This window comes from Embiotoca jacksoni, unplaced genomic scaffold (assembly GCF_022577435.1).
Source record: "Embiotoca jacksoni isolate LCO1_2020_lvr unplaced genomic scaffold, fEmbJac1.0.p SCAF_22, whole genome shotgun sequence".
NCBI lineage: Eukaryota > Metazoa > Chordata > Actinopteri > Embiotocidae > Embiotoca > Embiotoca jacksoni.
In genome coordinates this window covers 9,826,397-9,948,430 of record NW_027185363.1, presented here as the reverse complement: position 1 = coordinate 9,948,430, position 122,034 = coordinate 9,826,397, and the positions used below count along the sequence as shown (strand labels likewise).

Genomic DNA, 122,034 nt, shown 5'->3' with positions numbered 1-122,034 from the left:
TAAGTCGCAGCTGCTCACCCGGCGCCCGGCGGGCAGGCAATCATTGTGTTGTAAGAAGCGCGTGCATATGCTCATGCTGGTGTGGTGGGTGAGGCTTAGGAAAGAGAAGGCAGGATAGAAAACGTCAGGAAGAGGGCTGTATTTTCAAATTCTGGAAGTTTTTTGTTTTTTTTCTTTTCCACAAAACTGCATACCTCGGCTTTAAGATAAGATAGCACTTTGTTAATACCAAGGGGAAATTAGAGAAGCAAAGGGTCAATTACTCTTTCAAGCTTACTCATGAGACTAAAACTGGCAAACAACTATATGCTCTTACCCTAAATACAGCAGCTAAAAACATCCTTTCTGTACACCCTTGTATCACTTTGTGGGATTTAATAGTTTTCTTCAAGGTTCCTCTCTCTGAACCGGCTCTGCAAATGTGAAGTGGCACACTTGAGACCATTTGTGGTGACAGCTCGAGGAAAAGAAGTTTTAGAGCAGTGTTCAAGATCCATTGTGTGCTTTTTGTGTGTGTGTGTGTGTGTGTGTGTGTGTGTGTGTGTGTGTGTGTGTGTGTGTGTGTGTGTGTGTGTGTGTGAAAGACAATTACCTTTATGACATGTTAGTGCAATAAAGGTAGTGTTTTATGACCCTTGCGGCTGGCTTTGGGCTGGATTTAGCTATTACCACCAAAAAGTTTTAAGGTTAAATCCAAGTCTCTTGCATTTAAATGCAGATTATGGCCCAAAAGGTTGATGAACACCTGAATGGAGGCCGTTGCTTTGCCTCGAGAGCAGGTGCAACATTGACATTCCAGGGAAAATGAGTGCCATAATTCTTCCACATGGCCTGCTTACTGTTGGAGTAGTAATTCAAATATTTAATAAAATGTTCTCTTTTCTGACTCTTGGTTTAGGTGAAGGAAATAATGGGCAACTACATGCTCATATTTATTTAACATATTTAAAATGTTTTTAATACTGGCATGAATAATATTGACATTTTAAACCTATATGAGAGGCAGCAGTGGAACATTTTGCGGTGTGATTTTGTGAGTGCAGCATGAGTTTTTTTTTTTTTTTTTTTTCCCAGGTCAGAATTCAGAGCATAAAGGAAAGACCTGAGGATTTTGCTCGCTAGTTATGTTCCCCACTGTTCCGTGTCACAGCAACGTCTTGTCCTTCCTTCTTTCACATCTGAGACCCAGGAGGGGGTATTGGGAGGACATTTTTAGACACGAGCAGTCCTTGTGTTCTGCCGCTGTCAGCACTGGTGGCACCAACAGAAAGTTACATAACATAAGACAAGGGGTATTCAGTGTCAAGGAAAGAGGAGGCTCAGCAACATGACTGGAGCACTCAGCTTATTAAGCGAACCAGTATCCATCTTTAGCACCTGTGAAATGCTCAGCAGTAGAACTCAAAACACAAATTGGTGCTGTTCAGAGACAGAAAGCTGAACTTTTCAGCCAATTAACATTATAAATAGTACTAGCACACTGCATATATAATGAGTGTTACAATGTAGAATCATCAACTTTACTTTTTTTTACCCAAATATTTAAATATTAATTGTAGTAAAGCTAAACAAATGGGGACACAAATCCTGGTTTATGTTTCTTCCACTTGCTATTTTCAATCAAAGATTAAGAAGATAGTACAAACTGTATTTAAATCATACATTTCAGAGATGTTTATGTACATTTACAGATGTAAATCTGAGTTAGAGGTTGCAGATCTAAATATTTCCCGAAACTCTATCTCTGTGTTTGCAACAAGAAACTGTCCTTGATCCTGTCACTCAGCGAGCTTCAGCTGCTGGTTCAATTGTCACTGTAACAAAAGAGATGATTCTATATGCTGGCTCCATATGGAGCGCTGCAGTTTCTATAAAGACCTGCTCTTTCTCTGAGCCGCAGCACCCTTCAAAGTGAAAGCTACCTGCTGCCAGGTAATGACAGTCATTCTACCCATGTATTTGTTGATCAATTTGTTCAGAAAGTTTCTTTGCAAATGCTAGACACCATTTGAAGAAAACGTTTGTCCTGCAAAATGTTTGCGTGTACAAAATTATGACGATTTATTGTGAAGTACATATCAAAGAGAGCTGGGAAATGACAGCTCTTCTGAATAGATTTTGAGATGTTGGATTGAATTGAACTTGTATTGAATGTCAGGTGATATTAGTTAGCTTGTTAATTTAGTTGTTAAAATATGAGACTATAAGTAACTCCCATCTTATACCTGCCAAATCAATCCTTTTTTTTTTTACCGCAGCTTCTCCAACAGTGGAGAGTTAAATAAAAGTGGACGGAGCAACACAACACATTAACTTTAATAGCTTCAATTTAATCTCCTCAGCTCTGTTACACACTGCTGGAAAAGCTGTGGTCCTGGTCCCTGTGAGTGAATCCACTGATCACTGCTATTCTGTTGAAATGATCGTCATAAGTGCTGATTTGACAGCGTGTTACAGTGAATTACACTGAATTACCTGCATATGAGCAAATCAGCTCTGATTTCTTCCCTTATGAGATACAGCAGGCGTACATTAAAAAACATACAGAATTGCCAATAAGCTCCACAGAGAGAAATTCCCTCACTCTTATAATGTACTGTATCCACCTTTTAAATATCATAAAAGTGCATGTCCTATGCACAGTATTTTCAAATAAAAAAATCAAATTAATTCAAGATATAATGGCAACAATGCTGCTTTTGGTGCAAAAATTGAGTCTCATGATTTACCTTTGTTAAATGCATAATCTTTGGGCCAGTAAAAAGAGGCTGAACATTGTATGCAACATCCCGAAGCACACGTGCAAAAATGGGTCTCGTGCATGTGTGCAGCTGTATATGTAGCCAGGCACACTGACTCACCAGCATCTATAGGACTTTCCACCCTCTCCTTCCTAATCAATTTTTCAGTTCCAGCTGCATAAACTGTATCGACTCCTTTTATGTGACAACACATTTGCAATGGCACTTATGGAGAGGTCGGAGCAGCATGCCATATGTGGCTTTATCAAACTCCTATTCACATCCCTGACACTGCAAGGACAGCTGGTGGGTGGCACGCTGCCTTGGACACAGAACCAGAGCACACTAGAATTAATAGACAGAACAAAGAGGAAGTTAAGCTGCCTCTGCTGGAACATAATTGAAATACCTTTCTCTCCCTACTACTCTGTTCCTGCAAGTGACTGAGGAGGAAGCAGCGTTTCGACTCTCCTCCCATCCATTAGCCCAATTAAAGATGCGAAGACGATTTCAATTACCTATTTTAAATTCTACTAAAAACTTTGACTTGATTAATTGATGTAGGCTTCGGATAATCTACTCTACAATTTTGGGGGTGTAAAAATAGAATTAAAAATATCTATTTGAAAAGCAGAGAAAGCTTCGAAAAAAAATGTTGCTCGTCCGTCACAACTACAAACCGATCCGACGTCCCCTCATTTCCATACAATTCATGGCGGCAATCAACTCTTTGGCAACAGATGGTAATCCTATTCAGTGTCACACATGATCACAGCTCTTGCCTATTTTTTTTTTTTTTTTTTTTCAATGCCACATCCAGCCCTTCTGGCCTTCAATGCCACACCTAAATTGCAAATCAGCCCCGGCAGGGATTGGCACCGCGAGCCCCCGACACCCTGTTGAAGAAATTATTTATGTATCACACCGACACTGACCATAAATAAAAGATACCATTCACAGTCTGTTGCAGAGTTCACAGAGCTGGGAAGAAAATGGTTTATCCTCATATTTTTCACGTGCTGGGAGGGATGACATTTGTTTGTGTTGGCTCCTGGGTTTCATCACCTCTGACTGGTAAAAGAAAAATAACATACCTGGAGAATGTGTCAAAGATTACCACCTGTTCGAAAGTGCATTGCAGATTCAGACTATGAAGGTTAAACTGAGCTGTTGCTGCATTGATCAAATGAATACAGAGGTTGTTAAACTGTAAGTATGGCTGCAGATAGCATGCACCTTTTGCAAATGGCAGTGTCAATGATGAATTACATTTGGCATCAGGTGCAGTAATTGACTCCAGTGGGATTACCATCAAACATTTTCTCACTCATCCAGTGATATGTAAATATGAAGAAAGTTCTGGTTTGATTTGTCCTTATGAGCTCCAAGAGATTTCTACCTCATAACATTTGACACCTGTAACACAGAGCGAACGTGTCATACAAACAGAAGAAATTTGATTGCAACCGAGTGCTGATCGGAGGAGGAAATGTGATACAACTGCTGCTTTTCTCAATTGTTTAGACGCATCAAAGCTCGGATACAGGACGATGTATGCTGACATCACATTCCTTGCTGGGATGCCGTAAGTGTGCAGGCTTACATGTGCAGATAACAATAGGTGCAGGGGTTTTGATGTGCAACACATGACACTGGTGTGTATTGGCCTTTTACACTATAAAGAGTTCAAAAGGAAACTCTCTTACCAGCAACAATGACCTTTCATCTGGATGAAATGAAACTTCAATGTCAAAAGTTTTCAAAGGGACTATTTCTTTAGTAAAAACTAGTCACCTGTTTATATAAGAGGGCAGCAGGAATATCAGCACCTTTGGCAAGTTAAACCACAACTCTCTGTTGGGCTTGATACCTCTCAGTTTCTGTAGCAGAACATATTTAATATGCTTTTGTTGTTTTACTTTTTTTTTTTTGTAATTTGGGCAGTTAAACCTTTAGTTCATGTTGTATGTATGTTGTTGCTTCTGCGAAGTGCAGGACCTTTACATATCAATGAACATCTGTTACATTATGCTAAATGAGATCACAGAACGCTGATTAAACCTTTCACTGCCAGCTAAATCGCTCTGTATTTCACAGTATACAGGGTTTTTACATCTGGTGTCTGGTGAGACATTCCCTCACTGGGCTGATTTGTATTTACTCTTACTGGCAGAAGGGGACGACAAAAGTCCCACGCTGTAGTTTTCAACAATTTTAACTGTGTACAATTTTAAATCGTAATTGGAATTGCTGCCAATCTGCATGTTTTAGCAACCTCTGACATCATTTTTTTTTTTTTTTTTTTTTTTTTTTTTACAAGTGTGTTATTCGAACAAAATCTTTTCGTTTTATATTTGCTACACAGCAGCATTGACCGTGGCACTAGTTCAAAAGAACTAGTTATCTCATGTATTGGAGAAAAGAAAGACACAGGTGGTGGCGGAAAATCCCAAAACAAACAACTGGTACAAAGAAACAGTTAGAGAAGAAACAGACACAGACCTATAGTCGGAGAGATGGACTGATAGGGACTAGAGGAGAGACAAGGTAGAGGAAGACAAGGAGCCCAAAAAGAAACAAAGGAAATCATGTTACAGTGGGGGGAGAGAGAAAGGAGGGAAAACAGAAGCCTTTGTCACAAAAGGCTACCATGAAACAATGGTTCCCTGATGGAAAGAGGCAGCTGTAAACATGAACACCCCTGTCTGGCAGACCTGGAAGGAAGGGATTGGAGAAAAAGAAGGAGAAAGAGAGAGATGGAGCGGGAGGGGTGAGAGACAGACAGGCCCTGCCAAAGCGGCCCCCATGACAAGCAGCACCACCTCGTTAAACCTGTCCCCGGGAGTCACAGGCAGATGCTCTGCTTTTTTCTATGATAATGACCGACCCGCTAAGCAGCTAGAAGCGTCACGCTCCTTTGAACAACTATTGACCCCTGAGCTGTCACTCGCTTTCACGCCAGCGCTGCCGCGCACTCAGAAGGGGCTTGTTGCACCATAACTTTTAATGCGGGGCCTGGACATATTAATATTGCTTGTTATCAAACGTTGTATCCAATGCCTCTCCGCCGTTACGGTCTTCATAAGTTTGTGTCGGGCTTCTTGCACTCAGCCGCACCGCATGTGGGCATCAGATAAAGTGGCTACAGATTCGTGATCACCAATTATGTATTAAGACCTTTTGAAAACACGCACCCCAGCCGGTGCAAATTGGCATTCAGGATATGAAAGTGTTACCCATTAATGCACATTTATTCACCATTTTACATTAAGAAGACCCACTGCTGTCAAGCATCAAAGCGGCAGTCAGCACATGGAGCTGTGAGTCAAGAGGAAGTAACTAGGGTGAGTGAGAGACAGAGCGGGAAAGAGAGAGATAGACAGAGGCGGAGAGAGCAGCGGTTCTCTGAGGATTAGCTCATTTAGACTGCTTTGATCTGTGAGATCTTAATTGCTGGGTAGCGCTGATAGAGTCCTCATGGAGATTTAGCAACACCATCCAGGCGAGGAGGGTGGTTGTGTTTTTTTTTTTGTTTTTTTTTACCTTATCCTCTTCAATTGTTTTTCTGCATAAACTCAATCCCATGTATCAACCAGTAATTTGTGACCATTTACTTTAAGAAAAAAAAAAAAAAGCAGGTCATTGTGATCCATATGGCTACTCCAAACTCAACTGTTTTTGTAATATACCACCTATATTGACAAGATTTGGTTACATTTAAACACCTTACAAGGTTTGAGCAAGTGGTTAATAATTCAAAATGTTTCTTGTATGTTGTATTGTTCTGTTGGGTGAATTTCAACTATTTCTTCTTGCTTAAAGATTTTCAATTTGCTATTCCCAGTATCACACCAAAGCGTGTAATACCCCTGTCAGTGCACCAGAACTTAAGTTGGCGAAATCGTCATGTTTTGCCTGAGTGTGAAAAGTACACACACATATGACCAGGGTTGAACAAGGATGTCATGTGACAGAGGTCATCTGACAAAGTACAAAAGTGCTCAAATCCAAGTAGGGAGATACGTATAGGACAGTACTGTACATATGTACTATATATATAGGACACCAGGGTTCGAGTCCATGAGAAAGTGACAGATTTCTGTAAAGAAATTGTCTATTAAATTGGTTTTCGGAAGTTTCTGAGCCCATTCAGTGATTTCCACAACACATTTTTTTTTTCTGTTTTTAATGCAGAAGGCCCGAAGATCACAGCCATCCAAAATAGTTTTTGGCCTTGTTCATTGTATACAGAGATTTTGACAGAGATTCTCTGAATGTTTTTATGATATTAAGTACAGCAGATTATGAAATTCCCAAATTCTTTGCAATTTGAGGAACATTCATCTTAAATTGTTGCACTATTTGTCCACACAGTCTTTCACAAAGTGGTGAACCTCTCCCCACCTCCACTGCTAAGAGACTCGGCCTCTCTGGGATGCGTAACCACGTGGTACACCCCCCCTCCCCCCCTCTCCCAAATGAGGTAAAACGTGATACTGACACAGTCGGCTGTTATGTTATGGACAGCCACGTGTATTAAACATTTTGCCATGAAAAAGGGTTGGCTGTTCAATAATGACAGAGCTCTTCTCTAAGAAGTTTTTGCATCCTTATATCCAGCCAATCATCCTTCTCATCTGTGTAATCCTCTCAAACTCTCTTTTAGATCCAGCATTGATACCACTTTCCTCATCCGCAACATGATTTTCAGACAGTTCCAAGTGACGCACAAGAAAGGTTACATCTTCCATCTGGCTTTACTCGAGCAGTCAGCATTTAGACACCTCGGGATGTTCTCTCTCACACATCTATGAGCCCAATCATCTTAATGGATTGTAATCAAAACTTTGAAACTTTGAAACTTGTGTTTTATATTTCAAACTATTGAAAATCACCGTGATTGGTTAGGTAAAGACTGTGGTCGTGGTTAAGTTATAGTTAAGATTTCCATAGTAAAAATGAATAACTCTCCTTACAACAAAATTGCGCCGCTTTTGCGAATGTATTTGAACTTATCCTGTTCAATCAATTTATTGTGATTTTTCAGGAGAGGGTAGACATAAACATGGGTCCTTTCAAGCTGTTTGAACAATCAATGCTTGTTTTTCAGTGTGAAGCCACTCTCACCTTTTTAAATGAGCATACAAATCCCTGACAGCACTAATGAGGAGACGCGAGGTGAGAGGAATCACAGATGATCTTCAGATTTTAATTAATTGGTTTTTCAAGTATTGGTTGTTTGGTGGAGTCACCCTCACTTAAGTGAAATCATGATTGTAACCATCATATATTACCTCTGCAGATTTGACATGCTCTTTTGTCTTGCAAAGCGGTTTTTTTATGTACCTTCCCTGTATACAGAAAAACTCTGTATCTGTACTTATATGATTTTAGATGGTCACAAGTCAGCAGTTGAATATAAATCTTACAGATAAAGTCTTCCAGAGAGTCGAGCCCTTTCGAGAAGAACTGAGAGCTCACCGCATTTGAGGGCAGCTTCAGCTTTTGCTAAATCCCTGTTTAACCCCCATATAGAGATCCGGAGGGGCTGACTGGCAAAGACTGGGGTTAAGAAGATCATTCAGACAGATGAAGATGATGCAGGGCCGCCTCCTCCCTGTCTGTCTGCCTTTTGTCTCTTCCTCATATGCACCACCCCCCGCCCCCCTCACACACACACACACACACACACACACACACACACACACACGCACACGCACACGCACACCATCATCATCCAACCTGTGGTTTATCTACCCCATGCGACCTTGTACACCTATTTCTCTCCGTTTCTGGCTGCTGTCCAACTCCTCTGTCGCCGCCTTTCATCTCTTTGGCTAAAACAAGAACAGGCAGATTAAGGAGAGGAAGAGAATCAGGGGAGCCATTCTTTCTGTCTCTTTGTGACGGGAGGGTTCCTGTTAGCGCAGCCGAGCCCTCCCTCTGCTGAGTTTGGTCATTAGAGAGGCTGCCGAGCAGTGAGGGAAAAGTAAGCCTGAGGGAGTGTTTACATTACAAGAGTAGTGACACTGTGAGGCTCCAGTGTATAGATGCATTCTTACATTTGGCAGTGAATTTCAGCGGAATATGATAATACGGTAATAAACTGAGTGTGTAAAATAGGAGAAAAAGCACCTAGAGTGAGAAACACTGTAATGAAGAGGCTCTGAGCAACAGATTACTGCATGAAAATATGCATATAAAAAAACGGTATAAACAGGGACCTAAGAATAGTAACTTGCTGCATACAATTCATCTTCATCGCAACGAATTAACTGGAGCATTTTTTTTTTTTAATCTGTTTGCTCAAAAGATATAATCTAGAAACAAATTTGGATTACAGATTTGTATCTATGGAGACCTTATGTTGTTACTGCCAAAAAAAAAAATTCTCTTCAACAGCAATTTACATCAAGTTGTAACAATCACTTACTGACATGACACAGAAGTTTGGAGTATAGCGTGTACACAGCAGCTAAGCGTGTTTGCTGTAATGTCTCCTTCAGAGATCACAGACACACATCTTGTCTTGTACATTGGTTTGCAGAACACAATGATATTATTACAGTAGATAGCTCCATTTGGACGACAATAAGTCCCGCCCACCGATAGTGGAAACCTGACTGCACCACAGGCATGTCAATCAAATAGACACGCCCCCAAAAACGCAGCTTTTTGAGGCCTATTTTCTGATTAACGATGGGAATATTTTTCGATGGACCACCAGAACACTAATAAGAAGGAGTGACTTTAGTGAATGACACCATAAGAACTTTTAAGGACTTTGTATTTAATTATAGAAGTTGAATGGGAGTCAGTAGAGGCAGAGCGTTTTCGGAGCAAACACCTATTGGCCCTTGGTGGTATTGCACTTTATGGCACTTGAGCATTGTCCTCATTTTTCATACATGAAAGCTACGTCCACTTTTATGGACAGACAATTTTTCTAACCAAACAAATGCATTGGCTTGTTAGTGGGTATTAATTAAACCTCCATACGTTCAGACGTCTTGAGTTTTAACGGCACCACCAATGGCCTGATATAGATTGTCCAGTGAAGAAAATTGAATATCCCGGCACAAAGCTAGCTCCGCCGTCATCTGAATCAAACAAGACATAACATATCTGACACTGTTATAGCTAATATCGCGGTTTGAATCAAAGAATGAGCTGAGCTGATTTTCAAACAGTGCTTACATGCAGTAGTGTCACGGTCTCCTGAAAAATACAGATAGAATTTGGCGTCCTCATAAATTCGCGCGTGGGTCCCAAATAGGTTGGGAGAGAGGAATTTATATCTTGTTTCAAATCACAGCTTGTACAGTGCTAATTTTCGGAAAGGGGGCCAACATTGTTTCCTATTTTAGGAAGGCGAATTTAGAATGAAAACAAAGGCTTGGCAGTGCTCGCAGGTTCTCGCACCAAAACTGCTTTCAGTTGTCTTGTCTTTTCTGTTCTGTTTGTTTAGCCATTATTTGAGCACTGCCAGTTCTCCGCTGCACCTCCACCACTGTCTCAGACACGGCTGTGATTTGTGATGCAACAGCAAAAGTCTTTGTTCCTGCAATGTAACATTTGTCTGAAGAGGGGGGGGGGGAGCCTATCAAATTTCAAAAGTACAATTCAAAGAGTACGCTTTTATTAAATATTGATGTCACACACATGGTTAGCGGGGTGTTAACGTTTGAAGGAAAACAGCATCACTTAACGCCCTTGTGCTACCTTGCCTTACAGTGAACAGCTGTTACATCACCCTTGAATCATTCATTCTGAAACCAAAAAGAGTTGAGGTAAACACAAAATCTGTGAAATGTAAAAAGCGCTCTCTCGTTTCCACAATGAATGATCAAAAGATCAAGGGGCTTACAGCGAAATGCAGACCTATACCTCCGATTACACAATCCAAATCACGCATGCACTTTCAAAATGTATTTGGCTTTGTAATTCCTTTTGTGCATATATTGTCTCTTTGATGACTCCACATGTCTAAAAGCAAACATGAGAATCAGGCATTATATTTTCTCTACTGCTGTTAAACAGGAGCTTCGTGAAACATTATCAAAAAGCGATCCTGAGCTCCTCCTTTTGATATTCATTTAAGTCTTGTTAGGCCAGCTATAACTGTGGATGGTTGTGGTTTAAATGAATAGGTTTTTGTTTTTTTTGTGGCAGGAGATTAGTTTATTTGCTTTCTTGGTGAGAGTTAGATGAGGTTGATATCACTCATGTCTTCCCACTAAATATGAAGCTACAGCCAGGAAATGGTTAGCTTAGCTTAGCGTAAAGACAGAAAACAAGGAGTTGTACTGGCCCCACTTTCTGTTAAGGTATAAGAAAGAAACACCTTCCAGCCCCTCTAAAGTTCACCATTTTTTTGTCATTGCTATGAGATTGAAGATGAACCAGCAGACTCCAAGAAGTCACTAGTTGCATAAAATAGTTCAGAACCCCTGTAAAAGTACAAATTCTTTCTTTTACACTTCAGCTTTTGTACAAGTTAAACAATTAAATTATAACTTGTTAATTTGTGGGCTTTCAAGTTGCTTAAAGGTGATTGTTTGAGCAGAGTGACACAACTGCAGCTGTTCCCCCTGCTTCCAGTCGTTATGCTAAGCTAAGCTACTGAGCTCCTGACTGATGGTGCGTTCATGAGTAACTGGGAAGTGGAAAAGTTCCTACAAGTAGGATTGGCTTCACTTGACACGGCAGTGCTTGTGGTGAAAGGAAGAAATTGACCGAGCTAAATGGCAGTACATCAAAATGTGTAGAAATATAGTGTAAAAAATATTGACCTCTTGAGCTCATTTCATCCCTGTGTTGGTTTATATGGATGATGACGAGGTTGTTGGTCACTTTTCTGTATTCTGACGGTAGAAAATTTAGCACATTTTCTGGGGGTTGCCATGTTGCCTGTTTGTGAAAGCTCTCAAGAAAGAAAGAGGGACTTTCTCAAATGGGAAATTGACCAATTCCCAGCTGCCTGAACGCACGACGATATCAGAGTGGTGTCAACCTTCCTTAACTTTGGCAAGTGAGCAAAAAGTGTACTTACTAAAATGTCAAACTACTGCTTCACCAGGTGAACCAAATTTCTTGGTTTGATTGATGAAGGCCATACTTCAAGTTGAGATGATTATTCAAATAAACAATGGTTTCAATGAAATGATAAAACAGCAGGAATCAAAGTTTGGACACACAAGTTTTATCAGTTGTGGATTACAACTCCTTCCACGACTACAACTTATCTCGTGTATTCATTCCACAACTTTAAGGAACTACTTCCCGGCCCAGAAGTCCAACTTTCAGATAGACTGCATACACGTCACGTGCAAATGACACTTCACTTCCTGATACTGAAAACATTCCAACCTTTTTTTGCGTCAAATCAAGTTTCAGCAAACATCAGAAATTTTATATGTCTGAAAATAAAATGAAGGAAATGTCTGAACAGCCAAGAGGTGCTGTAGTGTTTCAGTTACAGTCAAAGCACCTCAGCACCTGCATTTCAATGTGGTGGCGTACCTGTGTGCCGCACTGTCAGCAGGATCTGTGTTCCAGTTGGGTGACTGAGTCTTCCTGGTATCGAAACATGATGACATTGAAGGCAAGTCTCACGCAAGCCAATGGAGTCATCAATAATAAGAGAAGGTGAGTGGGAGGAGAGGGGGAAGGGTTATCTGGGAAAGCACGTGTACTTCCCGGTGGGCCGCGGGGGCAGACGGGGCCGCAGAGAGGCAAGATATGGCGTGACACTCCTGGAATCTGTGATTTGACATCTGTGTGTGAGAGTCTGTCAGAGGGCAGGAGATGCTTTTTGAGGGCACCGCTGCCTCCTCCTATTTCCGAGCCTCTGTGCCCTCAGTCAGATCTCTTTGATAAAAGCCCAGAGAATGGCAGAGCAGCATGGCACTCACTGGAGGTGGTCACCTTTAAATATACGCTGAATAGACATTATTCAGCAAGCAAAGTCAGTCCTCCTCGTCAACGTAGGTAGAGGGAAACCAGCCCACCTGAAAAGCAGCAAAACAGAGTATTAGTAGGTAGCAGCTCTGAGACAGACATGCTGTGTACATACAATGTATATGTATACGATGTACAATACCTCTTTCCTCTTTTTCCTGATTTTCAAAGCTAACTTATCCTTGCACTGCTGCACTTGACACCCATTACACCCATTTTACTTGCTACTTTCAAACAGTAGTTAGGGGCTTCCCCAAGGTGGCATATAGTGAACAAAGAGATCCCACACTGTTTTACCTTTATTTTATTTAACTTTTAGTTAACCAGGTAAAAAAAACCAGTCAAGATAAATATATAATTGTCATTGGTGCACTGTGCAAAGAAGACAGCAATGTTACTCGTCAAGTGCACGTCAGTTACATACATACAATAAAATACAAAACAAGACATTACTGGTGGTGCAGAGATTTAACTTATGTCTGTGCATATCAGAGGAGATTTAATGTACACCGAAAATGTGTGACAAAATTAATTATACGTTGGAGCAAAAACATTTTGTACTAATAAATACCAAATGCTGTTAAAAACTGGTTAGAGAAATGAGTGAGACCATTTGAATATCGAGAGTATTCCGATAAAATAGACTCCTTTTTCCAGTTTCAGTCTGAACAGGTGGTACCTTTAAGCCTAGCCGAGGTAATTTCTACATATTTAAATTTAGAAATATATACATGGGTAATTTGCCATACCAGTGATGCAGCCTTCACATAGCAACTGCAGACCATCTGAGCAAAGTACGATGTGCATGGATGAATCCTGCAGCCTAAGTTTGAAATGTACCTCAAAGCAGAATGATAAAAGTGGGTCAAGTAAGGTCAAAGTAGAGGGACAAATGAAATCTGTAAATGGTATGAACATGGTCTAGTTGAGGCAGGAACATGCCTGCAACCAGACATTTACATTGAGGATGGAGAGGACGACTTTTATAAAAAACCTGGTGTAAAAACCAGAGATCCCAGCCCATTCCTTGGAGGTGTAAAGATGACTCACCAGCTTCCCTCCACCAAACACTCCCTATTATGTTCAACAATAATTTTACATCTGTACCAACAAGGCAGTAAATGATCAACCCTTAATTATTTTGAACCCTAAAAATATTAGTGCAATATTAATTAGTTGTTAGTTCTTATAAACAACTAAAAAAATTTAAAAAAAAAAAAAAAAAAGTCCATTGCAAAGAGCAGCATGGGAATTCTTCAAAGACCTACACTGCCATCGATCTCTCCCTTCCACCACCCATTGGACATCTTGGTGTAGATCTTGATAATGTCTCCCTCCAGCAGGGAGAGCTCCCGCGTGTCTCTGGAACAGAAGTTGTAACGTGCCACTGCGATACCCACCACCCTCGGAGAAAAGACTGAGACAGACAGAAAGATTTGGTCTTATTATTTGGAGCCATTTACAAAATCTCACAAATATTCTTTCATAGATTTGGAATGATGCAGTAAAGTATTCAGAACAATTCTTGGGCAACAAATGGCCTTGAAGTACTGCTCTGAGGTACTATGGTATTTTTGCCAGTACTGGTCCAGCACGAAATATCACAATACAACCATTTAATCTGAATCCAATATAAAAGGTGGTGTACAGATGCATTGTTGTTTCCAAGGTTGAGACATACTTTCATGGTTTCATGTCTTAAGAAATAAATACTAATAAACAAAGACGATTGGGGCGACTTAAACTCAACTAAACTAACTTTAATATACAAAGGTGTAGTATTATTATATTTCTGAGTTTTTGTTGTTTCTGGACGGTTTACAATGGACCCAAATACATTTGTCACAGGCATAAACCACAGTAAAGTGACTATAAGTATAAAAAAGCAAAACCACAGAGACAGAAATGAGAGAATAAATCAGATGGACTGCTGAGGGAAGAGGAATATATCCGAGAGCCCAGTCAAGATGGGAGGTCATGGGTTATCGTGGTCATGTGTTGATCTTATTAAAAGTTAATGTTGAACACAGGTCACTCAAAGCATCCTCACTTATCAGGCTATACAAGGTTAGGCCTACACATGCAAGTCAGGCCTGGTATCACACGAGAACGCAGGTGTGCAAAGTTTGTTTACCTTATCTGTGAAAATACGGACGACGCAACTGTGAAGAAACGCCGGATGAAAGGAATACATCTACTCTCTCATGCACACTGAGGCACACCATACCAAGAGAGATGTGCAGGTCCACATGTACACGCATGTATATATGCAGCATGCACAAAAGTGCACTGAGACAGACATGAATGAAGTAATCTAGATAGCATATTATCTTGCTTTCACGCAATGCCAGCAGAATGAAAAATAGGAAAACCTCTTATACTCACGTGTTAAACCACCCATTGCTGGCCGAACAGTCACAAATTGTAATGGACACTGAGCATTAATAGAATGTTTTTGTATTGTGCAATATATTTGTCACAGTTCATTAAGTGAAACCATACAAACAAAAGTGGATGCCCCCTTTGTAATTATCTGAATTAATAGTGTTGGTGATGGATTTAGTAAAATGTAAATGCCAGCAATTGTTGCTTTGCAGCTCTCTGCTACTGGTTTGTTATTTCCACAGTTATCTAACCAAATGGGAGATAACATAGCTGGCAGAAATTCATAACTTTTTCAGATTTTTAAATTACAGGAGGCTGGTGTGAATGCTTTTTTCTCACATGGCAACTCACGCAGTTTCTGTATTATAACATAAAAGCGGTATCATTAGACTACATTACTTAACAGAGACAAGGGAGGGGGGAAAAAAAGACAGTTTCCTCTTTGGAACCCTGAAAACGTGGGCATAAAGTGAGGGGAAGACAAAGAGAGTAGAGAAAAGCTGTACCTGTACCTGACCAGAAAGGCGAGGAGGAGGGAGGAACAAAGCCGCAGCCGCCAGGAGGAACTACAGAGAAACGAAGCGAGTGATGGGAGGTTCAGGCCGTAGTGGGAGCAAAGACAGAACACAAGCAAAGTAAATACAAGTTTGACAGAAAGAGCGTGTGAGAGGGTAAAGGAGAGAGAAAGAGGAAAAGTTGTCAAAGTCAAAGAACAAGCAAAAAGCAAATACAGGTGGGAGAGCGGAGGGAGAGAGGGCAAAACAGTGAAACCGTCAGACAAATTGTCACTTCGCCTGCACACGTTTTTACACACAGAGGTCGGCTCATTTAGTAGCTAATAACTTACTGGCAGACATGGAAGACTGAAAGTCTGTACTGGTGTTATTTTTGTGTACTTGTGATCTCTTATTTTCTTCATGCTTTGAGCTAAGCAGCTTTGTGTCAGCTGGATCGCATTACTACACCCTGCATCGATATTTTAGGCAATTGTGAACTTCCAACATTACAGAATAAGACAGGTGGCACTACAGTGTGGCTAGAGTGGTCTATAGTCCCACTAAGAACAGCTTTATTCTTAATCGCTGCTTCTCCGATTCCCTCGAGAATCTGGCCTAAACTAAAGGGAAAATCCTTGACCACTAATTACTTGGGTGAGTTAACAATGCTCACAAGCGTAAGGTGTCTTTATTTTAAATGAATCATTATTCAGTTTGCTTTGGTACACTAGCGTATCATGATAGAAATGGCTTTTTGACGTCGAAGGATCTCATCAAGAGTTTCCAGAAAACAAAAAATGAAAAAAGTGGAAGGAGGAGGATGATATGCACACAACCACTGGGTAGAATACTCCATAACTAAAGCTTGTTTAAGCATAGAGATTGAGCAAGTTGTTGTATATGTATATATGAATGCCCTCAGTTTCAGAATAAGATATTTAGTCATCACAAATAAGTGTAAAGTTAAGATGTCCGTATACTTTTTGTTGGCTTCTACAGTTTTCCCTGGGTCATATTGCAAAACAATCAGCCATAACAACCTCGTCAGCCTCAGACCAGGTGAGCCAAAGCAGCAGCATGTGGGTAAGCATATACGTATGAGAACAGCACGGTGCCCTGACACGGAAACGTCTGGGATCCCACACCGAGGAGCCCACGACTTCTGCTCCCATATGAAATCCCATCTGAGCCAGCAGACCCTCACGCTGAGAAAACACCTCGTGTCAACACAACAATATGCTCCCATACCTTCTTCCTCTCCCCTACAGGTAGAGGCCAATGTGTGTCAAGTGTCAGAACACATAAACAGCTATACACACACCTGCAGGACAGATGTACACGCGTGCATACTGACAGGAGTTTCTACTACTCTGACCGTCCTATCTATGTGAGTGTAGTTTAATAGGATCAAGCCGAGTATCCGAGAATGTTTTCAATTAAAAAAAAAATTCTTCAGATCCCATTTAAAGAGATTTATAGAGATCCCACTTATAATAATAATAATAATATAATAATAATGTTGATAAGATAACAGAACTGCGCATCCCAACGACATCAATACTTGATGACAAAATGATTATCCTGACAGACAATGAAGGATCATTGCATCGCGCATTATTTCCCAGCTCTAGCATTTACACACATACACGCTGAAAAGCACTCAGTCACTTCATAAAAAAAAAATGTTTGCTGGGTTTTTTTTCAAGCAAATTACTCCAGAGTTTTGATGGCTTTTCAGTAGTCGCGCACCTTGTGATTGTTTGCTCAGCCTTGCATTGTATTTTCTTTGCAATGAGGTGTCTGTTTGGAGATTCAAAACCTTTTTTGTTGTTGTTTTGGCATGACATCTGTCTTTCCACAGAGGCTGTTAACCAGACAGAGGACGCGGTGCCCACACTAAGTCTGTGTATGGGGGTGGACGACTTAAGGCAATAATAATCTATCCCAGAATGCACTGAGGCAACAGCAGGTCTGTCAAGGCTTTCTCAGAGAAGGCAGCGCTGTGAATGGCAGCGATGCACAAACACACCTCTTGCAGAGCTGCTTTGAAGCCTGATGCGCTGGGAGACCGACGCTGCCAAAGGGACAAGGATGTAGCAGAATTTTACATCCGAACAGACACAAAGGGCTAACTTTAACTTTGTTCCAGCGTTCGGCTGCTTGCTTCGGCTGCTTGCCTCGGCTGCCGCTGCTGCTGCTGCTGCAGCGGCTGCGGCTGTTTACAAGTACACCTCTCTTTAAGTTAAGACAGTTTACCTCCAGCTGCTTCCTGCTCTTTTAGATCAGATCATATTTGCAAACTTTTCCCCCAGTTTTGTGGAAACACTCGCGGTCCCTCGGTTGGACCCAGGGTATCCCCCAGGTGTGTGTCAGCAGGCGGCTGTCACATGTTCTTTTTCCGCAGTCAGCCCAAGTGAAATGTCATGTCCTGTCAGGAAAATTGTGAAGCCATCTCGGAACTGAGCAGAGTGCGGAGTGTGACGTTTGGAGTAGCAGGGCTCCTGGTGCTTGCCTGGGGCACTGGGCCCTAACTGGGACCTCTCTGCCGAGCCCGGTGCGCTGCAGAGGCTCCTTTTATATTTCTCTTACTGTCTTTCTTATTCTCTCTTTTGTCTTTGGCTCTTGTATTTGTATTTGTATTACATCTCAGATTTTGGCCTTATTTCTATAATGACATCCAGACACAATGAGGATAAAATCAAGGTAACAACAACACTTTCTAATATTACAGTACATATTATAATTTTCCATGTAACATATCCATATGCACATTACATGTTAATACAAGGTACCATCTTCCCGCCTCGCCTCCCCCTCCTGCTTCCCACATTTTCCGTCTGCTTCCCTCCCCGATCTTTCCAGTTAATGTCATCCACATTTTTCCCTCTCACACTCTTCATTCCCAACTTCCTCTAATCTCCTCCTTTCTCAAGACCCCCTTGCCCTTTTCTTTCTCACACGCTTGAATGAACATCTGCCTCTGTCTCTAAGGGTCAGTAATGACGCAGTGACTGGACTTGTTGAACTTAAGCCCGACAATGCATTTATTTATGCCTGTCAATGCCATCAGGTAGAGTTCAAAGATGCTGCTTCATACCGGTGGTACTTCAACAGCACAATGTCAATGTGTCATTCTGACCCTATGGTAGATTCTGACATGTGAGTCTAACTGAATTTCAAAATAACATCCAATGTTTGCTTTAATCAGATGAATAAGGTTTGCAGATTTATACACCTTCCTTCCATCAGATGACATAAAATAACCACAAAGGTTCAGTGCTGTGCAGTTAAGTCGTTTTTGTAGAATGTCCATTTAAGTGCACATTTAGCAAAAAATTATCTCATGAACTGGCATAATATATCACTTTTTTTTTAAAGTTTTTTTTATTTTTACTAAACTGCTGCTGTATTTGCTAGTAAGTGAAAACAATAGCAAACGTTTCATATCCACACACAGTCCGAACCAGCTCGAGGTCACATGTCATCATGATGTGAATGTTTAACCGACTTAAATGACAAAAGGACACACCAAAAACAAAAACACTGAAGGAAAAAGGCTGCTGTCTTCCACCTTCTGCTTTTCCGTGGGGAATCATCTAAGCTCATTATGTTGTGCTAAATATTTCTAGCATGTCTCCCACGTCTAAGATATGACTGCCTTAGGTAGAGACCCAGTTTTAACTCGTGTCAAATAACCAAGCAAATGCTCTGTCAACATGAGTTTGTAATGTAGCTGCGACAGTTTTTCAAAGTGAGGGCTCATAACACACCGTAATAAAAAAAAAAAAGTCCTGGACAGTATTTGAGATATTGATCCCAGCAAACTGGTTTTGGCTCCAGTTTGTTTTGTCGTTTCTCTGTGATGACATGGGAAATACAGACCACTGACTATTCCTGTCAAGCTGCTTTAAGTTCCCCAGGGAACTCGTGTTACTTTGCCTGACCTGGTCTGTTGTAGCAAAAGCCCAAATCTCTGCTCCTCCACACAGGTCAAAACAAATGCTCAGAATGCCTTTTAACTATAACCGGATCGAGATCCAATCTGAACTCGTAGCATTTCCACCTGTCAGACAGATTGTGTCAGGGAGGGAACCTGGATGTTTGTGAAGCAGACTCACCACTGCCAACCTTAATGGCCCTGGGCATGTTACCATTGGACAGTTCCTTATAGGGGACCTGCAGAGTGGTGTCAAGACTGCTGAAACCTTCCTTCAGAGAGTACTGCTTGTAGTACTCCACCAAGCCCTGTGTAAAACAAGGGCGAGAAGACAAAACGTACCCTTAACATTGGTGAATCTAGATGGTGTACAAATGTATAGAGATGAATCCAAAGACATATGGGAAAATTAGCTAGGAAGAACAACACAAGAGGAAAAATATATGTTTCTGCCCATTTCAAGTAATATTAGCTGATGCTATACAAAACCAAAGGCAGCTGCTTACAACTTGTGCAAAAATGTCAAAATAAACCAATGTTAGGCATTTTTAATCATTGTAAAAAACGAGAGTAACAGGTTTATGTGTAGGAAATTGGAATATATCTCAAGAGAGTGCTGAAAAAGCAGCGCAATGTCAAAACGATTATACTCATTAATGCTACAGCAGCTTGTGGGGCAGAAAAATCCATCCAAAGTTAAAGTCTTTACCAGCACAGTCTTGAACACGCGAGTCTCAGCGATGTAAAAGCCTCCGTCCTTGGTCAGAATCTTAATGTGCTTGATTTTATCGTTGAACCTGTGGAGGATGAATAAGACATGGGCCTGCTAATCAACTATACATGCTCTCACATCAATTAAGTCTCTACGGTGAAGCATCACGAAGGTCCGTCTGATCAGACAGGCGGTTGCCATGCTGAGCCCAGCAATTTTGGGTGACAAGAGCAACTTTGGGTTTTCCCTGCTGTGGAAATCAGATTCAATTCACTTATTATGGTTAATAATAAAAAAGCACCATAAGCATCCCCATCTTCACCCTGTTTATGAGCACGAGCAATACAAAATAAGTGTTTCCTTGTGACTGTTCAGCAAAGATATTAGATCTGTTTGTACCAATGTAAACTCTGTAAATACAGCGAATTTTTCATGTGGCAAAATCCACTCATTTACGTCATTGTTTTAAAAATTTTTTGTCATAGTTAGACAACATTATAGATGTGGGATGAGGGACACTTCTGTCAGCTCAATTTAATAAAGGAAACAAAATGTTTTTCAACATTGAATTCATTTCTTTTTCTGTTTTCTGAAGTCTCTGGAGTTGTCACCACAATGAACAATAGGTCTTCTTCACAGCAGACATTTGGACTAGCGTTAACAATCCGTAGACCTTGGAAGCACACTGGCATACACCGTGCCAGCAGCTAAATGGAGCACAGGCTTATATTATTATCAATTAATGTGGCTTTCCTGCTGTCACATCAAAATGTGGGTGGTGCGGGACAGTGTCCATCACTCTCACATCATCACACTCAAAAATTAAGTCGACATATTATGTACACTGACAATTCTGATAAAACAGAATTTTGTCTCATTTTAAGTGTCAAAACACTGTGTATTCAAAATGATGTTAGAATTAAATCTGACTCTTTTTAATATCAATCATTACATATAATAGCTGACACAACACCATCACAACCGGGCTCGAGGCTGGATGATAGCTATGGTTTTTTGTTCAGACGTTGTGCTCCACACTGGTTTCTAATTACTAGTTGTGAGCGCGTGTGTCTATATTAATCAAGCTTTCAACACACACAAACACTTCATTAATAAGTGCGGACTCTCCTCCCAACCCCCAAAAAACGTGAATTTCACATGGGCAAAATAGATGTTTCACATGTGATCACAGAAAATTTGGCACGAGATAAATGTGGTTTGGGAACAGTTCCATGTGTGAAGCCCATGTAGATTACCATGTATGTTATCATGTGCTGCAACATGTGGTAAACATGGGAAACTCGTGTTTTTTAGTTGGAATATGTTTTACATACTTATTGCTTACCGTTTCTGTATTTTATTTTTAATCTAATTCAAATGTTTTAGTAAAAGTAGAAGAAAGCACCAAAACTAACTGTGGATCATATCATACAGTACTTGGGGTCACGTTATTGATCAAATAATCATCTGTCATGTGAGAATCTTAGCTCAGGCTAAGTACTGTGAAAAGTAATGGGGACTATTCTTGAAAAAAAATATACACACTGTTCAGTGCATGCATTATGTAGGCACGTGTGTGTGTGTGTGTGTGTGTGTGTGTGTGTGTGTGTGTGTGTGTGTGTGTGTGTGTGTGTGTGTGTGTGTGTGTGTGTGTGTGTGTGTGTGTGTGTGTGTGTGTGTGTGTGGAGGATGTGCTGTAGTCTCCCAGTGCAGTGTATAACGCATGAGTAGCATATAGTCATGTTGCAAATTCACTGATACATTATGAATATATAGTTAGCAATACATTATTAATGAGTGCTGAGTTATAAGATGCCTAACACATGGAGGCAGATGAGCCCTGTTTGGATAAAGCTCAGAGTCTTTCTTCTATTAGGTTCCCATGGCCACGCATACACACACACAAACATCATTCAACACACACACACACACACACACACACACACACACACACACACACACACACACACACACACACACACACACAATATGACCACTTGTTGTGTTTGACATTAGACAGTTCTAGTTGATTAGTAGGAGCTCTCCGTATAAACCTCCATTATCTCAAACGGCCATCCTGATAATGATCTTAAGCACTGAGACAGGCAATTAGGATTGGAGTGTTGAGAAACTGGCCCTGTACATCAAAGCTTTGAATGGGGAACGGTATGAGTACACCAAAACCAAATAGGCTGGAATGGTGTGTCACTGGCTAAAGCGTCTTAACATCCAAACACCATTTCAGAGTGCAACCTCAATCGTTATAATCTCTCGGCTCTGTCATGGCAGGTCAGTAGGACTCAATAGCCCTTTTCATTTTTTTATTTTTTTATTTTTTTTAAAGAGTGAACGAGCTTTGATGTGGCGTAAGACATATTCACTAGTTAAATGGACAGGGTTGTGTTTGAAAAGAAGGATACGGAGGCTCTCAACTTGCAGATAAAGCCGTCATTTCTCTGGGCTTCAGCAGATGCATGTTTTATCTACAATTCAAGTGCGTTGCTAGTCTTCTTTTGAAATACATCTCTAAAACTGATAACCAAAGAGCATCAAATGGTACGATGCAAAGCTATCCAGCACTCCTTGAACATATGTCTGAGGCACAAACTATAGATGGTAAAATAGGCCTTTCAATTCCAACCCGTTCTCATGCTACATTCAGCTGAGATGTGTGGACTGAACCGACCAGCATACTTTTTACAAAGGGCAGATGAGGTCACCTTCACCTGATTTAGACAAACAGTTTTGGTTTTCTTTGCCCAGTTTAAGGCATATTTATCTGTTCTACCTGTATTTCATGTTTGATGCTCAGAGTACTGAAAAAGTAGCCCGACTTTGTCCAACTATTGCTCACTGGATTCCAACTAAAGCGACAACACTGTTTAATAAACCCAATATTATGACTTCATGTTTGTAGATGAGGTGTAAAGGCTGTTCTTTGTTGTTGTTCTTGTGTGAGGGATCTAATTTTGAATTTGTAGGAAGTTTGTGTTCTGAAATAGTGGACATTTTCTTTGATAAGATTTTCAAGGAGTCAGAACTAGTGAAAGCCAGCAGAACTAATAATTACATGTTTTCTGCCCACCAGAATGTCATTTTTTAGAAACTAGAAAAACAAATGAGAATTTCATTTTTGTTTGTTTGTTTTTGTAAATCACGTTTTTGTGAATCAATCCTTTAAACTACATTCTCTCCTTTACCATGTGCATATCAGTATCAGCTGTGACTCATCAGACCAGGCCGACTTTTTTCATCCTTCGGTTACGGTCTGTTTGTTTTTTATATAGCTCCTATAACTTCTTGTTCTTCATTGACATGAGTGCAGCACAGCACGATCTCCTGCTGCAGGCCATCCACTTCAACAATTGATGAGCTGTTTGTTCTCAGAAACCATTATTGCACTGAGCTGTTATTTGCATGTGGGCATTTTGTTTGCTTGAATTATTCTCCACACTCGTCTTTCGCCTCGCACAAGAAGGTGTTTTTTTTGTTTTTTTTGCCCACAAGACTTCTGCTGCCTGCGTGGGTCTTGTTTATTCCACTATTCTTTTGGTAAATGGTTGGGAGTGAAAATAGTAAGAGACATGGTGTGGAAATAAATGACAAGCCGAGCCGTCATTGTCACTTACTTTATACTGATGGCATATTCATTGCACTCTTTACTCCTGTGTCGAACCAGATAGGTGCCGTTTCCTCGGTCCAGGAGCTCCACCTCGGCCTGGTATCGCTCCATAGGCCCTGCAAACCTGAACCATCCATGAACAACTACTACACTTGCACTGCGATCAATCATTCTGAACATGAGGATGAGAACGGTCAATACAATCAATAACATGGAGAAAGGATGACTGGTGGTTATTGTTAGCAATCTCCAGTCGTTTGTTTTCACCACTTACCAGAGGTGTGCGGAGTAATCGACAGGTTTTGGAAGCTGGCATGGAAAAAAAATTTGGGTTATTTTGTGTTTTTAATATAGTCGATACAGAGGGTGGAGGTCATTAGTGGTAATGTGATATTCAAGCCACATCTAATGACTAAAATCTGTCTTCTACAGTGAAAAAAGAGCAATTGAAAGCACTACATTCCTTTGCCAAGACATCAATAGTAGCCATTATCCACTGAAAGCATTGTAATCACACTAAATTTGTCTTATTGATCACGAAAAATATGCACACTTACACACGGGCAAGGCCTCACAGCATCACTTGGAAAGAAGCCAATCTTGCTTGTCGCCAGGATTTTGCCCTGCAATGGCAACCGCTTGTTAATCGCATTATATTTGTCTGGGAGCAACTGCACTTCTCTCTCTCTCTCTCTCTCTCTCTCTCTCTCTCTCTCTCTCTCTCTCTCTCTCTCTCTCTCTCTCTCTCCTTCTCTTCCTTTTTCTCTTCCCCTCCCACACTCGCTTCAATAAATCCTCAGCAATTAGCACACAACAAGCAGTGCATCTAATTTCTAGCCCAAGTTAATTATGGTTCAAACTCTGCCGGCAGTTAGATTTGTACTGCATCAAAACAAGAACCTCGTTTAACACTAAATAATGGATCTTATTCTGGTCTTTGAATATCCAAACAGCGTGAGCTCCCTGGTTTGCACTAAAGACAAACAATTACATTTTAGCTAGCCCGCCTGAAGCAACCACAGGCTTAATATGAGAATCACTAATTCCTTTAACAAACAAATAAAAGACACTTTTTTTTCTTCCTCCGGCTAAATAAACATATTTAAAATAAATTACATAATTTTTATCAAGATTTGCCCCTACATAGCTTAGTTTATTTCATAGACTTAATTCTCTATCATGTATATTATCTTGTAGACAGTAATACGCATATGTATCAGCATTAAGCTCAAGATAATGAGTTTCGAGGTCAATTCAGAGTCCATCGAGTCAATCTGAGAAGACAAGGAGTGGTGAGGGCATGTGGAGCTCTTCATTCAGCTCTCTGTTTATGCTTTCCTCCTCACTCCTCTTTATTAGAGTATGAAATGCTTTTTGGGACCATGCAAGCCCTGGCAGTAACTAGATTGGAAAGCGAATCTTTACCCATCTCTATGATTCATTCTGTGTAATAACATTTCATCAAAGGTTTTTTTGAGAGCCCTTCTCTATTTGTTATGCCTTTGATAAGCGTATGATAAAGATTAAACTTATTACTCTGTCGGCATAAACAGGCAGCAGCCAAAGGATCAAATGAAATTACAGTGATTGATTGTATTGTTCTGCCAGTGGGATGGGGGATAATTGCCTTCTGGGTAACAGGGGATATGAATTCTCAATGTTCTGTAATTCCATCCTCTGGCGCCACTGGGGACGCTGAAGATTAAAGGTACCCTGTGGAGTTTTCATTGTAAACAAACACGGTTTTCTGAAGATTCAGTGTTTCTCACCAAAAACACATTGTGTGCAACCGCAAGACCCACGATAACAAATTTGTTGAAAACCAAACCTTTTACCGCATGCTTTGAAACTTTGTTTGTGTCACATTGGAGTCTTTTTCTTTAACAATAGAATTCTACATTTTACAGTTCATTACTGCTGCCAGATGTTGATAGGCATCACCGACCGTCTGCAGAATTGTTGCTCTACTGTAAGAAGTAACAAACTCCAAGCCATGAATAAACATGAACATTTTGAGGCTATGTGAACAATGCTTGGATGGTGATTGATACGGTGTTCTTTAAATAAATGAGTGTCTTCCAGTAAATGTACAGGTGTTACATTTTCATTAACACTTGTCGAATAGCTCTGCGCCTGCGATGTGACGGGCACTGCCACCTGCTAGAGGTAGCTAAATTAGCTGGCTGCTAAAACTAAAAGTTAACTTTCTTTTCCATTGCAATAACGGGCTGTTATTATGTTAAATATTACAATAGATGAACCAACTTCTTAGTAGTGAGTTTGTTATTCCACGTAAAGTAATAAGAGAAATAGAACAGCTTAACTTGCCCTGCGAAAAAATATCCAGCTTCACTGCCATCTTAGCTTTTGACTCCAGCGGAGTTTACTGTGTGTGATGTGGTGTGCTTTAGCTACATTTTAAAACAAACGTATTTAAGTTTGTCTAAATTATTGTTGGTATTTTTGTTCGTTTTTTTTTTCTTATGTTTTAGATTCAATATGCTGTTATTATTATTATTTTCTCAGCTTTGCTGCTTCTGCAGCTACTGCTTTCATAAGGCACTTCAGAAACCTGCATTTTGTCAACCCATGAGCGCATACACATTGTCATACAGTATGTGCATTGTTAGAACATATAATATAAACAATATGGGAATTTGTGCATCGAAACACTGCTCTGCAGTGTCACAAAATGGTTATAAAATAAACTGTATCATTACGCGTAGGACAGGAACACTGAGTGTTATCACATAATCCCTCTGATTATCCCTTTGCAGCATGCATGGTTGCCATGGTAGCAAACAATGCAGTGCCATCGGGTCTGTGGCATGACATTCTGGTTGCGGTTCTACCAGATTACAAGAAGTCTCCTGGCATTCATGTCCTCACCCTCCACCTTGTGCTATGTCACAACAGAGAGAAACATGGAGCACAGGAAATCGGGCTTACTGCCTACTTCCAGCCGTGCCGCTGGCAAAGACTGCAGTCCGACTGGAGCAGTACCAGAAGGAGGATGAGGCTTTAATGCCGCCGTAAAGCAGAGTGAGAAACAGCGAGGGAGGCTGCCGGAAGACCCCAGATAAATCGCCATCCTTTCAAAAATAGATAAGGTCAAACACGCTCAACCGCTGTCTGACCTCGTGAGATGCTTGCTAAATGTGCCAGCACACGAGGTTGTGCACCACCATTAAAACAGCCTCCAGAGGCCGAAGCGTCTGCTGTTTTATTGTTTCACTGTGGCACTCAATTAATCAACTGAAGCCGCTAATTGGTTAGATCATGCGATGTAGCCTCTGATTCAATCTAAAGAGTGAAAGAACAGACAGATACCCCATCTGTAATGTAATAGGGGTCCAGTGGAGTTCATACAGAGCTTTGACTGATATTTCTTATTGTTGCTGACCTCATCGCGCTGTCATATTTGTGGCTCACCTGACAGGACACAGTATGTGATAAAACAACCATAATACATTAGGAGATTTATAAGAAATGCTGGTCAAAGGTTGATAAATTGTTGACGTCACCACATTAATACTTTTTGAAAGCTTTTTTTCCACATCGTGGGACAGCCAGGATTATAGATGTGAGGTATAACGCTGCAACAAATTCAAACCCATAACACTGAAGGGATATCGCGTGCGCCGCACCAACCCAGTGAGCCGTAACATGTTATTTTTTCATAGAGTCAGAGGTAAAACGAGGATGAGCCGAGTGACACGCACCTGCCACCAGGAGCTGTGCAGGTCGGCAAACATCAGTTCAATGATATCCCCCGCATGAATGCTCAGTGGAGGCCCGCACTGGGGACAGGGGATGCCACTGTAGTCTCTGATCACAATCATCCGGGGTAAACCTGGGAGACCGGGAACACGAACACATTTATACTAAAAAAAATTTATTCATTTAAAAAAAGAAACATTTATGCCTCGTGTAGCCTGATCATCACTTCTGGGAGAAATATAGTGCAACTATTCATGACTGAGACAGTTATTACAGGAGAACACTACTGATAAGATGTATAAATAATGAAGAAAATAAGGTAAAGGTGAATCACAGACTACTGTACAATCGGACTATGACTAAAAGGAAAAAAGCTCAATATTGTGAGTACTTTTCTAAAGTTGTAGAGATGGATGGATGGATGGATGGATGGATGGATGGATGGATGGATGGATGGATGGATGGATGGATGGATGGATGGATGGATGGATGGATGGATGGATAGAAAAAAGCTCAATATTTTGAGTACTTTTCTAAAGTTGTAGAGATGGATGGATGGATGGATGGATGGATGGATGGATGGATGGATGGATGGATAGATGGATAGATAGATAGATAGATAGATAGATAGATAGACAGACAGACAGACAGACAGACAGACAGACAGACAGACAGACAGACAGACAGACAGACAGACAGACAGACAGACAGATAGATAGATAGATAGATAGATAGATAGATAGATAGATAGATAGATAGATAGATAGATAGATAGATAGATAGATAGATAGATAGATAGATAGATAGATAGATAGATAGATAGATAGATAGATAGATAGATAGATAGATAGATACTTTATTAATCCCCAAGGGGGATTTTTTTTTTTTTTAACTTTTCATTAAATCACAGGGTGAAATATGACATGGACACTATGACAAAGTCTTTTTAGTCTGCTTGAATAGTTGGACATGCGTTTCATTGCTGGTGAATAAATGAATGTTGGAGCTGGAAACAGTAATGTCACACTGTGTACGGACACACCCTGGAGTACACTGTTACATCACTGCTGCAAGGTGAGAGGTTAAACCACTGAAGGACAGCAAAAACAGGATGTTTGGCTGTCGTTAAGTTGCTGTTTAAATTTAGTTCTTCACTGCTGAGAGCATGTTACACCCCCCCTCTAGCACCTTTCATACAAGAAATGCAGCTGAAAGTGCTTTACAGCTAGAAAACCCCATGCAGTGTTTCACATTCAGGCAGATATAAAGGAACATAAAAAGATGTTCAAATGTCATTTAAAAATCTGAAAAAGAAATAAATGCATAAGAAAACATACAATGAGACACAAGACAACACGTTGATAAAATAAGAATACAGTTAAAATATAAAATAAAGCAAAACACATTTTAAAGGCGCAGTAGTGCAAAGTGCAGCAAGTGCTAATGAGCTTCAGGTGTAGCTAGTTAAAGACTAAAGGAGGTTTTTTTTGGGAGATGGAGCTCTCTCTGATATGACGATTTGCTTTCATATGTGCTTTTCTTTCATTTGAGCATGGAGGCCTGGAGGCCGTGCTTTCCAGTTTCTTTGTGTGTTAGTTTAGTTTGGTTTTTATCTGTCTTGGTTAAGAAGTCTTACACCACATTGTGTGTCTGGCCCAAACACTCCCCATCTTCTTGTTCTATTTGCCAAACCTCCAAACCCTGATAGTAAAGTTTTAGTTACTTTTTCCCTACAATTCTTTGGGTATGGCATCTTCAAATGTTATTTATGACTGTAACTGAGCACCACAAACAAAATTCTCCAGCACACCTACTTTGTATTGTTCTGACTGTCAACATCTCAGATGCTACTATCGCAAAACCTGTGCAGAAAAAAAAAACACCTCAGCCAGATAGCAGCAGATGTAAGAGGAAATATGCCTTTTGGTGACTCAAGTGAGCCAGCCATTCAGTCATTATTTCTATTTTTCACACTACTCATGCACAAAGCAGAGAGCCTTATTATCCTGAAGGTTTCAGCACATTTGATCTCTAACACAAACTTGGACTTGCTGACAGTCCTTTTGATTGAGGTCTACACAAACTAAAATGGCACTATTCTAAAAAAGCAGCCATTTACCATCTCCGGAAATTCATCTCTTTGATTCCTGAACGGCACAGCACCAATCTTTCCGCAGCATGCCAGACAAATACAGCCACGAGCATGCGGCTAAGGCTAAGACGAAACACCCCTGCCAACTTAAAAGACACAGCCATTTACTCTCGCCCAACTCGCACATCTAGCTCCCCTCAGACACATCTCCCCTCCAGCCATGGCTCCCCTGCAAACCAGCCCAAGGAAACTATTAGCTGACTGTGACCCCAGATGAATGGAATATCTCATATTCATGTTTTTAATAAGAACAATAAGCACGGCTGTCTTTCTCGTAAAGCCCCTTATGGAAATTGATTTATCACAAAGGCACAGCTCAGCAGTTGGGGCCGAGGCATATAGACTGCTGGAAGTGCTTTTCTGCCAGTATTCCTCCTGCCACGGTTCTTATAATGATTCCACGCACTCCGATTCATCTCAATGCTGTCTAGGGTTTAGGCATCACAGCATGCGGCGAGAAAAGGAGCTTTTTTTCTTTGTGCTCTGGTTAAGTATTCCTTCTGCATCCTATTATTCATTGGTTATTCTTACTCAAATATGTTTGTCAAGAATAAAGTGTTGCGGTTCATTTCCTCCTTTGAACCCTGTGTGTCAGCAGGAGAGATTCATGTCTTGCCGGGGTTTTTTGTGGCGAAAAAAAAAGACCGAAAAAAAGTTGAGTAATATGTGATCAAAAAGTATGCGAACATCTGAGGGTTAGCTTTAAACCACCATCCATCTCATCCAAGTCTGGCCTCTAACCAACCATCTCCTTTTCATCCTGTCTATGTTTCTGTTTTGCTACAGAACCAAGATGAAAGAAGCTTAAGAGGTACCATGTAAAGCCCTTAGCAGGTTTACAAAAGGGGACAAGACATACTGACCTGGGTCTGGTGGTGTTGTGTTGTCCTGTGAATGGAGAGAGAAAGTAAGAAGCCAGAGAGGAAAAAGGGAAGGAAGAAAGGAATAGTTGGATAAATATGGAGGTTGAGGTTGGTACTACCGGTGCAGCTTTGGGCTGACCTGAAGAATGAATCATACTCTTAATACAATAATTTTTCAGAAATCAAGAGTAAAACTTAAAAGTTTTGTTTTTGAACACTGTGGGCTATATTTTAATGATCTTAGCACACAGCCAAAAGCACATGAGCCAAGTGCTTTTAAAGCATGTCCAAATCAACTTGATCTGGCTGAACAGTGAATAATTTGAGTGCAAAGTAAGGTGCATGGTTCAAAAGGGTTTTACTTGGTCTGCTAATTAATCATAGGTGTATTTTGGGTGTAACACAAATGAGTGTCACCTCCCATTGAATTCAGACCAGGTTTTTGTTGGACAGTTATGTAATCACCAACATCGTGCCTGACCACACCTTATTTTAAGATGCTCAAATGGGCACAAGTGACTTAAAAAGTGAGGGTGCTGAATGGGAAAATGTGAACTGCATCAGGTCAGAAATTAGCAAAGACACGTGCTGCTATTTTGTGCCAGATGTGAGGAAGAGCTTTTACATTTTGGGGGGAAAAGAGTCAAACGAATGAATACATGATAAACGTAAATACTGGATCCTTGTATTCTTCTCCTGACTACAACAACCGTGCGTTTAAATCGTGTTGTAGAGTCGCAGATTGCAAAGACACAAATGTCTGGGAATTGTTTTGGTCATTCAGAGTAGAGAATTTAAAAGTCCATTTGATTTTCCTGCATAAACGGATTGCAGATAGGAAGCCTGGAGTGTATCACAGAATTAATTATGGACTCTGATTGTGTTTAATTCTAGTTCTGCTTCAACTTGTGACTCATAAGGAGTGTGCCACCAAAATTTTGGATAAAGCCAAAACCACAGAGAAACACCGGGAGCTATGATTGGGCAGCTGTTACGTGTTGACAGGAGCCTGGCCAAACAGGAGCTCCTGCTGCTTCTCCGGCTTGGACTTTATTGAATTTGTAGGCGGAACATTCAGTACGAGTCTTTGAATCAGGAGAGCCATCTTCAAATTAAAGCAATTACAAAAATTACTCTTAATGTTGCAGCGGGGGACAAATTAATTGAGAGAGACTACAATAGGCATGCTCAAAAGGCACATTATGAAAAAGTTCAATTTAAAAAGCCTTTTGAAAATCAGTTTTCAGATTCAATTATTGAGTGTTCCATCCATCCATCATCTATACCAGTGTATCCTTAACAGGGTAATGGGTGTGTGTGTGTGTGTGTGTGTGTGTGTGTGTGTGTGTGTGGGTGTGTGTGGGTGGGTGGGGTGGGGGGTGTGTGTGTGTTGGAGCCTATCCCAGCTCACTTTGGGCAAAGGCCTTGGACAGATTGCCAGTGTATCACAACAAATACCATTCACATCTAAGGGCAATTTTTGCAGAATTAACCTGACACGCATGTCTTTTGGACGCTGGGAGGAAGCCGGAGTGTCCCGGAGAGAACCCACCCAGGTACAGGGAGAACATGCAAACTCCACACAGAAAGGCTCCAGACCAGAATTCGGACCCAGAACCCTCTTACTGTGAGGCGACAGTGCTAACCATTGCACCACTGTATTTTCTTTCATTATATATTGTGTAGTGTATATTACTCAAATTGAATTAATCACATCAAGATTTCTTTTATTCATAAATTCAGTAATAAATTATAATTAAAAAACTGTTTATCCCTGGTACACTCCAGGTTACACAGACTGATAGCTGAAGTTTAAATGTTCCACAAGAGTCCAGTGTTTCTATGATGAGAATATCATTCAAAGGAAAGTTTAAAATGCAATGACATTTGTAAAAACAAAACAATACCAGCATCTTAAATACCAAGTCATTTAAATACCAATACAGTATCTGTTAATGCCCTTGTCCATAGGTGGAGTGCATGTGTGCCCCGTTTGCACATGTATGGAAGTACATCTGCTATGTTATGCCTCACTAATTATGTTATCTTAGGTGTCTAAGTCAGAGAAGAGAAACGGTCCGGGTCTTACCTTGGGCCTCGGCTTGACAGGATCTGCAGTCAGGTGAGATACAGATACAGTGAGACAGTGAGGAGAATACAATATGAGAGTGTGTGGTGGCTTCCTGACATACAACCTCAACTGTCAACCTCTGCTGGCCCTCATCACGCCTCTGAATGCATAAAGACCAAGGCACTTCTGCTAGGAGGGCTTGTCAAAAGCTTGAGTCTGTGCATTTAGGAGACGGTAGTGTACCTGAACTACAGCACCGGAGAGGAGCTAAAGACTAAAGGCTGGCGTACGATTCAACAACTACTACATATGTATATAACAGCTTGCCTATTCAAAATGTACAAAGTCTAAACATATCACGTATAATACCAGTTTTCCAACACTGAATTGTGATTATTTTTCAGGGGGAAATAAAGTAAATTTCAACATGAGGGTGGCAACATATGGGGCAGTCAAAGGGTGACAACATCTACGGATATTAATTTGAGGATCACATGTATTTACAACAAATTTCATAGAATACCAGCTGGTGTAAGGTTGTCTATCTGACACAAGTGTGTGGCACTAGAGGGAAGCTCACAGAGTGACCAAAATGTAAAGAGGTCCTCCTCTAAGGGGCATGAATGTGCTCAGTAAATTTCATGGAAATCTGCCTTTTAGATTTTGATATTTTGTGTGTATAAGTGAAATTCAGACCAAAGGAAAGGTCACCAAAAACATTTGAGGATTTTTGTGAAACAGCTGGTTTGAGAGGTCTCACCTGTCCTGCCACAGACTCCCAGTCGACCCAGACACTCCTTATGAGCCCCCAGGCCACATTTCAGACAGAGATAACCCTGGTTAAAGATGCCCCTGGAGACAGTAAAACACAGGATATATATTTCATGTACAACGACGTCCTTAAGAGAAATACCTTGACATTTGGAATGTTCTGTCTCCTGTCACACTCTCAAGATAAGACAAATTACCAGGAAATGTCCTTCAGCTTTCAAAAACCATAAAATGGCTCAACACTTAGATACGTTTTATATTATAGTATAATGTATATCTATTTCACTTAGTAACCAGTTAGCTATTTTCAATAAGATTAAGAGCTAAATAAAAAGAAAATGAGGAAATGTGACTGAAAACTATAATACAATGTCATTGTGTTCTTTCATGCCTTCAATATGAAAGGACAATTAAAAGTGTGTTTTTCTAAGAAAACTATCAGTGCAATAACACATGATGGTTTTTCATACCAACAATGTGTGCAGTTACAGACTCAGTTACAGAGTCCTAAACAGAACTTTTTTTTTTTTTTTTTACTCTCCTAGGACTTTATCATGATGCCCGAATCTTACCTGAGCAAGAGGTGACAGAAGCTACAGGAAGTGATCCTCTCAAACGTGTGCATCTTGAACTGGTGGGAGTTGTGGTTGGCCTTCTCTGGTCGAATATTTGATCTAAGACAGGAAGAAGGAGTCAAATGAAAACAAGGCTAAGATCAGCCAGCAGCTCTGCAGGGCTGTATTTAGGCTCAGCAGTGCTTTGGGCTAAATGCTAACAACAGCACGCTGATATGCGCAGAATCACAACGCTACCGTGCTGCACGTTTAGCGGGTATCATGGCCACCATCTTGGTTTAACATGTTGGTGTTCTGACATTTGCTAAATGTTTTAGCGCTAAATACAAAGTACAGCAGAGGCCGATGGGAGTGGTATTACACTTTAGTGCGCAAAGATAGTTTGGCCTCACGGTGAAAATATATATTAAAAAAAAAAGTCAGGGGATCACCAAAGTATAGACAATCTAAGGAAACATGAACGCGTCTTCATAAATTAATGGCAAATAAAACTCAGTCTGAAATTGAGCTGACCAATAATTGTTGGTTGAATCTTCACCCAAAAGCATGTCATGGTGCAACAACAAAAAAAAGAAGTCAGGGGATCACCAAAGCCTGTATGGTTCATCCTACAGGGACCACAAATGTCTGAACCAAATTTTGTGGTAATCTGTCTGTCCAATAGTTAGATATTTGGAGAAAAGTTGTGGGCTGATCAATCAATAATTGTCATTCCTGGAGTCGGGCTGCTGGCACGGCTAAAAACGGGATGATTGAATTTGAGTGTCTCAGTAGTGGGAACAATTTTCTTTCAATTGACTGAAAATACAAATCAATTTTCATAATTTCTTTTATCAGCTCAATGAAGGAGTGAAGGCCTTTGTTATTGCAAAAATAATATGCTGTTTCTTCCTTCAAATGACTGAAATAAAAAGCAATTCTACCGCCAGTGCATGTGTACGAGTAAATGAGGAGGACTGGAATCAGCCCAGACAAATCCTTTTTTGATCTGCATGATGTTGGAACATGAGAGGGGGAAACATGCATGGCAGAAATAGGCAGACTTCCTGGAACGTGAACAAACACGACTGACACAAAAACTTCTTTTTTTTTTTTGTATTTAACATTCTCCGGAAGCCACTTAAACTGAGTGCTCCCATAAGTGAGTCTTTCATCAGGAGCGCACATCCTCTTTGGTAGGTACAATTTTCACTTTCAGCAATTGGCCCCTTCTGGTGTCATTAACCAATGCACATGTAGCTGTTTTCAGATAAACTCTATGTGTGGCAGAGCGGTTTCAAGCATGGGATGACAGTGATTATTGTTATTTTTTTAATTTGGGAAAGTACACATTAAGCTTTGCACAGGTGAGAAACTCGTATGTTACTACTGTACCTTAACATTCAGTCCATGTTAGAGAAAGAGAAGCACTAAAATCACACATTGTTTAATGCAACCGTCCCATGCTCTGTGTTGTTGTTGTTGTTGTTGTTGTTGTTGTTACAGTAAAAATATTATTAACAATTCAGAAGAGAAAATGTATTCAGCAAGGCCACAGCAGATAGTCAGAACGCATATCAGGGACATTGTTTCCATACAAACGCATCTCAAACACAAAAGCATTTCTTCAGTCAATCGCATTGTAATGTCAAAACAACACAGTAGTCTCCCAAATCAACATAAAAGGATGCAGACAGGATATCTGCTTGCAAAAACCTCCCACAGTTACAAAATAATACAAAAGATATATCTCAATAAAGCGTTGATTTGAAGAACCATCGAGGCGAGAGTGACTTTTTTGTATGTTTGCAGCTCTTTGGAACAGTTTGTGCGCGTGTGTGTTATCGTACTTTTGTCAGCGGTGTGTGCTTGATTACAGCTAAGACCTGATCAAACAGTACACATGAAAGAGTCAACACCTCTCTCGGCCTTGGAATAACACGCATGCAAACAAAGAGAAAATAAACACCACACACACAAGCGCGCAGTGTGATCGCCGGTCTCCTGCACGGCTCGCACACTGTCACGACTGGCGTTTTGTGCCTCCTTGTACTTACATGGCCATTTCGAACTGATCCAGCCACTTCTTCTTCAGCTCTCTGGTCTTGAAGAAGAGTTCAAAGCCCGTGTGGCCCTGCTGGTGTGTCACGTAGAACCCGTAGCACCACTGTTGATTTGGGTAAAAAAAAACTGTAATCAAACTCCAGGTTTATCTTTTTCTGATGCATGTGCATGAACATTTACATATTTATGTGTGGAGAGACCAGCATGGATACATTTACACTGTAATAATTATCTCTCAGACGTTTCAGTTTGTGTAAATGTTGCCTCACAGGGAGTGTAAGCCGAGTTTAAACGAATGCATGTTTTTCTTCTCATTTGTGTCATAAATCTCGAGTAACAGTTCAGGTTTCTGTCGTGTATTTGTAGGTTAAAGAGTATAAACATGCAGTGTGTGATGATGTCATTGGAAGTTACATGAATAGATGTACAGTTTGAAATGCCTTGTGGTGTTACTGTTAAAACAACCATTTATATATGTATATATATATATATAAAAAGAAAATACAGAAGTAACTGGAGAGAAAATAAATGACACCCAAGATGCTGTGGTTTTACTAGTAAATGTAAATACCCTGAAAGGCTGATATTGCAGTTTATGTGTTATTTCAGTCAAAATATGGAAACCAGAAAGGTAATTTGTCAGATGGAGAATATTACTCTGTTCCCATGACACATAATATTAAATGAATAGTTTGGGATGGCATGTTTATTCACTTTCTTGATGAGAAAATCGTTACCACTCTTACATTTCTTAATATGAAGCTGCAGCCAGGAGACAGTCACCTGATCTCTACATAAACACTGTTCGTTGATTCAGATTAAATAAATATAAAATGTGTTAATTATCTTTAAAAGTTGCCGCTAGGGAGGTTTTGTTACCTCAAGACAAAGCCAGTCTGGCTATCTCTCCACAGTGTGTTTAGCCAACCAGCTGCATCGCTTCATATATACTATACACACACGAATGCAATCAATCTTTCATCTAAGAAAAGGAATGAGCCGATTTTCCAAAATGTCAAATTATTGCCTCATTACTTTAACACACATTGGCCAACCTGCAAGAATGGTGAACGTTGTTTTATTTATTTCCTTTCAATTTTAAATTCCCTCGTGTTTCGGTCCACCTAATTGCAGAGTAATTAGAACGCATCACTAGTTCAACTCGCACCGGACCCTTTCCACGTCATTCTCCTGCAATCTTTCATTTCAATCATTTCCTGTCTGTTTCTACTGCATTTATCCAATAGAAAGGAAACACAGCTAAATACAAAGACAATCAAATTCCCTCATTCTTTTTACTTCCTCTAACCCCCCCCGCCCCCCATTCTGCCCTAATTGTTGCTAGTCTGATTGAAATTTCTTTTGAAAAGATTGAAAAAAGTTACTTGTAAAAGTTTGATTCTGGTTTAATTCTGGTATAAATACACATAATATTAAGCCAACCATGAAGCTTCAACCATTCCTATCACCCTCTGTTTTCAGGTTTAACAATGACAGGACAAAAAGGATGCATCAGACAGCCCTCTCCTGACTTACAGCTGTGCATGTAATACTGTCATCAATCCTCACTGGTTTTAGTCCATGTACCCTGGGGCCAAACTTGGTGCCACCAGCCTCACAGACCAACCAAACAGTGTTGGCTGCTGGATTTTGTCAGCGTCACAGAGAGCAGCAGCAGCTATGGGAGTTTAACCAAAGTTCTGCACAAAGACGACTGAAGACCTTAAGCAGTGACAACACTGAATCAGAGTCTGCTAATCTGCCGCAGAAAAACCAGACAGCTTTAGAAAGTCCTAAATTTAGGAACATTACGTTTAAGCCAAAAACCTGTCAAAGATCTTGACCATGTCTTATAGGAGTTAAATCTATTATTGAAAAATTCAGGACAAAAATATGACTATTGCTAGAAAGTTCTCTCTTCAGCACCACATACAGGTTAGCAGCTATTCAGAAAATGGTTTTCAATCGCTGGCCTCCAAATAGCTCCCCCGCAGCACTTTCAGGTTAAATGCCTTGCCCATGGGTACATTAAGGGTCATTTTTCAATCAATTCCCAAAGCTCTCTGCTTTTTGCCACTCTAAACTGCTCTGGCTTGTTGTGCCATATCTAATAACGGGGAAAGTGGTGGGGTTTACCTGTCAGTGATTGGCCAGCCCTGCAGAGTCCTGAGTGTTTTAGAGCTCCGCTGAGTGTTAAATCATTGATGGCTGTGTGGGTGCTCAGTGGCACCATGCTCAAACTCTGAAGTTTCATTTAGCAGGAAATGATATATAGCTTTAAGTAGCCTTGGAGGACTGCACACATTCATCACCTGATATTAGCATCTCCGTCTGCGGTGTGTGTTTGTGGGTGTAGGTACACTGTATCTCTATGTCTGTGACTATTTGTCTGCCTGTGTAAAAGCCTTACTACAAATGAATTATTGTGTGTTTTTATGTGCATCTTTAAATAAAGGTTATGTATGACTGAGTGAGCATTATGTAGGAAGACGGCTAAAAAATAAAAAAGGATCAAGACATTTCCGAGCATGTTTAGTAAAATTATACTGTCTGACTCATTATTTGCTCAACACAATCCATTCACAACAAACACACAAACGCAGGCATAATCCCACAAAGCACATTGAGACAATGACCATACATGTTAAATACCAATTACTGTCATGCACATATCCCACACAAACACATGCACTCATATCATGAGTGCACAAATGAGGACAATAATCCCTTTGATAAAAAAAAAAAAATAAATAAATTAAAACACAGAACCATCTAATTCTGGCAAGCTGTCAGTTTCACATTAGCAATCAGCACTAGAGTGAGAAGACGCCATCTGCGAGCATACATCAACAAGTCCTCTCCACAGCAATACGTTCCTATCAGGCGAAAGACAGCAATACTGTGGAAACCGTACGGGGTCACAAAATGTCTACATACAGGTTTTTACATCAGGGTTTTCCTTAAAAAGGAGAAAAATCCACTGAGAGATTATGAGAAAAGAGTATTTGGTATTTATATTAGCAATAAAATCACAGCCAAACACATGAAAACGTGTACCGGTATATATGTACAGTATGCATTAAGAGACCCTCCTCAAAATCTGAGGTAAATACAGATCAACTTTGCAATGCAAGAAAACAAAGTGACCAAATACTAATATAGTATATTGTGTTTTCTCAACTGACTGACCTTTTTACCCTCTCTGTCAGACATGGGGTTGTTGGTGATCTTGAAGAAGTTGAGGTCAAGTATGTCTTTCATCTCATAGTTGTCTCCTCGTCTCTTGCAAACAATGACAGCCACATCAAATAAAAAGATGTGTCTGTGAAATGAGAAGACAGAGTGTTATATTACTTTATTATTACACTACTGTAAATTTATTGTGAGTAGAGGTGCCCCCATATTGTATTGTTCAGAATAATTTCAATATAATTCTTAATATGATCAAACAAAATTCATATTGTGATAATGGAACACTGTTACACAGCACAATGGTTAGCGGTGTGTATTGGAAAGAAATCTGGCAATATGATATGTATCATAACACTTTGTTATAAATGTATGTTATTGATATTAATAAGGAAATGTTTTTTTAGTATTTTGTCACATTGTCAAGAGAATAGTTATTGTGGAAATACACTGAAATATCATGATATTTATTGGCCATATCGCCCACCACTAATTCTGACAATCCTAATTTCTCTTTAGGACAATGAAACTGAAGTAGGACAACCTGTCTTGTTTCCGCTTGTCAATGCTGGAGACCATGCGCACCTCTCCGTCTCCTTTTGGCCGACCGTAGGTGTTAAGTTGCTGATTCTGCAAGTAAAATATGAGGAACACTCAGGATGTTTTTTTTTTTAAAGCAAACTTCTTTTACAATGTCAATGTCTCATCCGTCTCAAGCCTTGAAAATTGTTGTCATATCTGATCATGTCAACCTTTTCATGGAGAACTGAGATCTATCAAAACTCCTCCCATTTAAATAGTTGAAAAGAAGATTAAGATAAAAGAAGATGTTTTATTTATCAATAATTTCTGGTACTAGCGTCTGGAAAGCTGTGGTGCATTTGTCACTGCACTTTTGGGAATGCTGGCTATAGTCTCTTTGGAGATCTTTCAGCCTCCTGAAATGCAACCCAAACCAAAAACCGGCAGTTCCGCCGACTGACCCATCAGAAAATATTCCTGGTTCGGTCTCACCTCCAAACTGCCAGTAAAACATCGTCAGCTGATATCAGTTGACTCCTGTAATCACCAATGACATTCATTTAAGTCACCAATTGTGTTCAATCAAGAAAAAGGTGTTTCTAGTCTGAGAAGCTCTCGTGGTCTTTCATTCAGATGTTGTTTTTTTTTCCTTGACCACTTTACCTCATCTTGTTTGCACACTTGTGATGACATCTCCTGCCTTATAAATTACATGTAACATTCTTGTAGTGTTCTGTGTACTATACTCCAGGCTGAAACCTACACTCTCTTGATAATCTCTGACAAAAATATCAACCTATTTTATGTTATTATTGTATTCATATCTTAATAAAAGGCAATAATGACTTGCAGCTACTGTAAACAACATTTTTAACTGGTTTTACTAGTCATTTTCATTTTCATTATCGAAATATTTGCTGATTATTTTCTAAATTATTGATTTAAAAAGATAAAATGTCCCAGAATAATGTATTAATAATCCCAGTTGAAGGTGTTTTGTCAAACCGAAAGTCTAAAACCTAAAGGACAACAGTTTTTCATCAATTATGACTAAGATAAGTAACAATTCTTCACATTTAGCACTTTTGTTTAAAAAAAAAAAAAAAAAAAAAAAAAAAAAAAAAAAAAGGACTGAAACAATTAAGTTATAATAAGAGTAACTCTATCACTGATTAGTTTGTTTTGTTTTAAAAGAGAGAAGTATGTTTACTTATACCTGTATTACAAGTATGCAGTATATTGGTGTCTTGTGAGTTCATGTAGGTGTTTGAGTTGTTTCCTCTGTTTCTGTCTGATTTCCTCAGATTTTACCAAATGAAAATACCTGCAAAAGCTTACCATCAGCGAAAAGGAAACAACACGTCTTCCTGATGTTTTGCACTTTCACAAAGTGCACACTAACAGCAGCTGGTAGTTGCAGGAAAAAGTTTTTGGTTTACCAGGTTTTCGATGGACCTCTGGTACTGGTCAATCTCCCTCAGAGTCTCATTATCTCTCTTCACCTCGTTGACGTACTGAGCCAGGTCCTGGGCAACACGAACCCACACAGACACACAAACACACATATTTGTGTTGGGTTAGTTTGGTTTAAAGGAAGTGAAATGTGTCAAACAAAATAAAAAAATCAGTCTGTAAGGATGATATTTAGTAGTGTACATTTAAAGGAATAGTTTGTACATTTTGGAAAACGCCTTTTCAAAACACGTATTTGGTCTCATGATGAGGTTTAGGATGAGAGGATTTCTATTGTAGTGTAAATATGACTAGAAGTCTAGTTGGTTTTATGCAGGCTAATCGAGCACATCATATCTCCATAAAATTCAGTCTTAGTACCAGTTAAATCGAGATATAATAAAGATTTTCTTACCTTTGGACATAACTGAGAAAGCCGTTTCCCCTCATTATGCTACAGTTATGCTAATTTATGGCGCAATATTGTTTCATTTTTAACAAACAATTATGAGTGGTATATATTTTCTGTTGTCTTCAAAACAAATGAGCCCCACAATGTTACATATACCCCCACACTATTCCTTTAATTTTATACGTGTGCATGTATGCTGTTTTTTGTGCTTTTTTTGTGAGCGCCGCATTATCGGCACATAGATATTAATAAACAAACTGAAATCCTAAAGTATAAATCAAGCCTTCGAGTTGTCTTAAATGATGTACTTCCTGCCTTTTGGATGCGAGGTGCTCAGGCTAGCTGCTCAGGATACCTTCAGGGTTAGTGAGGAGGGCACTCAGCTTTAACTAACGTAGTGTTAAATGCAAAGCTTTATCAATTCACCTTCATTTGAAGCATGAATGATTTATGACTTTGTATGTTTTTTTCTTTTCATCAAATAAAAACATCACGGTTGAGTGGCAGAGACCATTTCAAATTATCTGCTAAATCAGACTGCTTTTGGAAACAATCTAAAATCACAATGATTACACACCATTTACCGTAAAGCACTGCACTTACTTTCATGGCATCGAGAGCGATCTTCAAGTTGCTCTTGTCAGCAGCATCGTGAGTGTGTTTGACCAGCTCCTGTTGGAGAAGGACACAAAATAAATGGCAGACCACATCCTCTAACACAAATCGATACAACTGCACATGGAGGATCAATGGTTGGATTATTGATTTGATAAAATTAGTCTGAAAAGGCAGCTTCTGTCCTTTTCGGACAAAAGCCCTTTAGATTTTCTTTTAGTTTCCGCTGATGTGAGCAGTAAAAGGAATAGCTTCAGATAATACCATACAAATTATATTATAATACACTGAAAATACAGCTAAATGAACAGATACAAAAAGAAATCATTTTCTCTTCTTATTTGTTTCATGTACAATTAGAGCTGCAATGATTAGTCAATGAATAGATTAGTCCATCAACAGAAACCTAATCACTGACTATTTTCAAAACCAAATCAACAGATGAATTGATTGAGAAAATAATCTTTAGTTGCAGACCTATACACAATATAATGAAGCTACATAGCAACGAGCGGTGATGGACTTTAACAAAGTGCTTTAACTTAAATACAATTTTGGAACAATTAATAAAGTTCATTTTCTACATTATGAATACCTAAAATGCATTGCATACTTATACTTGAGTAATGTCTTTGATGCCATACTTTGACTTGTAGTATTGCAACATCTACTCCAGTAAAAGATCTGAATACTTCTTCTACCACTAAATACAACAATGTCATTTTTATTCCATTTGAGGGCAGAAAAAGTTTAAGGCGAGGCTTGTGTTCCAGTTAATAATATAAGCATTCATATTTAATAAACCAAATACCTAAATAACTAGGAATCCAGCCCAATTAACAAAACATGTATGAATAAAAATTTTTAAAAAGCTGTACAGGTGAGATTCTACAAATACTGCAAATATCATTATAGAGACAGAAATAATATTCTGTTCACACCATCTTGCCAACACCCACATGCACGTCTACAACTTTAATCAACACATGAAAGTTTATTGACGGTAATGCAAACTGCACAGAGGAAACGATCTCTGGATGAAACCTGCCCAGAATCTCCTATGGAAGACTTTAATTGAATTACCATCAAAACTCTAGTTTTTAAACAATAAAGAAGACATGAAACAAATGACCTCATACTAGTCCACACTGAAATGTTTCCACAGCAAATATCATTACATATTGTAACATAAAACTTAAATTTTCGATTGCTGTGCTTCATCTTTTGTTCTGGCTGACAGATGCTGCTTGTTAATAACACATTCTGCCAATACTTTATTTGCTGTGTATGTATAGTACAAAAATGACACCATCAAGATGTAATCATAATCATAGCAATATGTATACTATTTGTGTTTAATACTAAAGGAGGGTGGAATCACTTACGGTGTGATTACCTCTCTAATAACATTATAAAATAAAGAGATTAACTACCCTTCGAAGTGTCTGTGTCATGGAGGCTATAATGCTCCTTCCCCACGGAGCCGTATTCCTCTATCACTTCATTTCAGCCGCCCCACTTCCCTTTCTTTCCTTTTGGCCCGGGGCACACAGTTTCTCCCCGGGGGGGAAGTTGAGAACTCCAGGGATCAACGCCATTTACCATGAAGGCCTTTACCCTCAACAACAATCTTCAACAGCTCTCTAGGCGCGGCCCCCATCTGCACTGCCAGCTATAGTCTGACCTCTGATTCATACTAACCAGGGGAGACGGTGTCAGACAGTTCATCAATGGGCGATGAAATTAGCGGGATTTTTAAAAAGGCTGCATGTCTGGTTTCTACAGGAAGTCAGTGTGAGTGATCAGTTTACACAGAACTGATCTGTAGTCGGATGCATGTCTAAATTTACGAACTCCAATCTCCAGTTTAAAATCAGAGGATGATTTTAAATGGCATCCTTTCTAACCAAGTGACAAATATTCAGTGATCTTTCACTTAAAAATCCTTATTTAGGGAAATTCTGGAAATGTTTTGAAATAAAAAGCGACTATTCACTGTATTTCTGGATGTCAGATATCAAAAAAACCTAAATGACCTGTCAAACGTGTCGGCAGTGTTTTTTACAGTCTGGATTTGCTGGGAAACTGTGAAGGGAGGACGAGATTAAGCAAATATCTGGAGGATGTCGCCCTCAAGTGGTGATTTTTAAACCGAAAGAAAAGGGTGAAATAAAGTTGCTGAAATTTCTCAGTTTCAGTCCAAAGTGATTAAAATCTGCACTTAATTAAAACAAAATAAAATAATAATAATGATAGTTATAGAGATGGGTACATTTAACATCTGTATATTATGAATATTTCTTCCTTCCTACTGTACAGGTGAAAACAGAAGCAGAGCTGCAACAAACAATTATTTTCTTAATCTTTAACTTAATCTTTTCATCATTAGATTATCAGCAAATAGTCAGAAATGCCTTCCCAGTTTCCCAGAGTCCACAATGATGACTTCAGATGTCTTTTTTTTCCAACCGTCAGTTCAAAAACTTTAAATTTATCATCATAGAGGAGTAACAAAATAAATCACATTTGAGGCTAAAACTAGTGGGGTTTTGGGATGTTTTTCTTGCCATTTTTGCTTAGAAAATAACTGAAAATTCAAAATTGTTTCTCTGATGATAGATTCATCGACTAATCTTTGCAGCTCTACACATAAACCTCTATGACCCAGCGCAGCTGCTTACTGTAAATGCAGATATAGTACAAAATAAAGGTGTATTACTGAAAACAAGTACTCAGCGATAGTAAATCCACATAATATATCTAAATCAGAGTCAAGAGAGTCAGGTGATTTCAATGATAATACTGACGACTCATTAAACTGAAAAAGCATCTCAGTTTCCTATGAGTTGTAGTTTAACTCTCCTGCTTTAAATCAGAGAGTTAAACCTCTCTACCTGCAGAAGGAGATGATACTTCAGGACTCTCTGCATCGGGACAACCAGCAGGTCCCTCAGTGTAAACTTCCCATTGTTGGCCCTTTTGGAGCACTCCTGGAGCAAAAGTACAATAGACGTATTTAGAACAGCATCAGATACAGTGCATCGTTACACTTATTAGGTGACATTTCCTTTGACACTACTCAGTTTTGTGTTTTCCATAGCTTATACACATTTGTTTTTGACTGTTTTAGGGCTCAACTTTGTCATAAATCAGATTATCATTGTTTGTCAGAGTTGTAAAATTGTGAAACCAAGTGTGTCCTAAACAGTTTTAAAGATCAACCATGGAGCTCAAAGCTTCTAAAAAAGTATATAAGATATACCTTTTTAACCTACATAATTTAACCGACATTTACTTTTATTTTTCCTTACTTTATGTAAAGTTTATCACATAAAAGCAACTATTTTAATTCATTTATTCTTGTTTACTGTCATTTTTGTTAAAGCTGAACACAAGGAAGTACATAACTCAATTCAAGACATCCTGACGTACATCTAGTGCACAAAGTATACACTAGGGGTCACTGGAAAACTTTGTCTATATATGGGGGGCTTTGGTCTTTTTCCGACTTCTCACCTCCAGCTTCAGACGAACATCCTCTTTCTCTTTGCAGATGAGGTCTAATACGGCGATGGCGATCTCCACCTGACTGCAGTATATTCCATAAATGAGCAGTCTAAGAGAGGAAGTTGGACCATGACGACGGGTTATTCACAGTGTGTGTAGAGGGTCAGACACTGACAGAGCTGATGGTGGCAAACTAGTGGTGGTACACGATTTTGTTACTATAAACAGTAAAGATCCACACAATAGAAAGTTAAAATTCAATAAAACAGCACCAAAACTTTGCTTGCAATGTGTCAATCACCCCTCTGATACCTCTCTTTGTAGCTGATGAAGATCTGGTAGAGATTTAAGGCATTTTTGTTGAGGATGGAGTCCTGAACGTCAACCATCAGGCTCTTGTGAACTTTAACCAGGTCCTGCGTCAGAGAAGGAAGCCATCAGCCATCAGAACAGGAGGATGTTATTTTCATGTGAGGTGGCGAGAAGGGAAACTGGTGGGACTTACAGGAATGTTGACAAAAACTTTGTCAATTTCAGTTGCGGAGAAGAATTTCTTCAGTGGATGCAGGAAATACTGGAGAAAGAAACAATTGAAAACCTAAATGAAACTTTTCAGGTCCTTTTAGATTTTTCTTTTTTAATTACTTAATTATTGTTCAGCTGGAAACAATGAGAGGTCCTTTTTAATAACCAATGGCACTCATATTGAAACCGTTCAGACGTCACATTAGATGTCTGATAACGAGTTGATAGCAAGGAAGATTAGAGAATTGATAACTTGGAATTTCCCTCAAATCCCCCTATAATACACCAATGTTGTGCTCAGCGTGCCAAGTGCCGTGCTGTAACATGTTTTTAAATGATAGCAATGGATCACCACCCGCAGATACAGATGAAGTGTTAATGTGTATCTGACGATATCCCATCATTTGTCATGAACAACATGTGATCTCAGTACAAAAGACTCTAGTAAAAGAGATTCAGCACCTTCTCAATGGACTCCAGGGTCTCTGTGTATTTCTCCTCAGTCTGTTTGATCTCTGTAAGGCAGAAGCTCCGGACATCCACCTCCGCCTGCTTCTAGAAAGACACGCACCTTAGAACATGTTCTTTGAATATTAACATCTGATGAAGGAAAATGCAATTTTGTGTGGTTTTTGCTTTTTTTTTTCTTTTTTTTTTCCTAAAACAAAATGTATTCTATTCAATTTTTATTGCATGTGTATTTAAATTTGTTGTACTTGTCTCTTCTACCTGTATCCTTAAACTGCTGTGTGCTGAATATCCCACCGCAGGATTAATAAAGTCTTATCTATTTTATCTGCAGACAATAACGTGTTCAGAATATTTACTCCAACAATTTATGAGCTACTGAAGAATTCCTCCTGCATGTTTCACACAACTATAAGCTGCAGCACGAGGTTGATGAATAGATTGACAGTGAGAACTCAGGTTAAAACAATACTAACAAAGATATTTAAATTAAAAAGTAAGAACATGAAGGACTTTCCCTTTGATTTTTAAAGTATATTAATGTAACTTAAGCTGGGCACATTGATTAAGTATTTCAAATCACACAATAATTATCTGAGTTGATGTTGGGTAATTAGTCATAACGCCGATGGTTTAGACTTCTCAGTGATTTGGTCTTTCATACATGTTGCCCAGTCAATAACTACCTGCTAAAAGAAATGAACAGCATCTATTCAGAATGCAGATGAACTCCATCACTATATAAAAGCGACAGATATTGCCTGTGACTCGTTTCATCTGAAGTCGCTGGGCAGGCCGATAGAATCCAAAGAACACGCACAAATACATCATCAGCACACATTTAAGAAGTAAGAGCAAAGGACAAACTTTAAACAACCGGAAAAATGGCTCCAATACAGACCGCTGTGGTACACTAATTCAGTTGTGTGCGTGTGCGTGTGCGTGGTGCGTGGTGCGCGTGCGCAGGTGTGAGTGGCTGACTCATCCTGGTACCAGTGGCGGATGCTTCTCAGTCCTCATGAGGTCTTCATAGATCTCCCCACCGGCGTAGTCTTCTTCCACCCCATAGACGGCTGCATACAATTCATCCTCATCCTCAGGAGCATTCTCACTATCACACACAAACAGGAGCTAGTTATCAGACAGATGTTTCCTCTTTCTTTGGCAAAAAGTTTTGGTAAATATAAATGACAACAGTTTAGATTCACACCGCTGCCATAAATGCAGTTTTCTTTGTATCAGATGCAACTTGTAGTAGTATGAAATACACACAGATATAAACAAATTGCAAAAAAAACATTTTATATAGTCCATTTGAAATCAGCCTATGAATTCATTGTCATCCAGAAGGCTACTAGACTTGCTTGAAGACTTTTCACCTCCCATTCGAAGGTATGAGAACTGAGCCAAAGAAGTCTTTTGGATGAGAGGTCAGTCCAGTTACTGTTGGGTAAGACTTAGATTAAATATAACCTGAAGGAGCAAGAATCTTCACAGACAGCCTACAAATTGTTTTAAATCCATTATAAAAAAAAAACATGAGTGATGTACAACATGAAAAATCAAGACTGCATTTCTATTAACTCATTCTTTAATTACTGATCAATGCATGTATGTCTTAAAGAGTGAAATACCTCCAGAAGGCATGGCACACAATTCAATGAAATCATGATCTAAAACTCAGATGTGGCATGAAAACATAAATATTGTATCCGTTCTACTTTTTTTTTTTTTTAATAACTCTTATTGTCTTCTGTCGACCTATCAATCAAACTGTCAAGATCACTCATCCAGAACCTTGATGTGGGCGGTATGCAGGCACTCAGCAAAAACATGCAGAATTACTCATTCGTTTCCTCTGACAGTAGCAGAGAAACGGAGCCAAGCCTTTTACCAAAACATGTGGGTGTCCAGACCCCTGGAGAGCATGGATGATGAGCAGAGCGGGTTCAGCTACTGCCACAGTTCTATCAACAGCAGTAATGGGCCCGCAGAGAGAGGAGCCTCATACATACTCAATCAAGTCTTCCAGATTGTTGTAAATGTCCTCGTCTTTCAGGCTCTCCTCGGTTGGAAATGGCCTGGAAGTGACAGCAAAGCAGCGTGAGGTTCAGTGTTTAACAGAAAAATTGCAGTGAAGCAACCACTGCTGAATGACTTTGGGCAGGAAACTTTTGATATGTCAAAATGTACTCCGATATCCAGAACAGTCCAATATACTTTGGTGTACAAGAAAAGGATGAAAATGAATAACTAATCTGGATTAATATATATCTATTAGTGGTTTTCAACATGCATGAGAGATCTGTGAAAAAAATAAATCAGTCTGATTAACAATATTGATATTTTATTACTTTTCTGTCCATCAGTGGGTCACATCATATATTAAATAAAATAATATATCTTGTCATATCCAAATAGATATTGTTGTTTTTGGTTGTTTTTGTTACTCTAATAATTACCATTTTGTTACAGTTATTAATACTCAAATAAACAGAAACTCTGCATTTAGAGGGGGGAAAAAACAGTTGTTTCTCATTCCTGGTAATAAAGTATATAGAACATTTGGTAAAAATGTAAATGAGTGAGTGAAATGTGGCTGTAATTGTGGCTGCAGTGTCGGTAAGGGGAGGAGGAGTGGGAAGAGGGACTAAAGTGGAAGCGAAAGGGAGGTGCAGGTACACACTTTGTACAGGCGATAACTTTTCTTTAAAATTAGGTGACTTACTTGAATCCTCCTTGGTGAGCGAATGCTGTGGAAGAGAGCTTGGATAGAGTGTCCATAACCTGGTGAAACAAAGGTGTGTGAAATCATGTTTTTGAATGGGTCAGAGAGAGGACAAACAATATTACAAACCTAGGCCTTTCTCTCACACACACACTCTAAGTCATATTATAATTATTGTAATTATCAGTTTCTGAGTTGTAAATATTCATGTCACCATTCAAACCTTAATTATAGTGGGAAACTCAGATTTAAAGCTCTAATATGTGATTTGCTGCTTAATAACAATAATACCAGAGCGCCTAACAATATCGGTCGAAGTCCATGGTTCAATCTGCTTAAACTCAGATTTAATGGATGTAGTGATATATTTTGAATGCACAGCGATTTTATTTGCAAGCTGTAAACATGCAAATCTGTCTCATCCCGAAAATCCATCCCATGATGTGACCGCAGACCAGAGCACAAAAAAATAACTTGTAAATGTAAATGCACTCGAAATACTGCAATCACCACAGAAAATTTGAAAACCATATTTAGCAACAAGTACAATCTTAACACAATACAGCAAACCAGCTTCAACTAGTAACAACACACAAGCAAGCAAACTTGCACAACATCTTACCAACAGACAACAACTCATCACCAGTGTTTCAGCAGGTAGCAGCACTTTTGCTACGAAAAAGAAAAGTCGAATCACAACCATGAACAACAGTGTTTGCATTCACCTGGACCTCTTTTGTCCAACTATTTCCCACATTTCCTGACATCTCTCTACTATTACCATCTTTAAAAGGCATACAATGTCCAAAATCATTTATAAAAAAAACAATAATAATATGTAAAGTAGCAGTTGTGGTAGTAACAAGAGCTCCCTTTACCAAAAAGTCAAATACCAAGTAACATTTACTTGTCATGGTAGCAGCACAGGTTACAAAGCAGCGGAACAACACATTAAACTTTACTGAGCATCTTTAAAATCACTTTCTTTATGACTTTAACATTCAGTTGTTAAATTGCATCATCTTATCACAGTGTCTTATTCTTTCTTTTACCACAGTTCACTCTGTATTAGTAATTTTGTTATATAGTACATCATGCTGTATGTAGTGCAGTAATGTCCTTATTTCCTCCCTTCAGGACCTCGGTGTCTCAGGCTCTGCTCTCTCCCTGTTCTCATCCTACCTCAACGACCGCACTTACCGGGTAACTTGGAGAGGATCTGTGTCTGAACCTTGTCCTCTCACTACTGGTGTCCCTCAAGGCTCCGTCCTGGGTCCCCTCCCCTTCTCTCTGTACACCAACTCTCTCGGCTCTGTCATTCACTCGCATGGCTTTTCCTACCATAGCTATGCTGATGACATCCAACTAATCCTCTCTTTTCCCCGATCTGAAACACAGGTAGCAGCATGAATCTCTGCCTGCCTGACTGACATCTCTCAGTGGATGTCCGCACCCCACCTGAAAATCAACCTCGACAAGACTGAACTGCTCTTCCTTCCAGGGAAAGACTCTCCCACCCTCGAACTGACTACTACCTTGGACAACTCTGTGTTATCCCCGACCCTGACTGCTAGGAACCTCAGCGCGACACTTGACAGTCAACTCTCTCTTACTGCCAACATCACTGCAACAACACGTTCCTGTAGATGCATGCTGCACAACATCAGGAGAATACATCCTCTTCTCACTCAGAAGGCGGCGCAGGTTCTGGTCCAGGTTCTGGTCCAGGTTCTGGTCCAGGCTCTGGTCCAGGCTCTGGTCCAGGCTCTGGTCCAGGTTCTGGTCCAGGGTCTGGTCATCTCACGTCTAGACTACTGTAACTCCCTCCTGGCAGGTCTACCTGTTAGTGCCATCCGACCTCTGCAGCTCATCCAGAATGCAGCAGCTCGACTGGTTTTTAACCTCCCGAAATTCACTCCCACTACTCCGCTCCCTTCACTGGTTACCAGTAGCCGCCCGCATCCGTTTCAAAACATTGGTACTTGCGTACCGTGCTGCGAACAGATCAGGTCCAGTCTACATCCAGGACATGGTCCAACCACACATCCCAGCCCGCTCTGCTTCTACCAATCGGCTTGTTGCTCCCTCACTGTGAGCTAAACACTACAAAATCACGGCTGTTTGCTGTCCCGGCTCCTAAATGGTAGAATGAGCTCCCCACCGACATCAGGACAGCGGAAACTCTGTACATCTTCCGCCGCAAACTAAAAACACACCTCTTCCGACTTTACCTTGAATAGTAGAACTTTAGTAGCACTTAAAATAGCACTTCCTGACAGCACTTTGTAGTGGCTTTCTTGAAGAAATTGTATTTTCTTGATTCCTGTTGTTCTGGGTCATGTACCCTCATGGTTGAAATGCACTTATTGTAAGTCGCTTTGGATAAAAGCGTCAGCTAAATGAAATGTAATGTAATCTATATTAGTTGTGCATGTGCCTGAAGTCGACCACGCAAGTTAATGGGGAGCAGAGCAGATTTAAATTATGGCAAATGAAAACTATGTTATGATAGCCATTAGTGTTCCTTTATCTTGGCCTGCAGAAATTCATGAACACTGAACATCAATTTTATACACTCAGATACAAGATCGTTACTGTCTTGAACATGTAGTGGCCACTGTTAGGTCATATAATTCACAAAGTGGAGTCAGTCGATACTGTGAGAGAAATAGTGAAAAGAAAACATATAAACACCCAAATTAGTTCATTTTTTTTACTTCATAATTTATCTGGTTGGTACGAAGAATTTTCTCCTAACAACACTTCAAAGTACTGTTCTGTTCGCAGAATTTGGATTTGCAGGCAGGTTTGAAAGGAATAGTCGATGGGGTTAGATACTACGGGCTGTCATGCAGTCTTTCTCTCCTCTTCCTGTGTGAATGAGTGCTGTGGCTTTGGCTGAAACCAAGTGTGCTTGTGACTTGAAAGAGTCTTATTTCTAAAAAAAAAACAAGCGAGAGACCACCTTTAAAACTGCAAAAGGCCTCAACATCATCACAAGTTATTAACAGCAGTGGAAATGTTATTTTCTGAAACAAAGCAAAAAAAACAACAAAAACAAAAAAAAAAATTAAGAGAGATTATTTTACTTGTTTGCAATGTGGTGTTGTGCACGTCAGCTCTAACACAGCTAACACAGAATAACAAAAAAGTTGAATATCACTTCTTAACGAAGGAAGAACCCATATGAATACACAAAGTAAATAATCAAACATGTATTTATCTAGAGTACTAAAGTGTTAAATCCTTCGAGGTTGTCTTCAAAACAACTTGTTCTCACACCTGACTTGGCAGATGAAATTTACCATGTGACCTGAGAAGCAAAACCACAAGCATACAGTAGCTGAAGTTAGTGTGGCCTATTTACAAAGTGTATCTTAAATTCCCAGAGCACTCTAGAAAACAAAGTTGTAAGTGTTGTTGTAACACTATGGAATAAATCAAGTGTTCATGTCTGTCACTCTGCTCATTCAAAACACACACACACTTAGCCATCTAAAAAATAACCTTCAGTTTTACAGCATATGATTCTCACAAACATTGATTTTCAGGTCCCTAGAACAAAATAAATTGCCCTCAAGATGTCTGACAAGGCTCTGATGATGATGTCACCACTCCAGGACAGCAGAACTAGTGGGCTAATTTTGTTGAGTCTGGACAGAGCCGGACGAGCTACTTCCTCTTTCTAGTCTTTATGTGACGCTAAACTAACAGACTACAATCAAATTTACTGTCCAGACATGTGGTATGATATTCTCACCTAACTTCCGGCAAGAATGCGCTTATGTAATGTCCACTAACCTTCTTGCTGCCTGTTTTCCATTGTGGCAGGTGAGCTCGCCCCTAAACCTCGTCTGATCGTTAGTTTATATCAACCTCCGGAACCTGCTCCTTGCCAATTGGCTGCTGTAGGGCTGCAGAGCTTTTTTTTTAATTTTCTGGTTAGAATGAGTTTGGCTTTTTTGTTTATTTTTTTGGCCTTGGAGACCCTGACACATATTTGCTTCCATTTTTACACTTTTTTAGTTTCTGTTTTGCTGTTAAACTCACTCCTTTCTTTTGTCATTGTTAATTTTAATGTGTTTTAGCAGCATTTTCTTAACACTTTAGGTTCCTTTGTTGAAAAAGATTTGGACTGACTTATGTTCCTCCTCGTGTTAAATTGAGGTTGTAACAGCTTATTTCCCAAAATGTCAAACTAAGTAGAAAAAACTATACATTCCCCCTGCATAAATACCCTTCTATGTTCACCTGAGTTGGATAAGCAAACATTTTGTTTTTCAAGAGGCTGATATTAATGTTGCCGCTTCCTTTCATTTGTCTGGCCTCCAGGCTGCTGCACGCACTCAGTTTGGCTGCCCGCGGTGCAGCTGTAGTAACTCAGAGGAGGAATGTAGGTTAGAGAGCTCTCGTTAGATATTGAATCGACTAATGCTCAGTCTACGGGCAGAGTTGGCACAATTCAAGTCGGAGTGGATTAGACTGGCTGAGATTTGAGATGTTCTCTTTTGGATGTTTCTGGAAAATAAGGAAGAGATTTCTTGTTCAGCTGTACAGCCCTACTTGGAGCCGATCCAACCCAATCGCTTTTTGTAATGGAGGAAAAAAGTAACGATGCAGTGCAATCTTCCTCCTCCTGGAAGCTTGTTTGTTTGATGGACAACCCTTGAACATGAGCGAGATTACGCAGCCTGGCTTATATGTACTGTTCATATTTGCAGGCAGCACCTCCCCTGTGGGATTATCAACAGCCAGATTAACTGGAAGCTTCTTTAGAACGCAACACTGAACTGAAAGAAAAGAGAGAGAGAGAGTGTGTGTGTGTGTGTGTGTGTGTGTGTGTGTGTGTGTGTGTGTGTGTGTGTGTGTGTGTGTGTGTGTGTGTGTGTGTGTGTAACTGCGTGCAAAGCTCAATATGCACTCACTCATAGCTCTGAAGCACTTATGACCCCTCTCTATTCTCCACAGGGAAGTAAATTTAACAGTGTAATCCTGCATAATTTGCTTAAATGAAAGACTTCTGAAATCCATTAATTTTCTCTGTGCAGTGCCTATATATCATTTTTTCATTAAGATTTTCTGTCTCACACACACACACACACACACACACACACACACACACACACACACACACACACACACACACACACACACACACACACACTTTACCTGACATTTTTAAATTCGTAACATACTGTCTAAATTATTTATAAACCCCCAAATTAATTTGATGTACTGTATTTCAAATGTAATGCGTTTCAAATCAAATAATTACAGCACAGATGAATGCCTACACTCCAATAAACATATGCTTAAGTAACAAATAATCATGCATTTCCCCGTAGAAGCCTCTAAACGCTGAGACAGGTCATAATGCTCCTAGGCAAAGTTATGCACCAAATGCACTAAACCAAGGAATTGTGGGAATAAGGCTGCTCAGTGAGCGAGCTTTCTCTGGCGGAGTTAAATCAGGCTCCTGTGCTGCGTGCGACAGTCTGCAGAGTAGTTACGGCAGGATGCACTACAAACCCACTGACCTGATAACGCTGTTTACACACACTGAAACCAGCGTCCACAATAATGCAGCAATAAAGAGTCATCAGCCAAGCCCTTCAGAGGTGACCATGAAAATGGAAGACAAGGCACTGAGTGGACAAATACTGAATGACTGGCTCTATATCACAAAGGTCTGCATCATAGAAATCTTAATGCGTGACTGGATTTATAGACTGTTTGTGATTTGGAGAACTGGTCACACAGGCTCAAGCTAAATTTGGTCTACGCTTGTAAATGCAGTGAAGCAGTGACCACAACTCAGTGAGTGATTTCTGATTTTCTTCACACACTTCTCTTTACTTTGCACACTAAGATATCACACAAATAGTGCAAACCGCAAAAACCTTACAATGCTGGGCACATCAAAATTTAGCTTGAGAGTCTTATGTTCAATACGCTTCAGCTTTTTCCCCAAAAAACTGTGAATCATTTTTGTTGTTGTCATGTTTTAAATACATGACGTATGAGGAGTTGCGATGACACAAACTGAAGCACAAATTCTGACCGATTGCTTCTTACTATCTAACATCTGAACAATGGAGAAAACTGTAAAACGCACTACTGATTAGAGAGACAACCAACACCAACGTCTTCATCACTCAACAGTAATATTGAGAAGTGCTCCCTCAAACTGATTTCCTTGTAAAACAGCTTGTAAAAGTGCTTTCAGACTTTTATAACTCACTGAAACTAAAGGAGGCAGCTCAGAGAAGAAAAGAGAACCAAAATAAACGCACAAAATTTAACTGGAGAATATCATCGTACAGGAAATCACAGGACTGTTTTCATGGTGCAGTGGCAGAAAATCCTGATGACAGATGCAGGTGTTACCTTTCCGAAGTCTCGAACATCAAAGAGATCGAAGGCTTCAAATAAGTCACTTTTCTTCATCCCGAACACATCGCAGCAGGAAGTCAGGAATGTCCGAATGTTTTTCAAGCACAGGAACTGCAAAGAGCAAAAATTGACACGCGTCAGTTTTGAATGTCTTTTCTATACCCACGTTAGGGACAATAGAATAATAATTGAACTGTCCTGGAAATTACATTACAAAAGAGGTGGTGTTTAGGCATGCAGATGGATTTAGTTTTTAAAAACTACACATTTTTATAGTCGCGATGGACCTCTGAACTGTTGACAGCATGGATTATCCAGAATAACAGTGACATTGTTTTCAGAAAGAGATGCTGAATGTTGACCATTTTAAATATAGTTTGTTGTGCTGTGAGCGACGTGAATAAACACATTCTAATGTAACAGTCAAATCACCTCAAAAACCAAACAAACAACAACAAAACTATCTTTATGGATAGATTCCAAGGTGACGTGGAAAACATATTTTCTGTCATCTGGAAGAACAAACATCTGAATTATATTTTAGTCTACATAAACTTCACAAAGAATATGAAGCCGCTTTATATAAAAGTGAACGTGAACCACAAACTCTGAAAACAGAAAGTGAAAATTGAAAATTGAACAGTGTGAAATGGAACTACCGATTGTTCTCTGTTGGTGTCACTTCCTATGAGGATCTATGTATGCAGTCCAACAGTTTATGGTTATGGTTTAGGTTCAAGGTCTGAGTTGAGCTTCTGCCTCTTCTGCTAAAGAGCCACTTCTCGTAGCACTGTATTAAAAATATCCTGTGAAGTATTCATATAGTAAATAAACTTTCCAATATAATTAAATGTTTCAAGCACATTATTAAGCAATAACTGAACTCGAAACGGCACATGTGGTTATTTGCAGAAAAAACAGATTCTCGAGAACAGATAAGCTTTTTTTTTTATCACATCAGCTCATCATGGAAACGCCTGTAATCACTCCACCGCCCCCTGGGGCCCCGTTCGTCTGTAGAGGAAGTGCATGAGCATGATGGCTTTGCACCGCCACCAGTCTTAGTCACAGCTCCCGAGTACAGTCTCTGGTTCACATCCAAATTGTGAGGAGAAAAAAACAAAACAGCATCTTTGGCTTCACGAGTGAAAAAAACAGACTGTTAAAATTCTGGCGTTTCTTTAATGTAATAATTGATGGATTAAGGTGCAGCTTCATAGAGCTGTGTTCATTTTCCTGTGACTTTGTTATTGTACTTCCTTTAGATGCTTTTAGTTTTTGGAACTAACATTTGACATTATTGATTATCACATATATCAACACTTAGGAGAATATATCTGTAATATCTTGAGAAATCTTCCTTCTAAATCAATCCCTTATTTCCCTATTAAAACTTAAGAAAATGTAAGAAAAGATATTCAGTGCATATTTGTTCATTATCATACATTGTATTATCTATCCTGCTGTTTTGCATAACATACAATACGATTACAAATAGCAATTCTGGGTGCATTTTCATCACGGCACACTGCACTCTTGTCCTCCAGCACATTACCCTCATGCCATTGTTTCCATTTCTAAGATCGAGGGTCAGCGGGGCCACAATGAAAGTGCCATCTAAAATGTGGGGACCGCTGACATACATGCCTTTTCTCGACCGTACTCGGATGGCCTACAGCTGCAGGCTACGACTAGCCATTGTTCGGCCCGTTATGCCCCAGGTTTGCTTTCACCGTCTCTCAAGAACATAAAAGACAAGTGGATGTGCACTGACAGAGCGCATACAGAACACTGCAGTGTATAAGACAGGGCTCCGTCTAATACTATAAAACTGGATTTTATTTATTTCTGAAGTAAAGATTTTAAAGCAAAATAAGTCATTTTGATGAGACGTCTCCAGTACATGTGGTAGGTCGTGGACTGTAAAATTGGAAAATATTTTTGATTAAATGATTTTTGAAGGAATCTGTGGCAAAATATAATTTCAGTCTGTAAATAAATGTTTACTTTCATCTTCCAACATGTAAAGTTTCGGAAAATATTATTAGGCTGACTTCTGTTGTGTATTTTTTTTATTATTAGGTCCTTTGACCCTGATTGATTGTCAAACTGTTTAGAATGTGCAAATAGATCTAGTCACTCGTAATGTTAGTACACTGCTGCACAGGAAATCTTGCTCTCATATGTTACAAGAAACATATTGGTCAATATTTTGGGAATCACAACATTTCTTTTACAGCCATTTTGGTATCCTAATATTTACATCTGTCTCTGTAATTATCAAGAAAGATCCTTTTCATAACATTAAGTTATAATGTTTTGATTTAACCCTAAATTAACCGATGAGATTTTAAATGAAATATCTTCGATCTCTTCTTCAAGAAAATCCTGGTCAAGATGGCGTTTTGTACTAGAAAATACATGTCTTGAATAAAACTGTGCAGTTTTAAAGAGTGTAGAAATCACACAGCCTCCTGTGATGGCTAACTACTCGTATTATATCTCTCGCAAACCACCAGCTGGGGCACAAATTGTAAGAGTTTCCTAACTAATGGGTGGATCAAAGGCAGGATTTTATCAGGCCTCTCCAGTGGCAGCGAGAAGCATTAATGTGGGTAAAGAGAGGTCAAGTCCTGGATCATTTCTTCACACATTTAAAACTCTCTTACTGAAGGTAAAGCCTCCGGCTGCTGAGATGGAGATAAGAATTCAAAAATGAAGACACAACAATCCAATTTGGACTAATTATCAAACTCAGAAGAAATATCCAAGAGGTCAGGGGTCACTCAGTGGCTTTAATGTTTAGTGACTCAACAGAGAGGATGGCTCTGTGTTCAAAGTCAGGGCTTTAATATCGAACAGATCGAAAATGGTCAACAGCTTGCTTTAAGCTGCAAATTCTTATAATATATGAATCTGTTTTGAAATCATGGAAAACCTAAAGGTTAAAATGAACTAACATAAGTTTGTATGCAACATTTAAGAACACTGGAAACAGGCTTCTGCACCATAATTTAATTTAATTTAATTTTTAATTTTATTCACTTTATTAATCCCCGAGGGGAAATCATAGTTCCTTACAGGCAGAGTGACCAAACAAAACAAAATAACTGTATAATGTGCTAATTTGCCTTCAGCTTTTGTGGCTGTTTAGAGATCATGATGTAGATCTGCTGTGTTTTTATCTTCTACAGTCATTTATTGAAAAGCAGCTGCCAACCTGTGGATACAAGTCATGCATTTTTAATTAGGTCGTCCACTAGCAGAACAGCTCTGACTCTATATCACCTGAGTAAATTTAAACTGACAAACTGGCTTGGCCTGTTGTTAACATCTGACACTACAGCCAACAGCCTACTCTTAAATGTGAACAAAGTCATTTTGATTCTATTTTCCTCTTCACACGTAACAACAAGTTGCTTTGACAGCAGAGCAGGAATCGTCAGCTTACCTGTGACATTTGTGGCCTGAGATTGATCTCCTTCAGGTTGATGGTGTCAGGTCTCAGGTTGTTGACCAGCTGGCACAGCAGCACCCCGTCCCGCAAGGTCTGCGCCAGGTCGAACACCTGCGCCGTGTCCGCTGTCACCCGGTGGTTCGCCGGCAGCACGTTGCAGCTGATCAGCCACACCGCACACTGCCTCCAGTACTCCATGTTGGCGGAGAGCAGAGGGAACAGCAGGTGAGACTTAAAAAAAACAAAAAAAAAACAAAAACGTATGTCCTTATTTCAAGTCTGTGCAGCTCGGCATGGTTGACGCTGCGCTCTGGGCCGTCCGCTCGTCTCTCCAAACTCCAGCATCGCCTCTGGAGGGCACACAGAGCCGCTGCAGTTTATGAGAGCTGCACAGGTGGGGGTGGCCGTTGTGAAACCCCCTCTATCTACGCGAACTTCCCCTTCCTTCTTCTGTGACATTTCCACAGCGGTCCTCGTTACTCTCACAAAAACATTTTTTTTTTTTTTTTTTTTTTTTTTTTTTTTTTAATCAAAACATTTTGCCATTTCCTGTCTTTGGCCAATTTTTGTGATTTAAATTGGCATATCAGGTGTTGAATACAGCTACTCTGGTTAGGTCGGAGGGTGTGAAACCACATGCAGGTTAACATTTAGTTTTTACATATTTTTAAAAACCAGACCGTATCAGCTGTTGCCAGCAAGTAAAATGATCATTTCATATTAACTGGTTGTCAGTTTCTTTTTAACTGTGGGACTGCAACAAATGATTATTTACATTGCCAAATAATTCACTTAATTTTGACTGATTATTTAATCTATAAGCTACAACTAATAAAGAACCTGCCCAACACATTTTTGCTGAATCCAGATTTCATCTTCATATATTACTTGTAGTATCTGACCAACAGTCCAAAACCAAAAGAGAGCTGATTAAATATATAATAACATAAAAACAATCCAAATGTCACGATGAAGGAGCTACAACGAGCAAATCTGACAATTTTGCTTGATAGATTACTTAAGTGATTAAATATCAATCTTGTTGGCAATGTTCTGTCAATCACATGGCAGCAGATTAATCAAATAACATGTTTTATCATTCACACCCAACTTGTCCAGTTTGTCCCTATTTATTCTCTGAGAAACTACAGGGAGAAGTTTCCCTCACTGTTTCTCATTCAAAACTGAAATTCCATGTGGATTATAAGCAGGGGACTGTAATCTTGGGTCTTTGTGGTGGGGAGCTGTGATCTTTGTTTCAACAAGTATAACTAAACGAATCATTGGATCACTGTGGATCACTGTCATTAAACCTGTGACATAAACACAGGAAGGAAGTGAAGGGATCCCACCACGTTTCACCCTCAGAGAGGGAGCCAGATGTTTCCTTTGACATTATATCAGGCTCATGAACTTCAGCTTGTGTAAGAGTTAAGCATGAAAACTTGCTTTCTTGACTCCTTCAATACAAAAAGATTCAGACTTTCTAGTCTCTGATAATTTAGCTGAAAATAATTGGAGGAAAACAGCCCAAATAAAACACAAGAATACATTGTACAAAGCCATTTAGGATCTGCTGATATTAATTGGACATTAGTGATAAAAAAGGTAAAACAAAAACAAAAAAAAACTCCTGAGTAAAGGTCAAAATTGAAGAAAATAAATCCGATTGAGGATACTGAGCCAACTATCTTTTATAATTACTGAATCTCAAAATATCAAAAATAATCATGTAGGAACAGGAGTATTCATCCCATAATTTCCAGTTCACTTACCGCTAAACTGTTGGTTTGTACAACTGAGATGATGGCAGGTAGTGCAAAAAAAAAAAAAAAAAAAAACGAAAACATTGTAACTTTGGCAGAAAAAGTGGGATGAGGTCAGTCAGAGAGACTAAAGCTGTGCTTTTACTTTGATACTTTAAATAGCCTCTAATTTTTCCGCTGAAACTTTTTTACATTCACTTATTTTTTTTTTTTTTTTTATGCGGGGCTTTTACTTGATGTTGAGTATTCTCACATTGCTGTATTGGAATCTATACTTCAGTCAAGAATCTGAATACTTTTTTTTTTTCACCACTGTATATTTATTGTATCAAATACAAATACAAATACAAAGAGGAAATGGTATATTCTTATATATATATATATATATATATATATATATATATATATATATATATATATATATTTGATAGGCTCTATAGGCTACAATTTGGAAGCGAAAGGAACAAATAGACATGAGATTTAAGGAACACAAAAAAAGGGGAAATGGATAATTTAATAAACACAGGATTATTTGTTTATTGTTATCTGTTTTACAAACGGTAGGTGGCGGTATGCACATAAAGGTTGATATTACAACCTGCCCCCTCCAAACCCCCCCAAAAAAAAAAAAAAACGCAACGAAGAAGAAGCAGAAGGAGGAAAACATAAACAGAGCTATCAACCTTGCGTGAACGCGGCTAGCTTCGTATCATAGTCCGATTTTTTTTTTTTTTAGAAGAAGAAGAAGAAAAAAAAGAAGAAGAAAAAAAAAAAAAGCTTTATGTACGCAATCCCCAGATGTCGTTTGTTTTACGTCAGAGATTTCCTCGTCGAGGCGCTTGGCCGAGTTGCTGAGCAGAGCGGCGGAGAAAATAATTGTGCGGTAAAAGATTAGGACCGAACTGAGAAGTACGCCTCGTCGGGCCTTCGGGGGGGGGGGGGGACAGAGACACACGAGAGACACGAGAGACACGAGAGAAGACAAGAAGAGGTAACGTTTAGCGGCGCTCGTTAGCCAGCGGAAAGGCGACGCTTTATCCGCCTGGTTCGCATTTTGTGACAAACCCCGAAAAAAGCCGGTCGGTTGCTTCTGCACCAGCTGTGTTTTTTTTTTTTATTTTTTTTTTTAGTTTCGGTATGTGTTCAACCGACCAACCCCCCCTCCCCCCCCCCCCCCCCGCACACGCTAGGTAGCTAGGTCAGCTCACGGTAATAACTGTCGGGGCAGTCGCAGTTTTTTGCAAGGGGACGATGCACCACTAAAGCATCACAAAGCAACAACAACAACAACTATATATATATATATATATATATATATATATATATATATGATGGCATCGGTCAGGCCTGCGAGTCAAGCCAAGCGAGCAATCGTGGGGTTTGTTTACGTCGTTGGGGGGGGGGGGGAGGGGGAGGGGGAGGGGGGGGGGTGCAGCGACTAGTCTGTACCGGAAAGGCTGGTAGAATTAGCCTGGCTGTTAGTTTATGGAGCTACCAGGCTAACGGGTAACTTGTGCACCCCTTCCCCCCCTTCCCCAAACCTCCCCCCCACCCCACCCCCCCACAGGGCGCACAGCGCGCAGTCGGTCCAAACGGTCCGCGAGCTTTCAAGCTGTGGCGCCTCGCTTATAAAACGCACACAAGCTGGTCTGGTCTTCTTCTGAACACGTGACAGTGTGGCGAATAACCCAACTTGCATGTGCTCTTGTTTTTTGTGTGTGTGTGTGTGTGTGTGTGTGACACTCAAAAGGTTTCTACCCCTCGGGTCGACGCGGGACAAAGGGAGACGGAATGGCTGAGGCTGGTGACAGATCCACTGCGCTGAACGGTACCGGATCAAAACCACAGGGAGGGGGGGGAGGGAGGGGGGAAACGAGCCGACTGTTTATACTGACCATTTAAAAGAGTGCGAGGTGAGAGTTCATCACGGGAACATGTTTTGCTTTTCACCAGGCGGCTCCGAGGAGAAGGAGCCCGGAGAAGATCAACACGAGGAGGGAGATGCCTCTGGAAGCAAAGAGGCGCAAGCACAAGATGGTAACTCTACTCTTGGAGTTTTTTATTTATTTTTTAAAAGCAGCTGCCTGGAAAGCTGATGTTGCCAACAAGCATCTTGGTGTGGTAGAAATCCCTTGAAGCAATTAATCCACCGCTTTGTTGTCATTTGTCTTTATTGTTATAGAGAATCACAATATCTGTTCCATATATATATATATATATATATTTTTGGATCACTTCTCGCATGTTTTGCTAAAGTTATTGAGATGTGAATCTTTCTTCGTAATCGTTTTTTTTTTTTTTGAGGTGGCATTTATAAGACTGCACGAAGTCGTTTCTCCAATATTGTACAGGCTAAAGTACTCACACTTTGAGATGTTCTCAATTTATGGTGACTGGTGTGTACTTTCCGTAGCACCTTTTTTTTTTTTTATTTTATTTTTTTTTTACCTTCGTGGCCTACAAAGTGCTTTGCAACGTTTCCCGTGCAACAACGCGAGCCTGCCAGTTATTGTCTTGCCGAAGGACACTTCCCCGGGGACTGGGGATGAAGCGCCAACCATACCATTAGTGGGCAACCGGCTTTTCTGTCCGAGCCACAGCTGGCTGATTTATTGCAGTATGGAGGCAAGAGCACGACCATATGGGCAGTGTTTGCACCGAGGGGGTGGGGGGGGTTTGGATTAAGCTGATTCCACTGCAGTCGGCCAAACTCATTTGCGTCTATATCATTTTTCTATAATTTTTTGCCTTTTTTTTTTTTTTTTAACACATTTTTGAAATCTCTATTGGCACATAACTCATCCAGTCTTCAACAAGTTTAGTTTTTAACCATATTTAGATGATTCCAAACGAGACCCGTGAGGTCGTTTTGAGTTTGATTTTTGAATAATAAAATATTAGTTGCAGCCTAATATGACTTAACACTGATTTATTTGTATGTTTATTATATTTAAGAAAAAAAAATTTATTTCAATGAAAGCTTACTATAGATTTTGTGCGGCAGTTGTGCACCTTCTGTCGAATCTCCCAATGAGAGAGCGTTCCCTCGACCTTTTCCTGGCCTTCCCTATTTCTGTAGCTCCCAAAGAAACGGCGGCGGCATCTGGAGACAAACCTACGCCCGACGCGGAAGGGGAGACCGGGGCGAACAGAGAGGGAGAGGAGGACGAAGACACGGACAGCATGGACGGCAGCGGCCGCTACTCCCTGACCGAGGACGGCGAAAGGGAGAGTGAGGGCGGGAGACGAGAGAGGGCCAAAGAGAGGGATGCCGGGAGAAGGGCGGCTCGAAAGAGGCTCGTGCCCGGCGACGACATCAACAACTCCCCCAGCTCGGACGACGACGACGACGACGACGACGACGACGAAGAAGAGGAGCAGAAAGATGACGAAGAGGCTATGGAGGCATGGCTGGGAGCCGAGCTCTGCGACATGCGTGGCCCCGTGTGGCGGGCGGTCACCTCGCTGCGCTCCAGGGAGATCGGCAGGGACTCGCACCAGTTTGTGAGGCGCGTGTGCGGGGCCCGGGGCCTCGTGCAGAGGCTGGAGCTCCAGGGCCGCCTGGAGAGGCACACGGGCTGCGTCAACACGTTGCACTTCAACCCTTCCGGTACGCGCCTGGCGTCGGGCAGCGACGACCTGCGAGTGGTCATCTGGGACTGGGCCGTCCGCCGTGCCGAGCTGGAGTTTGACAGCGGACACAAGAGCAACGTCTTTCAGGTAAGGGAAAACAAGTAGAGCCGCAGCTGATGATTATTTTCATTATTAGCTTTTTTTTTTTTTTTTTTTTCAGTTAAATATTAGCGCTCATGATGGCAGAACGAGTGGGAAATGGCCAGTTACGGCATCGTTTAGAGCGCTGAAAACGAAAGCGGGAGAGAAAAAGCAGCAAATCTTATTGTAAAATCGGGGATCGCTTCGTGTTTGGCATTTTTTTGCTTGGTGAAGTAATTGAGTTATGCTGAATATTCTGATAATTAATCATTTATCATTTATAAATGAGGAATTGTCATTTACTTTTCTGTATTTTGAGCAATTTGACTAATTGTCAGCTCTAGAGGGCAAATAAGCGAGATTACATTTCAGTGATTTGATCCCAACAACAGGAACTACATTTTTTTCCTCCCGTGTTTTATAAAATCCATACCAATTTGTTTGTACAATTTCTTGTGTTTTTTTTTGTTGTTGTTTTTTTTAAGGCTCAACCAAAGAAATATATGAATGAAGGCCGAAAGTTGTTTCATGGGAAGAAAGCAAAAGAAAACTGTAAATTGAGATTTAGTGATGGGGGTCGGTAGTTGTTTTCTTACCAAATGCTAAAAGCTGCGAGACAACGGAGGTTTTTGACCGAGGTGAATTCTCGTCATTGAATCTTAAACTGAATCGTCTGCCTCCCTTCGATCTTCGCAGGCAAAGTTCCTGCCTCACAGCGGAGACTCCACTTTGGCCATGTGTGCCCGCGATGGTCAGATCCGAGTGGCCGAGCTCTCCGCCACGCAGCGCTGCAAGAACACAAAGCGGGTAGCGCAGCATAAAGCGGCGGCGCACAAAGTGAGTGTGACGGGGGGGGGGGGGGGAATAGTTGCGCTCCGAATTGGAGCAGTGCTTTAAGGCCCTGAAAGCCCCGACGGCGAAGTCCTGTCTCTCATCAAGCGCGTATGTGTTGCTTCGGCGTATTTCTGTTTCAGCTGGCCCTTGAGCCGGATTCCCCCTGCTACTTTCTGTCAGCCGGAGAGGACGCCGTGGTGTACGGCATCGACCTGCGTCTGGAGCGCCCGGCTAAGTAAGTGAAATCATGTTTAAGCGTTCGCCGAGTTTTTACATGCAGCGTAAAGAAGTAGACGTGCCTCAGATTTGAGAAAAAAAAAAAAATGTCTCGCGAACTGCGTGAAAATACGCGTAAACCTTGTCGTGTCTGATTTTCGTTGGCAGTCAGAGGTCTCGCTCTCGTCGCGTCGGCCTGAGTTAGCAGCGCGCAAACATCCCGTCAGTCAGCCAGCGTTGCTGAACATCCGTTCGTAAACAAAGTCCCTCTCTGCCAACGCATTTCCCCTCCATTTGCTGCGCGCCACCGTCGTTTTTCAGACCGTCGGCTGCAGCTCAACTTGTGTTTCCTTTGTGTCTCGTTGCAGCAAACTGGTGGTTGTGAAGGAGGGCGATAAAAAAGTGGGGCTGTACACCATCTTCGTCAACCCAGCGAAGACACACCACTTCGCTGTTGGCGGGAGAGATCAGTATGTAAGGTACGGGCCGGCTTGCATACGCGTTTCGCCAACAGTGCAAATGGGATACTGTTGAAAGGGTTTGATCGTATTTGACCACTCAAGACGCGTGGCGTACGATTCTAAGTGACTCCTCTCGCGGTTTCTTCTTCTCTCTCTGTTCAGGATCTACGACCAGAGGAAAATTAACGAAAATGACAACAACGGTGTGCTGAAAAAGTTTTGTCCCTCACATCTGGTATCCAGCGAGTCGAAGACCAACATAACCTGCCTTGTGTACAGTCACGATGGCACAGGTAAAAGAACTTCCGTCGTGAAAACACTCCCATTGAAAAACGGTATACTGTAGTTTACATTTCCCTCTCAGAAGCACGGCAATAAGAAAAGCTTATAACGGCTTTGCACAGAACTAATTCAATATTCTTATGACGTGATTTAATTTCCCTGCAATCGGCATAATCCGGTTAAATTCGCATGGATTATCCCTGCATGATTTCTCCGTCAGTTATGAACTCGTTTTAAAAACGCGTATTGAACATAACGAGGGCAATACTCGATGCCGGCTCGATCCGTTGTCTTAAAATTCCAAAACTCCTTCCCTTCTTCGCCCCCCGTGATGCAACCGCCGTGCAACGTCGGTGACATTCGAACTCGGTCTGTTCTCACGAAATCAAACTCTTCACTGCGCTTTCATCTCTGCAGAAAAACAGCAAGGGTCAAATTTAGCACCGGTTACATAAATCTATCCTCCCATCAGGTTGAACTAGTTTAAAAGATCGGCATACAGCGGGAAAGAGTCCAGAAAAGCTTCCGTCTTCATGGCATTAAAGACAATTTCATCCCTCCTGTCTATCCAGAGCTCCTGGCTAGTTACAATGACGAAGACATCTACCTGTTTGACTCCAACCACAGTGACGGAGCCGACTACATCAGGAGATACAAGGGACACCGCAATAACGCCACAGGTATTCAACTCAGTCCTTACGTACAGCAATAAAGCAGCGACCTTTGCGCGGTTTAAAAAAAAAAAAAAAAAAAATGAAGACTGCGACCCTAACTTACACACCTTTTTAAATGGCAGCTGGTCTTCGTTCTCGCTGTTAGGGAGTGATCATTTTTCCAGCAAGCGTTCAGAGTGACACCGTACCGTCGTCGTCGTCGTCTCTTTCACAGTGAAGGGGGTGAACTTCTACGGGCCGTGCAGTGAGTTTGTGGTCAGCGGCAGTGACTGTGGACACATCTACCTGTGGGACAAGTACTCTGCTCGCATCGTCCAATTCATGGAGGGGGACAGAGGAGGAGTGGTGAGTCGGAGTGGGAAAGTGCAACATATATGGGAACATATATGGGAAAGTATATATATATATATATGTTTGAATATATATGTGTGTATATATATATACAGGTATATATGTGTATATATACACAATATATGTGTATATATATATATATATAAATATGTATACATGTATATATACATATGTCTATATATATACATGTATATATATATAGATATATGTATCTATATATATGTGTATATGTATATATATGCATATATATATATGTGTATATGTATGTATATATATATATATAAATGTGTATATATACACATATATACACACATATATATATATACATGTATATATATATATATATATACACACATATATATTCGAACATATATATGTATATATATATACTTTCCCATATATGTTGCACTTATATATATGTGTATATGTATATATATATATATGCATATACATATATGTGTGTGTGTATGTATGTATGTGTGTGTGTGTATATATATATATAATATATATGTATATATATATATATATATATATATTTATTCTATAAATCATTCTTCTCTCTCCCCTCAACAACTACAGGTGAACTGTTTGGAGCCGCATCCCCACCTGCCAGGAATAGCTACCAGCGGGCTGGACCATGATATCAAACTGTGGGCCCCCACAGCTGAAACCCCCACAGGACTCAAGGGTCTGAAAGAGGTACCGTCTCCTCGTCAGTTGTAGCCATGCAACAGACAATGTTATGGTACCTCTGTACCGTATTGTAACGTTTACTATTTTCAGTTTATTTTTAACCCGCGCAATTGCTACGGTGTGACGAGCTGAATGGTCTCAAGTTGCGTGTCGTGCAACTGCGGTTCAGTTTCTGCAAAAAGCACCGCGGAATGAAGTTTTCTCGAAACTTTGAATAATGGCAGAACCTTAAAGGTTCAGATTCAGGGTAAAAGATCCTCTTTTAAAAAAAAAAAAAATAGCTTTTGTAATGTCCGAGCATATTATATTACGGGGACTACGTTGAGAAATGAGGCAGCTCGAGTGGCTCTCTCCGATTGTAAAATCTTCTGGAAAAGAAACGAATCTTCGGACAGCGTTTCCTGAGACGAAACGCTGTCCGTCGTGTCCACCTGTAACGGAATGATTGTCGTGTCCCTGAAGGTGATGAAGAAGAACAAGCGGGAGCGCGACGAGGACAGCGTGCGCCACGGCGACCAGTACGACACCCAGCTGCTGTGGTTCCTGATGAGACACATGAGGAACCGACGACCCCCAAGGGTGAGCTCTCAAGACAGTTCGACAGAATTGAATAAAAACTACAAAATGACATTTGGGAAGGTCCAACAGAGAAAAATTATTATTAAAACCAGAGTAAAGACGGTATACGAGGGCCATTGTAGGAAAAATACATTATGGAGCCAGGGCACAAGGGGGGGGGGGGGGTTATTCAGAGAATAAACTCGTCATTTCCCAGATTAAAATTGTAAATTTACGAGAAAATAAGTCAAATATTCTTGAATTTAAAAAAAAAAAAAAAAAAGTCATAAATGTGCGGGGGGGGGGGGGGGGGGGGGTGTCCTTTTTTTTTCTTTCTTTTTTTCTGAATAGACCGAATTCACAGCGACGTCTCTCCCAAAGTGTGAATGCTTTTGACAGTACGTTGATTCTGGGCACAAAAAAAAAATCAAGAGGATTTTCGTTTTGAATAAGTCGCAAAGTCTAATTTTATCAGGCTCAAAATCAGCGCAGGCTTAAAATGTGGCAAAGGGGTCTCTTTTTTTTTTTTTTTTTGGTGGAAAATGTGAAGAAAAGAAGCATTATAGCATGTTTCCCTGTGATTTGTACGTTGCGAAGTTACGGTTTCAGAAACTTTCTTCTTACTCGTTCTTTCCAGGCTCGCCGGGAGGGTGCGGACGCGGACACAGACGAGTCCTGGAGCTCCCCAGATTCATCCGATGAAGAGGAAGGAGGTCCGGACCACGTACAGTGCATGTCATCTTGAGCCGCTCGCACGTACCCGCACATGCATACATTAGATGCACGCACACGCGAACACACACACACACACACACACACACAAACACACACACACACTTTATTTCCCTTGAATTGATGCACATAAGCAATCACTATTGACACACTAGCACACTCAAATACTGATGAGCCACAGACTTGTTTTTTCTTTCTTTTACAGACACACACACACACACACACTTAAACATACTGTTGAAGCAGATTGACAGAGATGCTTATCGCCTGGTTTCCCAGCAGTTACGAGTGTGCACGCGGTGACTGCAGACTGCATACGCACCTCTAGAATTCAGATTTCTTCTTTTGTTTTTTTTGTTTTGTTTTGTTTTGTTGTGAGAACTGTACAAAGAGGTTTAGTGAGTGCTTACATCCCTGTAAACCACACGGAGCCCCCCCCCACCCCCCCCCCCCCCCCCCACCTCCCTCCCCCCGCTTGCCCATACGGTATCTATAGGCTCTGCCGAGACCCAGAACAATGTACTGAGCCTGTATGGCAACAAGCACCTCCAACCTTAGGCAACCTGTAGTAAGCTATACATCACCAGCACACAATCGCCCCCGCCCCCACCGTCTCTTAGCAACACATCTGGCTCTCGACCTTTCCGTGATGATGATGATGATGATGATGATGATGAGGGGATCAGCAGGGAGGAAGGGCGTACGCTCAGACCCTCAAACCATCCCCTTAAATGTGACTTCCTTTAAGATTTGAACTTTTGAGAGGGAGAGCCCGGCGCCCCTCGCTGCATCACCCCACTCATAATGATTTTTTTTTTTTTTGATTTTTTTTTTTTGATTATTATTTTTTTGGGGGCCTGTGAGCTTGAGTTGCATTCATCACACGTTTGCTCCCAGAGAACTACTACATCTCTGCATGCTGCATTACCCGTACACGCTGCCCTCAGCCACCCCCCCCCCCCCCCTTCCTCTCTCCATCACTCCTGGGTGCACTTTGAATCAGGGATGCTTTAGTTTTGAGACGCAGACAAAAACGTGCACCGAGTGTGTGATGACGGGGGAAGAGACGTTGACTTGTAACATAGGAAAATCAACAGTGAAGTTTAGATTTGGGGTTTTTTTGTTTTTTGTTTTTTGTAGTTTGGGGGATATTTTGCACTCGAGCGTTTCTCGACAAGGGAGAGTTGGTTTCGTTTTGCTTCCACCGGCCTTTTCCTCCCTCCGTCACTCTCCATTCAGAAAGTCACCTTTTCCAGGACGTCTTTGTTTCGCCTCCCGAGTGAACACGAGCACGGAGGGGCAGACGGTGGTCAGCACGTGTACAGGAACGGTGTCATTTTTTTTTTTTTTTTTTTTTTTTAAAAAAGAGCCACAACCGACCTGGGTCAATCACAATTGAAACACTGCCTGTGAGGTCGGAGGCACGAAGGGCTGCAACTTTGTGGTCGACATTTTGGGTTATCGCTCGTTTGTTTTCTTGCCACGAGTCTGGAAAGAGGAGAAAAAGCGGGCAGCCGAGTTCAGTCAGAAGATATGTAAATAAATTTAAAAAAAAAAATCACCTACCAGCACCCCTACAGCTCACTATTGATTATTGATTTAATCCACACACACACACACACACACACAAAAAAATCACTATTCTACAGAAAGTTTACTGGTCCCCGATGTACGGATTAAACAAATGACATGACACGCTGACTTTGTACTCATCAGTGCATTTGGTGATCTTTGAAGCCGGGCTGGCCGTAAACATTGCTGACTGCCCGCCGGTGGAAGATCCCCATCCCCGAACAACTCTCGGCAACAAAGCAAACAAGTTAAAAGTGACTTTTTTTTTTTTTTTTTTAGACAAAACACTTGAACCAGGTCGGCCGTTTGCAGCTAGGGCACCACTCCAGTCTGCGCTGTACCAAACGTAGTCTCTTAACATGAGGGCGACGGGGGGGGGAGGGGGAGGTGGAGGTGGAGGTGGGGGGGGGGGGGCGGCAGGCAGGGTCAATACGCTTGCCAGTCATTTGATGTGAGAGCGATAAAGTCCAGCTTTTCTCATTTTCTATGAGAACTGTAGTTAGTTGAATTTATATGTACATATATAAATATATATTAAAACTGTAAAAAAAAAAATTAAAAAAAAATTAAAAAAAAACTTTAGCAAATGCTGTTTGACTTTAAAAAAAAATAAAATAAAAAAAAAAAATGTCAAAACATTTGATTGGTATTGATGCAGAGGTTTATATTCTATATGAGGACAAATGACTTTTAAAATCCAGAGAAAAATAAAGTCTTGACATGACCATTTCTGTTTGGTTTTTCCTTTTATGGCATCCCTCTGTTATGAACAGAACTGCTGTCATTTCAAGTATTAAAGTTTTGATTATTTTTCTTGGTAAAGACGAACAAAAAGCGGTGATTCTTTTTCTCAGTCTTCATCCATAATTTGAGACGGTTCAATCCAGATTTTCCCACCTATTTTTGGCATCTTGTACACATAATAAGGCTTTTGATGAACTTTTTTTTTTCTTCTTCTTCTTCCCCACCACTGCCTAATATTGCGTTCTGCCAGTTCAGTTGGAAATATGTATGATTCATGCAATAAACAAAACGACAGTGCTCTCGTTGTCATTTTATGGTCTTAATATGTTTGTTTTTTTTGTTGCAATATACCGTTTGATGATGGAGACATACATGTTCTTTTCAAGATTTAACCAGTACGAGTTCCTGAACTTTCATACCAGTACTAATTGGTTTACATAGAGGTATAGAATACAATAGACAAAATCGCCGACTGTGTGAATGTGCATCATAAAGTGCACGGTAAGATTGGACTAATCGAATGTGCATATTTCTTAATATTTATTTATTATATGTATTCTCGTGACATGCGTGAAAGTTTTTAAGTCTTTTCATTTCACCTGCATCCCTGGAGGTGTCAAACGGACTAAAGAGCAAATAAGAAATAAATATAAAATCGCAATTCAAAGCGAGAGGTAGGTGTACTGTCAGATCTTATTGGTAGGCAACGCGCGCGATGCTTTAGTGCATCAATCAGTCTCAAGATATCAGTTAAAAAAAAAAACACGAAATGAATATATGCCTCATAAAAGTCACCGGGGAAAGACGTAGGTTTGTCGGTCTCTGAACACTCAAGAGTTTCGTAGTACGCCCTTTCTAGTCTGCTGCGAAAAAGGACTTTTAATTTAGAACTGCACCCAGATACTTCTGTAAAAAAAAAACAACAACAATAATTTATGAGGAGGCGTTGCGTAACTTCAGAGTAAAGTGTGTGGTGCATTTCTGCTGGGTAATGACACAAACCTGAGAAATGATCTACACGTTTTTATTCAAAAGGGTCTTTTGAGCGGGAACTCAAACTCATGCTGGCTGCCGCAAAACATTTACCCCCGCAACCTGGAACCGGTCGCACCAAATCTGTGCCTCTTGATTTATGACGGCCTCGTGCCGCACCCAACAAAAAAAAACAAAAAGCTTGACGCGAACGAGCGCGGGCGCGCGATCCGTCGATCTGTTCTGCGGGGCCGGTGTTCAGAACAAAACCGGATCTGTGAGGGCGCATTTTCAGAACGCGCCCGAGAAACGGAAGAGATTTCATTACAAAACAAAACGCATCCGCCCCGGTCTGTCTGCGCTCGTGCCGTCGCTCTCACCCTTCGTAACTGACGCAAAATATAACTCCGGCGGACAGCGGCTGAAACGAGAAACCCGAAAAGAAAACGCAGCCCTTTGCGGGCTCCTTTCCGAAGACTTTCTTGCAAAACAAAATGGAAGATTTGTTTCTCGAGCGAGGCGCTTCGTGCAGTCGGCTGGTTTGCGTCTCCCAAAACGCGGGAGGTTGAACGGAGCCTCTCGACCCCTTTCGGTCGGTCTCCTCCCGACTCCGGTGCCTCTGGGAGATGTGATCCAGCCTATCAAATACAATCCGCCGCGACGTAGTGCAGACATAAATATTAAAAGAGGCACTATCGAGGGCTTTCGCTTAAGCTGATGACACACACGCACACACACACACACAAGGATCTGGAGGCGCCAGTGTCGGGTGTGTGTGTGTGTGTGTGTGTGTGTGTGTGTGTGTGTGTGTGTGTGTCAGGTGCGTGTTATTCCTTGTACTCCAGAAACTGCTGCAATCTTTTCCGGTGCTCCGCGGACACCTGAACGGCTCTGGGGACGAAACAAAAACACGAGAGGAGTCAGCGCGCTCGGCAGTATTTTCCCCGCACGCGCGATATGCAGAATTCAGATCGGGACGTCAACCGTCGGCGGGCGTACTTTAAGTGATCTCCGAAAGTGGTGGTTATCCGGTAGATGGCCGTCTTCAGCGCGGCCCTGACGGCGAAGCGCAGCGTTTTGTAAGTGGAGTCCGCCATGCTGCTGGTCGACCTGGCCGGCTTGCTGGAGGCGTGCGGCAGCTTGAAGTGCCGATCGACGGCCTGAAGAGGAGGAGGAGGAGGAGGAGGAGGAGGAGGAGGAGGAGGGAAAAAAAAAAAAAGAAAACTCAACGACTGCCGTTGACGTGCAAATTAAGAGCAGCCGTCCCGTTTCATCTGCACCGACGCTGCAGCGTCACGAGGTCCCGTCGTTCGAGGTGGGATCAGAAACCTCCCGAGGCTTCTCCGGGACACACGGAGCCACTTGCTGACCGTGAACCATCGTGTCTCGCAGCCCTCGTTGTGCCATATTATCCCAACACAGCAACTTTCGTTCTCAGACGACGAGCTTGCTTTCGATTCCTAGAGTTTCCGGAAGTAGAATCGGAGGCTCCTCTAACGTGGAACCGGCTCCCAGTTTGGGTTCAGGAGATCTTCCGTACCTTTAAGATTGGGTTTAAAACCGTCTCTTTTGGACGAATCTCATAGCTCCAGCTGTGGGGCCTACAGTCACTGCTGTAGACCTGGGTTTTTACTTTTGTAATATTGGTGTTTTTTTAAAGCGTTGTTTGCTTTCCTTGCTGCGTGTCGTTCTGTGACCGTACGTCGTTTCGTGAACTTTTTTGCGTTGCGATTTTTACGCTATGTTTTTATACGGTAAAATCGAGTTGAATAAAACTGTTCCCGTTGCCAGATTGACAAACCACCCTCTGGGGAGTTTTTGCGATATTTGAATTGGAAGTTCAAATTCATGAAGTTTGTATTTGTATTAAAAAGGTACAAAGCTTTTAAAAGAGTTTTTGAAATTGACTCCAGGCTATTTTGCTGCTGTGTAGCAATTCAAATATTCTGTACAATACGGCAAGTAAGATGAATTCATCTTATTAAGCTCATTAATTAATTAAGATTTTTTTTTTTTTGTCTATACGTCTTACATAGTTTACTATTACGGTTTGGACAATTTAGTGACACTGACAACGAGATGTATTGTTCGTACGCGCCCAACACACAACCTACATACCACGTCACAAATTTCACTCTATATATAGACGTAGATATATATCTGTACATAGTTTACAAGAACAACTTACCTCTTGTAAGACTAGCATGCAGCTGAGAATGCTGGGTAACATAGTTTGTACAACTCCAAACTGGTCCTCCGAGAACGAGGCTTGAACGAGGTAAGACAGTCCTGTAAGGGGGACATTGCAGTAAACAGTGAACATGCTGGAGCTACGGGCTGAATTTTAAAACCTAAATGAAAAACAATCAGCGTCTTCTCCCCTTACCTTCCAAAGCCCAGATGTGAGCCTGGCTGTCAGCAAAGAGAGCCTGACTGGAGGCTTCTGGGAGCTGCGGGAACACAATGTTAGGTTGCAGGAGTTATCTTTTTTTTTATAAACGCAGATTTAATACTCGATACTGCTCGGGTTAGGGTTAGTTGGACGCGCTACGGTGAGGCTACACCACGACATGCAGGTGGGATTAAAGGGAGATGCATAAACCTCGGGCAGCAGAGCAGACTAACCTGAAGTAGTTTCTGCATGAAGGAAGCGGCGCAATCTTAAGATTTTGTCAACATCTCACTAAGCCGGTGACTTAACTAACTTTCGGCGCACGCGTCGCACAACTTCCAGCTTTTGAGGTAATTAGTAAGGCTCGTTGGAACAGCGAGACGGATGGAAAAGAGCTACATTAGTAATGGGGTGCGCCATTAGGCCCAGAAACCAGGAGCTGAATTAGTGATGCCTGCACGGGACCGTCACAGATTTGTCAAACCCAAAGCATGCAGGAGCCCCTCTGTGTTCACAAGCTTTAAGGGAGACAGCATGCACATGCCACACGTCCTTACCTTGTTAAACAAATACATTATCAGCACCCGCTTTGCCAAGAAATTTTTAACCTGATGGGACAATTAAGTGTAGAGGTGTTTTGGTGTTAAAACTAGGCAAGATAACGATCAGAAATAACAGCGTTTCACACTAAACTCCGAGCTAGGACCTTCGTGCGAGGAGGATACACGCTCCCAATATAACAACGGGTAAATAATATCTTTGGTCCATTCAAATTGAGGCTCCGGATTAGACAACTCTTGGAGCCAATGTTGAGGAGCTGACACGTTTACTTCAGTCGCAGTCCTCTTTGAAGGAAAGTGACTTTCCGCTGCCTGCATAGATGTGACTGGTGTGATTTAGATTTAGATGAATAGGAAGAGCAAAAAAAAAAAATTAATTAAATGGAGTTCTGTCCATTTCTTCACATCTGACTGTCGGTTTTAGAAAGTTACAGTAATCTAACGAAGCATAGTCGTGCATTTGGCTCCAATTTTTATCAAAGTGTTAATAAGTGTTAAGTGTGAAAAGCGCAACGCTGGACAGATTAACAAATACGTCGTCACTTTGCTTTGTGATGAGGTTTTAGTACCTGATCTTTTCTGTTCTGGAGGAACTGAGCCAGAAAACTTGGTTTGGAGGGTTCCTGTTTGGGGCTGGGAACTGAGGCTGGAGACGGAGGGGGACTCCCGTTGACCTGGGAATCTGTACAGAGGCCGAGGCTTATTAATCATTCGCCGATGAGTTTGAAAATGACTTCTCAAAAATGACTCGACATTAGTTTAAGAGCTACAAAGAACAGTTTAAACATGGTAATAAAAAAAAAAAAAAAATGTATGAATTATTGCCAACTGTTGAGGAAGCACAATTTCAAAGATCCGACACAACTCCATCTGTCTAACATTGGACAATAAAGCCTGCGTATGATCCGAGGGACCTGACGGCTTCCGCTCTTCTTCTCTCACCTGTGGCGGTGGACCAGAGTTTCGGTGCTCTCCTCATGATGTGCGGGCTCTGCGCGGCGCCGTGCCACGGCGAGCACTGTTCCACCGGAGCAGTGAGACGCCGCAGGGCAGGAGAAGAAAAAGGGCTGTCCGGGTCGGGAGTGAACGGAGCCGTCAGCGGGCTCCGCGGGCCTCCGACGACCGGGCGGGCGAAGACCGACGCTGGGGTCCTCATCAGAAAAGCGGGCCGTGGGCTCATCAGGTCTTCCGTGCCCGAGGTTACTTTGAGGATTTCACAAAATGAAAAATGATACGTCCATATTCATTATACAGTGATTCAGAAGTCTTCACCGGTGTCAACCACTTGTCTCCCAACGACGTACCTGATGTCTCAGATGAAAGCTTCCTTTCGCTCCCAGTGGACAGACATTTGGCCCTGCCGTTGGTCGCTACGGTGTCGTGATAGGCTACGAGTCTCTGGGTCAGATCAGCCAGCAGGGACAGGCACTCTTTACTGATGGCGTTCCAGTTATGAGGGTGGCCTCCTGGGAGGGACGGGGATGAAAAAGATAAATACGTACTGTGAGCTACTTTAAAAGCACAATCTGAATATTTCAATTAATCTACACAAGAAAAATCTAATACGGTAAAAACAGAGAGGTTTTTTTTGTTTGTTAACAAACCACACACAGACCTGGCTGACTCAGACTGAAGACTTCGCAGCGTCGCGATGGAGAATGTTGAGACAACAGAGCCATGTCCTGCAGAGCTAGAAACTGAAATTTGGAGAAAGACGATTCACAACTGATCAAAATTTGGGTTTCAGCACACAGAAAAAAACAAACTTGAAAGAGCTACAGGTGGGTTTTTACTTACCTTTAATATCATTGGCTGCTTGTCGGTAAGCACTTTGGAAAGACTGTGGACGTCATCGTCAGTAAAAGGTGACTGCACAGGAAAACTGTACACCTGCAAAGGACATGTAGTTTCATTAATTTTATGAAAGGTCTTCAAAAGATGCATTTAAATGCCTGCTTGAAAGGATTCACCATAAACTTAAAGATAATGTAGTGAAGACAATTAGTGTTCAAAGCCTTGCAGCATTGCAAAGCATTGACACTGCTGCCCCCTGGTGACTATAAATAATAATAAAAAAACAACAACAACAGGTGTTGTCTTCTCGGCTATGAATTGACTATCACAAAGAATTAGCAAAATATTTTACGGCGGTCACCAATGTCAGCTTTACATGGACGTTGGGTCAGATCCACAATCTGTGCATTTGTTTAATTAGTCAAGTAAAAACAAAAACAAAAATTCTAATCAAAACCAAAATGTGGAAATTGTACTTCCGTTCTCTGGCACAAGACTTTTTTTTTTTTTTATAAATATTGACAGGTTGTCTAATGTTGTTTGATACACATACCTCAGTGACAAAGATCCTAAAGAGCAGCAGTGTGATGTACCAAGTGAAGAGGAGGAAGGTGGCGCTGATCCACAGGTGGTAGAGCAGAGAGAGGTCCAGCAGTCCGGCTATGCTGTCGAGAGGGTGGACGGAGCTAGAGGTGGGAGATCGCACACAAACACCTTCATCCAAAGCTTTACATCAGTCCGCAGATCAGCCGCGGCACAAAACATGAACAAGTATTTCCGATTAATTATATGTAATCTAGGTAGGTAGGTAGGTAGGTATATACTTTATTAATCCCCGAGGGGAAATTTTTTTCTACCAACTATACCGACCTGTTCAGATGGAGATTCAGTGTTTTGCAGATCCATGCTCTTGGAACGTATCCTGTTAAATGTTCAATTCAGATATTTTACACCACATTTAGTAAGTTTGGGCAGAAAAAGCCAAAAGCAAGATCAGAGCAGTCATTGATAACATATTTTCTAAAAAAAAAAAAATGACTCACTGGACAACTTTTAGGAAATTGCTGACTTTCTTAAGATGTAGGAGTTGCGTTCCTGACATGTTATTCATGAACAGAGGCCACTTACCCAAAAAGAAATACACAACAATGAAGTTCCTGACAGAGTACAGAGCTTGAGTGGCGCTGCACTTCATCACCAAAGGAAGGGATCCCTTGAAGCGAAGGTATTTGTATTGCTGGGGAAATTGTAAACACAAACAACAGCAATTAACTCGCAGTGGAAAACTGTTTGGTTTCTTTTCCTAAGTTTGGGTTAAATATATATCTATATTAAGGGTGGGTTCTGCACACAATCTGTGTAGTTTGAGATATTGTGGGTCAAGAAACATGCGCAGACTCATTTGAATTTATGTTGACGAAGGAAAAAAAACGTCCATCTTTTTTTTTTTTATTGGTCAAGATAAACAATTAAAGTCACATTACATACCTGAGCAGTGTGGAAGGAGACATAGTTCATGTTGTGCATCACACCCAGCAGACTGTGAGAGAATCCGACGAAGGCTCCCGCCAGCAGGAGGATGAGATGATACTCATTCAGACACATCTGAGGGAAACTGTCGGGGTCGCAAACACATCGAGACAGTTTCAGACGAAGGACGAAGCATGTAATGCACAAGATCAATAATAGTTTAGCGCGGCTGCTGCTTACCCATCGCTCTGTGTGCACGGGTGGCCCAGAGTCTCGTATCGGAAACCGATGGTGACGGCGCAAAACCAGGCCACGATTATTCCCGTGATGGAGTAGGCCAGCGAGTTGACGAACTGCCGCGGGTGGAGCAGCTGCCCCAACAGGGCGATTTTCGAGCACGCGACGGTCGGAATGACTGGAAAGACACAAACACACAAATTCCACATGTGGGCAAAACTATTGAAAAGAAACTGATCCTGACTGTGCGTCGGAGAGATGCACACGCGTACATTATTTGGACTGCACTGACATTGAGTGGAAAATGGAAACCATTTTCTGCGGGGTATCATCACACTAATTCCTGTGGCAAACATTGGACAAAAGCAGCTCTGAAAGTAATTGGATGAATGTCCGAAATTAATCACATATCACAAGACAACGACAACACCCTTCAAACCAAAGTTGGTTGTAAAGAACAACTACGATCCCCTTAAGGAAACGTCTACTTTTCCAGTGTCGTGCCGCTCACCGGTGTAATACTCCAAGTTCAGGAAGCCGACCACGAGGATCACGCCGCACAGCAGTATGAAGGAGAAGATGGCGCACGCGCTTGCCAGCAGGGTGAGACATTCTGGAGGAGAGACGTCCTCTACAAGTTAGCTTCGGCACACACAACGTCACGCAGCTCCCGAGTTTAATGCGGCGGCGACTGACCCGATATCGACTGGATGGGGTGGAGGAGACTGAACCTGCTGAGGAGGACAAAAACTGCCGTGGTGGGGGGCAACAACATGACAGCCCAAGCAGTGCTGGCTGCAGCTCTCCAGCAGATCACCTGAACAGAACAGCCACAGTTACATAAATATAACAGACACACAACTAATTCACTTTGACAGAAGTGAGAACGGGGTTTTTGGTTTTTTTTTCTGATGGAAATCAGAAAAATAAGAACATACCAGATGTCATCCAGCCCAGAGTTTAAAATGAATCACAAGTGACCCTTTTACTCTCTGTTGCTCTAAATAATGTTTGACGTCTTAAGTGATTCAAAATAAGACAACATCGGCCTGGAATCAATACTTCTGCTCCTGCTGAAAGTTTATTTCTATTTATTTTATATTTTATATTTATTTTCCAGTCACTGAATTCACAGTAAGATTTATGTATCCGAGCTTTTAATTTGAGGTGGATCCCTGTCATCAATTCATTTTCCCGTTTGTTCTTCTTTAACAGCAAGCTGTGGCACTTCATTCGGTTTTACGTCTGCAAGGTACTAACCCTTAAACACGTGATCTGCATTATATATTTCAGTTTCAGTGGTAAACACGTTTGTTTTGATTTGTTGGTTCTTATTCCTTTTCATAATCGGCTTCCGTTTATTTTAAATGACGAGTTACCGCTCACATTTTAGTGCCAGGTTTCTTTACCCTACTTGTAGCTGTTTTTCTCCTTCTGTAAGTACTTTAAAAATAATAATAATAATAATAATAATAATAATAATTTAAAAAATAGGTAATAACATTTGGAAAAAGCCCGTTAGCTACAGCTAACAGAAACTTCGTGTTAGCACGCGATGGCGCGCGTTATGACGAACTGATTTTAAAAGATTTAAAAAAAAAAAAAAAACAGACTCACCTTGCGGATGAACCAGCAACTTTGCTCTGTAGAAAACATGTTGTTTGGATGAATGGAAAGCCTCTCGGCGATAGATACAAAAAAAAAAAAAAAAAAAAGGTCTTCGGCTCCTCGGCTGTCCGACTATTTACCTCTCAGTTTCCCATATCGCGCCACATGCATTCACAGGACCTCTCAAAGGACCCCGATTAAAAGCTGTCCATCGTACTGCCTGCTGCCAGCGTTTCACATCAGCATGGATTTATTTGAAATTTTCTGGCTCATGTAAACTTGGTTAAACTTCACTAGCTCGCAAACATTAACTTAAAAATGCTTTCCTTTGAGGTTGACTTCAACAGATCTAAAAAATAAAATAAAAAAAATAAAAAATGTTACATTTGACTCTTACATTACTCATAACAAAACATTATCACAAGATGAAATTACACAAGGCACCAAGACAAGCCATAAATCAACTTTACAATGTTAAAATTGTATCTCATTTTACTTATAGTCTGTCAATTACAGGTATATTAAACATATAGTCAAATAATTATTTGTTAAGTCTCTGCTTTATGTTCTCTGCAGAGTGTTCGTCCTGTCTGTCTGTGAATCATGTCAATTTTGAATTCCTTTAGTTTCATCATGCATGTAAGTTTTGTTGTCATGATGGTAGCCATTTCCGTAAGTTGGAAAACTGTGTTCATCCAAAACAGTCTTTTTGTCCTTGTCCTGAGAAAATGACTTGGTCTCAAAAGCGTTGACCGGAAGCTTTTGGGATCCACTGATGGACATTTCAGTTTGAACTGCTTTATGGATGAAAGGTTTATGTCCAGGCTTCTGGGTAATTGCAGGGAGGGCAAGCTGCTCCCTCTGCACCTTCTTGTCTTCCCACAGCTTCAGTAGACGGCGCTGATTATTTGTCATATCCTTGAGATTTTGCTTTAATGACTGCACTTGATCCTCCAACAGTGTTTTGGAGGTGACCGTGTTTGCCAGCTCTGATGCTAGGTCATCAATGGTCAGACTGAGTTTACCAGCCTTCTCTACCAGGTAGCTGCACTCCCGCTCCTTTTCATGCAAGTCATTGATAACGTCCCTGGTGGACTGTCCATTGAACTTTGGGTCGCACTCAAGTCCAATTTCAGTACGCAGAACCTTGACTTGTTTCCTCAGCCCTTTGTTGTCCACAGTCAAGGTCTTCAGTTTCTGTTTCACAGCCTCAGTTGAACGCATCTTTGACTCGTACTGTCTGAGTTTCTCTCTGAGGACAATTTCTCTATGCATGGCGTCGTCTCTTTCCTTTCTGCATTTCTCCAAAAGTTTCAACGTCTCAAATTTGGACACTTTTTCACCTTTGCCATTCGAGGAGGCCATCCTGAAAAAAGGTGTCCAAGTCAACAATGTAAAGAAAAATTAAAAAGCCATTTCCTTTAAAAAAAAAAAAAAAAAAAATCTTACTATTTTTAAGCAATTCAAATAGTCCTCGAGTGCGTGTTGATAAATCCACAAGCACGAGCAGCTGCCTGCGTGCCTGAGACTGAAGCAGGTGACATTCCACTAACAGGGTTATCTGTTTGACAGGCAGCTCCTGTGTAACTCAAAGCTGAGGCTAGAATGACCATTAATTAGGGCGCCACCATCCTGTTGACGCTTCAAGTGACACAATTTCTTTTTTCTATTTTGTTAATTAATCTAAAAACTTTGCCCTTGTTATTCAATGGCAATATTAAACACGGTCTTCAGGTGGGTTCCTTGCGTGTGAAGCGCTGACCACAGACAGTCTGCCTTGCGTGCGGTCAGTTCATATGTTAAGATTTTCCACTGCGGGTGATCTGTGCATCCAAACGGTGACACAGTAGATTCTATCAGTTTGCTCGACCACACGACAGACTAGATGGATGAGTTGGAAAAACAGCGGCGGCAGCCAAATGTTCACTTTTGGAGTTAGACGCACTCTTTGAAATGTTGAAGTTATACCTATTAGTTACGATCTCGCCCTTAAATATTTAAAATGTCCAACTGTTGAAGTGGTCTGGCAGCACTTTAATGCCGTCAGGAGCTGCTGGAAAAGGGTCACGTTGCCGACACGTGTGGGAGCTGGGGTGATTTGAGGTTGTCCGATTTAAAAACCTTGGAGGTTTTACACGAAGAAAAAGATGTGAATAAAAATTAACCAGTATTTCAAATATTTATTCTTAAGCAACTATCCAGTCAGTAGACATTTGTATTTGGACTTTTTAGGTAGACACATTGTTTTCACACATGACAAACACTGAATCCACATAAAATTTTAGTAAATTTCTATTGATATTTTTTTTGCATCGAGTTTGATGTGGATTTCAGATTTTTATTTAGCAAAGACATTTTTTTTTATTCAATCCTCGGATGTAAAAATTATGAGAAATAGATAGGCATGTTTCCTAAAAATTTTTAAATTCTTTCTTTAATGAATGTGACGCCACCTTGAAAATAATCTGTTCAAAAGGTTCTGGGTGGACTGTAAATGGATTATTGTCATGAAAATGGAATCTATAATAAATGAATGATTTCAATAATAAAAGTGCAACCCATAATAACAATTTTTTTTATTTTTTTTCCCCCAATGAAACATACATTTTATCAAATGTAATTTGTAATAATCATAACAAAAACAAAATTACAAAAATAGTTACACAACCCCTCGAAAACATTAGATGTGTCTTTGGCATTAGTTGCAGTCACTTAGAGTGATATTGGAGGAAAACACATTATGTGTACTTAAGTCTAATCCTTTAATATCTTACCAACACCTATACAGATCGCTAGCCGGTTCCCACTTTAGGTACATAAAAAAAAATGCATATACAAAAAACCGTTGATGCCACACCCATTAATGCACAAACTGGTAATCTAAATATTTTAACACAAGAGCTACAACATAAATCTACCATACTAAAAGAGCTCTTGTGTGCGGTGTAAAACCATACCCCATTTATTTTTAAAGGTAGTTTAGAACCCATCCCATTAGAAATAACATACTTGGCACCAGTGTACATTTTCAGAGGTCTCGCAGCTGAAACGAGCACACACAATGGATTTTGAAGGTGCTAAGCCAGAATGTCCGAGTGCTGGTGAAATCCAGACGTCCCATGACTCCACCACCAAAGCAACCCGATTCTCTCTAATAAGGAAACAGGAGAACCTCCAATTTAAGAAAAAGAATAACACTTGCTTTGGGAAGGAGAAATCATGTACAGGAAGTCCGGTGTCAGATGTTCCAACTCCAGCAGGTCAAAAAGACGCACGCTGGAGCCGAAGCAACGAATATAGGGCAACGATGTCGACCTGCAACTGAAGTGGAAAAGACTTCATTCTCGACACAGCTAAGTGTAAATACAAAAACAACTATAAGGAAGTACATGGTGGAGGAATATAATTTACAGGTATCAGGTTATTTAGTGCATTTGTACCAAGGCACCACGGCTTAAGAACCTTCTGTGTCACCATTGTTTACCTTCAGACAATGGAAGGCTTTCATGTGGAAGATGGTGCCTTGGTCAGGGCGCCACAGTTGGAAGGGAACTGTCAACTAGTAGTGCTTGTTCTGCTTTGTAAAAGAAGTGAGTCTGAAAAAAGAATAGAAAAATAAATAAAATAGTGTCAAAGTAACTCTGAAAAGAAGTGAGTTAGCGTGCAGCAAATGTCCAGTTTCACAGAATAGAATACAGCATTCCTGCAAACCATTCATCTTAGTCAGCCTTCAGACGCGGGCTCACTTTGTCGACTAATTACATGAATGTGACGAGACATATGATACCCAGAAACACGCAGCGGGAGACACGCAAAAAATGTCAGTGCGGTCTTGTGACTGGCAGGTGCGAGCCGGGTCGAAAGCTTGGCCATTTCGACATCACCGACGACAAATGAGAGAGACTCAATCATTGTTATCTACACCAAGACGGACACGCAGAACGAACCACCTGGATCGGTGCGGACGCAACGTGCCAAAGCCGGGACAATGAATGCTGTATCTTATTCCGAACAGATTTATTTTCCATACCTCTAAATTTGTGATCAAGTTAAATAAGCGCATCAAATGCGAGCAGCGAATTACCTTACAAACGACAGCCAGCAGGACGTTGAGCAACACGATGGCCGACATGACCGTGATGATAACTTTGGGGTGGTCGTCCCTGACTGCGGGCCAGAAAGTCATCACCAGGACCGAGCCAGAGAGGCAAAGCGCCACCAGGACGGAGCTCCACCTCAGCCACTCAAACGGGAGAATCCACAGAACCTTATTGAGGAAACAACAGAGGATTACAGAATATGCCTTTTTATGGAAATGCTACAAACGTCTTAAATGCTGTTGATCACCAAGATTTACAAGAACGTATAACCGCCGCATTACATTGTGATAATAGGCAACAATATTTAGTATTAAATGCTATCACTCAACACTGCGTTTTGCATTAAACTGACATTGTATTATTGTTTTCAACAATGTCACGTTGTGGTTTCTGAGCTGAAATGATGTCTCTTGTCGTAATATTGTTTTTAGTTGTATTTTGATGCCAATTATATGCTGCTGAGAAGCCATCCTTAAAAAGGTCCCATATTTCACACTTTTCCATTTTTTTTTATTAATAATCCAAAAGAAGATATTTTTGTTGCTTTAAGTAACAAAAGCCATCTCAATATAGTTTTACATCTCCTCTCCTTAGCTTTTCTGTGAAACTACCAGGAAAAGGCTGTTTTACGTCTGCGTCATAAAGGTGCATTGATATCAATGATCCCCTCTTCTGATTGGCTGACTTTTGTCTGAGTGACGCATCACCAGGCCAATCACAGGTTTTCTTCAGTCTTGTAGTTTGCTAGCTCTGTGACAGCATGGCCACTCAGTATCTAGACAGCACATAGACCTGCTTTATAATCTAAAAAGAAACAGAAATCTGATTTTATACAATATGCAACCTATAAATTGTTCGGAGTAGCTTTTCAATTCATCTGTCTCATTCCTAAATGTCAAATATTCTACGCTTATGAAGCTGGATGTAAAGATACTATGTAAAGGCACAGTCTGCAGCGTATATAAAAAAAAAAAAAAAAATCTGTGTGAATGTCATGTCGATACTGCTGTTATTTTGAAATCAAAAATTCCAATTCTTACCACTGCAGGTATGTAAATTGAAAGGGAATATCCGTACACACAGACGATCTCCATGAAGGAGTATGATACCAGGTTCATGGTCTTGTTGTTTCGCCAGAGCAGCAAACCCCAGAGGGCGAGAGGCACCAACCAAGCGTAGGCGAAGATTGTCATCGCAGCTACGGTCACTGGAAAACAGAAGGAATTCAAAGATGAAGAGTGAAATGGATGTTTCTGTCTCACATGCATCGCAGGTGACATTCAAAGATTAATGGCACTTACCTTTTTGGAATTCTTGAGTATACTTATATTTCGGGTTGCCAAATTCCACCAAAAATTTGGAAATATTTCCACTTATGGCAGTGGCAAAAACAAGTGTGGTGCAAATCCAGAACGGTCCTGAAAGCAGAAATATCAAGCAATACAATTTGAATTTGCCCGCTCGTTGGATTCCCAGCATTTTTGAAAAATACTATAAAGTTGTCGATCCAAAAGAGCTGACCGTAAAGATCGGGATTTCTGCGAAGGTAGACATGAACAAAGTTCTTTCCAGGCCACGGCAGCATTGATCCGACAATTCTTTCTTTCACCTAAAAGACATTTCAGAAACTATTACACATATCAGCCAATCAAAAACCGCATTTGTTCTGAAGTCTTTCTATTCTATATTACAAGTTATCAAAGTGGTAAAAAAAAAAAAAAAAAAAAAAAAAAAAAAAAAAAAGTCACAAGATAAGGAAATACACTTACATGGTGGGTCTCCACATCAAAAAACCTTTGGTAGTAATCAAACGTCCAGAAAGAGATATTTTTCTTTTCCCCAGAGAGAAGCTTTAATTGAAAAAAAAAAAAAATTAAAAATATGAGAAAAACAAAATTGAATCAGAAGAATATTTCACACTAGTTTAACGAGTTCCTCGGCACTAATCTCGTCCTGACCTCTGCTTTGTCATCAGTGCCAAGCCGGTCTTCATCATCATCATCAACATCATCTGCAGTGAAGCCAGTTCTTTGCTTCTGAGGCTTCACGTCTTCATCTTCAATGCTGATGGTCGTCGCATCTCTGTTGGCCTCCGACAGGCTGTCAGCTTCCTCAAATTCTAATGTAATGGTGTGTGGGATGAATGGACAAATGCCAATTAAGTTCTCAGAAGAAAAAAAAAAATGCGGTTACAGACGGCCAATGAAGACAAACCAGCACATTCCTATACAAAATGCACAAAAGGCTGTGCAGGACACTCACCCTGAAATTGAAACGGATCGTTCGTCGACGCCATTTACACGTATTCACTTCTCAGTGACGACGTTTGTCTCAAAGTGTTTTATCGGTGAATTAATGTTGCGCAAAGGCAACAACTTAATCAGAAACCTGGTAAAGAAACAACCACAACTTGTTGAGCCTGCGCTTCCCCGGAAATTGATTTAACGTGTTGTAAACTACGGACGATACAGGGATCATACACAATGTTATGAGTTAGCTAAGTTAGCTACCAAGTTCTCACCTGGAAAAACTCCACTACTCAGCCATTCACCATCTGACATTAGGACTTGTAAAAAAAAAACACACAAAAACAAAGTATCGGTCGTGTTTGAAAATTCAGTGTATAGTTCCTGTTATTTATGCAATAATGTATGTTTAACAAATTATCCTCCAAAAGTAATTTATCTACTGTCAGCTACGTTTAGCGTTGGAAGACGAAGCGGTATTCTTTTTTTTTTTTTAACCTAGGACGGTGAAGGCTTGAGCCGCCACTGATTGGCTGGTTCTTGCTTGCCTTCGCGATTAAGTCGAGGAATGAGGGGTGATGATTGGTTAGAGGTGGCGTAACGTTATCATGATGAGCCAATCAGAGGTAGAGTAGGGCGGACCATACCTTCGCCTTCCTAGGAAATAAATACCGACCGCCCTGTCACCTAAACAAGAGTTTCTTCCTGTGATTATTCATTTTCAAAGTAAAGGTTTAATTTTCCAAAAAAAAATTAACATACATTTGATGGTGTCAAGAGGGGTTAATTATGATTCGCGTACAAGCTATTTTACGTGAAATTCTTGCTGTTTCGGACGACTTCGGGTGAGTAAAATAGGATCTTGAAACAAGCATCTATTATTAATGGACTTTTAGTTTGAAGTTAGAAAACTTAAACCTGCAACTCGGGTGCCGGGGCGCTGCGGGCTACTGAAAGGGACGCGACACGCTTGCAAAAGTACACGCAAGCCCGTAAAGAAATTGGCGTAAAATACGGACCGTGAAGAGAAAAGGTAGCATATGATAAAAAAAATTTATCAAACTTTAAAGGATCATCTTTGTTGAGTTTTTTTTTTTTTAATGAAGTCGATGACCCTATTCATTGGCTAGCCGGTGAGCTTCTTTGAATTTATGTTATGCTTCCGGTTAGCTAACTAAAAGTTAAGTTCACTTTCATCTTTTTTTAAGGAGAAAAAAAAAAAAAAAAAAAGGGCGACTTCACTATGGACAATAGCGCCGTTTATGTCCGAGAAAGAGGCAACCTTCGTCAGGTCAGTGACATTGTCCTGGCGCAGCCGAAGCCGGTGTCATCGTGCAGAAGGACAAACCCGTTCGTGCTGAGAAAGGAGCATTTCATTTTCACCTACAACGAAGAGGGAAGCCTGAGGTACACCTCAAAATCTCTCTTCGACATCGCCCTGTTGTTTGTGGCTGACAACATTCACCACGTGGACTCCCTGGTCGGCTTCCCTGAGCAGATAGGCGACAGGCTTTTTGTAGCAGCAGAGGAGAATCGCGTATTTTTAAACCCAGACATTTCTCCAAAAGCCATGCAGTTGTTCAGCGATGCATATGGCCAGATGGTGCTTGAATCACTCTGTCTACGAAATAGGTAGGTTATGCTGCAACTGCCACTAACTCTGTTTTTCGTTGGATTTTTAAAAAAATATATATATATATTTTTTTTACCATAAACAGCATCATTTCCTTTCCCTCTACAGGTTTCCTCTCTTGCACGAGAGGCTGGACGACATAAAAACCTTTCACAGTTTGAAGTCTCTGGATTTGTTTGGCTGCAAACTGGGAGACAGTCATGAGCTCTTCCAGCACCTGACATCCCCCTCGTTGGCATGGTGATGCTTTTCCCAGTCTCCCCAAGACCTTGACGTGAACAATTTAGTCAAAGATGTCTCTTAACACTTCTGCCTTTCTTCTTTAGCAGCCTATTTCAGCTTTCTATTGGTGGCAACGGTCTGTCAGATGCTGGCCTGCAAAGATTGACTGCACCTGTCCGGATGATGCGGAAGGGACTGGACTGTCTTCAGCTCCTTGATGTTTCCTGTTAGTTACCAAAAAAAAAAAAAGATTAGCTGCTTCCATATCGTAGTGGTGGCACAAACAATTCCGTCCACCAGCTGATGTCTACAATTAAATTGTTGATCTTTCTGATACAGACAACCCCATCTCAGAGAGCGCTCTCAAGTACCTCACATGCCTCCCAAAACTTGTGAAGCTCGATGTATCTGGGACCAGGATGAAGGTGAGACAGTAATAGGATGTGTGGAACACTCGGCTGCTGCTTCTTGTGAGCCCGACAATTAAATGGCATTTGTTCCCTCCAGCTTGGCACCGGATTGAAGACCAAGATTCAGGACCTGTTGGGGCTCATTTATTCTGAGAAACCACTGGATAGCTTTGATCACTCGAGGTGTAAAACAGAAGGCTGGGCGGAGCAGGTAAACGCTTTCAGACGCTGATAAATTAATAGAAATTCATACGTTTTCTTTCAAATAGGCTGTGTTTTTGTAAAAAAAAAAAAAAAGGGCTACGATCATGTGCCACTCACTATTTGACATCTCGTAAACGCATGCTTTACTTATTTTCAGGTTGTAAATCAGTGGGAAACAAATAGCTCACAAATGCCAAAGCAGAAGAAAATTGAAGAATCGAGAACGTCAGCGCTTCGCTTTTGTGAGTTAACTCCATTTACATTGCAATGGGCTATTTAAAGAACGCTGAAGAAATGATTCCCTCGCACAGTGCAGTTTTAAAAGTGTTTTATTTTCTGTAGTTGGCAGGCAAAAGTTTGTCAGAGAGGTACTGAATGCGGTACCCCTGATTTGTCAGAACGCGGAAGAGGCCGAGACGGAGAGACTGCATTTCTGCAGACCTGCAGCAAACAGTCACGTGAAAGAGACACAAAATCCTACGACGACAAATCATCAAGCGAAGACTCCCTGGCATGACACAAAGAAAAGGAAGCATCAGTCAGAAAAGTGCGACACTCCACATCCGAGTCCTCCAACAAAACGTGCTTCCTCTTCGGGTTTTTCGGCGGAGGACATCGACTTGTTGAACAGCTATTAAGACGTGCGTCCGGGTAATGTTCCACATGTTCATATACAAGTAGCTTCAAAGACGAGTCACACTGGCCAACTAAAAAAAAAATTTTTTTCTTGCCTTAACGTGTCATTGTTGATATATTTTTATAAGTAAAAATTTTTATTTTTTTTATTTGTCTTTTGCCTTTTTGTGGTTTGGAAACACAACCTAGCACATATGTGTAGACTTTTAGAGGAGGCAAAGCAGACAACTTTCGCGGGGCCCTAGAAGTTTCATTTTTCCAGGGGGTCAGTTAGTTTAATGCTAATGTGTTTAACATTTTTACTCCCTAATCTTGGGGCCCCGTATTGAAGGCCCCTGTGCAAACTTTCTGTTCACACATTAAAAACCTGGTGCCTATAGATTATCCAAGCACTCAACCGCAGACCGATTCGAGAGTTTGTTATGTCGGCAGAAGCTATTAAATCGTCCGCTTTGAAGCGGAGATGATGAGCAGGCTTGCAGAGGTCTGGTAAACCCACTTCAATTCCACAACCCCCAATTTTTTTTTTTTTCCATTTTCGAACTTTTAAGTTCCGTCACTTGAGGCAATTTGTGAGACTGTGCACACCTTCCTCCAAAGCTACAAAAAGGCTTTGTACAACTTTTTTCACATGAATGCAGCAGTACTCCCCGAGACCCGTAGACACACTTTGATGTGTAAAATCTGTGCGGTTCCCCCTTAAAATCGAATTATCACACGGCAAACCTGGAGGCCGGGTAGGACTGGAACGCAGAAAAACTGCACATGCAGCACGGAGAGGAAGCAACTAGGCCCAGAGGGTAAATAGGACTTCCTAGTTTAATTCAGTCTCCGTGTAGCTAGAAAAATGGGGTAGGCAACAGTTACATGGAGTAATGACCACATTTTGTTAAAATAATACGATAACATAGGGTAGCCGTGTGCCGCCCCGAGATTATTGTGCAACTGTAAAGAAGTTGTGTGATGGTTCATTACAGAGATCAGTGATTATTCAGTCACTGTCATCACACAGGAGGCGAGTGCTATTCTTTAATTTTCATCAAAATCAAAGATTGTTTGCAGGATTAGTATGGAAAAAAAAAAGTCAAATGAATGCAAGTTGAAACAATTTGCCCAATAAATGGTCACAAGAGATTCGCACGTTCATGATAACGTGTTAAAACAAAGGAAGCACTGTGCTCGCTGCGAACGTAATGCCGGAGATGTAACTAGGACCTTCAGTGTTGCACAAACTGAACACTAAATGTGTTGTAGGGAAGGTTGACTTAAACGCAACCATATAGGCGATTGATTTCAAGCAAGAGTCCAAAGAATCTGTCCATTTGGAAACTATTGCACCGATTAATTAAATCCTCCACAGCTGCATTCTTGTGTTGAAACAGATTTGTTTACTGGTGGAGCCCAACGGTAGCAACAGCATAATGGTTGGAAAAAAAAAAAAAAAAAAGTCACACGCAACGCAAGCAGCTTCACTCTTTTGTATTTAATTCTGATTCATCATTATGAGAACAGACAACAGTGAAGCAGGAAAGACTTGCTGCATGTACGTTCGCTATGCGTTAAGAAAAGGAGTGAAGAATTTTACTGTAAAATTTAATATCGTCTGGATATCGGCGCAGTAGAAACGTGAGAACAAACACGGTGAGTCTGCAGATGTCAGCACAACCTATTTTACTAAAACGTTTGAGGGTTTGGGTGAAACCTGTATCACTTCAAGTCACAAAGAGTTCATTCAAATTTTCAATAAAATAAGCACATCAACAGAGAGCTAGTACACACACCAAAATTGCAAGGGGAAAAAAAAAAAGAAAAGAAAAGCCCAAAAACTTATTTGACTTGTACCGTCGTCACTACACTATAATGCCTCAGTTATACCAATATACAGAAAAATATCTTATTTCACTCCCAAGTTCAGAAGCTTCAGGTGGAGAGGAGACATTAGATCAGCAAATACAAAATGTTCTGCAAGTCCTGTTAAGACCACAAGCAGCACGGTTCTTAAACCAGAGGATAAAAATCGACTAGAAATTATTAATAAAGGAGGAGGAGGAGATCCCTTCTGTGCTACAGCTTTGGCTTCTAAATGTGTGACTGGCCCAGGTCCACTTTGGAGGGGAGCGGCCCGGCCTCTTCCTCCGGCCCTTTGGAGGTGATGATCAGCAGGGAGGATACTGGGTATGGAGTCAGTTTCTGTTCTTTCATGTAATCCCTGTCACCATAGATGCTCAGTTTCTGAAAGGAGAAAAGAAAATATTGTTGTCTCAGTTTAATCTGTACAAAAAAAAAAAAAAAAGTGTAAAAAGAAATGAGTCTCCAGGAAATCCCTTCTTTCAGACAAAACAAATCGTCGTCTGGCATTTTTTTCCCTACAAAACGTGCTTTTTCGAAAGATTAAATTAACAAGCTGTAGTGTCTTCGTGAGCTTTAGAGGCGCTGGTAGGCTGATTTTGTTACCTTTCCACAGTGTTTGTGCTAAACTATGCCAACCAGCTGGTGACTGCATCTTCCGAGTTACTACACGGATGTGAATGCAGGATTAATCTTCTCATTTAACTCAGGATTAAAGCCAGTCCTTACGCCGAGCTAAAACGCTGCTCGTTTCAGCTACCCTACAGATAAGAAATTCACATTTCCCATAATGTTGAGCTCTTCTAACTCCTCAGGTCACATACACACACACACACACACACACATTACGAGCAATTATGCATTCAAATCAATGAACCATAAGGCGTATAAAAACAGAACGGCAGTACCCTGAAATTAAACATAGCGGACATGCCGAGACTGAGCTTGTGTGTTTACCAATCGTCGATGGATCGGTCGTGAATCATGAAAAGAAAAGAAAGCATGGAACTCACCTCGGCGGGTACATACTGGTCCACAGCGGTAGCCACAGTGGCACAGCAGATCCAGATCAGGACCATGATGGACAGGATCAGAGTTGTTGTTAGGATCCATCCCGGCAGCCAAGGATTCCTGAGGAGAAAAGTACAAATACTGAGCTTGTGTGGCTCCACTGGGACTAAATCCTTTGTGTTGACAATGTCGTGCTTTTTTATAAGCGAAGCAGTCAAACTTTCCTGACAGTGTCGACGGGGCTTTTGTGAACCCACCTGGAGAGACAGCTGAAGAGGTTGTAGTCATCATCCAAGCTGCGGTCCCCAGTCATGTCTCTGTCCCTCTGCTGAATTAAAGTGCGATGGTATTCTTTGTAAACTGGGCTGCCCAGCCCGGGGACTAGAAAAGGAGAACGAAAAAAGGTACTTGACATATACACACACACACAACTGTTTATTTCCATTGTTGTATTATGACTTATTGATCGTGGTAGAAATACAACGCAGATGCAGGCGCTTATTTTCAAAAGATAAGTCAGACGTTCCTTCATATTTTTCTAATACACGACGAGGCCGAAACCGACAATGTGTTCGTTTGTCCCTCAATGCTTTCTATTGCACGGCAATCTATACACTCCATTCATTTCACATCCGCTTGACATTTCAAGAAGTCAGCCATACTTGTGTGAGAAGGGCTCAGGGTGTGACTCTCTCTCTCTCTCTCAAACTCTCTTTTTTTCATTCTATGATTTACTATTTCTGTCACTTTACATATAAACATTCATGTACAACGCTATGAATACCTTCAAGGTGAGACTTCCTCAGAGGAAGCCTGTGGCATGGAGGAACGCAGTGTATCAGATTCTGATTATACTAGCGCTGCAATTAATAATTTATTTCATTATTGATTAATCTGTTGATTTTTTTTTTTTTCTAGATTAATCCATTAGTTGTTTGGTCTTTAAGATGTCCGAAAATGCTGAAAAATGTCAACGAAAAAGGTGCGGCCTAAAATGTCTTGTGTTGTCCTCACGAACAGCCCATAATGAAGAGATATTTAGCTTATTATCGTGGGGGGGGGACTAAAAGAAGCAGAACATTTCAGCCTTTTATGCTAAAAAGAAATTACTTAAAACAATTAAATCAATTATCAAAATTGCTGTTAACTCAGCAAATCAAATAATTAGCACACCTATACAAGAAACAGCCGTAAGGCTAAATTCCTGGTTGTTTTCTTTTGTTTTTTTTCCCTCCTGACAATTAAAAGTAGAGCAGATTGTCACGACCTTTGTCCTTCAAGTGGACTTTAATTAAAAAAAAAAAAAAAAAACTGAGTGGGCAGCTTACAGCTCCTCTGTGGCTCCTCTTTAACTTCACTTTCCAGCTCAAACTGGGAGAAAAACTTGATCTGTGGTTCAGTCTGTTAAAAAGGAGAAAGAATTTGGATTTTTTTTTTAATGGCGTGCATTTGCACAATAACAGCAAGGCACCGTGTTGCGTTGCCAGCCCAGATCACCCGGCGTCCCCTTTACTCGGTGGCGTACCTGGAAAATGACAACTTTGCCGTCATCAGCCTGGAGGTAGAACGTCCACGTGGAGGTAATAAAGCTTTGAGCCTGACTCATTACATCTTCCCAAAACCCTCGGACCAGAGTCAGGGGGTGCAGAAGGTGAATCCTGGGCATCATGGCCTCCAACTGAAGAAAGAAAAAAAACACAAAAAAAACCCCCACATCCCTGAGCACATTGCTCTTTCTTGAGAGGCCTGTGTGTGTGTGTGTGTGTGTGTGTGTGCCCATACAGACGGTGACATACCTGCTCCTGGCGCTGCTCAGCAAACGGAAGCTGATTCTGACAGCCCAGGTTGCATGCATACTGCTCATCACATTGGACGTAGGCTTCGCGACAGGCTGCGAAGGTTTGGAGGTGGAGAGAGGTAACAGATGGTAAAACGGGATTATAGGTCAGGAGACGAACAGGTTTCCAGACGCCTGCGTATAAACTGTTATGACTGGATTGGAGGTAATTACACAGATAACAAGCCTCAGCCTCGAGGCTTGCAGGGGTCAATTAAATGTGGAGGAGGAGGAGGAGGAGGAGGGGGGTGGGTCGGTGTGCGTCTTACTTGATTCACACTCGGATTTGGTCTGATTCAAGTCGTCAATGTCACGAACAAACTGACAAATGGAGAACAGACGGCAGCCTCTCTGACAGGCGTAGAGTTCCTCCTCCTGGAAAAAACAAACAAACAAACAAACCACAGGACCAGTTGAACAACACCTCGACCAGCCAGCAGCGGCATCCGAGGAAAACGACGCATTTTCGACTTTAACCAGCTGTCCTTCACAAACAATACTTCTCCAAACAAAAAGGGAACACAATTGAGTGCACAGGGCCACATTTTTTTTTTTTTTTTTTTTTTTTTTTTTTTTTTTTTGCTTCGCTCGGTTACCAAAACGTCAGCTTACTCACCCGAGGATACGTGTGCAAACTGTATGTCATTTCACATGACTTGTGACAAGACGCCGTGTTTCCCAAAACGCTGTCAAACACATCTGAAGATGCCAATGTGCCCGCGAGGAGGACGGAGAGTCCTAAAGTACAGGCGAAGGAGGAGAGAGCTCCCATTTTGTCTGCGAAAATCTAAACAAACAACACGCTCCTCTTCCTCGTTCGCCTTAATCGCGTTGAGTTATCGCGAAATCACCGCTTCTCGCGAGGCTTTATCCCTGAACGTTTTGCTGCGTTTAAAGTTACCGCGTAAAGCAAACTCCGAGATTTGTTTCTAATAAATACATTATATTATGTTAAAAATGAGTTGCCGAAAGCATGTGCAAATGTTCCACATCTATTCGTCTCATGTCAGCAGCAACAGATTATTTTTATTTAACGGATTAAACAATATTTTTTTGCACATCCATACGAATGCTTGTAGAAGTTATATATGAATGACTGGATTTTATTATAATTTACATAATTTGTACCAATGAAGGCTGCTAGTTTCCTGAACACCAATGATTTTTTTTTCTCCCCATGTTTCTCAAGAGGGAGATGTAAAGCTGAATTTAACTCAGTAAGAACATTTGTAGACAAGTTATTCAAATACATTTATCTACAGTTGTTGCCTGCAGGCAAAAAAAAAAAAAAAAAAAGCTAAATTACATTACATTCAATTAATTAAAACAGTGGTAAACAACAATAATGAAATTACATCGTAATAATAGAGTGGGTTTTTAAAATGATATTATAGTAATTTTCTGCTTTTTAATTTTGTACCAGCGTACTGGTGCCTCCATATTCCCACCGTACCTAAAGGCAACACCAGACAGTGGTATTCACCGTAGCCGTCCAGATGCTGTTGGCTTCACCAAACGGATGAGTTGTCCCAGTTGCCTTGCTCTAGACTAGAGGCAGCTATAATTACCAGAGTAGAGAGGAATGACTTGATCCAAGCCAGCAATGTGTTTAAATCTGTTGAATTTCAAAATGCTGGCTTGAGTTATGGACAAGTTTCTAGTGCGGCCCACCAAAGGCGAAGCGCCTAAAAAACCCAAGAGCGACGAAAAGGTTTACAGACAAACTACGATTGAATCCCTCCGGGTGAGTTACCGGGCGTTCAGGAGACGGAAGAGGAGAAGTCCGATTTACTGAGGGGGTGTTGTGCTTTTGTGTTTGTTTGTTTGAAGAGGGTGGTCGTGATTGAGGACATCATGCGCTACAAGTCCGTGCTGGAGCTGCCCGAGCAGCGCAAAGACAACCTGCTGACTGCCCTGACGGAGCTGAGCAAGAAGATCCCATCCAGGGAGGTGCTCAAGTCCACCAAAATAGGTACAGAAGAAACCTTCACGTCAGGCCTGGGGATTATATTCATATATCGATATCATGATATGAGACCAGATGTCGTCTTGGATCTTGAATATCGTAATATCGCGATACGGCATAGGTGGTGTATTGTCCTGGTTTTTAAAGGCTGCATTAAGGCTTTACAATCTGTTAAAAAAAAATAAAAATGATTTAGACTTTATTAATCCCACAGTGGGGAAATTTTGTTTGAAGGTTTGAACAGATTCATATCAGCTCATCCTTCAGAGAAATGATGGATTCATCATCATCATCATCATCCAGTAATGAATCTCTTTTGGCCATGTAACAAAAGAAGAGGAGATTTTTGGTACATCAACCAAACCTGTTCTGCTCCGCTCCAGAAATAAACTACATCAACTCCTCGCAGTCCTGACAGACCAGTCGTTCAGCGATGCCACTCTCTGCATTGTCCTTGAGATCGCTGTCTTACTTTTGCTCATTTTTGTGCCCTTTAACACGGAGTCGCTGGAGACGCAAACAATCAACATTGTCACGGAGGAGTTTGTGGTGTCGCATCTTTACCACTTTCAAACAATGTGATTGGTTGATGCTGATACTCGGAGTGCAAAAGCTCATAAAAATTGACCTTTCAAATTAAAAAAAGTATTTTTTTTTTGCCATGCATGTTTTGTGTGAAAGTACTCATGACTAAAATAATAATTTGAAAAAAAAAAAATCTATTGACCTGCAAATTCATCACACAATAAAAACACCCGTCGTGTGTAAAGACCTTTACAGTAAAGTGATGTCCTTTTCTAAACTTACGAGACTGTTCTTGCTGTTATGTTATTCGCCTTTACCCACTCAGTCATTATATCCACATTACTGATGATTATGTAACAAAAATCGTGTTTAAATATTTTTTAAGCACCAATAGTCATATCGACAAAATAGTTGTAATATCAAGATACTTGGTCAAAATTATCGAGATATTTAATTTGGCTGTTGCCCGGCCCTACTTAATGTTTAGATGTTTTTTACAGTTTGCTTTTTGCTGATACATCACTTTGTGGACTAATGAAAGCATAAACACATGTTGTCCTGAAAAGTAAAAAAAAAAATGTTTCCCTGTAACACAAATTGCAGAACCAAGTCCATTCAAACTCTCACAAGAGTTCAGAGGTCAGTTCGACTTGCGCTGCATTTTTACAGCGGCGTTATAACGCAAAAGTACAAACCGGCAATAACACTGCTCTGACCTCAGAAACACCAGGCCTTTCATCAAACTCACCGTATTCAAATTGGGTCAACATGTAATGAAAGCATCTCTCTCCTTAGGTCACACTGTCAACAAACTGCGAAAGCACCTGGACCCTGAGGTGAGTTCAATGGCAGCAAAGGTGTACACCGAGTGGAGGACGTTCATTGAGGAGAATTCCAATAAGCCGTCTATTGAAGTGCGCTTGGACAAACAATCTGAAGGACTCCGGAGCAACGCCAGAAGACTTATGTCTGAAGCCCTGGAGGTCAAGGTGAGAGAGAGAGAGCATCACAGTGGAAAGGGGCCGTCGTGTTCTGCTATTTCTGTCCATCCCATCTGCAGTTTGTATTTTCCATTGTATTTATGTGGCACTTGTAGAAATAGAAATTCATTTAGAAGCGACAGTTTAGAGACGGTCAATTGTATGAATATATAAAAGCTTATGTATGTTCTTTTTGATAGCATCGCAGATAAAATCACATCAGATTCACACGAATTAAAATTCTGAATTTATTCTGTCCATTGAAAATACAATGCATTGAAAATTCAGCATACATGATCACTTTCCAGCACTTTTTATTTGAATTTATGCAATTTTTTCACAAAACAAAACATAAAAAAATGGACTTTTTTCCCTCTTGTTATTCAACATAGTTTTTTTTCCGAAACTCCACTGACAACATCTTTTTAAACTGAGTGTGTGGTTGCGCAGTTTAACTTGCAGCTATTTGTTTACTATCTATTCCTTCTTCCTTCATACGTATAATTTTTGTGGGGGGTGCCAATAATGATTATTTTCATTATTAAAATTATATTATTATTGTTCACTTGTGTTAACCCGTGTTTCCCGAAGCTCGAGCTGCGGTCTAAAATGTCATTTTTTTTTTGTCACTACCAACAGTTCAGTGATATTCAGTTTATTGTTTTTATCATGTACGACTAAAAGAACCAGGAAATATTCACATTTAAGAAGCTGGAAGCAGAATTCTTGCGTTTTTTTTCTCGATAAAACAATGAATCGATTATCAAAATATTTACTTATTAATTAATTTTCTATCAATAAATGAACTGACTTTGTGTTTCCTTGTTATTTTCTTACTGGACCTACAGGAGGATTCTGGTCTCATCGACAACATCGAGAGGGAAGTGTTTCACCAGAGCTGCCGGTTAGTGAGCGGTTCATACAGACGGACTGTTCGAGCGCTGGTGTTTGCCTTCAAACACAACCCTGACATCAGAACTCAAGTGAAGGACAACGCAATCTCAGTCGAACAGCTGGTTTCCAAATACAAAAAGTAACTACAGCTAAATAAGGCCTCGGACTGCATAGTGACGGTTTTAGTGCATGCGATATGTGAAGTTTCTTTTAACGCATACACATTTGATTAAATTTTTTTTTAAATTATTTTCTTGATTTTCTGTAAAGATACAAAATAATTTTTCATTTTGTGGCACATTGCTAACCTTACACTGTTTTTAACTGCATATGAATCATTTTTAAAGAATATCGGTGGTGATAATGACACTTTTCCTTTTGTAAAGGAAATGTGTGTTCTTGTCAATCGCTGCTCTGTTTTTATACTGTCGCTGAACATTTTTTTTTTTATACAAAATGAAATTTAAAATAAGACAGCCTTAGCGTTAAGAGTCCTCTTTTTGACAGATAAGACCATACATACACTGTATATACTGTACATGTATATTACTAAAGAAGCACCAGCCAAACAATAGCTATTACCATGAGAATGACAGCCAGAACACAAATGCCGATAAAGACAATGTCACTCAAATCATGAGGCTCAGAATGCGACGGCCCGGCGTCGCCGTCACTGTGATTGTCAGTCTGCTGGGCCTGCTCCTCCAGACGCCGATCCTCCGCAGACATGATGGACACTGATGCTATCTTCCGCAGGGCATCGCACTGCACCTTATATTCTTGCACATTTTCCTGCTTCCCGTCAGAGAAATCAATGTAGAGTTTGTTTACGAGCATGGTGATGTTCCGATGTTTCTGGAGGGGATCGTTAGTTACAGTGTTAATAGAAGCAAAGTCACCAAACGTCTGACACAAATCACTGTCTTTTACAGCTGAAGTACGGTAAATCGTTGCCTATCGTGGAGTACCAGTAAGTGAGGCTGTTGTTACCGTCACCTGGCTGGCAGTGCCACAGTTGACGAACTGAGCGAGTATCTTGTAGGAGGTGGCCGTCAACTGCGCGGTACAGGAGGGGTTTCCCAGGTAGATGTTCTCGCGGTCCAGCTGGGGTAAAGACTGCTGCAGTATCAGGATGGTGAATTCTGATCTCGTGCAGCTCACGTTCACAGGCACCACTTGGATTCAAGGGGAAAAAGACATTTCACACTTTGTAAGAGCAGCATGAAAATGACGTTGGATCTTGTTGTTTGCAGAGACAAACATTTTGCTTTTAACGGTGCATGTCTTAAACCTCCAGTCCCCATAGGATAAGAAGAATTAACACTCCCGAGATGATAAGGGTGAAAAGGTGTTCCATTTTATGTCTGACTGCACAGCATTTTTATCCCTTGTCTTGTGTCCCATATATTGAGAAAATGTCCCACATCTTCAATTGGCTCTAGTTTTCCAAAGTGAACCCTGCAGGACAGACATTTTCCTCAAATCTGCAAATGCAGCTACAACAAATACATTCCTCGTGACATTACTGTGAAATGTTAAATTCCTTTGTGCTTCCTGTACTCGGTGTGGGAGTTGGAAAAGTTGCATTTAAATACAATATATTAGTTTAGTCCTTCGCATGCTGGAGGCCTAACCTGTAACCTGCATAGTGTGCTGTGTGTTTTTAAGCTGTGTGTCCCACATTGTCCGTCACAAACGCACTCTTTTCCCCACATTTGGTTTGTTGGGATCTGGTCACCCTGAACATGACACAAGGTTGTGATGCGAAGGCAGCTTTTCATCCTGGAAATGAATCAGATGCCTCTACAAAGAAACATTTACCTCCAAGATAAGAGGCCGTGAACCCTCTGTGAGCTCGGTTTCTGTCTGTGCTGAGGACCACCAGCAACTTGTTGCCCCTTGAGATGAGGGAAGTGGGCTGCTCCCGGCCGCACCAGCGTCCCAGCAGGGTGTCCGTCTGGCTGTCACCGTCGAAAACTGCCACAGAGTCGTAGTCGCACTCGTCTGATAGGCTGTTGCGGTCCTCCAGGTCCATGACGGGGAAGTAGAGTTTGATGCGGTATCCGGCTCCGAGAGTGATGCTCCAGTGGCAGTTGATGTTGTTCGGGTAGATGCTGGGGAAATGTGGGCTGCAGAAGTTGCCACTTACAGCCGACATGACCTGCTGGCATTCCCCTTTTGAAGTGCAGTGGATCAAATAGTCATCTTTATCCTCTTACTACAGTGTGTTCATTTTATTATTGGCTTTTTAGGATGATTCATCCTGTATTTAAAACAAGTGAGTCTCATGAATGTAAAAGTTTATGTTTATAGAAGGTATTTAATTTAACTGTATGGGAGGAAAACATAACTCCTTCACAGTTTATAGGGATAGTTAACATTTTTTAGAGTAAATTGGGCAGATTAATACCACTCTCATATTTATGTGTTTGATATAAAACAAGCCAGCAGCCAGTTGGCTTTGCTGCGAGTAAAAATTGGAAAAATGGCAAACAATATCCTGTCAACAGGCCTGGCCAAGAAATTGAAAATTGGAAAACGGACTGTTTAATTTTTGTTTGGAATAAACATAAAAGGCATAATATGAATTAATGAGCTTTAAACATACTGGGAAGCCAGTGATATTTCCTTTGTAAAGAGCCAGGCTAGCTGTTTCCCTCTGTTTCCAGTCTTTATATTTAACTGTAAGCTAAATAATCAACTGCTGACTCCAGCTACATATCAAGTTAACAGACATTGAGGGTATTGGACCTTGTGTAAATTTTCAGTAAAGAAACCAGCAAGCATATTTCCTGAAATATTGAACTATTCCTTTAAAACCTCGATATTTTAATAGATTTTAGGATATATTGAACTCTGTGGAATTGGTCTCAGAGTCTGTTTTCAAAATTAATTAGAAGGAAAATATAATTTTTTTTCAAATATGAACAGATATTGTTATTTTTTTATTTCAATAGGTAGGTGTACCATCTTTTTCCAGCTGTGTTTCAGGATTTGTCATCCTCTTCAGCAGGTGGTTTATGATCAACAAGGTCAAATGGTGGCAGTCCGTGAGCAGCTGTCAAAGTTATTCAGCAGAGTTTCATTTGGATTCAAGTCTGGGCTTCTTTTGGCGAAACCACTCAAGGACTTTCACATTTGTGCTGGTGGGAGGCAGGTGACGAGCTCTGCTCTGCCCCAGTTCTGTGACAGATGCTGCTTTGTGTTAGAGCTGAAAGGATTCTACAAATTTAATTTATTGACAGGGTTTTTGTTTTCATGCTGGATCCTTTGTATGACTTCTTTCAAACTTTCCAGTATGATGTATGTACTTTTTATTCCTTTTCGACTGTAACTTCAACCTAACCATTGCTACGTATTTCTGAAATCCCAAGTTTTCAACAACATTTCTATATTGTTCTGGAGATGTGAAGTTCTTTACTGCAGATTATTTCTTGGCTTTCTAAATTTAGCTCACTTTGTGAGCGCATTGAATTTTTGTGACTCGTGTAATAGTTTGCCACATTGTTAATAACTAGTCCTTTTTTCACTTTCAGTTCCTGCAATTGCACTAAAAACATGGACAGTCAGGGGGAACCAAAACCAAAACCACTTATCATAATTGGTGTGAAGACTTCCAAACCAAATCTTTCTTACCTGAGTAATAGTAAGCCTTGAATCCCCGTCCCCCGATGTTGAAGTCAGACTTAAAGACCACCAGAAGCTGGTTGGAGGTGGTGACTAAGTTGGGGGGTTTGTCTGTCCCACAGTATTTGCCAAGGTGCCGGTGGGTCACTGTTGGGCCGTCAAACATGGCCACAAAGTCAAAATTACACCCCTCGTTGTTTTCCAGCTGGAAGTCCAAGAAGACCAATGTGACCACGCTCATGTTGGACACGTGGATGGCCCAAGAGCAGTCTGCATTGTTGCTGTACTCCTGAGGGTAGCCTGGACTGGAGATTATGCCTGATAATCCAGTCAGGACTCCACCGCACATATCTGGAGAGGACAGGAGACAAAGTCAGATGTACCTTACGTTTCCTTTTCTGTTTGAGAACAATTAGTGGACCACAATTTGTAACGCTGTTACTTCGGTCAGAGTGTCAGAAATGTATACATCTTTGCAAACAAGCTCATTTTTAGCCTCGCTAATGGAATGGCTTTGGGGTTGACCACTTCAATTTAGATTGCAACATATAGCTAAATGACTGCCATGCCAGTACGCTAACATGCCAAGCTTAGATGATAAACATGGTAAATATTACACCCTGCTAAACATCAGCTAGCATTATCATTGTGAGGCTGATGACTGTCAGATGTGCTTCACAAACACAGCATCCCAAAGCCCCCCGGCATGCCTCTTAGCCTTGTTTTAATATAATGTTATGGTGGGGGTTAAGGTCAAAAAAAGTTGTAGCTAAACACCTCGAGTTATGGCCAGACTAAATCAACTGAAGTTTTGGGGCAGTTAGCCGACTGATCCCTGCCATTATTGCATTAACTGTAACGAGTTACCTTTTCGGTAGCCAACACTGAAGCCCCCGTGGGCCACGTGGCGGTCTGAATGGAAGATGATGGACATGACATTCCAGGAGGAGGTGAACTGAGGTGGGGAGATGTCACCACAGAATGTCCCAAGGAGGTTCCCCTCGTCCTCGGATATGCCGTTGTAGATTTTGATGTAGTCGTAAGCACAGTTGCTGTGGTACTCCAGCTCAAAGTGATAGAACGTGAGGAGGACGGAGGAGCCCTCGGCCACCACAATCAGCCAGGAGCAGTCGATGTTGTAGGGATACATGCCGGGGAAGTTTGGACTGGAGATATTGCCAGATGGAGCAGAGAGGATCCCTCCGCATTTGACACCTTCGAATTTGAAACATTTCATTTCAGCTCAGAGAAAAAGGGTACAGACTAAAGGTTATGGCTCAACTGTGACTTATTTTCTTTGACATTTTCTAGCGCTCTTGATATAAAACCTATGAAAGTGTATTACCGACTGACATTGAACACAGTCTCTGTGTGTAACAGCACCTGTGAGACAAAGCACTCCCATGAAATTTAAACATTGCTCCATCAAGATAACAAATGGCAACTCACCTTTTTTAGAATCAGCCTTGTCAACAAGCAGAAGTAAATGAATCAGTACAGCCACCCTGAGACTCATGTTGGTATTGTTGATTCGGCTTTTGTCACACCTCGGCTACAACGCCGGCAGAGACACACAACGGCAATGTCAGCGTGCACAGCCTTCACACAGCGGTGGTGCCTCGTGTAATAGGACTTTGAAAAATTCATCCACAGCCTCGAACGAGGAACCTGATACCTACCCGGGCCTTACTTTGCCCTCTTCGGTAAATTTTAATGACTGATATCCAATGAGCATGAGTGGCTTGTCAGGACACTGGTTAGAGAGATGTCATACATTTTTAATGATGGTCTCGAAAACACACACACACACACACACACACTGAACAACAGCTGCGAATTGACTCGACAAAGAGACGGGAAGAAAGAGACGAGGACGATCACTTTTGTCACCAAAACAAATGGTTTCATTAGAGAGACGTGAGAAAGAGAGGATCCCAGAACTATTGGTATCACAAAGTAACAGCGGCACTCTGCTCGCTTTTCTTGAGTAAAAGCAACTCAAGCAACCATTTGCATTTTAATGTACTTGAAAATGAACAAAAATGAAAGCAAAGAATAATGGTAGTCTCTGCAGGTTTTGTTACCACTGAGACTTAACACCTGCAGCTTTTGTTTGAGTAGGAGAAAACTATACCTCGTGAGAGTAACTACACAATTTAGGTGATATAAGTAGACCTTTAATGCTTAGTCATGCAGTATCAAATAAGTTTATCATGTGTTTTTCTCACAAAACCCATTTTTATCTAATAAGTGCCACAATAAGCAGAGTTTTATAACTAAAAGTAAGTCTTACATAACATGCTCATTACTCACTAATGATCATTTAAATTCAACCTTTTCTATTGTTTTATGCAAAAAAAAACCCAGTTAATTGTATAACTATTCCTTATGTTAATTTCAAAGATTGATTAAAAACTAACACTGCGATGTAGAAGGCGTTACTGCATTTTGGTGGAAAAGCAAGGTCATCTCGCAAAGATGCGAGTTTCTAGTGCTATTTTTGTTTATTCTCTAGTTTGTTTCTGAAAAGAAGAATAATGCAGTGGCTCTCAGACATTTATTTTGTTGTATTTGCCAAATGCCAATCATTTCCCATGACTCATTCCTTCTGTTTTGGCAGTCTTATAGCCGAACAGTGCAGACACGTGTTGACAATAATCCTTGAGTCAATGGAGTGTATAACAGACAGGGAGATAAAGTACACTTAGTAAATGCCTATTCTGGAAATAAATGTTTGCTATTCCAGCAGTGCTGTGAAGGCTGTGCTTCCAGAGGGAATATAGCCCTGAGCTTCGGTGAGCAGCACTAATACCGACAGACACCTGCTAGATGGTGCTGTTACACTGTGAAAACACAGTGAAAATCATCACTGGCTTTTAAAAAGTCATGCCGAGCTCCGAGCTGAAATAAATAAGAATGTGATTAAAATCAGTCAAGTGTTTTTTCGCACAGCGGTTCCTTGGACTAAAATGAACTGCCTTGCCTTTGAATTTTAATTCTGTCCTCGCTGAAAGCTTGTCATTGTTCAAGGATGTGGGTACCGGGCAGCGCTGAAATGTGTTACAGAAAGATATCATGTGTTTAGAGAAATTAAATCACCTATTAGCGAGTAAATAAGGTTGAAATTGTTGGAAAATTACAGTTGAATGAAGGACAACTTGAATCAGACAAATAACAGCCATTTGACCTGAGATACCTCTTGGGGATTAATTCAGTGGTTTAGGTCCATAATACATAAATTAAGAGTTACATTTGTTATATTAATTGCCATTGTGAATAAATATCAGAAGTGGGTGGCAATTTAGCTGTATGGTAGATGTGAAGAGTGCCCAAATTTGTGTGTGTGTGTGTGTGTGTGTTTGTGTTGTTGTTGTTGTGAATGGGGACACTTGACAGCTATTGAGTCTGGTATCTTTTAATCAAAATTGCAAAATAGCAAATGATATGAGTGTTGATATTTTTGTGGCTTTGAAAAAAAAATAGTAACATAATCTGTTTACAAAACACATTTTTTTCCCACATCAAAACAGATTACATCAGAGTCCGCTATGAGAATATAAGGTCTGCTGGTATAAGTGCTCATTCTGATGAATGTTCTCTATGGCTCCCGACATGAGATGAATATATAAGCATATATGTCACAGACAATAAAAAGTTAATGTTTCTGACACAGCCTGCAGCTTAGCAGAACGTCTCCGTGCCATTTCCAAGTAGATCCGGTGCTTGGTTGGCATGATTTTTCTTTTTATGTTTTTTAATGTGTGGTGTATTTCTGGAGATAAAGCCTCAGGATTCCTTTGAACCAACTTGCACTGAATGTTGTTTAGATGTACACTACAGTGTTTCAACCATATTATTATCACCGCTGGCCGAATGGACGTTTGAATTCTGTTTCCAGTCAGGTCATTAAGTAATACTTAAGTTTTACTTAATGGCATTCTGTGTGATTACCCATAAGTTACATTTCTATATCAGTGGTGACAATTAATGCAGCCAAACTGAATGGGGGCACAGGAAACACTGCCACAACCTTGTTCCTTAATTCTCATATATAGTTCTGCTTTACAACCAGAAATGTTTTTTTTTTTTTTCCCCCTGCAGTGATTTTGTTAAAATTTCCACTCTCTCCATACCAAGGGAAATATTGATATGACATTGCAATGCCAATTTGGGGTGCTCACAGAATGGATTATGGACTATAATGAGCTCAGCTTCCCTCTATAGTTATGAGGGCAATGAAATCCGTTATTCGGGTTAGGGAACAGAAAGAAGAAAGGATAAACTTGCCTTGGCAACTGCTGCTACACTACCTTTACTCAACTACACCGGATGAGATGACATCTGATTTGTTAGTGGTAGTTTTTGTCTTTCATGAACACTTATCTGAAAATAGAGCGAAAAAGAACCAAAAACATCACAGACAAATTATATAAAAAACAAATAATGAGACACTGTGAAGTCAGATTTTGCAGGCCTAGATTGTAGGGGATTTTGCTGTTTTAATTAGAGCTTCTTTTTTCTCTAAAACTTTGCAGTGTATAAAATAATAATACTTACTCATCAAAGATACTGTATTACAACACTAATCATAACCGTCATAGCTCTAGCAAAGATAAATAGTCCATGAGATTGGCCGCCGTGGGCCAATCTTTTTTTTTTTTTTATCAACATACAGAGAAAATGTTGGTTTAATGTTCAATGAGATGGTGGCCTTGGTTAAATATTGAAAAAAATGTACTTGAAACATGAGGCACATCTTGTTTACTTTAATCACATTTACATACTCACCAGAACTTCATGCACTGAAAAAAAAAAAAGAAAGTGGGGTGAGGTGGGCTGATCAAATAAATGAACACAGGTTTTTTTTTTGGCCCTTTGGGGCCTCCACATGTTGGAGGTGAAACACACTAGCTACGTCATCCAATTCACATTAGGTGTACTTTAACTTGTAAAACATTCATTTAAGGCACTATTTTACAGCGTGGCAACATTTTTAAGCGGTCAAAGCTCTGCTCTCTGTTTTTTATTTTTTTTTTATTTTTTTTTTACTACATTTGCTAACTCCACTGCTCGAGCAGCATTTCATTAGAAAGCTCGATAACAGTGAACCAACGCGCCTCCAGGAGGACTTGGCGGTAGATTATGAAATCGGAGGTCGTCACGTGAAGCGTCTCGACGGCGGATTTCACGCGAAGTGTTTGAACTGCGATGTTACACCTTCCCAAAGACGCGCCGAGCTCAGGCGAGAGTGTGCCGCTTGTGCTCGTAAGGTCATGCAGTACCGTGCAACAGTTTTAAAAATGAGAAATGCTTTCAGAAAAAAAAAAACCCACAAACTATTCTGGCTTTAGAGCAGCACCAGTTCTTCTTGCTACACCTTGCCTATTTTTTTTTTTTTTTTTTCCAGGGTACTTGGCAGGTAGGTCATGTTGAACTTTACACAGTCTTCTTGTCTCGTGAAATCCCAGACTGACTCCATGATGTTGACACCGTGGCTCCGTGGGGAGTTGCAGGACACCTTGTTCCTCTTGTAGCTGATGACACTACTTTTGGAGCTCTGCCTGTGTGTTTTGGGGGTTGATTAGACGCTGCAGAAAGAGGAAATTGTGTGAATCGAAACACCTAAAATGCCTCAAATCGTTGCGCAGTACAGCAGTCTGCTCAGTTCGGCTGGCACACTGCTAATGTTAACCGTTTTCTTGCTTTTCCCATGTATGTGCTTGCTTGCAGGCTTATGTTGTTTGCTCTTTGCGAGTTGCTGCCAATGACTGCCCATATTTTTCTTTCTTTTTTGGGTTTCATTTGCTTTGGCACGTGTATTATGTGGTTAGGTGGAGAATAACTTGAACAAGGTGTGCTCTAAATTTCCCTGTAAATTGTTGCCATCTTTTTGTGGGGACACAGAGGATGGATAATCAGTCCTTGGTTTATAACTCTCCATATCTTGATTACAAGTAAACTGCTGAGTTCCTCGTGTCTGATTCATGTTTCTTACACTCTGATGGTCATGTTGCTGTTCAGTGCTGCAGTACCTTTCATAGAAGAACTGGTTTTCCTCCCACCTAGGAATTTGTGGGGTTTTAATATGCTAAATTGATAGTTCTGCTGCATAGCTGATGCGTTGGGTGACTGAAAACAGCATGTTGTAGCGGTGAGATGATGAAATATCATCCAGGAAGGTTTTTTTTTTCTTTTTTCGGAGGAATAGATTTGCATTTGAAGGCTTGTCAGATACCACAACTCTGCAGAGAGGTTCAGAGCACCATGACGAAAGGTTTTACAACTGTGAAAAATGTATCGTGAGCATCATCTCATTCTTTCTGTCTGGGTGATTGGAAGGTAAACAGTGGAATTGCCTAATTCACATTTCAAAGTAATCGACCAGAAATGTGTCCTTGTGTGTGTTTTATTGGCCGGCACAGTGAGATGGCAGATGTACCAAATTCCACTTTTTGTTTGCGCCTTGTCTTCTGCAGTAGCCCTGTGTTTTGCACTCTGCTGTGTTTGGTCTAATGGAAAGAAATAATCATTTTTTGGGTTTTTTTTTTGTGTGAAATACCAACACAACAGCCTGCTGCTGCATATGAGATGGATCGATGGCTTTAGAGCGCTTGCTGCCATTCTTTGGGCTTTCCTATTTGCCCGCTGAACCATGTCTTTATAAGAGGGTTATATTGTATATCAGCCGTAAACATCTTGCACACAGCCCATACACATAATTCTTTCCCATAATCTTGGCTTCATGGGAAGCTCAACATGGCCTTTGTCAGGTCGTCAGTAAGAATTTTTCTCTGCACCCTCTATAGAAGAAGAATTAAAGAAGGAATGTACTTAAACTCAAAGCAGTAGATTTATGCAACGGATAAACAGCTACCCACACATGGCTCGGTGTATAATTCATTTTTGGGGGGAGTTTATTGTCATCACTCCCTTATATCTGCTGTGGGTAGTTTGTACACAAAGTTCAACCCAAATATCAACTCTTTAAATATGTTGTCTGTATATAAAAAAAAAATCTGTTCAACCTGAGTCAGCTGTCTAATCAATCAAAACAATTAAAGCTCCCCTACCAAAACTCTAGCGGTGAAACCCTCTCAGGTTGATTGACAGGTCTTAATACACAGACATTAACTAATGTTTCAGTAAGTTCAATACATGTCAGGTCAGCTTTGCAAATTTATTTTGAAAGGCACAGCCGAAGTGAGTTGTTTCAGTTCATTTTCTGCATAATATTGATATATATCACAGAAAACATCAATATATGGCATCCAAAGCCAGAGCTCTTTAAATCAATTCCATCTAGACAGCTGTGTTGTTTTGGGCAAAAAAAAAAAAAGCAACAGCATCTTAATTAATCATTCACATAGTGATACTGCGGTGTATATACTCCAAATAACAGGAATTTGTAGGGGGAGAGAAGAGCACCCTGGCACATAAACAGAGTACAATTATGGCCCTCAGCAAGAACACTTGATTCAGCTGTTTTAGTACCCTTTACTCAACATCTGACTCGTAATGCATTCGTTATATCAGAAGATTGCTCCTGCTATGATCTGCATGAATATTCACACCAGTGATCAGAAGAATGTGATAATGAAGTGGATAGGGGAAAGTACTTAGTGACACAAACACTTAGTCTTAGATGCTCAATGACAAATATAACAGTGTTCACTTGATAGCTGAATGATGGCATTGACTGCATCATCAAATAGCCAAAAATGACGTGTACTAATGACAAAGTCCTCTTGCAGGCATAGTGAGTTACTATATGACTCTGATCAGTCAGGAGCAAATGAGGAAATAGTTGGAAGTTGTAGAATCATAGAGGGGGGAGGTCGGGGTGGTTAGATGGGTCAGCAAAGCATTAGTGTTTGTTTTCAATCCGTGCCAACAGTTGATGCTGGGTTATTTTAACCATCACCACAATTGTTCCATAACAACCACCAAATAATTTTTGACTTTTATTATCATTCTTGTGCCTAAATCTAACCAATCCTTAAGTAAACTGGTATCAGTTGAGCAAACACGACATTAACACTCTTGGAAAGTACTAACAAATGTGTTGTCTTGCCACAAATGGTGTCAGTTGTTTCTGGATGTCATTTAAAAACAACATATGAACTCATTTTAATGCAGTCCTGCATAAGTGCCCTGTCCGACTTTGCAACAAATATTAAATTGTGAATCTTGCGGCGGTAGAAGGTACGAAAAAATGCTCTTTAGAACCTGTAACTCAAATTTGGAGGTTTAGTATAATTGCCATATTGATATTGAAATGATACGACGTTTGCCTTATTGTAGTTATACACATACGATCATTTAGTGTGCTTTGTTCTGATAAATGGAACAAGGGCCTGTCTCTGGCCATAATTTTCCTCCTTATCACTGCTGACTCTTCTGGCCTTGGTGGCTTTCTGGATCTGAATCACTGCTTGCTGACAGATGGCCAAGCGTATTAGTCATTTCCCAGTCTGTGGGGGGCACCAGCTGTATGTATAGACTGCACATGTGCAGAAATACCCATGATATGCCTCTCATTCAACATGAACATCATATTTATTTGCAAATAATGTGAAGTCTCGCGCAGTACCACAAAATGAAAACCAAATTCACCAGGCATCGTTGATAAAGGCCATGCTGTGGGTGTTCCATCTGAACAGTTTACATCATGTTCCAGTAATCTGACAAAAGAAGGTGGTAAAAACAGAGAAATCTAATAATTCTGTGACATTTCTATCCTTGATATAAGTTGTGGCTTTTTGTTCCACCAGCATAGTGTGATCCATGAGCTACTTACTTGCCTTCACAGCAGAACAAAAATGTGTTTGTTTGAGATACCAACACAAAAGTACTCTTGAGGAATAATCCACCTTGCACGAATAAACAGTTGGAGATAATCAACCCCTTATTGAGAACCAATGAAATTTCTTCCCTGGAGTCATTTGAAAATGATGCCCACCAGTATATTAATAGTTTGGGGGGGAGACAACAGCAGTGACAGAGACAGAAGGTTAACAGCTATTGGCCAGTTACACTCCTGGGATGTAGAATGACCAATTACTGTGATTAATAGAGGTCTAATTAAATAGTTCCTCTTCCAAACATTGGCAGTAATGTTTTCAGCGGAATAAGGTATAACTTGTTCTTTCTCTCGTTTTATTACTCCTATGTTTTCCATATTTGTGCATCTCGGTGTAGTGGGTGGATTGCCAGTGCTTTTCATAAGACATTATCATTACTTGCATGCAGACTGATGGGAGTGTGTTTGTGTTCCTGTGCGTGCATGGGGTTGTTTGTGCCGTGTTCCCTCATCTATCAGTGGGCTGCCCTTCTCTGATGACCACTGAAGCTCCATTAGTACCCACAGTCCTGATTGATGTTGCACAGTACTGTGTTGGAAGGCTGGGAGTGTTGTTCCGAGCAAGCGACATGCTTATTACAACACCTTTTCACCGCAGGAAAAAGAGAAATTGCGATGTTGATGTCGTGAGGCTCAGATTTGAATTGATGGCGAGCTCAGCAAATACCTAAATTATTTGCTTTTCTGGAATTTGTTTGCAAATGTGCCATGTCTGTGAGTAAGAATAATGTTTTTTGAAAACATGGCTGTGTAGATAATGGGGTGTTTCATGAATGAATTTAAGGAATAAGGTGTCTTATGCGGAACGGTTCTGGGCCTTGGCTGGCAGACCGTACAAGCGCCCCCTGATTCAGATGATTCAGATGATTCAGATGATTCAGATGATTCAGAGCTGCTAAGTGGTTACAATCAAGCTCATGGGTCAGTTCAAATGCTGAAAACCTTCTTGAGTGAGAGGATTTAAGCGGTTGTTTTGGGAGCTCTGACGGTCAAAGTCCAGTCCTTTTTATGATTCCTATTAGGAGCTATTTGAGACATCATAAAAAGAAAAAAGAGATAAATTTCTCTTTATTCAAATGAAAAGAAAACCAGTAACCTGAGCGCTCACTGATGTGACAGATTCAAACGTCCGCCTTAAGCACCCTTGATCAAATAAAGATGACATAGTAGGTGCTATTAAAATGAAATCCTGTGAAAAGCATAAATTGGCTGGTTTATGAGCTCAGACTCTGATAAGGCTTCCCTGATGAAAACATGCTTCTTCCATGTGATCTCAGTTGTTTTCAGTCTCTTTGGTCCCGTCAGCAAAATTGCAACGTCCTGAGAAGTGAGCGCTTGAGTTCTGTCGCTACTTTTCAATATGGCCTTTGTATTCTTGTCTGCATTCATTAGCGGGAAGCAATGGCACCACGAGTACCAGGGCCAGCTGCCAAGATATCCATGCCGCGAGACAATGAGGGAGATCGCTGGCTCTGTAGCCTGCTGATGAGTACACATTCTCTTTGATTTTGCATTTGAAACAGATGTAAAGCTTGTAGCCCACTGGACTGTCAAAAAGAAGCTGAACAGAATCAGTCAAGTTTGGTTTTATTTGTTCCAGCTTTACTTTTGTTCCTTCCATAGTGTTTCTTTATTGTCATCATCAAGGTCATAAATGAGTCATGGATGGAACTGAAACTGATCACTTTGTGTTCTCTCTGTGTCTGAAGAGGTTTTGTCAAGGATTATTTGTCCAAATTGTGGGTTGTTGATGATGATTAGGATGATGGCTGAGATTATCTTTCTATGAAGAGATGCAGGAAATATGAGAGAAAGGGGATGACACGCGGGAAAGGCTGAGTCGGATTCAAACTGACAGCCTTAACCAGCTGAGCATCCCACACACAAACAGTTCTGTCTTTATTGTTAAATTCATGCTGTTTGGCAGATGGTGTGCATTTTTTCCCCATCACATTTTCTCCCCAGCAGTATAGGCGCAGATTTGCCGTATGTACAATGACATGTGACAAAATGTGGTGATTGCTTTGCTGCATATAGTGAACGTACCATTTTAGTATTCCAATGCCGCACATTATTTCACCCGTTTCCCCACATTAACCTTTCCCGACTTCCTTCCTTACCGTTGTGCTCATGTGTGCCCAGACTATGATTAATATGCCTTTGCTCTAATGTGATAAAATCTTGCCAATCTTCCTCCCTGCCTACCTACAACTCCAGTCACCTTATTATTTTTGAAAGGTTGTATGGTCACTGAGCTTAGATTATTGCATTGCCTGCTCCACATCTTATGCCCCACATGTCCCTTCCTCATTCAAATGTGTTTTGTCTTCCAGGAATGGAATATGGAAATGGGCTTTAGCTTCCGTGCGGATGATGTTCCACTACATCGTATAACCATTTCATCAACTTCACACGCGGGCAGCTTGTGGGAACGTCCGTACTTTGCCACTTTTTTCTCAGCTGGTCCTTTGTGGCTAAACTGTGCATTGTGACACCGGCAGTAATTGGACCAAACGCTACATGCATTCAGGACTTCACTGTGGGGGAAAAAAAAGGGTTTTGTGAACTACAATTAGTTTTCACAGCACCGGTCAATTGGAAGCTTTTGCCTTTTTATAGTGTATGCTTTTACATATATTCCCAGAGGATTTTGTTCTTGTAGTTCGGGTTTAGGAGTAGATGTGATAAGGCTGGAATTATTCTCTGTTTTTGAATTGTCAACAAATCCAATGAAAAGACATAAAACCAGAAATGCCTTCTCCGTTTATAATTAGAGGATGGCTCTGCGCCAGAAGTAGCTGTGGCCGGAGGCAAAATGTTTTTGGGTTGTCTGTTCTTCCATCTCACTTTTGTGAACACAATATCTCAGTATTGCCTCGAAGGAAGTTCTCCAAATTTTGGCGCAAATGTTGACTCGGACAATAAGGATGAACTGATTTGATTTTGGTGGTCATAGATTGAAGGTCGCGTTGATCTTAGGAAACACATTTGCGGCCATAACTCAAGAATGAATTCGCTAATTATGACAACATTTCACACAAATATCAACAGTTTCAAATGGTAAACTTATGATAGTTTTTTATTTATTAATTCAATTTATTGATCAACACCATAAGTCATCACAGCTTGTGACCATATTTCATATTTGGTCTGATGCTGAAATGCTGACACTTGAAACTGTGGTGATTCTATCGGTTGTCTGTGCTATCGAGTTGAAGATGTTTATGAATCATCATTGCAGCAACATCCATATTTGAAGCATGTTCTGCTGTCATGGCTACAACTTTGAGCTCTGTCAGAATCAGCTTAATTGACTGAGCATGTGAACACATGCAAGGAATTTGATTCTGTTTTTTCTTATTTCTCTCAATGGATTCACACACGACCACAGTGGCCAAACTGCAGAACAAGCACAACAAAATATAATGCAGTCAAGTCACTATTAGTCATATAACTCTATATAAAAAAAAATCAGAGATGTAAAGAGCAACTTGACCAGTTGGTGGATGCATATACTTTTTATAGTGTGAGATAGTATTTTTGTGGAATTGACTCAAACTGATCGACATGTAGGTGGTGACAGAGGAATATGTCATCGGTTGTGCGTGTTGTTGATGTAAAATCACACTGGTGGTCTCAGTTCTGGCTGATTCAACATGAAGTTATTCTGGGAAATATTATGATGATACCAGACTGATGTAATAATAGTGATACAGTTATTTCACCATCATGTGACGTTCACATAATGTCGACAGCATTTGAAGGGCAGGCAATTTTTTTCTAAGATCTGCTGTTATGTATTTAGAGCAGTTTTTCTATGAAATCAGATATAAACAAACTGTAAGAACCTCCAGGCATTACTGACACAGAAATATAAAACCATTGCTGATGTGTTTTCTGCGACTCCGTTGCTGATAATAACCGTCTGAACGATATGACACATAATGGCTGCTATAAAACTAATTGGAGAGTGAGAGCGATGTCAATCAAATACTGTTTGCACACACCCATGCAGTCCACCAGCAGCTAAATTTTTACTTCTGTCGTGTGGCCAGAAGCAGTGCAGACAAGTAATGGTGTGGGTTAGGGTTGTAAACATGAACTGCAGGAGCCGGCATGGGTTGCGTTCGAACAACAGCAATGCTCAACTGTTTTAATTACACATTTGCTCTCGAGCAGCCATCCCTTCTTTGCCACTTGCTTATATTATTTTGTCCTGTAGTTATGAAACAGGAAAACAAACTCACTGTATTTCCTGATTGAGATGGAGCCCACCCACTCTCTCAAACTGGCTGAATATTTGAGAGGCTCACTATTTCTCATGTCAGCAGGACGTCTGTGCGAAGCAGAGGAGATGGAACAGGCTGCGACAAAACGCAAATGTGCCCACTCCTCATGGAAAGGGATGGAAAACACCTGCGTGGGTGGAACATGGCTGTGTAGGGCTGTAGTAGTTAAAGTAATGACAAATGGAGATATTTCCTAAGAGGAAATTGAGTGTTTGATGGGAAAAAGACAAATGTGGACTAATCACATGCCCACAGACGCAAATTCTAGGCCTGAAAATATTTTCCGTTGATATAGTGTAGATGTTGTTAACAATCTATCTACCCTTTAGGTTATGACAGATCTCTTAGTCATCTATTGATGTTGATTTTGTTGTACAGCTGTTTTTTAAATCTCTGGTTTACCCTCGTGGAACCTGGAGGAACTCCACACGCTCTGTCTGGCTTTTGTGTCAAGGTTTTGTTAAAATAAACATGAATAATTGACACCGCTCAGCTCTTATAAAATATTCATAAAAATAATCCTTTTTTTTTTTTCTGTTCACTTGTGCTCGACAAACATCGGACCTCTGGAATAAACTATTATTAGTTGTGAATAATGCACAAATAATCTTTTATACATGAAACCATATTTTATTTATTTGTTGTCGTGTTTTTCGACGCGATAGAAAAAAAAATGTAGGTCCCTAGGTCTTTCAGTATAACGCCCATATTTAAAAAACAAATTTCTCATTACTGACAACATGTTTATGAGGTCCATGGGTTGTTTCAGGGTTAAACGGATCTATTCTTTCTGAACTCTAGTTCTGGGAAAAACACCAGACACTTTTTCCTGAAGCGTTTTTATCCGCTCTGGCAATGCAGTGGGAACAAATACGAAAAAAAAAATCTGCAAGTTATTAGCACTAGTTTTCGAGGACAATCTTCACTGCCCATGACTGAAGCAACCCAGCTTCTGCCTTGAGTCACTGACTACATTTTGGCTCGAGCATATGCTCAGAGAAAAAGCCCTATGCATTAATGGGAGTTAAAAGCCCGGCCTGACCAAATGGACCTATGTACTCGCCAATTCGGTTTCAATTAGCACAGGACGTAACGATGAAAAGACATCCATTACGGCCCACAGGATTTTACCGACAGTGGCAATGAAGTATGACGATGGGCAGAACGAGAGGAGGGAGTGATCGCCGTTGTGTCTGTAGTGTTACTCTGGGGAGGCCATTTTACTCTTGCACAGTATCTCTTCTCGAGCTTTCCGACACATCAGCCATTTCACATTTCCTCAAAGCCGTTATTTTCTGAGCGAGGCTGTGAAAGATCCAGCATGTTCACAATCCATCCTTACTGGAGTGCACTATTTCTGTTTACATGGATACTCGACGCTGTAGGGTGTCTAACAGAAAAAGTGGAACATACTCCAAACGTTTCAAAGGATAATTCGGGTTTGTTACATCAGCGGCATTATTTCTGCTGTCTCGGCTTTTATTTATAACGGTAATTTCTGAGATCTTGGAACGCAATCACGTTGCTGAAAATAAGTCTGTCAAGGCAAGAAACGCAAGCAGCGAGATGATTAAACTGGATTTTTAAACAATCCCCAAACTTACTCAGAAGAGAAAATGAAGGGAAATGTTAAATTATTACCTAAACTGTTTTTTGTAAACACCCATTACAGGTGACATTGCTGAAATTATGGGTGCACTAACTTGATGAATAAAAAGTTACAGTCACTTGTAAGCAAACCTTCCAGCCGCTTGTAGCTTTTTTATGTTTTATATCGCCATACATTGAGTAAAATGGAGTTTTATACCAATCTTAGAACAAAACGAGCTATTTGAGGTTTGTCACAATGGGCAGTGGGAAATTAACATTTTAAATTCAGTGGATTGATCATTTAATAGATAAAAGTAATGAGCAGATTGATCAATAATAGAAAGCCAAGAGTTGAAGCCAAGTGACAACCCACCAATATGTCACCCTTTTGTTTGTGAACTGCTGTTTTGAAGCCTCGAGTTTGGCATTTTGGTTATTGTTGTCTTATTTTTGGAGCTAGAAGTGACAATATTTGCTGGGGAGAAACGAGAGGTGGATCTTGATGAGAACCTGAGGACACTAGGTCCGCCGACCCTTATGGGAAACCTGACTGCACCACAGCCACATCAATTAAACCAGACATGCCCCCAAACATACATCTCCTCGAGGCCTAACATCTTAATAATTATGGAATTATTTTCAGATGGACGATCAGAAAACTAATCAGAGGAATTGAATTTGGTGAATGAAATCACAATCATGTGTAGAAAAACATCTATTGACTTTGTATTTCATGAAAGAAGTTGACGCTTTTTGAATGGGAGTCTAATGAAGTCAGACATTTTTGCAGCTAGCCCCTTGTGGCCATTAGTGGTATTGCACTGTAAGCCACTTCTGCAAGCCACTTTTCAGAGACTCATTTTTATATACAGATTTACCTTTTAACCAGCCAGTAATTATTTTTAACAAAAATGATTTGAGGACATTGTTTTCTGGCACTGATGATACTTTTATTACTTTCTCTCATCAAGTCCAAACTATTTGTCCTGTTCTCTCGGCAGGGCACCTTGTCCTCATAGATTACCTGTGTGTGTGTGTGTGTGTGAGTGTGTGTGTGTGTGTGTGTGTGTGTGTGTGTGTATGTCCAGACAAGTGAGGGACCCTGTATCTGACCGTGTGTGTACTCACTCAAAAGTGGGTAAATTTGCGTGCCTCTATCTGCCTGTCTGATCTGAGTAGAGGCTATTAAAAGATGTACATGCTGTGCAGATGCCCTTTCCATCATGGCAGGATCTGCACCTAATGTCACCTTTGTCACTGTGACTGACAGCATCGAGAGAAGCGAGGAGGGTGGGGGTCACCTGCTCCCCAATACAGGACCACCTGTCAGAGCCAGCAGGCTCACAACTGATGATTTTTAAGATCAATTAGGGGGCAGTGGACAGCACTTCAAGGATATACGCTTCATAAAGTCAAATGTGGTGCATTCATTAGCTGTATTAACCCTAAACTTCCAAAGGGTAACAGTGTAATTGACCTGAATAGAGCGATTTCTGTTGGAAACATCATTCATTTAATGTCCTGGTGTCTGATCTTTCCTCTGGGGTCCTACCAGTGAACTTTCTCTTTTACTGATGGCCCATATCTTTTTTTTTTATATGCATTAATTTACTTTTGGTCAGTGCCCTGAATTCCCCTGCGTAAAATCACCATTTTATACCCATTTCATGTGTCGCCTTACTACACATGTGATGTCACTTTGTTGGGGAATTTCCCCGGGTTAGGTGGTCCCCTGCTACCATAGGATGCTCACCGAAGCAGGAAATTGAAAAAGGTGGAGCACCAGATTTATAGCCCATCATCTTTATTAAGCCTTGTTTACGCAGACAGAAAAGTGAGTGTGTTCATTTCACGCTTAAAGTTTCAACTGTCAGCTGTACCCACGTCCTACTTATCTCCAAAGGGGAGCCAAGACAACTGCAGTTTTTCGTCATCAGCCTTTTTAACAGATGGTGCACATCACAGAACATAATCTCAGCATGCTCAGCTGTTGATTTATGGCGTGTTTCCACATGAAGTGAGCAATCAACAGAACCAGAGAGGAATTTGCGTAGACACAACTGCTTAAAAAGTTTGCAGGATTAGGTTGGTTTTCAGAAAAATACAATATCACAGTGGACCGAGTATAAACTAGGGATGGGGCTCGAATTTTGAATATTCAAATAGTCGTTGTAATCTACAATTGGTATATGCGACTATTATTCTTCCTTATTTTGCCTGTTTTTACCGGCACGGTTATAATGCTTACTCACGCCAGAAGGTGGCGGTAATACGCATAAAAGCTGCCTGCCAGCCTGGATTAAATAACAATGGGAGAAGAAGAACATACTGTGTTCAGAGATCCGGAGCTTTGTAGGTAAAACTATGCCGGTATTAGATGTCTTGGTGTGAACATGGGGAAACAGGCAAAGACAACTACAGCCGTTCGGAAGTTCGGTCTAGAACTCCTTCAAAGCAGAAATAAAGATGAGGTGCGGTGCACACCATGCAGGTAAAGCTTGCACACAAGCCTTCCACGGCTGAGCACACTCATTAATGTAAACCGGACTCCGGTGTAGAAATGGACTTCTGTGTTGCAGTGTCATTGGTAATATTCTCTTTCCACGTGTACCTGCGGAAGTATGACATCATGCATGAGCTGAATATAACCAGCTGCTACGTCCTCATGGTGGAAGTTTGAAAGGCAAATGACCGGTTTCCCTCGCTGTTTGACCCCGACAGTTTTAGCAAGCAGCCTGAAAAACCCACAGCTAAACAAGAACACAACTACCCAGATGGAACGGTTTAGGAATATGCATGCGAGTTGTGAACTGTGGCAATGAAGAGGAGCTTATGCTGCTTGAGACAAAAGTGGGTCATGCAAGAACATCTTAAGGGACTGCTGTGAAATTCTAAAAAGTCATTTGCTGGGAATTGAATTTCTAATGACACTAAATGAAAACGGAGCCGTGAAAGTGTTCCGCTCCTGCGCGAGCCCCAGTTTCTACAACCCCACTGAGACACTGAGGCGACACGGGAGGCTAGTAAAGGCAGGGCTTATGGAAATGAATGGCACCATGTGAAAATCACATTTCATTGGGCTTTATTAAACTTTATAGCTGCTTGATGAGGCCCAGGGCTCTTAGATATGATGTGATTAGTTTACAGTGTTGGGGGGATGTTTTAGTTCTTCATTTTCATGTACAGTAAACATTTAATTGGGCAAGTTGACTGCAGTATCAGCCTGGGGGACGTTGTTACAGAAGGTTTAGCTGCTAAACTCGCATGTGTCACAAAAATCCCAACAGCTCTGTCTTGTTCAGACGAGCGAGCAGTTTTATTGGGGCAACAGGTCCTGCAGTTTACTGTTATTGATTAAGGGATCAGGAATCACCTCTGTCACCCAGTTATACCCAGAAGTCTTAATGGAGAGACACCTTTCATAAGTTTTCTAACCTTCCAGGTACTACTTCTTGCTTTTGTTTGGTTCAACTAATGATTTTAGATTTTATGTCTCATTCATTGGTTGATTATTTGGTCTTTAAAATGTCAGAGAAAAAAAGGAAATCACATTTCTCTATTTAGCTAAGAGCTTGTTTTATCCAACAACTGCTCAATATCCCCAAATACTTAATTACAGTAACATAAAATCAAGAACGGCAACTTTTGAGAATCTGGAGAAAAAAAAACCTGTAACAAGATTTTGTGTAATTTTCAGGTAATGCTGAAACAATTAGTTGAGTCAATTAAGAAAACAATGACTTGCTATTTTGAGAAACGAATATTTAAATCAAGGAAAAATCCAAATTTTTGGTTCTCCATGAGAAGATTTTTTTGTTTTCCTGTGACGTATTAGTGTCAACTGTACAAAATCGCAAATTTTTGTGACATGACAAAACAATCACCTAATAGACTACTGAACTTATTTCTTCATCAATACCTTCTGTAAACTTCAGGTATCGTGGTGACCAATCACACCCATTGATCATTGAGCGAACATATTTAGGTAACGTCTGCTGCTGCCCCTTCTTCATCCTCATCCTCACGAAGAAAGCAGTTGTGTGTCTGGAGGTGCTAATAATGATCACCTGGCAGTATATTGATTATTGTCTTTTGCCCATATCCATTAGTGTGTCTAGACCCTTGTCTGTGATGGCCTTTTCCCATTGTTGTTTCTTGAAGCCTCTTCCCTGCGACAGCACCTCGTTTTAAGTTACGTAAACATATGAA

General features: G+C 40.7%; 9 protein-coding genes across 13 annotated transcripts; 3 read left to right on the top strand and 6 right to left on the bottom strand.

Moving 5' to 3' along the window:
- Nucleotides 1-11,927: 11,927 nt before the first annotated feature.
- LOC138203172 (guanine nucleotide exchange factor VAV3-like) lies at nt 11,928-59,593 on the bottom strand. The gene is made up of 28 exons (XM_069157870.1): nt 59,312-59,593; nt 55,855-55,971; nt 49,468-49,526; nt 48,755-48,820; nt 47,733-47,850; nt 46,734-46,826; nt 46,252-46,320; nt 46,059-46,162; nt 45,756-45,855; nt 45,134-45,229; nt 42,228-42,296; nt 41,200-41,286; nt 39,783-39,868; nt 39,239-39,371; nt 36,043-36,152; nt 34,004-34,105; nt 33,421-33,512; nt 32,679-32,701; nt 30,590-30,614; nt 27,577-27,707; nt 24,412-24,477; nt 24,129-24,163; nt 23,862-23,978; nt 20,230-20,317; nt 19,702-19,828; nt 15,593-15,652; nt 13,970-14,118; nt 11,928-12,751 (listed from the first exon to the last, which is right to left on the bottom strand). Exons 1-28 carry the CDS (start codon nt 59,513-59,515, stop codon nt 12,710-12,712), a joined length of 2,568 nt encoding a protein of 855 aa, XP_069013971.1. The 5' UTR covers nt 59,516-59,593; the 3' UTR covers nt 11,928-12,709.
- Nucleotides 59,594-61,708: 2,115 nt separating this feature from the next.
- dcaf8 (DDB1 and CUL4 associated factor 8) lies at nt 61,709-72,211 on the top strand. 2 transcript variants are annotated; one of them, XM_069157869.1, is made up of 13 exons: nt 61,709-61,992; nt 62,834-62,911; nt 63,037-63,120; nt 64,163-64,803; nt 65,494-65,634; nt 65,772-65,866; nt 66,216-66,326; nt 66,471-66,601; nt 67,163-67,270; nt 67,479-67,609; nt 68,195-68,314; nt 68,771-68,887; nt 69,504-72,211. In XM_069157869.1, exons 2-13 carry the CDS (start codon nt 62,875-62,877, stop codon nt 69,609-69,611), a joined length of 1,824 nt encoding a protein of 607 aa, XP_069013970.1. In that variant the 5' UTR covers nt 61,709-61,992; nt 62,834-62,874; the 3' UTR covers nt 69,612-72,211. The 2 variants fall into 2 exon arrangements, with proteins under 2 accessions (XP_069013970.1, XP_069013969.1); XM_069157868.1 differs by having other exon boundaries at nt 61,709-62,074.
- A 711-nt stretch (nt 72,212-72,922) lies between these two features.
- Nucleotides 72,923-81,110, bottom strand: ndc1 (NDC1 transmembrane nucleoporin). 2 transcript variants are annotated; one of them, XM_069157865.1, is made up of 18 exons: nt 80,957-81,110; nt 80,036-80,156; nt 79,851-79,952; nt 79,343-79,517; nt 79,121-79,247; nt 78,761-78,869; nt 78,503-78,554; nt 78,186-78,318; nt 77,636-77,728; nt 77,454-77,535; nt 77,143-77,304; nt 76,781-77,041; nt 76,408-76,520; nt 75,836-75,886; nt 75,273-75,336; nt 75,075-75,175; nt 73,886-74,046; nt 72,923-73,777 (listed from the first exon to the last, which is right to left on the bottom strand). In XM_069157865.1, the coding sequence occupies exons 1-18, from the start codon at nt 80,993-80,995 to the stop codon at nt 73,714-73,716; spliced, it is 2,010 nt and encodes a 669-aa protein (XP_069013966.1). In that variant the 5' UTR covers nt 80,996-81,110; the 3' UTR covers nt 72,923-73,713. The 2 variants fall into 2 exon arrangements, with proteins under 2 accessions (XP_069013966.1, XP_069013967.1); XM_069157866.1 differs by lacking the exon at nt 75,836-75,886.
- Nucleotides 81,111-81,553: 443 nt separating this feature from the next.
- Nucleotides 81,554-82,312, bottom strand: LOC138203255 (GRIP1-associated protein 1). Its single transcript, XM_069158008.1, has one exon. It carries the CDS (start codon nt 82,310-82,312, stop codon nt 81,554-81,556), a length of 759 nt encoding a protein of 252 aa, XP_069014109.1.
- Nucleotides 82,313-83,493: 1,181 nt separating this feature from the next.
- Nucleotides 83,494-87,765, bottom strand: yipf1 (Yip1 domain family, member 1). Of its 2 annotated transcripts, XM_069157864.1 has the most exons (10): nt 87,569-87,765; nt 87,310-87,435; nt 87,006-87,166; nt 86,817-86,897; nt 86,569-86,656; nt 86,349-86,465; nt 86,088-86,254; nt 85,032-85,214; nt 84,432-84,543; nt 83,494-84,268 (listed from the first exon to the last, which is right to left on the bottom strand). In XM_069157864.1, the coding sequence occupies exons 2-9, from the start codon at nt 87,341-87,343 to the stop codon at nt 84,475-84,477; spliced, it is 900 nt and encodes a 299-aa protein (XP_069013965.1). In that variant the 5' UTR covers nt 87,344-87,435; nt 87,569-87,765; the 3' UTR covers nt 83,494-84,268; nt 84,432-84,474. The 2 variants fall into 2 exon arrangements, with proteins under 2 accessions (XP_069013965.1, XP_069013964.1); XM_069157863.1 differs by having other exon boundaries at nt 83,494-84,543.
- Nucleotides 87,766-88,244: 479 nt separating this feature from the next.
- lrrc42 (leucine rich repeat containing 42) lies at nt 88,245-90,545 on the top strand. 2 transcript variants are annotated; one of them, XM_069157861.1, is made up of 7 exons: nt 88,245-88,925; nt 89,035-89,166; nt 89,256-89,374; nt 89,488-89,573; nt 89,656-89,769; nt 89,920-90,004; nt 90,105-90,545. In XM_069157861.1, the coding sequence occupies exons 1-7, from the start codon at nt 88,537-88,539 to the stop codon at nt 90,398-90,400; spliced, it is 1,221 nt and encodes a 406-aa protein (XP_069013962.1). In that variant the 5' UTR covers nt 88,245-88,536; the 3' UTR covers nt 90,401-90,545. The 2 variants fall into 2 exon arrangements, with proteins under 2 accessions (XP_069013962.1, XP_069013961.1); XM_069157860.1 differs by having other exon boundaries at nt 89,253-89,374.
- A 1,509-nt stretch (nt 90,546-92,054) lies between these two features.
- Nucleotides 92,055-95,920, bottom strand: tmem59 (transmembrane protein 59). The gene is made up of 8 exons (XM_069157862.1): nt 95,711-95,920; nt 95,364-95,469; nt 95,054-95,148; nt 94,783-94,935; nt 94,586-94,658; nt 93,515-93,638; nt 93,260-93,377; nt 92,055-92,630 (listed from the first exon to the last, which is right to left on the bottom strand). The coding sequence occupies exons 1-8, from the start codon at nt 95,864-95,866 to the stop codon at nt 92,478-92,480; spliced, it is 978 nt and encodes a 325-aa protein (XP_069013963.1). The 5' UTR covers nt 95,867-95,920; the 3' UTR covers nt 92,055-92,477.
- A 652-nt stretch (nt 95,921-96,572) lies between these two features.
- Nucleotides 96,573-99,708, top strand: tceanc2 (transcription elongation factor A (SII) N-terminal and central domain containing 2). Its single transcript, XM_069157859.1, has 4 exons — nt 96,573-96,838; nt 96,925-97,066; nt 98,381-98,574; nt 99,414-99,708. Exons 1-4 carry the CDS (start codon nt 96,740-96,742, stop codon nt 99,600-99,602), a joined length of 624 nt encoding a protein of 207 aa, XP_069013960.1. The 5' UTR covers nt 96,573-96,739; the 3' UTR covers nt 99,603-99,708.
- A 258-nt stretch (nt 99,709-99,966) lies between these two features.
- On the bottom strand, nt 99,967-104,602 carry cdcp2 (CUB domain containing protein 2). The gene is made up of 6 exons (XM_069157857.1): nt 104,536-104,602; nt 103,954-104,301; nt 103,096-103,437; nt 101,281-101,634; nt 100,456-100,634; nt 99,967-100,314 (listed from the first exon to the last, which is right to left on the bottom strand). The coding sequence occupies exons 1-6, from the start codon at nt 104,600-104,602 to the stop codon at nt 100,009-100,011; spliced, it is 1,596 nt and encodes a 531-aa protein (XP_069013958.1). The 3' UTR covers nt 99,967-100,008.
- Between the last annotated feature and the right edge of the window lie 17,432 nt (nt 104,603-122,034).

Coding starts and splice junctions, on each gene's coding strand:
- LOC138203172 (XM_069157870.1), bottom strand. CDS start 59,515: ATGGAGTACTGGAGGCAGTGTGCGGTGTGGCTGATCAGCTGCAACGTG. Junction 45,230..45,755: donor ATGTTCGTCTGAAGCTGGAG/GTGAGAAGTCGG, acceptor CTTTTGCTCCAG/GAGTGCTCCAAAAGGGCCAA. Junction 14,119..15,592: donor GCCTTTCTGGTCAGGTACAG/GTACAGCTTTTC, acceptor TGTCTGTCTCAG/TCTTTTCTCCGAGGGTGGTG.
- dcaf8 (XM_069157869.1), top strand. CDS start 62,875: ATGGCTGAGGCTGGTGACAGATCCACTGCGCTGAACG. Junction 65,635..65,771: donor ATAAAGCGGCGGCGCACAAA/GTGAGTGTGACG, acceptor TTTCTGTTTCAG/CTGGCCCTTGAGCCGGATTC. Junction 67,610..68,194: donor AGGGGGACAGAGGAGGAGTG/GTGAGTCGGAGT, acceptor CAACAACTACAG/GTGAACTGTTTGGAGCCGCA.
- ndc1 (XM_069157865.1), bottom strand. CDS start 80,995: ATGTTTTCTACAGAGCAAAGTTGCTGGTTCATCCGCAAG. Junction 78,555..78,760: donor TGTTGTGTATTTCTTTTTGG/GTAAGTGGCCTC, acceptor AACATTTAACAG/GATACGTTCCAAGAGCATGG. Junction 77,305..77,453: donor CTTCAGTCTGAGTCAGCCAG/GTCTGTGTGTGG, acceptor CGTCCCTCCCAG/GAGGCCACCCTCATAACTGG.
- LOC138203255 (XM_069158008.1), bottom strand. CDS start 82,312: ATGGCCTCCTCGAATGGCAAAGGTGAAAAAGTGTCCAAATTTGAGACG.
- yipf1 (XM_069157863.1), bottom strand. CDS start 87,343: ATGGCGTCGACGAACGATCCGTTTCAATTTCAGG. Junction 86,657..86,816: donor TTGATGTGGAGACCCACCAT/GTAAGTGTATTT, acceptor AATGTCTTTTAG/GTGAAAGAAAGAATTGTCGG. Junction 84,544..85,031: donor TGCTGGCTGTCGTTTGTAAG/GTAATTCGCTGC, acceptor TTCTTTTTTCAG/ACTCACTTCTTTTACAAAGC.
- lrrc42 (XM_069157860.1), top strand. CDS start 88,537: ATGGACAATAGCGCCGTTTATGTCCGAGAAAGAGGCAACCTTCGTCAG. Junction 88,926..89,034: donor TCACTCTGTCTACGAAATAG/GTAGGTTATGCT, acceptor TTCCCTCTACAG/GTTTCCTCTCTTGCACGAGA. Junction 89,574..89,655: donor TATCTGGGACCAGGATGAAG/GTGAGACAGTAA, acceptor TGTTCCCTCCAG/CTTGGCACCGGATTGAAGAC.
- tmem59 (XM_069157862.1), bottom strand. CDS start 95,866: ATGGGAGCTCTCTCCTCCTTCGCCTGTACTTTAGGACTCTCCGTCCTC. Junction 95,470..95,710: donor GTTTGCACACGTATCCTCGG/GTGAGTAAGCTG, acceptor TGTTTTTTCCAG/GAGGAGGAACTCTACGCCTG. Junction 93,639..94,585: donor AGAGGAGCCACAGAGGAGCT/GTAAGCTGCCCA, acceptor CTCCTTTTCTAG/TCCCCGGGCTGGGCAGCCCA.
- tceanc2 (XM_069157859.1), top strand. CDS start 96,740: ATGGACAAGTTTCTAGTGCGGCCCACCAAAGGCGAAGCGCCTAAAAAA. Junction 97,067..98,380: donor GCTCAAGTCCACCAAAATAG/GTACAGAAGAAA, acceptor CTCTCTCCTTAG/GTCACACTGTCAACAAACTG. Junction 98,575..99,413: donor CTGAAGCCCTGGAGGTCAAG/GTGAGAGAGAGA, acceptor CTGGACCTACAG/GAGGATTCTGGTCTCATCGA.
- cdcp2 (XM_069157857.1), bottom strand. CDS start 104,602: ATGAGTCTCAGGGTGGCTGTACTGATTCATTTACTTCTGCTTGTTGAC. Junction 104,302..104,535: donor CAAGGCTGATTCTAAAAAAG/GTGAGTTGCCAT, acceptor TCAAATTCGAAG/GTGTCAAATGCGGAGGGATC. Junction 100,635..101,280: donor CACGGCCTCTTATCTTGGAG/GTAAATGTTTCT, acceptor CTTGAATCCAAG/TGGTGCCTGTGAACGTGAGC.